Source organism: Thalassophryne amazonica, chromosome 2 (genome assembly GCF_902500255.1).
Source record: "Thalassophryne amazonica chromosome 2, fThaAma1.1, whole genome shotgun sequence".
NCBI classification, from domain to species: domain Eukaryota; kingdom Metazoa; phylum Chordata; class Actinopteri; order Batrachoidiformes; family Batrachoididae; genus Thalassophryne; species Thalassophryne amazonica.
The window spans coordinates 19,344,736-19,488,914 of record NC_047104.1 but is presented as its reverse complement, the minus strand read 5'-3'; the positions used below and the strand labels follow the sequence as shown (position 1 = coordinate 19,488,914).

General features: G+C 43.0%; 2 protein-coding genes and 1 long non-coding RNA gene across 5 annotated transcripts in view; 1 reads left to right on the top strand and 2 right to left on the bottom strand.

Annotated features, from left to right (window-relative positions):
• efl1 (elongation factor like GTPase 1) overlaps positions 1–6,647 on the bottom strand; it is a 144,621-nt gene extending 137,974 nt beyond the window's left edge. Inside the window, exons 1-2 of one of the 2 annotated variants that reach the window (XM_034184059.1) lie at positions 6,336–6,647; positions 4,429–4,528 (exon numbers count right to left, since the gene is read on the bottom strand). In XM_034184059.1, the coding sequence (XP_034039950.1) occupies positions 4,429–4,519 (91 nt within the window). In that variant the 5' untranslated portion in view covers positions 4,520–4,528; positions 6,336–6,647. Of the gene's footprint in view, positions 1–4,428; positions 5,236–6,335 lie in introns of those variants that run through there. The other variant, XM_034184065.1, reaches the window with a different exon arrangement.
• Positions 6,648–39,324: 32,677 nt separating this feature from the next.
• On the bottom strand, positions 39,325–87,953 carry LOC117522591 (ADP-ribosylarginine hydrolase Tri1-like). 2 transcript variants are annotated; one of them, XM_034184039.1, is made up of 11 exons: positions 87,825–87,953; positions 80,663–80,746; positions 80,162–80,542; positions 78,415–78,582; positions 77,806–77,946; positions 77,365–77,508; positions 75,812–75,966; positions 54,313–54,463; positions 44,634–44,792; positions 41,616–41,746; positions 39,325–39,394 (listed from the first exon to the last, which is right to left on the bottom strand). In XM_034184039.1, exons 2-11 carry the CDS (start codon positions 80,711–80,713, stop codon positions 39,358–39,360), a joined length of 1,518 nt encoding a protein of 505 aa, XP_034039930.1. In that variant the 5' UTR covers positions 80,714–80,746; positions 87,825–87,953; the 3' UTR covers positions 39,325–39,357. The 2 variants fall into 2 exon arrangements, with proteins under 2 accessions (XP_034039930.1, XP_034039938.1); XM_034184047.1 differs by lacking the exon at positions 87,825–87,953 and adding an exon at positions 87,429–87,513.
• Positions 87,954–89,979: 2,026 nt separating this feature from the next.
• LOC117522606 lies at positions 89,980–106,631 on the top strand. Its single transcript, XR_004564254.1, has 4 exons — positions 89,980–91,566; positions 91,669–91,741; positions 98,347–98,425; positions 106,033–106,631. It is a non-coding gene; the product is annotated as an uncharacterized LOC117522606 (long non-coding RNA).
• The last annotated feature ends 37,548 nt before the right edge of the window (positions 106,632–144,179 follow it).

Here is a 144,179-nt window from a genome sequence, read left to right as displayed (position 1 = left end):
TGAAGTTAATCTGTACATGAGGTAGATGAATTAGTGAGTTTTTTTGGCAGGTTAAATTGTTCATCAGTATGACAGCCTGTGGAAAGAAACTGCTCCTGTGTCTGGTTGTTTTGACGTACAGAGCTCTGCAACATCGATCAGAGGGGAGGAGTTTAAACAGTGTGCATCCAGGGTGTGAGAGGTCTGCAGAGATGTTACCAGCTCATTTCTGAAACAGTATAAATCCTGGATGGAGGGCAGGCTGGCTCCAATTCTTTTTTCTGCAGACCTGACAGTTGGTTGAAGTCTGTGTCTGTCATGTTTGGACGCAGAGGGAAACCAAACAGAGATGGAGATGTTCCTGGGGCAGGTTGAACTTCCTGATCTGTCTGAGGCAGTACAGCCTCTGCTGTGCCTTTTTCCTCATGGAGTCTATGTGGGAGGTCCACTTCAGATCTTGGGAGATGGTGGATCCCAGGAATAGGAATGAGAATGGGCAAAGAAAAAAACGTAAGCCCCCAGCGGGGTCCAGGGGCAGCGCCTCTGGTGGGGGCCCACAGGTTTTGAGCATTTTAGAGGCATTTCGGAGCCACTAGAGAGACCTAATTTCATGAATTTCCTTTTTATATTTTTTGTATGTTGGGGTATGTGGAAGTCTTAATGTCATATTCAGTGATGAATCTCGAATCTGCATTGGGCAAGGTGATGATGCTGGAACTTTTGTTTGGTGCCGTTCCAATGAGATTTATAAAGATGACTGCCTGAAGAGAACATGTAAATTTCCACAGTCATTGATGATATGGGGCTGCATGTCAGGTAAAGGCACTGGGGAGATGGCTGTCATTACATCATCAATAAATGCACAAGTTTACGTTGATATTTTGGACACTTTTCTTATCCCATCAATTGAAAGGATGTTTGGGGATGATGAAATCATTTTTCAAGATGATAATGCATCTTGCCATAGAGCAAAAACTGTGAAAACATTCCTTGCAAAAAGACACATAGGGTCAATGTCATGGCCTGCAAATAGTCCGGATCTTAATCCAATTGAAAATCTTTGGTGGAAGTTGAAGAAAATGGTCCATGACAAGGCTCCAACCTCCAAAGCTGATCTGGCAACAGCAATCAGAGAAAGTTGGAGCCAGATTGATGAAGAGTACTGTTTGTCACTCATTAAGTCCATGCCTCAGAGACTGCAAGCTGTTATAAAAGCCAGATGAGGTGCAACAAAATACTAGTGATGTGTTGGAGCGTTCTTTTGTTTTTCATGATTCCATAATTTTTTTCCTCAGAATTGAGTGATTCCATATTTTTTTCCCTCTGCTTGGTCTAAAAAGTAACCATTACTGACTGCCACAATTTTTTTTCCTGATTTCTTGTGGTGTTTCTTAAAGCCAGAAAGTTGCCATTTGAAATTACTTTAGTTTTGTGTCATGTCTGTGATCTGCTTTTTTTCTACAAAATTAAACAATTGAATGAACATCCTCCGAGGCCGGTGATTCCATAATTTTTGCCAGGGGTTGTAGCATATGTACTTACTGTAAATGCCATACCAATGGACAGATATCGCTGAACATCTTCAAGTGTCTTTCTTTAACCTGCAATGAGCTCTGAAATATACTGGAACTTCATGCAAGTATGTGTAAACTATTTAAAGAGATTAAAACCTATCAAAACAACAACATTTGTGGCATAAAACAGTGATTTTATTAATACTTACATGTAAAATGTATGCTTACAAATTATTGCCCCATAATAAATTCCTAAATCACACCCTGTGAGCTTGCACCCCAAATACTGATGATTTCAGCATGCAGGCAAAATATACGAGGTCTCAAATATACGAAGTTTCAGAAGAAGTTGGTTTCAGCATTTTATCCGGATATTCCACTGTTAAAGGAGATTTTTTTTAATGAAAGATGTGCGGACGGATTGCAGCGTCGGCTCGCAGCCGCTGCGATGCTCCGCCACAGGAAAAACACCTCCGTGTTGATAACCATTTGTAAAATCCAGGCGGTTTTTGATGGCTTTCAGTGGAGTGAGTATCTGAGAAATTGTTTAACAGCTGGGCATGTTCCAACTTGTCCTTAAGGCTTCCAACAGAGGTGTTTTTGAAAAAAATAAAAAGGACCTATACTTTATTGACAGACCTCGTATTTTGTCATTTTTTAATGGTTTATATATTAAAGAGTAAAAACTGAAGGAAATAAATTGTAAAGCTTGAAAGAAGTTTCTGAAGGAAGTATTTTAGCCATAAGGTCAAGTGAGAGGGGGAAGTGTTGGCTTTTTTCTTGAAAGACACTGGACTCATTGAGAGGATTTAGTCCTGCTATAACGGACTGATGCAGAAGGGGGCAGCAATGTGACAATAAGCATGCTGGCTGCCGTTATACGCCACAAAAGTTTCTTTTATTCCACACAGTCACGTTTTTGAGAAAAAAGCGCATCAAAACACGTTTGTTTTTTAAAGTTAGTGGTTTTATATAACAAAATAAATGGAACATGGGAACAAATTTTGATGAAAATCCATATACAAACAGAGGTTTTGCAGCGCTGAAATTCACTTCAGTATGTGCACAGTATAAAATAACTGTGCCACACTTAAAAATTTCAGTGATTGTTTAACACATTTTAATTGCATGAATAGAATTATTGGACACGCACCTGAGCACTGGATGTTCGGTCACTGACCGGTGTCAGGAGCTCAGCACTCCCCTTACTGGTACAAGTGCTGTGGGCTTTGGGGCTCGCTGGGCCTCTTCCGCACTTTTCTGAAGCCGGGCAGATTACCGGTAGTCCGTTTAATATTAACTTTGGTGACATGTTTTTTCATCTTGCAGTGTTCTTCCAATGTTTTGTTGATGAAATCCAAACATAACATGCAGAGGACTTGACCGGGCAGCTCAACCTTGCGGACAAATTCACAGTCTTGTCTTTGTCCACGTCCACCTCCTGGTCCACTTGAACCTATTTTTTTTACACCACTATCGAAGTCTTTAATGCGGTCTTCGTCCTCTCTCTCTGTAATTTTGGTGATGTTAAAATCTTAGCTCAACAGCTAAAACCTGCCAAAACTCAAAATGTCCACGTCTAGGTACTTTCTGTGATTTCAGATTTACAGAGATTCTGACTGGCTGAAAGTTCGCTGTTGTAGAAAAAGCAACCAATGACGTTGCGCGTTTTAGCTTGCAGTTTTGGCAGCACTATTATGGTCCCCGTGTATATGAGGAAAGATTTAACTTGCACGGATGACCTGTGCTGCACCACGCCCCCAAATTTTTTCTCAATGGATTTACAGTAATCTCAGAAATGGCCCAGAAACCCAGAAAAACTCTGAAATCCGTGGATCCACAGAAAATTCTCATCCCTGCAGGAACCGGAAAGTGCCCACAGTAGACACAGTGTTGTTGAGAATGGCGGGGGGGGGGTGAAGTCCACTATCATGTTGGAGCAACTACACTCTGAAAATATATTACCAGTCAGAGATGAGAAAACATCAGGGTGACCAGTGTTTCCAGATTCAGCTGGTGGTTTCCAGCCCAAAACCTCTGCAAAAACCACCAGAAAACCCCAAAAAACTGCTCCAGCTCATGTGTCAGAAAAGCAAGCCACAAAGAAAAAAATCCCAAAATGCAACAGCCAATCACTCGCACACGCAACTCACTACTACAAAGCCGCCGCCTCACGCCGACCGGACGGGGTGACACGGGCGCCTGACACCGACCGGACGGGGTGACACGGGCGCCTGACACCGACCGGACGGGGTGACACGGGCGCCTGACACCGACCGGACGGGGTGACACGGGCGCCTGACACCGACCGGACGGGGTGACACGGGCGCCTGACACCGACCGGACGGGGTGACACGGGCGCCTGACACCGACCGGACGGGGTGACACGGGCGCCTGACACCGACAGGACGAGGTGACACGGGCGTCTTACACCGAGAGGGCAGGGTGACACGAGCGTCTTACACCAAGAGGGCAGGGTGACACGGGCGCCTCACGCCGACAGGACGAGGTGACACGGGCGCCTCACGCCGACAGGACGAGGTGACACGGGCGCCTCACGCCGACAGGATGGGCCAAATGATTCATTCCATACATACAAATGAATCATTTCATATCATTAGAATAGTTACCTAATCCATCAGTTACCTAATCTCCATCATCCGTCATTTGTCCGTCCGTTTGTTGTCCGCAGCTTGCCCGCGCTTGTCCGTCTGCGGCTTGCCACACTATTCTCAGCATTTATTATAGAAGCTGCTCGGTTTTTCTGTGGCGACAACTGTTTATAATGTTTGTGTGAGAACCAGTGCTCGGTGACAGTTCAGCACATTCTGGATGATGTCAGGAAACAGGAAGAAGCCAGTGACCAGTGTAGTTCTCCAATAAAAACAACACTGCCATGAAGATGGATCTGTGAATGGACATTGTGTCAACTCACCGTGGTCCACGTGGGCCAGAATGCAAAGGTTCCGAATGCTTGCAGGATTCCTCTGCAGGCTAATGATCTTACCAAGGTCTGTCAACCCCATAATGGATCCCTAAAAGAAACAACAAACACCCATGAACAGTATACCCACACTACTGCACAAAGAAAGCCAGGAGTTCAAGATTCAAGAGAATTTTATTGTCATATGCACATAGGAACATGTTCCCTGCACAATGAAATGTGTCTACTGCATTTAACCCATCCTAATTGCCAGTTAGAGAGAAGAGAAAAGCCTTCATAGCTGCTGCGTTGCACCACACAGCAGCGATGAAGGAAAAAAAAACCCATTCAGCACAATAAACAATGAACACACAACAACAAGATGAGAGATGACGACCGAGATTTGGATGAGTCCAGTTATCAGACAGAACACTCTCCTGTCCACTCCATTATCCACTCTACTGTGCAAATTAAATCAGGGGAAGTTCAATAATAACAGTATACCCACACTACTGCACAAACTAAATCAAGGGAAGTTCAATAATAACAGTATAACTACACTACTGCACAAATTAAGTCAGGGGAAGTTCAATAGTACCCACAATACTGCGCAAATTAAGCCAGGGGAAGTTCAACGGTAACAGTATACCCACACTACTGTGCAAATTAAGTCAGGGAAAGTTCGACGGTAACAGTATACCCACACTACTGTGCAAATTAAGTCAGGGGAAGTTCAACAGTAACAATATATCCACACAGGGGAAGTTCAATAGTAACAGTATACCCATACTACTGCACAAATTAAGTCAAGGAAAGTTCAATACAAACAGTATACCCACAATACTGTGCAAATTAAGTCAGGGGCAGTTCAACAGTAACAATATAGCCACACTACTGTGCAAATTAAATCAGGGGAACTTCAATAGTAACAGTATATCCACACAGGGGAAGTTCAATAGTAACAGTATACCCACACTACTGCACAAATGAAGTCAGAGGAAGTACAATAGAACAGTATATCCACACAGGGGAAGTTCAATAGTAACAGTATACCCATACAACTGCACAAATTAAGTTAAGGAAAGTTCAATACAAACAGTATACCCACACTACTGCACAAATTAAGTCAGGGGAAGTTCAACAGTAACAGTATACCCACACTACTGTGCAATTCAGTCAGGGGAAGTTCAACAGTAACAGTATACCCACACTACTGCACAAATTAAGTCAGAGGAAGTTCAACGGTAACAGTATACCCACACTACTGTGCAAATTAAGTCAGGGGAAGTTCAACAGTAACAATATACCCACACTACTGCACAAATTAAGTCAGGGGAAGTTCAATAGTAACAGTATATCCACACTGGGGAAGTTCAACAGTATCAGTATACCCACACTACTGTGCAAATTCAGACAGGGGAAGTTCAACAGTAACAATATACCCACACTACTGCACAAATTAAGTCAAGTGCTAGTTCAACAGCAGTTCCGTGATTATTTCTCGTTTCGTAGGGTAACAGTGCGTGATAACAGGCGTGTTTGTCTTCTCATTTGGCATTGGTTTGTCTCTCTCGGTCTCTCTCATCAGGCACTGAGCCGGTCGCTTCGTCTGCAGTTGTGACATCATCACCGCGGTCAGAAATGATCAAACGTCCTCCAATGGTTCGCGGTTTATTGTCAAATATCAGCACTCTCTAACTCTGAGTGTTTCAGTTTCACGGTAAAGTGAAAGTACACAATAACAAACCAAACACCAACAGCGCGGAGCTAACGCCGGTTAGCCCAGCTGCTAATACAACGACACAATAATAAAAAAAAACCTTAAACATTGCGTCCACACTGACAACAATCAACTTTACACAACGCGTCCACATTAACAACAAACACATTTATATTCGACATGTGCAGGTCCGACTCACGTTGTTGTCCCGGAAGCTGATGGTCCACGATAGCCCCGCCCCTCTGCGCGTGGTTGCGCCTCCTCTACTAGGCCCCGCCTCCTACGCTCAAGCAGTTTTTTTTTTATTTTTCAGACGCGTACATGTAGAAACATTAACAGTCAAAAAATACAAGTATAAAATAAAAACGCCTTCAAAACTGTTCATTCATAACTTAGGCAAGTCAATCTAGAGTGTAACATAGGAAAAAAAATTGCAACAGAATCTTTTCACTTGGATATTGTTCAGGGGTCCAGTCAGCTGGCAAGTTCTGGATCACTTTTTTGAAAGTCGGTGCCATAATGCAACTGAATATCCTTTATTGTGTATTGTATTGGGTATTTGGATGTTACCGAGCTGAAAAAGTCTGGATGGTGTAGCCCTTCTACTTAAAGTGTGAAGCCACATTATGTGTGGCGCAAATATTTGCCGGAAATGGATCACTTTGCCCGGTTCTGGATCACGACACTGTGTCACTTTGGGGTCATTCCTGGCATCTTGCTGGAGCACTTCTAATGCAGAATGATACACACTGTGCCCGAGAATGTGTTTTGAACACAAAATGATATAAATTATACTTATTAAACGAGAATTTACTTAGTTTCGAAAGGCACGGTTATACATTTTTACGAGCAAAAAATGAAATGTTTATTCAAATTGGGTGGCATTCCTTAATAAATGAAGATAAAATAAATGTGGTAATAAACATTCTTGGATTTTGACATCTCCCCCTAAGCTTTTAACCCAATGAAGTGGGTCAGGATAGCACAAGATGCCCCAACTTGCTATCATTTCGCACCTTATATTGTTACAGATGGAGAGCAAAGGAGGATTTTAAATATGTGGAGGTGAGATTTCTCCCAAATTAAAAAGTAAAAGCCCCCACATTCATGCCCATTCGTGATGTTGAGATGACCCCCAAAGTCCACATGGCTCACAAGTACTGACACGAGGCTGCTGCTTCAGTGATCCACAACCGGCAAATTTTTGCATCAGAGATAAATGCATGCAGCAATTAAACAGCAAGACATAACATACTGACATTTTCTACCCAAGTAAGTAAGTCTTTTCACACTCTAGAACCAATGACACTGAATAGAATAGAATAGAATGCTTTTTATTGTCATTATACACAAAGTACAGTGAAATTAATATTGGCTTTGAATGGCTAACTCACCTTTGCTACTTAATAGAGATCGTCACTTTCACACTTGCACGAATGAGTGAGTCAGAAAACGCGCGCACACACCACTGAGACCGGATGTTTTGATTCCTCTTCTGATCGTAAGGATGGCTGGATCTAGTTGAGCTTCTGGTCATTTGTAGACATAACATCAATCTTTCCATTGGTACCAAGTATGAGCTGGCAATGATCCGGAACTGGGCAAGTTCCGGATCAATGATATATCAAAACTTTATTTCAAAATATAAAATAAAATAAATCTAAAATCAAGTTGGTGGAAGCATAGACATGAAAAGTAGACACTGCATTGGTTGCTGAGGCACAATGATTTTTATTTACTCACTAGATCCCGGGACATCCACTGGGATGACGAACACGGCAGATGGCTTCTGCTAAGCTCGAACACATTTGCCCTGACTGATACTAGAAAAGTCATTCACTCATCTTCAACCGCTTAATTCAATTAAGGATCGCGGGGGGCTGGAGCCTATCCCAGCAGTCATAGCGCGAGGCAGGGTACACCCTGGACAGGATCCCAGTCTGTCGCAGGAACACATATAGACAAACACATTCACACCTGCACGCACACCTACGGACAATTTAAAGTTTCCAATCCACTTAACCTGCATGTCTTTGGATGTGGGAGGAAGCCGGAGCACCCGGAGAGAAGCCACACAAACATGGGGAGAACACAAAAACGCCACACAGAAAGGACACAGGTGGGAATCAAACCCATGACCCATTTTTTTTTTTTTTTTGCTTCCTTGCTCTCGGCCGAGACGGTCGCATTTTTCTCTTCTCCCTGCCTCCTTATCTTTCCTGCTTCTGTGGCGTGTTGTCTGTGAGGCTGCCAACTTTGCTCTTCTGGAAACAGCAAAAATGGATCTGTTAAAGTGGTCTCTGAATGCAATTGACACTATTTTTTCTACAAGACACTCGGGAGCAGAGGACCCGACCTGTCCTGCCGGGACACATGTGATGGGTTACGTGATGGACAGTTGGAGGAAATAGCAGGTCATGTGCCTTTACACGCTGTCTGTGGAGGACGTCGAAGATGTGTATATATTTGGCATGGTGGTGACCGGGTTCCTGCTGTGTGGAGCGGGCATAGCGCTGGTTACCGGAAAATTAAGAAAGTGGAAGCGGCAATAATTGGCCCGTCCAGGCTGTCCCACATGATTGATTCGATTGGAAGGGCAGTGTCAGCTCAGTTGGCGGGTGTCAACCACACGTTGGAAACCATCTCTGGTAGGATGGCTGCACTGGAAAACCGCACTGATCATCAGTAATGACCACATCTCCTCTCCTAATTCAGATGTATTGGAAGCCACTCTGTCTCAGACTGTGGAATCTTTCAGGCGTCCGCTAATCTGGATTTTCATTCAGCTTCCCAAAACACAGCTGCACTTCAAGGCCGCTGTGATAAAAACCTCCTGGAGAAGAACAACGCTCATGCCTCACCCCCCCTGGTCTTTTCCCCCGCCCTCAGCTTCTCCAGCTCTGACGTTGACTGTGGACAGTGGACTGTTCAGGGCTGGGCCCTTCCTCCCTCCAGAACGGACGAGCAAGGCCGTTGATGGTGTTGTGTGTTGGGGGGTTTGGCTGGATGTTTTTGTGTTGTTTTCTTTTCTTTGCTCTCCAGGTGGTATGTAAACTGGTTTTTGTCTGTGGAGAAGGTGCTGGCAGAAGAATCCTTCACCCTCATCAACATTATTGGCTGCACTTGTGGAGGATGTTCATGTGCAGGCCTAATGACTCGCAGCACCTGTGGATGATGCTCACGTGCAGACTTAAAGACTTTCAGCTGAAGCAGATAATGAGATGGCGTTCTGCATTTAAGCCATGAGTGATTCAAGTAGAATTGCCGGGAACTCGACCTTGTGACGTTCGTTTGTGAGACGCTGAGGACCGCGCCTGGGTTTGACACATCGTGCCTGTGAAGGAGGACGGGTGAGGGACACATGCTGTCAGCACACATCAGAGGTGATGATTGTCTGAATAAGTGTTAACAGTAATTTGGTATTTTGTTACGCAGTATATTTGAACATTGATGAGAATTGTGCAGCTCGCTTCTCACGGCCGTGGCGTGCGGACTGATGATCCTCCACCTGTTGTGAGAAGCTGCTCATTTACATAAAGCTTAAATTCAGACCTGAATGTGTTGCCGATAGTGTGTGCCTTTGAAGGATATTAGTTGTAGCTGTTGACTTACCTCACCTCTTCTATCCTTCACAGAGTCAGTTTGTCGTGTCCACCTGGGGGGTGTTTGGCAGTGAATGTGAGTCCAGAAGCGCCGGGCTTCGATCCCTTTGGGCGCTGGAGAGCGCGCCGTCCTTCACTCCGCCAGACAAACGCACTTTTATGTTGTACACCGAGTATTGCACAAGAGGGGAAAATAAAATTGTTTTGTTTTTGGAACCGCTTTCTGGTTATTTAGCGCTGGGTTCAGTCAGACGCAGGTCCGCTCCTCAACCCGCATCGGCACATAACAGATGGAGCCTAAAGGCGGCCTCCGGGTGTTCTGTCTGATATCCGGACTCTTCAAATCTCGGTCGTCGTCTCTCGTCCTGTTGTTGTGTGTGATCATTGTTCATTGTGCTGATGGGTTTTTTCCTGCATTGCTGCTGCATGATTCAATGCAGCAGCAACAAAGGTTTTTCTTTCCCAAGTCTTACCTTGTGTGTGCTTTTTATATGTGTTCATGTACCGGGCCAGCTAATGTGTGTTGTTTGTGTGTGTCGTTTGTCGTCATGAGGCCGGTCATGGTTTGCTCAGCCCTGCTGTTGACCTAAGGCAGGACATACATCTGGAGCTGGTCCCCAGGCGCCTAAAGGCGACTTCTGCTCCTAACTGGCAATTAGGATGGGTTAAATGCAGTAAACACATTTCATTGTGCAGGGAACGTTTGTTTGTGCATATGACAATAAAATTCTTTTGAATCCTTTGAATGACCTTCTCGCTGTGAGGCAACAGTGCTAACCACCAAGCCACTGTGCTGCCCTACTAGAAAAGTGTCTTTCTTTAAAAGTGAGGTAGTGTATCCTAACTCTGACTTCATAGCGTATCGCTGGAGCACCTTCACTTAGTACTAGATTGTTGTGCACGCGCCATAATATGGTATCTGTAAGAAAACCGATGCTAAGCTAGCAACAGCGCTGGTATCAAACACGTGTGATCATGATTACTCCCTGATGGACGTCAATACCCAACATGAAGAGAAAACCTTCTCCTGCAACTCCCACAAAGACTTCAGCTCTACCATTAAAGATGAAAAATGTGCAGGAATCTTCAGCCGTGCCAGAGGAGGCTCTGGTTGCTGCCACAGAAAAACTGACCTCCAAAATTAACGACGTCGGAAACCAACTAAGAGAGAACTTGGTCACGGTGGTGAATATCTCTCAACTGGTGGAAATGAATGCTGCTGAGATAAAAGAATGCAAAGTTAAGATTAAAGAAATGGAAAAAGAAATACCACAGATCACCAAGGAAAACAAAGAGCTGAGAGAAAACGTGGCAGAGCTAGAGTGGTATAAGCGACAATGGAACTTAAAAATTCAAGGTTTGAAAGAAAAAGACAATGAAAACATCCGTGAAATTGTCACCACTATCCTGATCAAGACAGCACCACAGTGGGGCAGGCGACAACAATGGAAACGGTGGTCAACTTGGTTCATCGACCGGGAAGAAAAGAGGAGGGCAGACATCGTCAGGTTGTCATGCAGTTCATCATGAGATACCACACGGACGCTTTCTGGAAGATGTCCAAAAACTGTAAAGACCTGCAAAGACCTGGGTATTGTCTTCAAGTAAGACGTCTGTAAAGCTCACCGGGAGGCTTGAGCAGTGGCTTGGCCAAAGATGGAGCAAGCCCGGGCTGCAGGGAAGAACGTCTACTTCAGAGGACATGTGGGCTACATACTGTAAGTGGTCACAGGGTTCTTTTGGATTACTCTGATTAAAATAGACTACAGTTGGTTTCCACTTTTAAGGTGTTTAAAATACTGCCTCATAATAGTCAGATTCATTCTTTAAAATGTTCTTTTTACAAAGAAAATTTTAGTTTTACTTAGATGTTCCAAGGTCAAGATATAAACGCTGGGGTGACCACGCTTTCACGGTAGCTGGCCCCAGACTGTGGAATGAGCTACCTCTTGAGTTACGTACTATTTCTGACCTAGCACTTTTTAAATCTAAGTTAAAGACTTATTTATTTAAACTGGCTAACACTTAGTGGGGAGGTGACGTTCTGTTTTTTATGTGTTGTTTTAAAATTTTATTCTATTATGTTTTATTTTTGTGAATTTGTGTTTTTAATGTTAAGCACTTTGGACACCAGTCGGTGCTGTAAAGCGCTTTATAAATAAATGTTGATTGATTGATTGATTGATAGTTGGAACTGACTCATGTTATCTCGAGTCTACTTAAACGATTTTATACCTGATGTTTTACTTTAGGAAAATGTAAGGAGAAATGTTACATTTTTTTTTCATCCTTTCATATCTGAATGTAATCTAGTTAATGATGTTATGTAAAGTTTTTATGCACTGGTTATAAAAACTTTTGATAAGCTATGCAAATGATCTGCTCCAAGTTTTTTTTTTGTTGTGTTTTTTTTTAACAATTTCAGCTAAAATCCTCAGTTTTATAATAATTGGAAAATTTCTGGGGCTTTGTTAATACTTAGTTCTAGTACCGGCTTCTTTAGATCTGTATTCTCGTTTGCTTTTAATTTTAAATTTTTTCCTTTTATGTCTTCATTATATTCTTTGTGCTCCAAATTATCAAAATCGGACAAATATTAAAGGAGTTATGACATCTTGAATGCAGTATTTGTTTATACAAGTAGTTCCAAGCTTTGCCACCAGTCTTGCCGTGTGAATAGCCAAATGAGAGTTATGGACACTGCGGCCGTGCGAATAGCCATTTCCTTACGAAGTATTAACTTACTGATCCTAAAAAACTGCCTATCAAACTTTCTTCTTTTCATCATCAAGTGTTACTTTCCTGGAAATTAATATTTAAGCACAATTTTAGTCCCCACAACACCCCGCTCCAGAACTCCCAATATGTGGCATTTAGAAACAAATCTTTATTTTACAGGAATTGGTTGGATCGAGGTATATGGTCAGTGATGCATATTCTTGATGATTCTGGAAATGTTCTTCCTTTTGAAAATCTTTCTTCTAAATTTATGTTAAATGACAGAAAACAATATAACACTGTAATCAAAGCACTTCCTCAGCCATTGATCCTTTTTTCATATAATATACTTCTTAGTCATGTTCAGATTAAACTTCCTTCTCTGTTATTTAATGGACAATCTATCACTAATCCAAATTTGGTCAACACCTTCATATGTTGTTTGTTTGTCAGAGAATTGTATCCTATATCATCTCGCAGAAATCTGAATTGTAAATACTTTTCCAAAGAGGAAGTGATGTTATGTGTCGACGCGGGTTGAGGAGCGGACCTGCGTCAGACAGAACCCAGCGCTAAAAATAACCAGAAAGCGGTTCCAACAACAGAAACAATTTATTTTTCACCTGTGCATAATAATGTGTACAAAACTAAAAGAACGTCCTTCTGGTGGAGTGACTGTTGGCACGCTCTTAAGCGCCCAAAGGGATAGAAGCCCGGGGCTCCTGGACCCACTACCACCAGACAAACACCCCCCAGGTGGACACGACAAACTGACTCTCTGTGAAGCAAAGAAGAGGTGAGGTAAGTCAGCAGTTACAACAATATCTTTCAAAAGACACACGCTATCAGCAACACATTCAGGTCTGTATTTTTTTAACTTTATGCAAATGAGCAGCTTCTCACAACAAGTGGAGGATCACTTATCCTGCACGCCACAGCAGTGAGAAGCAAACTGCACAATTCTCATCACAATTCCAGTATACTGCGTAACAAAACACCAAGTTACTATCAACAATTAGTCGAACACTTAATCACCTTTAATGTGTGCTGACAGCAAGTGTCCTCACCCTTCCTTGCTTCACGGGCTCGATGTGTCAAACCCAGGCGCGGTCCTCAGCGTCTCACAAACGGACATCACAAGGTCGAGTTCCCGGCAGTTCTGCTTGAATCACACATGACTTAAATGCAGAACGCCATCCAATTATCTGCTTCAGCTGAAAGTCTTTAAGGTTGCATGTGAGCACCAGTCACAGGTGCTACACATGATGTTGATGAGGGTGAGGACTCTTCAGCCAGCACCTTCTCCACAGACAAATCAGTTTCCATGCCACCTGAAGAGCAAAGAAAAGAAAAGAACACCAAAATATCCAGCCACACCCCCCAACACACAACAGTACCCCCCCCCATCAACGGGAAGCCTCCCGGCGACCGAACAGACCAGGCCCGAGAACAGCACCTCCCTCCGGGGTCCACGTCAGGAAGCAGACAGCACCACGCTCCCAAGGTCCACCACAGACAGCAGGACAGGCACCGCAGCTGGAAGGCCGGCTGGCATCAACAAAAGCCCCAAAACATTCCCCAGTACAATTCAACACACAGAAAAAAACATAAAACCCACCCAAAACCTCCCCAGGGGACCGTCCCATCAAACCCCGGGAAGAAAAGAAAAACTCCCAAACGCAAAAACCCAACACAGCCCCACAAACACAATACAAACGTAAATGTATAAAAGAAAAATAACAAACAACCCCCCCAGAATGACCTGCAGAGCCCAACCCCCCCCAGAAGGCCTTCATCGCCAGTTCCAGGAGGAACAGCCAGAACCATAATCCCACAAAGGTCCCCAGGTGTACATGGAGCAAACGGCGCCCCCCAGAGGACCGTACCATCAACCCCAGGAGGTACCCTCCCCACAACCCCGGAACCCCAGACCCGGTCACACTTGGCTAGTTGGCCCCAAGCCAATTCCCCCCCAGAGGACCGTCCCATCAACCCTGGAGGTGGAACCCGGAAGGAAACAGAACAAAATCAAAACTCAACCCCCGGAGGACCACAAAAACAACCCCGGGGGGATATAAAACGACCGTAAACCCTGTTACCCTCCCCGGCACCCCGAAAGACCCCGGGTCCCTCCCAGAGCCCCTCGGCGGCTCAACTTTGGCGAACGGCTCAAAACATTAAGCCGGAGAAGGGAACAGGAAAAAACTAACCCAGCTCCAACCCCAAGGCGCAGCAGAGAACCGGAAATACGTCCGGTGCCCCAACTCGACCATACCCCAGCCTCTCGGGAGGGGTGGAACTACCGAAATGGCGAACGGCAACAGATCGGCCCACCCCTCCGACTGAGGTAAGTCTCCGCTGCACCACACCCCGGCAACACCAATGACGAACGGTACAAAGGCTCACCGAGGCTGGAGTGGAACCAGGCCCTAACCAAACCAAGAAAAACGCCTCTAACACCCCCCCCCCCCCCCCCCCCCTAGGTGCAGAGGTCTTCTGAGAATGCTCAGCGTGACCAACCTGCACCACCCCACAACCCACAAGACAAACGGTCTTGGGGCAAGTGAGGTTGGGGTTAGGGATGTAGAGAAATAAAAACAACAACAAAATAAAATGACCCAACAACCCAAACAGAAAATACCTAAAAACACATAAAAAATTAACAATTAAGTGAGCCCAGGCGGACTTCTAACCGCCTAACAATCACTCCACCAGATACACCTCTGACTCCCCATACAATTATAACCCCTATTTAAAGAAAACAACACATTTACTCGTGCTAGATTTTTTTTTTTTTTTTTTTTTTTTTATGTGTGTTATTTTGCCTGTCCCAGAACACTTGGAGATACGTCACCATTATTTCTCTTGACGCTTACATGTCGGGGCAATACAGTAATCTCTGCTGGTCCGAGCCGCATGGGCTCGTCAACAGGAGGAGCCAGAGGTCCCGTCGGAGGAGCTTCAGTGGGGCGAAGAAGAGGCGGCCCAGATCTGTGTCGGGGAAAGCCCCGAGACGAAAAAACCCGCTCTGATGGGCGTCCTCTCTCGCGTCCACGCTCCTTCATCCGATCATCTAGACGAATCACCAACGATATTAGCTCATCTAAATCGTTTGGCTCGTCACGGACTGCCGGCTTGTCTTTTAATGACTCATTTAACCCATCTACAAACATTCCTCGTAAAGCTGCGGCGCTCCAACCTGACTGAGCAGAAACCAGAGAACATTGCATCACCGCACAAGGCTCCAGACGACAAACAATCGGTTCGGACGCCGAATCTCTGGGTGACGGAGTTATCTGCACTAGTATCGATGATGCCGCAGCTGGAGCAGCAGGAAGCGGAGCGGCTTGCGCTGCAAGCTCCGTAACACGGGCGTCTGTTTGTTTAATTTGGTTTGCGAGATGCTGTAATTGCTCCCATATTTTCTCCAAGTGTTATTGAACTTCTTCAGCAAAAGGAACCGCCTCTGCCGCTGGGTCCATTATGGAATGGCCGGGAACTACTGTTATGTGTCGACGCGGGTTGAGGAGCGGACCTGCGTCAGACAGAACCCAGCGCTAAAAATAACCAGAAAGCGGTTCCAACAACAGAAACAATTTATTTTTCACCTGTGCATAATAATGTGTACAAAACTAAAAGAACGTCCTTCTGGTGGAGTGACTGTTGGCACGCTCTTAAGCGCCCAAAAGGATAGAAGCCCGGCGTTCCTGGACCCACTACCACCAGACAAACACCCCCCAGGTGGACACGACAAACTGACTCTCTGTGAAGCAAAGAAGAGGTGAGGTAAGTCAGCAGTTACAACAATATCTTTCAAAAGACACACGCTATCAGCAACACATTCAGGTCTGTATTTTTTAACTTTATGCAAATGAGCAGCTTCTCACAACAAGTGGAGGATCACTTATCCTGCACGCCACAGCAGTGAGAAGCAAACTGCACAATTCTCATCACAATTCCAGTATACTGCGTAACAAAACACCAAGTTACTATCAACAATTAGTCGAACACTTAATCACCTTTAATGTGTGCTGACAGCAAGTGTCCTCACCCTTCCTTGCTTCACGGGCTCGATGTGTCAAACTCAGGCGCGGTCCTCAGCGTCTCACAAACGGACATCACAAGGTCGAGTTCCCGGCAGTTCTGCTTGAATCACACATGACTTAAATGCAGAACGCCATCCAATTATCTGCTTCAGCTGAAAGTCTTTAAGGTTGCATGTGAGCACCAGTCACAGGTGCTACACATGATGTTGATGAGGGTGAGGACTCTTCAGCCAGCACCTTCTCCACAGACAAATCAGTTTCCATGCCACCTGAAGAGCAAAGAAAAGAAAAGAACACCAAAATATCCAGCCACACCCCCCAACACACAAGTGAACAAATTAAGATGTAAATATAGAAAAATTCCTATTGCTCCAAAAATAAGGAAGTTCATTTCAAAATGATCAATGATGTATATCCTTCCAAGGAATTTCTGAGACTTCGATTTGGTTTTGAAGAGAATTACAGCACCTTTTGTGAATGTGAAATTGAGACTGTTGATCATTTGTTTTTTGACTGTGTATTTTCTAGGAGGATGTTTGTTTCTGGTGTTCATCAAAATTTGCATCTCCGTCTCATTTGGACAAAGAGAATGTCTTATTTGGTATAGCTGTAGATGATAGACTGCAAAATTTAGCTTTGAATGTTTTATTAATGATGGGGAAATTTTTCATTCACAAAAACAAATATACGTATGAAAACCAAACCAAACTTCAATGTTTTTCACAAAGAGCTTTGTCTAGTCCAGGGGTGGCCAAGTTCGGTCCTCGAGAGCCACGTTCCTGACACTCTTAGTTGTCTCCCTGCTCCAACACACCTGAATCCAATGAAAGGCTCATTAAAAGTCTGCTAAGGAGTCTTTCATTGGATTCAGGTGTGCTGGAGTAGGGAGACAACTAAGAGTGTCAGGAATGTGGCTCTCAAGGACCGAACTTGGCTACCCCTGGTCTAGTCTTTCAATCACTTTTTGCTAAAGACTGTAAACTTAATGAAAACCCAAGTGTACATGTAACCTTTTGTTTTTTTCTTTTTCTAATTTGTTTTTTGTTTTGTTCCCCACCCCCAGTACCTTTGTTGTTTGCTGTGTGTTTTGTGTATGTCTTTTGTGTTTGGATTGTGTTATCAATGTTGTTGTTTTGTTATTCTTGAATTGTCAATAAAGTTGGCTTAAAAAAAATTCCTCACTAGATGGAGGACTGCAGCGATCCACCCTTTGGTTGGCTGTTCTCAAAGCGCCGCCATCTTGGTTAGCATCTGACAACCAGACATAAACAGAAATCAGTGTGGGCATGATCAATGTTTTTAAGAGAGTTTCAGGATAAATCTGAATTTTCTCTATTACTCTGCTGTTACATTTGTTCAAACTCAGTCCCACATTTGTCAAAACAAATACAGAAGAGGACCAGACTGTTTATATAATAGACTTGAATGAATTTGTTAGTTCCAGTTCAGCTAAAAAATAATACCATCAGCTTGTCAAACACACTATGTCTGCCACAACACGAGATCTGATCCTTAATTAATTTCATTATGAAGTTCAGTTAAAGATGGGAAATAATCAGGGGTGAAAGTAAGTGCTTCGCACAATCGCATCATATTAAAGATATTAACATTAAAGGCTGCTCTGCGGAGCTGATTTCACGAAGCACTTCTCCCCCGAAAATTTCAAATAAATTAAATAAAATGAAACAGCCACGCCAGCCAGGGTGAAAGTAAGATTATTCAATAATTTTTGGACCAAGCTGAAAGAAATCTGAAAACGCTATACTGGAATATTCAGTATATCATAGAGAAATTAATCTCATGCCTGAATATTCTTATATTAGTAGAATATATAATGTCAAAGAGACTGTCATGTGACCCACCAAATTGAGGGAAAAAAACATTTCCATTCTATGAATTTGCACTTATAGAATATCTCAGGATGGAAAAACCGATGTGAAGAAAAACCCTGGGGCTAATTTAAAAAGGGATAAATTGAGATTTCTTTAAGTGAGACTTCTAATTGAGTCGCTAAACAAATGGTGAGATACAGTGAGGAAACTAAGTATTTGAACACCCTGTGATTTTGCAAGTTCTCCCACTTAGAAATCATGGAGGGGTCTGAAATTTTCATCTTAGGTGCATGTGAGAGACATAATCTAAAAAACAAATCTGGAAATCACAATGTATGCTTTTTTAATAATTTATTTGTATGTTACTGGTGCATATAAGTATTTTAACACCTGTGAAAATCAATGTTAATATTTGGTACAGTAGCCTTTGTTTGCAATTACACAGTGGTGTCAAAAGTACACACATTTGTTACTTACGGTAAGTAGAAGTATAGATACTGCAGTTTAAAAACACTCTGGTAAAAGTTGAAGTATCAACTTGACCTCTTTACTCAAGTAAAAGTAAAAAAGTATGTGCTCCAAAACCTACTTAAAGTATAAAAGTATAAAGTAACCTAAAAAAAAAAAAAGAAAAAAAAAAGGTAGATGCCACTATATGAATTGAAAGCTTAATTTAAAAACTGATTCGTTCTACATGTGGCCCAAGACCCAAAACCCAAAATTACCCCCCAACACCACCTGCACGAAAATGTTTCAATTCTAGAAGCTCTAAAATGCAATCTGGGACTATTCCAGACAATAAACTGCAGTGAGTGCAGCATCCATTTAGTGAAGGAAAAAAAACAAAAACAAACAAAAAAACACAACTTTCCATATTCAAATTCATTCCAGTAGTATTCTGCTCTTACTAGGTTGCAGCTGTTTTCTAGTTTGGCAGATAGTTCTGGAGGAAATCACTGAAGAAATTAACACATTGAAAATATGGTTTGACCGAAACAAACTGTCATTAAATAAGACAGGGATGAAGTATGTATGTATTTATTTATGTATGTTCATTGTTAGTTGCTTTTATATTTTCTGTTGTGTTTCTATTCAGGTTCTTTTTGCCTCTTTCTCTAAAATTGTATATAATAATCATTGGATTATTGATATATAAACAAAAATAAATTTAAGAAATATTACAATTTGAAAACAAATGCACCCGAACGTGATGACAGCTGCAATTGCTTAATGCTAACTTTTAACATTGAAAATGCCATAGACATGCTAACGCGTTAGCGTCGCTCCCGTTTTTAAGTTATAAAATACATCTATCAACTGTTTCAGAAGACTATAACAGGTCGGTTTAACATAGAAAAGGTAAATAATACTCACAGAAGTATGCTCTTTAGGGTTTTAGCGGGGGGAAATTAAGCGAAAGAAAGAAAGAATAAACGAAGCAATAGGTCGAAGCATTGGTTCAATCTGTGAACCACTGCTTCGATTGGTTCACGGTTCAAAGCAAAGCCGTGCTGCAGAAAAGTTGATTACAGGCGCACATGACGTGAAAAAAAAAAAAATATATATATATATATATATATGCTCAACAAAAATATAAATGCAACACTTTTGGTTTTGCTCCCATTTTGTATGAGATGAACTCAAAGATCTAAAACTTTTTTCACATACACAATATCACCATTTCCCTCAAATATTGTTCACAAACCAGTCTAAATCTGTGATAGTGAGCACTTCTCCTTTGCTGAGATAATCCATCCCACCTCACAGGTGTGCCATATCAAGATGCTGATTAGACACCATGATTAGTGCACAGGTTTGCCTTAGACTGCCCACAATAAAAGGCCACTCTGAAAGGTGCAGTTTTATCACACAGCACAATGCCACAGATGTCGCAAGATTTGAGGGAGTGTGCAATTGGCATGCTGACAGCAGGAATGTCAACCAGAGCTGTTGCTCGTGTATTGAATGTTCATTTCTCTACCATAAGCTGTCCCCAAAGGCGTTTCAGAGAATTTGGCAGTACATCCAACCAGCCTCACAACCGCAGACCACGTGTAACCACACCAGCCCAGGACCTCCACATCCAGCTTGTTCACCTCCAAGATCGTCTGAGACCAGCCACTCGGACAGCTGCTGAAACAATCGGTTTGCATAACCAAAGAATTTCTGCACAAACTGTCAGAAACTGTCTCAGGGAAGCTCATCTGCATGCTCGTCGTCCTCATCGGGGTCTCGACCTGACTCCAGTTCGTCGTCATAACCGACTTGAGTGGGCAAATGCTCACATTCGCTGGCGTTTGGCACGTTGGAGAGGTGTTCTCTTCACAGATGAATCCCGGTTCACACTGTCCAGGGCAGATGGCAGACAGCGTGTGTGGCGTCGTGTGGGTGAGTGGTTTTCTGATGTCAATGTTGTGGATCGAGTGGCCCATGGTGGCGGTGGGGTTATGGTATGGGCAGGTGTCTGTTATGGACAAAGAACACAGGTGCATTTTATTGATGGCATTTTGAACGCACAGAGATACCGTGATGAAATCCTGAGGCCCATTGTTGTGCCATACATCCAAGAACATCACCTCATGTTGCAGCAGGATAATGCACGGCCCCATGTTGCAAGGATCTGTACACAATTCTTGGAAGCCGAAAATGTCCCAGTTCTTGCATGGCCGGCATACTCACCGGACATGTCACCCATTGAGCATGTTTGGGATGCTCTGGACCGGCGTATACGACAGCGTGTACCAGTTCCTGCCAATATCCAGCAACTTCGCACAGCCATTGAAGAGGAGTGGACCAACATTCCACAGGCCACAACTGACAACCTGATCAACTCTATGTGAAGGAGATGTGTTGCACTGCATGAGGCAAATGGTGGTCACACCAGATACTGACTGGTATCCCCCCCAATAAAACAAAACTGCACCTTTCAGAGTGGCCTTTTATTGTGGACAGTCTAAGGCACACCTGTGCACTAATCAAGGTGTCTAATCAGCATCTTGGTATGGCACACCTGTCAGGTGGGATGGATTATCTCAGCAAAGGAGAAGTGCTCACTATCACAGATTTAGACTGGTTTGTGAACAATATTTGAGAGAAATGGTGATATTGTGTATGTGGAAAAAGATTTAGATCTTTTGAGTTCATCTCATACAAAATGGGAGCAAAACCAAAAGTGTTGCGTTTATATTTTTGTTGAGTATATATATATAAACATTAAACTGAAGCCAAGAGTAACGAGGCTGATTGTTTTAAAAATGTAAGGAATAGAAAGTACAGATACTTGTGTGAAAATGTAATGAGTAGAAGTCAGAAGTAGGCAGGGTCGGACTGAGAGCAAATTTCGGCCTTGGCATTTTTCCTCCGGACCAGCCCACTATTGGCCCGACGAATCCACCCCCAAACACGCACACCCACCCGTCCATACCGAACCCCCAATGAACAAATACTATACACCTAAACACCATGAACACACACCTAAACACACACTTTCACTGTCATTTCACCTTGATCATAGTACAAAACGCGGACCCGGCGCCACGAGGGGGCGTCCTGATAACATTAAAGGCAATTATATATTTTGATGAAATTACAGGTTTAACTGACTATATATATATATATATATATATATATATATATATATATATATACGAGGTCTGTCAATAAAGCAATGGTCCTTTTTATTTTTTTCAAAAACTATATGGATTTCATTCATATGTTTTTACGTCAGACATGCTTGAACCCTCGTGCGCATGCGTGAGTTTTTCCACGCCTGTCGGTGACGTCATTCGCCTGTGAGCACTCCTTGTGGGAGGAGTCGTCCAGCCCCTCGTCAGAATTCCTTTGTCTGAGAAGTTGCTGAGAGACTGGCGCGTTGTTTGATCAAAATTTTTTGTAAACCTGTGAGACACATCGAAGTGGACACGGTTCGAAAAATTAAGCTGGTTTTCAGTGAAAATTTTAACGGCTGATGAGAGATTTTGAGGTGATTCTGTCGCTTTAAGGACTTCCCACGGTGCGAGACGTCGCTCAGCGCTCTCAGCCGCCGTCGTCAGCCTGTTCAAGCTGAAAACCTCCACATTTCAGGCTCTATTGATCCAGGACGTCGTGAGAGAACAGAGAAGTTTCAGAAGAAGTCGGTTTCAGCATTTTATCCGGATATTCCACTGTTAAAGGCGATTTTTTTAATGAAAGACGTGCGGACGGGTCCGCGCGTCGGGACGCAGCCGACGCGGTGCGGCGGCACAGGAAAAACACCTCCGTGTTGATAACCATTTGTAAAATCCAGGCAGCTTTTGATGGCTTTCAGTGGAGTGAGCATATGAGAAATTGTTTAACAGCAGGACATGTTCCAACTTGTCCTTAAGGCTTCCAACAGAGGTGTTTTTCCTGTGGCGGAGCATCGACGCGCGGACCCGTCCGCACGTCTTTCATTAAAAAAAATCTCCTTTAACAGTGGAATATCCGGATAAAATGCTGAAACCGACTTCTTCTGAAACTTCTCTGTTCTCTCACGACGTCCTGGATCAATAGAGCCTGAAATGTGGAGGTTTTCAGCTTGAACAGGCTGACGACGGCGGCTGAGAGCGCTGAGCGACGTCTCGCACCGTGGGAAGTCCTTAAAGCGACAGAATCACCTCAAAATCTCTCATCAGCCATTAAAATTTTCACTGAAAACCAGCTTAATTTTTCGAACCGTGTCCAATTCGATGTGTCTCACAGGTTTAGAAAAAATTTTGATCAAACAACGCGCCAGTCTCTCAGCAACTTCTCAGACAAAGGAATTCCGACGAGGGGCTGGACGACTCCTCCCACAAGGAGTGCTCACAGGCGAATGACGTCACCGACAGGCGTGGAAAAACTGCATGCGCACGAGGGTTCAAGCATGTCTGACGTAAAAACATATGAATGAAATCCATATAGTTTTTGAAAAAAATAAAAAGGACCGTTACTTTATTGACAGCCCTCGTATATATATATATATATATATATATATATATATATATATATATATATATATATATATATATAAAACATCATGAGGTTTATGTCACAGAAATCCTACTTTACAATCACACTGCAGTCATTGTTAAATTATTTCCTTTTGCATTCATAATAAACACTTGTATTTATTTAGTGTTTGTTTTTCTGGTTGAAATAAGATATAAATAATCTACCAGACTTCAAAAAATATACAAGTTTCCATGTTATTTTACTTGTCTAAAAATAAATGTCTGAGGTTCCTTATGTTAAACAAGAAATTATCTAATCTGAAATAACAGGTGGTTTTAATACAGATGAAAGGTTTCTAAAGAACCATTTATTGATTTATTTACCTATTTTGATTACAAGTGTTCTAAACTTTTTAACAGTAATCAGAAATTTTGAGATAACAAAAAAAACATTTCCAATGATTTTTCTTCAGAAAACTGCTCTCTAAATGAGCAGTCCTGTCACACGTTAATGTTTTGTAGAGATCAGTGGTTTCTGCCACGAGTCTTCCGTGTTTTGGCCCGACACGTCGTTCCTATTGGACAATGCCAAGGTACATCACAGCTCAGAGTGTCGAAAGTTGGCGCACAGAACACCGGTGGTATGCAGGAGATGACTTGACTGAGGGTTTATACGTTCAAATAATAATTTCAAAAAATACTGTCATCACTCTTCACTCTTGGTCAGTCTCTTACAACAGTGCAGCGTAAATACACGAGCTTTCCAGGAGCGCACGTCTCCTCTGGTGCGCACTATTTTTTTGGGGGGGGGGGGGGGGGGCGACCCCGCCCCCTGTGATAAACTCATCGCCCCCTTAATATTTTTTTTTTCTGGCGCCAGGTCTGACAAAACGGAAGCAAATGCATACAAGCGGAAAAAAGTTTTTGTGTCTCCAAAGTGTGTGTGAGTGAGTGCGTGAGTGAGAGAGATTCACACAGCAGCAAATCTTTAAATGCAACATAGCTGTTGCATTTAAAGATTAACAAAAGTAAAGCACAGTTAATTAAGATAAAAGAAACGATTCCAACCTTGTATCAGTAGAAGAGCGGAGAGAAGTCCAGGCGCTGAGGACTCAATCCATTCACAGGGGCGGGAGCGGCCGCCTGCTCTTCCTGCAATCTGATTGGCCACCCTGTATGCTTCTCCACTGTCATTGGCTGTTGGTCATGTCAATCATTGTGCTCGATGTAAGTCTCCGTTGTGTGATCAAACGGAAACAAAACTGAAACCTAGAATAAGACTGCGCCGTGTATGAAACACTACAGAACTTTTATTTTGACACAAATTCAGGAAGTGGCTCTGCAGCTGCGCCGATTAAATGCTGTAGCTTCACCGATCACGGACTTTCCTCGTGTTGACAACAGCGCGCGGTTCGAGAACACTGTATATTTCCATAATCTCGAGAAATATGGGAAGGCCGGCCCACGCACGTCTAAACGTGCAGCGGCCCACCGGGCAAATGCCCATAATCACAGATTATCAGTCCGAGCCTGGAAGTAGGCAGAAAAATAAGTAAAGGAGTAAAGTATAGATACCTAAAAAGTGTACTTAAGTACAGTAACGAAGTATTTGTACTTTGTTACTTGACACCTCTGCAATTACAGAGGTCAAATGTTTCCTGTAATTTTTCACCAGGTTTGCACACACTGCAGCAGGGATTTTGGTCCACTTCTCCATACAGATCTTCTCCAGATCTTTCAGGTTTGTAGTTTCAGCGCCCTCCAAAGATTTTCTATTGAGTTCAGGTCTGAAGACTGGCCAGGCCACTCCAGGACCTTGAAATGCTTCTTACAGATCCCCTCCTTACTTGCCCTGGCTGTGTGTTTGGGGTCATTGTCATGCTGGAAGACCCAGCCATGACCCATCTTCAATGCTCTTACTGAGGGAAGGAGGTTTTTTGCCAAAATCTTGCAATACATGACCCCATCTATCCTCCCTTCAATAAGGATTTAATGGACTTCATAACTTCTTGTGCTGTGATTGGCCTATGCAAATTGTTACATCAATATGTAAAACGTAAAATCTTTCTCTCTGGGATTAGTGACTCTCCATATGTCAATTAAAACAGGTCCACCGTTGCTTTTGCCATTTTTGATGGAGGTTGGGCTTTAAGTGGACTGTAATCTAATTCTGGAGCCAGACAACAGTTAAAATCCCCTCCAATTACAACATAGGATGGGCAGACCAGGGAAATATTACCCCATAATTTAGGGTTAAATGTACTATCAAAAGTATTAGGTGCAAAAATACTTCCTATAAGAATTTGCTCTCCATATAAGAACCTGGTAATTATAACAAATCTTCCTTCTGCATCTCAAATGACTTTGTCAAGTATGAAGGCTGTATGTTTGTGAACAAGTATTGTTACCCTCTACTTTTTCAGATGAAAGAAGAATAATAAATTTGACCAACTCAATCATGCTTTAATTTTAAATGTTCCAAGTCTGTGAGTCTCCTGTAACAGTGCAACTTGTACCTTATCTTATGGGGTAAGATGAATTCATGAACATGTTAGTTAAAGGGCCTATGACAAACTTGGCCATCTTTTAAAAAAAATTCAGGCCCAAACACATCAGGGCTGGGAGCCTTCCCTTTTTGTAAGGATTTAATGGACTCCATAACTTCTTGTGCTGTGATTGGCCTACACATATCTTGTCTTTTTTCCTCAGACAAAGTAGTTTAAGCAGTGGGCTTGAGACACGAGGATACTCTAGCCAACCCCCCTACTTGTGTTTGGACATGGACCAACAACTGTCCACTGTGATGTGCATGTGTCTGATTGCTGTACTTATGTGGACATAAATAAAAACATATCGCCGTGGCAACAAGCTGCAGCGAGCGCACACGGGGTGGACATTGACAGCCTGCCAGGTTGAAACGCACCGTCAAATCAGAACATGCAGCGGGTGATCTGACCGTCATGTCACCCATGTGAGCTCTGTTCCACATGATGTGGTGTCTGTGCTGTGGTGCGCCGTCCACAAGACACGCGTGTCGGGCAGAACACACACGCAGCTGGCTGGATGCACCGGGCCAGTACAACCCCAATTCCAATGAAGTTGGGACATTGTGTAAAATGTAAATAAAAACAGAATACAATGATCTGCAAATCCTCTTCAACCTATATTCAATTGAATACACCACAAAGTCAAGATATTTAATGTTCAAACTGATAAACTTTATTGTTTTTGTGCAAATATTTGCTCATTTTGAAATGGATGCCTGCAACACATTTCAAAAAAGATGGGACGGGGCAACAAAAGATTGATGAAAATTGATGAATGCTCAAAGAACACAGAATGAAAACAGGTGTCATGACTGGGTATAAAAGGAGCATCCCCAACAGGCTCAGCCATTCTCAAGCAAAGATGGGGCGAGGATCACCACTTTGTGAACAACTGCGTGAAAAAAATAGTCCAACAGTTTAAGAACAATGTTTCTCAATGTTCACTTGCAAGGAATTTAGGGATTCCATCATCATGTACAGTCCATAATATAATCAGAAGATTCAGAGAATCTGGAGAACTTTCTACACGTAAGCGACAAGGCCGAAAACCAATATTGAATGCCCGTGACCTTCGAACCCTCAGGCGCCACTGCATTAAAAACCAACATCGTGTAAAGGATCTTACCGCGTGGGCTCAGGAACACTTGAGAAAACCATTGTCAGTTAACACAGTTCGTCGCTTCATCTACAAGTGCAAGTTAAAACTCTACCATGCAAAGCCAAAGCCATACATCAACAACATCCAGAAACACCACCGCCTTCTCTGGGCCTGAGATCATTTGAAATGGACAGACACAACGTGGAAAATTGTGCTGTGGTCTGATGAGTCCACATTTCAAATTATTTTTGGAAATCATGGACGTCGTGTCCTCCAGACAAAAGAGGAAAAAGACCATCCAGATTGTTACCAGCGCAAAGTTCAAAAGCCAGCATCTGTGATGGTATGGGGGTGTGTTAGTGCCCATGGCATAGGCAGCTTACACATCTGTGATGGCACCATCGATGCTGAAAGGTACATCCAGGTTTTGGAGCAACACATGCTGCCATCCAAGCAACATCTTTTTCAAGGACGTCTCTGCTTATTTCAGCAAGACAATGCCAAGCCACATTCTACACGTGTTACAACAGCGTGGCTTCATAGTAAAGGAGTGCGGGTACTAGACTGGCCTGCCTGCAGTCCAGACCTGTCACCCATTGAAAACGTGTGGCGCATTATGAAGCATAAAATATGACAACGGAGACCCCGGACTGCTGAACAACTGAAGTCGTACATCAAACATGAATGGGAAAGAATTCCACCTACAAAGCTTCAACAATTAGTGTCCTCAGTTCCCAAATGCTTATTGAGTGTTGTTAGAAGGAAAGGTGACGTAACACAGTGGTAAACATACCACTGTCCCAGCTTTTTTTAAACGTGTTGCAGGCATCCATTTGATCCAAATGAGCAAATATTTGCACAAAAACAATAAAGTTTATCAGTTTGAACATTAAATATGTTGTTTTTGTGGTGTATTCAATTGAATATAGGTTGAAGAGGATTTGCAAATCATTGCATTCTGTTTTTATTTACATTTTACACAACGTCCCAACTTCATTGGAATTGGGATTGTAGATGTGGACATCAGAGCACACTGCTTCTCATTCATGTCATTTCATGACTGTATGTCAGTGACCATGGGTCATCTACAGAGGAACAGACAAATCATATTTGTATTGCTCGCTTGATAAATGTGGTGTTTCTATATGGTGTGTGATTTAAAAAATTTTTTTGTAATACTTCCATGTCCTTCCTGATATGAGGCAGATTCCCAGCTCCGTAACTCAGTGGTAAAGTTTCTGACTGGCAATCAGAGCTTTTGGAAGTTCGAGTCTCGTGGGATGTGGGTTTTTTTCTTCTTTTTTATTTATTTCACATAAGCGGCATGATGTGGTCCCACAGGTACCAGCTGGTTTTTATTTTTTATTTATTCCACATAAGTGGCACGATATGGTGCACCTCGCACTGTTCCTGCTCGAAAGATACCGTCGCATGCACGGACTCTTGCACCGGGATCGTGCACACCTGCTCGTCGGCGCGATGTTTCGTGGTGCGCTAATTCGAACTGTTTTGCGCCGTTTCGCCGTATTTGACCAAACTTCGCACTATGTGTCAAGGGGCCCTAAGATATGCCAGTGTGCTACAAACACCAGTGTCTGTTACTGATGTCATAATGTGTGCTACAGTTGTTACCCATGTAAAATATGCCAGTGTTTTACAAACAGAGCTGGATATCGGTTCAAATTTCAAGAACTGATTCGATTCCAATTCTTAAGATTCAGAATTGATTATTTTGATTCAATTAGATTTGAGCTGATCTGATATTGATTTGGATTAGTGTTATTAAAACCATTTCTTCAGCTGTTACGTGATTGTCTAGTTCTGCAACATATTAATACTACATCATGAAATTTGTCGCTCAAAAAAGCACATTTATTTGTAAACACCAACACACACGTTACATTAACCTGTGTTGGTTTTTACAAAGAAAGAATGAGTCAGCCACTCAGTGTGAGCGGAGCTCAGTTTACCCATAATCCCTTTGGGCATCTGTGTGTGCTAATGTTCAAACCTTCAGATTTAGTGCATTATTTTAAAATTAAAAGATATGTGTTATAGTTTCACTTTATACAAATGACAGAGTTGACATTAATGTAGTTATTCTATCCCGATTAATTTGACTTATAAATCAAAACCATAAGTCAAACCTGCTTTCTTTTTCAAGCCGTCTGTCTCACGTCTGGAGCACTATATGCGATGAATGACAATGGCTTTTGTTTTTTTATTGTTTTTTTTGTGGCAGCTTGGCAGCCAGGTCACTTCTGGTGGGATAGAGTTGAGCTCAGCTCCTCTCAGCTGCCTCACTGCTGCAAAATACGTAGCAGACAGGCACCAACAGGGTTTATAAATGTTTTTCACCGTTACTGTTTAAAAAAAACGTTGGCGGTCTAAAAGTTATCGAAACTAAATTTATCGAAGCTAATTGGTCCACTGATGGTTTTTGAAATTAGCTGAAAAGCTAATCTGCTAACAAAAAAGTTAGCTTCGCTCATTAGCAGTTAGCAGATTAGCGGAACTGTGCCCACTACTACACCTAACATATGCCCATGTGTTATGTATACTCATGTCTGTTATACCCGTCACAGTAGAGCATGAATTGCATGAAGACCATATGAAATGACATTCAAACGACATTTGTACAAGTCATGCTGCATTCGAACTGCACGTGAACGGCTTATACAGCATTCTGACAGCAGTCCGCACATTCGTGTGTTGCTCATGCTGGAAAAGACCCAAACTGCAGTGGAGTCAGTCGTACTGTATTTCTACTACCATAGGAATGGACATTCCAATGTCATTCTTGCAGTCGAACTAGATACAAATTGATATTCAAATGACATCCACACAAGTTGTGCTGCATACAAGCTCTATTCAAATTCCCCCAACAGCATGTGGCACTTCGGGAAATATGCCAAATTGAGAAGCCAGCGCAAATGTAGAGAACAGGCACACTACTGTCATGCTGCAATCAAACTGGGGAATATTTATACTGTGGTCGTTCGTACTCCTGTGTGACTACTAGCCTGAGTGGCACACAAACTGACATCCGAAGTGGAAACCCACCAGCATGAGCAGTCTGATTGCATTGGCCCGATATTAGCTATATAGAGAATGTTAAAACCAGATAGTAAAGCATATTCCTGTTATTCAAGTAGCCATCAAACGTATTCATGAATTGATTACTTCCTAACTGCGTCAGCTTTACTGTCTAAAATTCCATCCATCCATCCATTTTCTTCCGCTTTATCCGGAGTCGGGTCGCAGGGGCAGCAGCTCAAGCAAAGCCGCCCAGACCTCCCGATCCACACACACCTCCCCCAGCTCCTCCGGGGGAACCCCAAGGCGTTCCCAAGCCAGCCGAGAGATGTAATCCCTCCAGCGTGTCCTGGGTCTTCCCCGGGGCCTCCTCCCAATGGGACGTGCCCGGAACACCTCTCCAGCGAGGCATCCAGGGGGCATCTGGAAAAGATGCCCGAGCCACCTCAACTGACTCCTTTCGACGTGGAGGAGCAGCAGCTCGACTCCGAGCTCCTCCCGAGTGACCTCCCAACATGGTATTATGACATCATTACAATTTCTGATCATGCTCCACTGTTTAGTATACATGATAAATTAAGTAAAGACCCAAAGAGATTGCATTTCAGCATAAATGGTTACAAGGAGAAGAATTTATAAAATATTTAGGATAAATTGATATCCTTCCATCCATTTTCTATACCTGCTTACTCCAATTAAGGGTCACAGGGAGGGGAGGCCTGAGGCGGCTGAAGCCTATCCCAGCAATCATAGGGCATGAGGCAGGGTACACCCTGGACAGGACGCCAGTCTGCCGCAAGGCCACATATAGATAAACACATTCACAGCCGCACGCACAGCTATGGTCAATTTAAAGTTTCCAATCCACCTAACCTGCATGTCTTTGGATGTGGGAGAAAGTCGGAGCACAGGACAGAACCCACATATGCAAACTCCACACAGAAAGGGCAGGAAGTGATCCCACAACCTTTTTGCTGTGAGGCAAGAGTGCTAACCATTAGGCTACCGTACTGCCTGAAAAACTGACATGCTTTTCAAAATTAATACAAAATCAGACTACAGCAGGTATAAGGTGGGAGTCTTTTAAAGCATTCCTTATGGGCCACATCATAAGTTACACTTGTTCAAAGTACAAAAAAGAAAAATGAGATTGAGGTTAGAAAGTGTAAGAAAAATACTTGCAACAAATATATCAACATAATCAGAACAGGAAAAAAAATTATCATTAAGATCAGAATATAATAAACTGTCTGCATCTCAGGCAAAAGCAAGCCTGTTAAATCTTTTTATCAACATGGTGATAAAGCAAGCAAGCTGCTGGCTTGACAGATTAAAATATAATGCAATGCTAAAATACCCACAGCCATATGAGCATTGTGTTCTTTATATTTGGCAGTGGTTTAATTAATTATTAAGATTTGTTTGTCTTATGTACATGTTCAACAAAGCCCGTCCATCAATCAATCAATCAAAAACAATATTCACGGAGGCCTTGTGTGTACATGAGCTTTTGACAAGAGCGAAAGTTGTGCTAATCAAAGAATATTTGTAGATCACCCTCTGTGCATTTGCAGGTATTAAAGAGACAGATTTAACTTCATAGAAGTTAGCGTGCTGTTGACGCTCCGAAATGACACATGCACAGTGAAGGTGCAATGAAGGCGCAGTGAAGGCAGGAAGAGAGCTGAGATGGGGGGGCTGAGCTCCTCACACCGGGTCTTGCGCGTGAGGTCAAAGAGCAAGAGGTGCAAACTCCAGTCAAGAGACATCATGACTGTGTGGGCAGCAAGAATGACAGAGACTTTGATTATTTATCCTGTTGGAGTGTTGATTCCTTCAAAGATTTTTTGTGAAAACGTGGTATTAGTGTCCAAGGAAGAAAAACCGAAACTTATGCTGCACACGTACTGAAAATTCAGGTTTTGCCCAACTCAACCCACTGCCGACCCAGGCAGTGTCTATTCGTAAACATAGAATCAGCTGATCATTGTTTTGCTTCACGGGCCTCTATGTTTGTATTTCTGAGTGTTTGAAATGAATTATTCGTGAAGAATAAATTAAAATTAATCATGGATCTAGTTGGTGAATGGTAGTTGAATGGTGTCTCTAGTAAATAATCACGAACTGCCTGGTCCATTTCCCTGCATGTTCTGTGTCATTTATTAGGCTTATAGACACATGTGCCTGTGATTTGGATCAATGCATAATGAGCACAGGTGGGATAAAACCCACTGATTTGTATCACAACAGAGCAAGGTGACAGATTACGTTGCCATTTTAAAAGATGCTGACGACAAATCATTCCCCAATTCGATATCCAATCTAAGAGCAGCATGACTCAATGGCACTTGCGCACATTTAATCTACGAACTGTCGCACAATTCGCCGTGCCAATGCAACTCGCTGCATGCCGCTGGACGCTGTGTCATATAAAATAATTCTTTTATAGCGGATTAATTATTTGCTCTAAGCGATTGGCTGATAAAATGATCTCTAATTGCTCTGGAAGCACAGAGGAATTTTCTACAGCAGCCTTTCTTGTGCACTTCACGAGGTGGAAAAAGCGTTTGGGATAATCTCAAAAATTACTTACATTATATTTACATTGCAATCGCTTGGTAAAATAGTTGCATTTTCACTCCTCCTTATAAGTATTTGTAAAATTATGTTTATGTAGTTTGACTGACGCTGTCACTGACTGACCCCAGCGTCCTGTTTACGTTTTTACACCTCTCGGCCTTTGAACCAGCCTGGTCGCGCATGCGCATTCCCAGAGTGTGAAAAGGCTTATGGTTTTGTAACGGCTGAGTGGATCCTTGTCATTTGATTGGTGCTTTATCTGTCACTTGACATGGATTATTTGTCCCATTTGTGTTGTGTTGCATTTAGCATTCAATTTGGTTCCATTTAGCGTGCAATTTGGTTCCATATGTTTTGTACCATTGCACGCTGCAAACCCCGCCCACTACTGGTGGCCGCGTTTAGCTAAGCATGCAGAGTTTTGCAGACGGCTGACGATTTGAAGGAGAGCTGATAGGAGGGAGTTAGAATGAAAAGCTGGACTAATTCCTGGCGTAATTTTTTTTGCACTGCAATGAGGAAGTACACAGTCTTTTTTTTTTTTTTTTCTTTTTTTGGAAGTACACCTTTTTGTGGAAGTACACCAAGTCAGTGCACGGCATCGCAGACGGATTACCCAGTTTGCTTTTGCTCTTGCTTGCTTTTGCTCTTGCTTGCCTCTATTGGTGGTTGGCTCTCACTGCGGTATTGTATCACTTCCTGTTCCGGAGCACAGCGGTGTTTTTCTGTATCTGTTAGCTGTTTAATCTGCGCAGTTAGATTGATCTAGTTATCTAGATTACGATTTGTTTCCCAGTGTAATCTTTACGTGCTTTAACTAAAGCACTCCTTCTGCTGAATCACCTCTAAATTATTTACACATTATTCACTTTGCGTGTTTTTAGGAATCCGCTAGCTTAGCACAGCTACTAGCTCTTAGCCGATTTAGCATGGCGGCTTCTCCCGCACTTTTCTGCTCTGGGTGTGAAATGTTTAGTTATTCCTCGGCCTCCTTTAGCGGTAATGGTACTTGTAATAAGTGTAGCTTATTCGTAGCTTTGGAGGCCAGGCTGGGCGAATTGGAGACTCGGCTCCGCACCGTGGAAAATTCTACAGCTAGCCAGGCCCCTGTAGTCGGTGCGGACCAAGGTAGCTTAGCCGCCGTTAGTTTCCCTCTGGCAGATCCCGAGCAGCCGGGAAAGCAGGCTGACTGGGTGACTGTGAGGAGGAAGCGTAGCCCTAAACAGAAGCCCCATGTACACCGCCAACCCGTTCACATTTCTAACCGTTTTTCCCCACTCGACGACACACCCGCCGAGGATCAAACTCTGATTATTGGCGACTCTGTTTTGCGAAATGTGAAGTTAGCGACACCAGCAACCATAGTCAATTGTCTTCTGGGGGCCAGAGCAGGCAACATTGAAGGAAATTTGAAACTGCTGGCTAAGGCTAAGCGTAAATTTGGTAAGACTGTAATTCACGTCGGCAGTAATGACACCCGGTTACGCCAATCGGAGGTCACTAAAATTAACATTAAATCGGTGTGTAACTTTGCAAAAACAATGTCGGACTCTGTAGTTTTCTCTGGGCCCCTCCGCAATCAGACCGGGAGTGACATGTTTAGCCGCAAGTTCTCCTTGAATTGCTGGCTGTCTGAGTGGTGTGCAAAAAATGAGGTGGGCTTCATAGATAATTGGCAAAGCTTCTGGGGAAAACCTGGTCTTGTTAGGAGAGACGGCATCCATCCCACTTTGGATGGAGCAGCTCTCATTTCTAGAAATCTGGCCAATTTTCTTAAATCCTCCAAACCGTGACTATCCAGGGTTGGGACCAGGAAGCAGAGTTGTAGTCTTACACACCTCTCTGCAGCTTCTCTCCCCCTGCCATCCCCTCATTACCCCATCCCCGTAGAGACGGTGCCTGCTCCCAGACTACCAATAACCAGCAAAAATCTATTTAAGCATAAAAATTCAAAAGGAAAAAATAATATAGCACCTTCAACTGCACCACAGACTAAAACAGTTAAATGTGGTCTATTAAACATTAGGTCTCTCTCTTCTAAGTCCCTGTTGGTAAATGATATAATAATTGATCAACATATTGATTTATTCTGCCTTACAGAAACCTGGTTACAGCAGGATGAATATGTTAGTTTAAATGAGTCATCACCCCCGAGTCACACTAACTGTCAGAATGCTCGTAGCACAGGCCGGGTCGGAGGATTAGCAGCAATCTTCCATTCCAGCTTATTAATTAATCAAAAACCCAGACAGAGCTTTAATTCATTTGAAAGCTTCACTCTTAGTCTTGTCCATCCAAATTGGAAGTCCCAAAAACCAGTTTTATTTGTTATTATCTATCGTCCACCTGGTCGTTACTGTGAGTTTCTCTGTGAATTTTCAGACCTTTTGTCTGACTTAGTGCTTAGCTCAGATAAGATAATTATAGTGGGCGATTTTAACATCCACACAGATGCTGAGAATGACAGCCTCAACACTGCATTTAATCTATTATTAGACTCTATTGGCTTTGCTCAAAAAGTAAATGAGTCCACCCACCACTTTAATCATATCTTAGATCTTGTTCTGACTTATGGTATGGAAATAGAAGACTTAACAGTATTCCCTGAAAAGTCCCTTCTGTCTGATCATTTCTTAATAACATTTACATTTACTCTGATGGACTACCCAGCAGTGGGAAATAAGTTTCATTACACTAGAAGTCTTTCAGAAAGTGCTGTAACTAGGTTTAAGGATATGATTCTTTCTTTATGTTCTCTAATGCCATATACCAACACAGTGCAGAGTAGCTACCTAAACTCTGTAAGTGAGATAGAGTATCTCGTCAATAGTTTTACATCCTCATTGAAGACAACTTTGGATGCTGTAGCTCCTCTGAAAAAGAGAGCTTTAAATCAGAAGTGCCTGACTCCGTGGTATAACTCACAAACTCGTAGCTTAAAGCAGATAACCCGTAAGTTGGAGAGGAAATGGCGTCTCACTAATTTAGAAGATCTTCACTTAGCCTGGAAAAAGAGTCTGTTGCTCTATAAAAAAGCCCTCCGTAAAGCTAGGACATCTTTCTACTCATCACTAATTGAAGAAAATAAGAACCCCAGGTTTCTTTTCAGCACTGTAGCCAGGCTGACAAAGAGTCAGAGCTCTATTGAGCTGAGTATTCCATTAACTTTAACTAGTAATGACTTCATGACTTTCTTTGCTAACAAAATTTTAACTATTAGAGAAAAAATTACTCATAACCATCCCAAAGACGTATCGTTATCTTTGGCTGCTTTCAGTGATGCCGGTATTTGGTTAGACTCTTTCTCTCCGATTGTTCTGTCTGAGTTATTTTCATTAGTTACTTCATCCAAACCATCAACATGTTTATTAGACCCCATTCCTACCAGGCTGCTCAAGGAAGCCCTACCATTATTTAATGCTTCGATCTTAAATATGATCAATCTATCTTTGTTAGTTGGCTATGTACCACAGGCTTTTAAGGTGGCAGTAATTAAACCATTACTTAAAAAGCCATCACTTGACCCAGCTATCTTAGCTAATTATAGGCCAATCTCCAACCTTCCTTTTCTCTCAAAAATTCTTGAAAGGGTAGTTGTAAAACAGCTAACTGATCATCTGCAGAGGAATGGTCTATTTGAAGAGTTTCAGTCAGGTTTTAGAATTCATCATAGTACAGAAACAGCATTAGTGAAGGTTACAAATGATCTTCTTATGGCCTCGGACAGTGGACTCATCTCTGTGCTTGTTCTGTTAGACCTCAGTGCTGCTTTTGATACTGGTGACCATAAAATTTTATTACAGAGATTAGAGCATGCCATAGGTATTAAAGGCACTGCGTTGCGGTGGTTTGAATCATATTTGTCTAATAGATTACAATTTGTTCATGTAAATGGGGAATCTTCTTCACAGACTAAAGTTAATTATGGAGTTCCACAAGGTTCTGTGCTAGGACCAATTTTATTCACTTTATACATGCTTCCCTTAGGCAGTATTATTAGACGGTATTGCTTAAATTTTCATTGTTACGCAGATGATACCCAGCTTTATCTATCCATGAAGCCAGAGGACACACACCAATTAGCTAAACTGCAGGATTGTCTTACAGACATAAAGACATGGATGACCTCTAATTTCCTGCTTTTAAACTCAGATAAAACTGAAGTTATTGTACTTGGCCCCACAAATCTTAGAAACATGGTGTCTAACCAGATCCTTACTCTGGATGGCATTACCCTGAGCTCTAGTAATACTGTGAAAAATCTTGGAGTCATTTTTGATCAGGATATGTCATTCAAAGCGCATATTAAACAAATATGTAGGACTGCTTTTTTGCATTTACGCAATATCTCTAAAATCAGAAAGGTCTTGTCTCAGAGTGATGCTCTGAGACAAGATCTCACCCATATTGGCCTCTCTTCATTGGCTTCCTGTTAATTCTAGAATAGAATTTAAAATTCTTCTTCTTACTTATAAGGTTTTGAATAATCAGGTCCCATCTTATCTTAGGGACCTCGTAGTACCATATCACCCCAATAGAGCGCTTCGCTCTCAGACTGCAGGCTTACTTGTAGTTCCTAGGGTTTGTAAGAGTAGAATGGGAGGCAGAGCCTTCAGCTTTCAGGCTCCTCTCCTGTGGAACCAGCACCCAATTCAGATCAGGGAGACAGACACCCTCTCTACTTTTAAGATTAGGCTTAAAACTTTCCTTTTTGCTAAAGCTTATAGTTAGGGCTGGATCAGGTGACCCTGAACCATCCCTTAGTTATGCTGCTATAGACGTAGACTGCTGGGGGGTTCCCATGATGCATTGTTTCTTTCTCTTTTTGCTCTGTATGCACCACTCTGCATTTAATCATTAGTGATCGATCTCTGCTCCCCTCCACAGCATGTCTTTTTCCTGGTTCTCTCCCTCAGCCCCAACCAGTCCCAGCAGAAGACTGCCCCTCCCTGAGCCTGGTTCTGCTGGAGGTTTCTTCCTGTTAAAAGGGAGTTTTTCCTTCCCACTGTTGCCAAGTGCTTGCTCACAGGGGGTCGTTTTGACCGTTGGGGTTTTACATAATTATTGTATGGCCTTGCCTTACAATATAAAGCGCCTTGGGGCAACTGTTTGTTGTGATTTGGCGCTATATAAAAAAATTGATTGATTGATTGATCGTGAGAATTATTATTGGACTCCTATTTAAAGTTCGTGTTGGATTGTTGACGTCAAAGCAGCAGTGACACACCAAAATGTAAGTCCCTTTTCTGTTGTTTATAAAGTAATTGTTATGTGTCGGACGCAGCTCGGAGAACCGACCAGCGTTTGAAGGACCCAGTATGAAATAAGCAGAGCACGGTACAAAGGCTAACTGAATTTAATACATAACAGTGATAATAACAAAAAGGTGCGGCCTGGCGTGGTGCGCTCCCAGCAGCGCTAACGGTCCGGAGCCAGAAGCTGTTTCGGACCCAAGGACCCCGCCGACACCCCCCAGGTGGCCGCAACAACCGAGTCTGTGAAAGAAGGAACCATTATGTGAGTCCACACTCTACACACAGAACACTTAAAGGTGTACAAACAGCAAACACTTCCTGGCTTGATTACTGATCAGCTTCCCAACCTGCAGGCATGGAACATCCAGTTCACAAAACTCCACTGCAGTGGAAGCTGATACATGACTAACAAACAGCTCAATACAATAAGGTGTGAGGGACACCACATTTACTGACTGTATAACTGTTAGTCACAAAATCTAACGTACCTCAGGAAGTGTGCTGACGAGCGTGAGACCTCACCCCCTCCTCTTTCACAGACTGTGCATCAAACCTGGACGTTCTCAGCATCCGCTGCTGATGAGATGGCTCCCGAGACGACGATCTCACCCGTCTGGTCACAAGGTCGAGTCTCTGGCAAATACACACTGTGCACTCCAGTCTTAAATGCCAACATGTTCCAATCCATCCAGATGCACCACAGCTGTGAGTCCTGACGAGTCGCAGGTGATCAGGGTGAGGTCCTGACAGCCTCAGCAACACAGCCACTCAGTCCCAAACGCAAACCACCTGGGAGGAAACCAAAAGACAAACAAACCGGCAGCCAGGCCCCCCCAGCCATATAACAGTAATATCAATCAATCAATCAACTTTTTTCTTGTATAGCGCCAAATCACAACAAACAGTTGCCCCAAGGCGCAATATAATATCAAATGACAAGGATCTATTTTAGCCATTATATAAAACAAATAATAAATGTTTTTACATTCTTTCAATGGAATGAATATTTAATTTCACCTGTTGAATGGTTTGTTCCAGCTTTCACCTCATGATATATTCGTACCATTGAACTCATAAATACTCATTATTTGTATATCAGTTCAGAGGTGTTATTAGGTTCCAAAAACAGCATTTTCAGTTTTAGAAGTGTTGATTTCTCACTAGCTTTTACATAATATAAGAGAAAGGTGTTATTTATAGCCCACAGCAAAGCGAAGTAAGCAGTTAGCTAAACCACATTAATGTCCGCTAAATGTTTTGTAAATCCTTCCAGGGGTAAATCCTTCCATTTTTAGAAGTGTTTATTTCTCACTAGCTTTTACACAGCTGTGCCCAAGCCTCTCCCTGTTCCACTCCCAGGCACTTAACTCTATCAGGTGTGCTCAGTCAATCAAGAGCTAGAAGACACCACCATTAAAAAATCAGGTCTGACTTGGGTAGGTAGACATGCAAGGGAGGAACAGGGTTGGTGACGTATGTGCTAGGAGAATACAAAATGTATATTTAAAGTACAGCATGAAACTTCTTTGGGATTTCATCATCATCACACTCCTCATCTTTAGTTGACAACATCAGGATAAATGGCACTTAGGTATCTGAAAGAGAAAGATATTTATTTATTCATTCATTCATCCCTTTATCTATTTCTATCTATCTGTCTATCTCACATTCTTGTTATTTTAACAGTTTTCCAGTTATATACCTCCTATCCAGTTAGGGGGAAACTTGAGAATCCACACAGGACCAGTGACTAAGGCCATGAACATGATAAACAGGTTTAACTGTAGAGTCCCCAAATTTGGGGACTTGCCCTGTTTTGGAACATTTGAACAGTCATAACTAACCAATGCTGACACCAACATACAGTTATTATACATCAAAATGTCAAGTGAAGTCTCCTCTAGAAAAGTATCCACTGCAATCACATATCAACTAACCACAGCTGAAACACCAAGCAAATAAAGACATAAATCGGAATTCATTTTTGGGGAAAAAAACCTAATTTACTCCTACCAAGTATTATTTACTTTCAATTTTTTTTTTTGCATCCACAACATCTCCTAGGACCTGTCTTTTAGCTGACCCAAACATTTGCATTTTTGACCTTGTACAAGCTGAGAAATAAATCATAATGTATGGGTATGTGATTTTGGTCTAATAGGCTCTAGGGCTTAAGGGGTTAATAGAGAAAGATAACTTTAGATCAGGAATGTCTCACATAATGGTATTGAGCATATTATCATCATCATCATTATTATTTTGTGTGTTTGAACTTCCATAACCACTATATAACTCTTTGGAAAACTGATACAATTGGAAAATAAATTTCTTCCTATTAAAGGAGAGAATATATTGATAAATATCACAAGAAAACCTGTTCTGAACATCTTCAGCAAAATGTTTCCTTCACAGTATTTTTCAAAGTTTCATTTCAGACAAAAATAACAACTTAATTTGAAGGTCCCTCTGTGTTGAATGAGATTAACTTGTTAAGCCCCTTTTACACCAGACCTGCATAGAGTTGCATTGTGCTGCGTATCTAGTACACACGAATGACTGTGTGTTATGTGCATAGAAAAACAAAGAAAAAAAATTATGTGCAGGTGGAGGGAGGAGACTGGCTCCATGACACTGTTTTTACAGACTGCCTGGACACGCAGCTCAATTTGATACCTTGAAAAAAGTCATAATACATTATTTCCAGGAGTTAGGACTTATTTAATGTCCCACAATCATGAGAGAACTTGAGGAGGTGAATGAAAGCTGCAGCCGGCGATCTGTCCATGAGGAGTTAGTAGACAGGAGTTAGTAGATGTGGACATGTCCTCTCCCTGGCAATCCGTCCATGAGGAGTTACTAGATGTGGACAGATCCTCTCGCTGGCGATCCGTCCATGAGGAGTTAGTAGATAGTAGTTAGTAGATGTGGACATGTCCTCTCCCTGGTGATCCGTCCATGAGGAGTTAATAGATAGGAGTTAGTAGAGGTGGACATGTCCTCTCGCTGGCGATCTGTCCATGAGGAGTTAGTGTATGTGAAAACTCGGCCCGTCTCTTCTTCTTCTGTGGTTTTGAAGCTTCACTGCTAGCAAAGTCCAGCGGGATGAATAAAATCTAGCAATGCAGGCATGTACTAATAACAAACCTAAAAGGATTTTTCACACTGGCGTAGGGTTTTGTACAGTTGCAGAGGCTTGGTGTACAATAGCGCAGTGCTACATAGACTTACACACAGTAGCGGAGTGTTGTGTAGATTTGTGTGGAACACTGGATATGGTGCTCTGCGCTGAAAGTCCATGAAAAAATTAAACATTTAATTTTTTGCATCCATTTCATGGACCCCTTTGCGTCCCTCAGTGTATTGCCACGTTGGGCTGCATAAGCTCTGCATAGTTGGTACGCCGCATGATGCAACTCTATGTTGGCCACATGTGAAAGGGGCTTCAAGGGCAAGAAGAACCATCGCTGGACGTGTGTGGACATTTTTGATATATCACCAACAAGTCACTCTGCTGTTAAGAATTATACCAGACTGCTGTGGTGCAATTTCATTTTTTCCTGATCCACTTCTGCACTGGGCACTGCCCCCCCCCTAACCCTAACCCTAACCCAATAAAATGTTGACATAAAAAAAATCTTTTAAAATGAAAAAAATATATATAAAATCAAACTGTACAAAAATTACATATCAATGACAGTCTTATATTTGCTCATGACATCTTCAGGAAACTATGCCAGTGAGTCACTCCCTAGTGATTTTGCCATAGTGAAGAAAAAAAATGCCTGCACTGGTAAGCCTAGCCACTGGAATGCTTACCCCTGAATTTGTTGCTCCAGCCATTCCCTGTGTTTCAGGTTTGATACCCAGGACTTCGGTAGCTGCTGGAACCCCAGTTTACAGCCAAGCAGTGCCCCTGCTACGGCCCCATTGCTGTCTGCATCACCAGCCTACAAAACATAAGCATCATTATACTGGCCAGGTCATGTGGAAGTGTATTAATGATTTGTCAGATCCTTCTTAAAACTAAAAGGACAGAGACAATCTCACTGTGTATGAGTGTATTTGTAACTTGTAAGATCATCTCCAAAACTAAAATTACAATGGTGATCACAATGAAGGTTTTATTCAAATATCTCTCATTTTGCATCTGCTGAGGTTAGCTGGCAGGTCGGATGATGCAAACGGCACTTCAGCACAGAAGGACTATTTAGTGCCAAGTGACAGTGCAATGATAAACATTCACTGATAGTTAATTAGTCATAATACAGAAAGTGTTGTGGTTTTAGCAAAGTCAAAACTGAACCCAAGATGCAGGCAGCAAGGAGGTAGATGGTAAACTACAACAAAGGTGATTTAATGTAACAAAAAAATTAAACAGTTCAAACAAGTGACATTAAGGAACGAGGGTAAAGAGTCCAAACAAAGACTCGCCAAAGGGGTCCAGTCACAGAGTATACCAGGAAAAAAAAAACTAACAGCAGCAACAGGAGGTGGCAAACAATTATCAGGGTACTTACAAATGCAAGAGGAAATAACATGAGACCACCATAAACCAACATAAAGTAACCAGCAAAAGCACAGGGGCAAACTCAGTCTTAAATGCACACTCTGGGGTGATGACACAAACTGAAGACAGGTGAGGGAAAAAGAAATACAGGAAGACATTACCTCAACAAACAAGAACAGTCAGATCACCCAAATAAAACAGGAAGACAAACTACAGTTGATAAAGAAACAAAAACCATGATCACACTAACCCCAGCAATAAGACACCATAACAAAGGAAAACAAATTACACACAGTCACAAAATAACCAATGACAACTCTGAACACAGACTGTGATACAGACATAAACACTCACATGGACTTAGACACAGGCAACACTAGAAACAGTCACCAGGGGGAGTCAGAGGACAAGGCCCAAAATAGAAATAAAACCCCAAACACAAAACCAAGGACACACACGGCTGACAGACACAGAAGGACACGTTGAATACAGACAGAGATGCGGAAAGCAGACAAGTGAACCCACAGAAACAAGACAGAGAACTAAATACAATCCCACAAACATAAAAACACAAACAGGACTGAACAATGCACACACACACAACCGAAAGATGCCTGTTGGGGAAAAAGAGGCTTATGGGCCTTTCACACTGGAAGTGTTGAGGGCGTTAGATGCATCGCAAATCGGTCTAAAAAGCATTATTTTCAATGAGACGCTTTGCGTTTTTGCGTTGCGTCCTAAACCGAGCTAAAGCGACACTTTGCTGGGACCGTGCATTGCTGCTTCTCGTCAAGCTGCGGTGGTCAAAGTTCAACCCAATCCAACATTCACCGTTGAGGCTGTGACGTAGTTTCACGCTGTCCAATAGAAATGTGGCATCAGGCCAAGACATGGAAGACTGGAGTGCAGAAACCACTGATCTGTATAAAACACTGTTATATAAAGATCAGTGGCAGAAACATATCACAGAACTGCTCTTTTATACACAACAGTTTTCTGAAGAAAATCCATGCAAAATTTTTTTTTTACCTCAAAATTAATTTCTGATTACTATAAAAATGTTTCTTACATTCTAACACTTGTAATTAAAATAGTAAAAAGAAAAAAGATTCTTTAGAAACCTTTCTTCATTTGTAAATTAAAACCATATCATACCTGTTATTCCAGATGAAATGATTTCTTGTTTAACATTATAAGGAACCTTGGACAATTATTTTTAGACAAATAAATAACATGGAAATGTGTACATTTTAAGTCTGGTAGATTATTCATATCTCATTTCAACCAGAAAAACAGACACTGGATATAAGTACAACTAGAAGCACTCGGAGAGCGCAAACCTCCGCCATGGCCATAGGGTCAGTGACGTCACATGGAATACCCTTTGGCAAAGAGACTTATTCCACATCATTTCACGCATCTACGCATCTATTGTTGTGTCGTAACTTAATTTTTGTTCAGCCTTTGTCACCCATCTTCACGAAGTTAGATGCAAAAATGTTGAAATTGGCCCTATCCTGCAATGATAAAGAATCCTTAAAAAAATTACTGGATCCGGATCGTGTTCCGGATCATTACCAAAATTTAATGACTTCTAAATTAGGCCAAGATACACCCCTGGTAAAAATTTCATTGAAATCCATTGATGATTTTTTGAGTAATCCTGCTAACAATCCAACCAACCAACAAATAAACGGACGCGACCGAAAACATAACCTCCTTGGCGGAGGTACATGTTTATTATAAATGCAACAGGAGATGATTTAACAATGACTGCAGTGCGATTGTAAATTATGTGACATAAACCTCATGATGAAATCATTTTTTTAATTGAGTCATTGAGAAAAGGTGGACAAATGAGCTTTTTGAGCTTTATGATAAAGCAGGTGATTTCACTGATTAACATCACTTTGAGCAGATGGGATGAGTTCATCAGTGAAATCCCCTGCTGGAATTAGTGGGTACAAAGAAAACCTGCACCCTCTTGGCCCTTTCTAGAATACTTTGGACACCACTGATATGTGGCTTTTTTATCTGTGTACCCAGCCCTGGTACCAGAGGTGGGCAAGGAGGACTGAGACACTGCAGGTTTTCCTTGCAACCAAATCACCTCAGCAGGTGGGGCTGCTGATGAGCTTCTCCCCTGAACATAAACACGTGATCGTTATTGAAATCACCTGCTGAGACACCTGATCATTAATGAAATCACCTGCTGAGACACCTGATCATTAATGAAATCACCTGCTGAGGTGACTGGTCGCAAGGAAAACCTGCAGTGTCTTGGCCCTTCATGGCACATGATTACCCACCCCTGCCTTATAAAGTACCTCCATGGTAGTAGCTGTTAGTGCATCTCTGAATTTTTTCTGTCGGAAGGCCCAGAATCCCGCGCCGAGGGGTTTAAAGGTGTAGCCGATCTTCCCCGGTTCACTCAGTGCCAGAGACCTCAGGTTAGGAGTGAACATGTGGTCATGAAGCTCCTGTTTCTACATCGAAAGATTAGAAATTTCAGTCAAATTGACAGATTCTGATGAAATATGGATAATATCTCCTCAACATTATTTCAGAAGGATGCATACCACAGATTTTTTAACTCTTTATACCAATGCTGGTCCTATCCAATTTGGCACCCTGGGCAAGATTTTTAATGGCGCTCCCCCTTTCCCCACTCACCCCCGACACAAACACACAGTAAATTCCACATTTACATACTCACACAAGAAACTAAATCAATCTGTTTTTTAACAGAAAAAAATGTCAAACAAGTCAATAAAAACAGTTAAGAACATGTAGAAACCTTGTGACGAGAAACATAAAAACCATCTCCTCACCCTCATATCACCTGCTACAGCTTGCCGCAAACTCATCTATAACATCATCATATGGGAGTTGTTTGGAGACCACATGGGTTATGCTTAAATACCTCAAAAGACCATCTGAAAAGAGGAGTATGTGAATTCATTAGGGGCCTATTCTGCAATATATAGATACTGCCACAAGGAGGTGCTGTCACCCCAGCGGATTTGAGGGGGTTATTGATGTGTATAAATAAACAGACATGAACTGTATGAAAATTCAGTAAGGTATATCTTATATATTATATTCCAATTTTAAGGTGGAACTATGCCAGTATAAGGTATATCTAAATATCTAAAAAGGAAGAGTAAAATAGAAGAGAAGAAAAGAGTAGAGTAGAGACACTTAGGTGCCTGGTCTTGAGAACCAGGGATGGTAGGTATGTAAGACAAATAAACAAATAAGCTTACACCTATGTTATAGTCTTTTTTTTAGCTATTACAGGCAGGGAAAACTTTAGCTTTGCTTGACCACATGACATTTCCAGCCCAGTCTCACGCTTTTTATTTGTGCCCCTGTCACGAAATGAGTGACATTTTCATGACATGTTTTTTTATTTTTATTTTACTATTTGTGACCCTACTCCTTCTCCTAACTCTAACCATAACCAGTGGTGGGGCCTTTGAGCACTGAGTCGGCACTAACTTTTAGTACTGACTCGGCACACTGTCAGCGACTGATAAACCAGTTTCATGTTTAAGCACCACAGAGGCTTCTGAGTAAATTCAATGCAAAGCGATTACAAACCAACAACGAGCCAGAGCTTTTGAGAGAGAGATGAGATGAGATTTACTGTCATTGTCATTACACGTGCAACAACAACGAGATTACGTCCACACTCACATTTCCACAGACAAACAGCAATTAATCCACAATTATTACTTGTTTACTGTAATAATGGCACACATCAGAATTAAGACAACACATATACATTTGACACTGTTTATGTGCACTAAACTTGAAACAGTCCGTTTTCCAAATTGAGGCAATGTGAGTGTGTGGTAGCCGCCGCTAGCTTGGGGGGTACGGGGACCTGCCGCAGCTAAAACTGCACAGCCCTCAGAGGGGAAAGTAAAAGTAACAAAGATGATAGAACAGTAGCTTAGTGGTTAGCACTCTTGCTTCACAATAAGAAAGTTACAGGTTCTCTTCCCACCTGGTACGTTCTGTGTGGAATTTTCATGTTCTCGCCATACTTTTGTTTGCATTTGTTGTTACGACCGTTATTGTAGGGTGAAGCAACGCTATTATGCTTTATACACCAGTTACTGGCTTTGTTTAGCTTTGTTGGCTAGCAAGGTATGCTAGGCTAGTTAACGGCTAAATTAACGGTCTTTAAGGGGAACATTACACAGTGAGAAATGCAATATCTTCCTATAAGAAACATACCAAAAAGCTCATATTCCACACTTCTTACACTAGTACTGCAAGTACTAGTGTAAGTGTGGAACCTTTATTGGACATTTGAACTTCACGCTCTCCCGAGCGCCTGCGGGCCGCCATCTTTGTAGAATATCAACTCTGCGCTGACGTCATTGACAAACGAGTGTACATGAGCTGGCGTGACCAAATAAGTTAGTGGGAAAGGTCACGGGGCACAGGGGTCGTCTCTCTTGTTTGAGGCACACAACGTGCAGCTCGTCAAGTGGAGTAAGCAAGCAGTAAACAAAAAGAGTGGTGACATCAGCGAATCGCATCAGAGCGCAGCTCGTCTGAAGGATTATAACAAGAAGTTAAATCTGTTATAAACATAAAAATAAATCCTTTAACAGCTGCAGACCAGAAGGAAAGTTCTCGCAACTGTTTGATCAAGCCATGACAATGTAAACAAGACAAATAATTACCTTTTTAGATGGCTCAAAATGCTTTGTGCAGCTTGTTAGGTGCGCGAGTGCACATGCACACATGAACGGCTCTGGCTGCAACCTCCTCTGTGATTCAGGAAGTGATCGGAGCCATTTTCAACGGCCAATTTGCAGAAAAAAATGATTAATCCACCACGGAATAATTATTTTATATATGCAGCATCCAGCGCAGAGCGCGTGGCAGCCGGTGGAACAAAGAACGGCGTCTAGCTGTGAACACAGTCGGTGGGATGCCACAAACAGGAATGAGCAGATCAAAGAAAGTGGGGAGGGGGCGCCACTGCAGCCGCTATAAACGTCTCCTCCGGTAGATCCGGAATCTATTCCAGCCAGGAGCATGGACGACTGGATTCAAGTCTGGGATGGCAAAGATGTTGAGACAGAGACTTAGCACCTGGTGTGAACTTGGCACAAAAACAGACCTTGAATTCCAGCTTCACTGGTTAACTGGCCACAAACACGCCGCGTCATGCCCTGCGTTTTGCAGCACAGCAACGGAGACTTCAGTTAATGTACGGAAGTAACGCTTGTTTGACATGGGCCATGTACAAAATTGTAATTCTAACAGTGGACATTGGCGCATATGTACAGTTGTTCGTCAGTGACGTCAGCGCCGAGCGGATATTCTACAAAGATGGCTGCCCGCAGGCGCTCGGGAAAGCGGGAAGTTCAAATGTCCGATAAAGGAATGTACTTGCGGTAGTAGTGTAAAAAGTGTGTAATATCAGCTCTTTGGTATGCTTCTTATAGGAAAGTATTGCATTTCTCACTGTATAATGTTCTCTTTTAAGCACTGTGTCAGCTGCTGCAAAGCCATCACACTTACACACACACAATACTACAAGTAGGGTGTCTCTGCAGAACCGGAGGCTGCACGTCTACGGCTGCACTTTCAGGCTGCACGCTTCTTCTAATGACGTCGATTCAAACATTGTTTATAGACAGCGCCACCTAATGGCTGCACATTTACAGCTGCACTCTCAGACCGCACGCTTTTTCCTCCCGGTAAACAGAGAATATTATTATATATGGAACAATTGTGATATTTTAAACAAGAATAAGAGTATTTTTCTAGTGTGGTTTGAAAATAACATTATTTTGGTTAAACAATCGATAACACCAGATGGGAATCTTATGCCAACTAATGTACCTGTACCACAAGTTTAATATGGTCTTAAAAGCTATTCCTAGTGGTGTTAAAATGCTATGCAGAGGTTCTTCTAAATCAAAGTCTGGTTTTCCCCCCAAGATTAAGTGCAACCTCTTGTGGAAAAATATGTTTTTCTTCACCACATAAAAATAAAGCTATACGATCTCTTTTTCAACGTGAAATTGCTGTGAAACCTCATGTCATTTCCTCCTGGAGTCAGTTTGCTTGTAATGTTAATTGGAAAACATTTGGGCATTACCTCATAAATATTTCATAACAAACAAAACTAAAGAAATCTCTTTGAAAATTATTCACAAATTCTACCCTGCAAAGCATTTCTTGAGCAGATTTTAAAAAGATATAGATACATATTGTTCATTTTGTTCCCCTCTCCCAGAAACTGTACCACATCTTTTTTGGCATTGCTCATTTACCAAGAACTTTTGGAAGTACATTACCCATTTCATAACAACCAACTTTTGCAAAATACAATACAATTTTCTTTTGTATTGTATGAAGTTTATATTATTGATCTATTCATTATTATGGCAAAGTTTTACATACACAAATGTAAATTCTAAAAAAACAAAAAACATATTCTCTATTTTTTATAAAGAATTTGAAATTTACATGAATAGTATTGAACCCTGTACAAATACAAAGGCTGTAAAAACATTATCAGCATGGACACTCTGTATGAACTGTACCTAATTTGTCATTTTATTTATTTATTTTTATTATTGTTACCATCCATCCATCCATCCATTTTCTTCCGCTTTATCCGGAGTCGGGTCGCGAGGGCAGCTCAAGCAAAGCCGCCCAGACCTTCCGATCCACACACACCTCCCCCAGCTCCTCCGGGGGAACCCCAAGGCGTTCCCAAGCCAGCTGAGAGATGTAGTCCCTCCAGCGTGTCCTGGGTCTTCCCCGGGGCCTCCACCCAATGGGACGTGCCCGGAACACCTTTCCAGCGAGGCATCCGGAAAAGATGCCCGAGCCACCTCAACTAACTCCTTTCGACGTGGAGGAGCAGCGGCTCGACTCCGAGCTCCTCCCAAGTGAACAAGCTCCTCACCCTATCTCTAAGGGAGCGCCCAGCCACCCTGCGGAGGAAACTCATCTCGGCCGCTTGTACTCGCGATCTCGTTCTTTCGGTCCTGAGCCAAATCTCATGACCATAGGTGAGGATCAGAACGTAGATCGATCGGTAAATCAAGAGCTTTGCCCTCCTACTCAGCTCTGTCTTCACTACGACAGTCCAATACAGCGACCGCATCACTGCAGATGCTGCACTGATCCTTCTATCGATCTCACGCTCCATCCGTCCCTCGCTCGTGAACAAGACCCCGAGATACTTAAACTCCTCCACTTGAGGCAAGGACACTCCACCGACCTGAAGAGGGCAAAGCACCTTTTTCCGGTCGAGAACCATGGCCTCGGATTTGGAGGTTGATTTTCATCCGGGACGCTTCACACTCGGCTGCAAACTGCCCCAGTGCACGCTGAAGGTCCTGATTTGACGAAGCCAACAGAACCACATCGTCCGCAAACAGCAGAGACGAGATTCTGTGGTTCCCAAACCAGACCCCCTCTACATCCTGGCTGCGCCTAGAAATTCTGTCCATAAAAATAATGAACAGAACTAGTGACAAAGGGCAGCCCTGGCGGAGGCCAACGTGTACTGGAAACAGGTTTGACTTACTACCAGCAATGCGAACCAAGCTCCTGCTGCGGTCGTACAGGGACCGGATAGCCCTTAGCAAAGGATGCCGGACCCCGTACTCCCGGAGCACTCCCCACAGGGTGCCCCGAGGGACACGGGCGAACGCCTTATCCAGATCCCCCTATAGTTGGAACACACCCTCCGGTCCCCCTTCTTAAACAGAGGGACCACCACCCTGGTCTGCCAATCCAGAGGCACTGTCCCCGATCGCCAAGCGATGTTGCAGAGGCGTGTCAGCCAAGACAGTCCCACAACATCCAGAGACTTAAGGTACTCAGGACGGACTTCATCCACCCCAGGAGCCTTGCCACCAAGGAGCTTTCTAACCACCTCGGTGACTTCGGCCTGGGTAATGGATGAGTCCGCCTCTGAGTCCCCAGTCTCTGCTTCCTCTTCGGAAGACGTGACGATGGGATTAAGGAGATCCTCGAAGTACTCCTTCCACCGCCCAACAACATCCCCAGTCAGGGTCAACAGCTCCCCACCCGCACCGTAAACAGTGCTGGTGGAGAGCTGCTTCCGCCTCCTGAGGCATCAGACAGTTTACCAGAATCTCTTTGAGGCCTCCCAGAACTCCTCCCAGACCCGAGTTTTTGCCTCTGCGACCACATGGGCTGCGGCACGCTTGGCCTGCCGGTACCTGTCAGCCGCCTCTGGGGTCCCACCTACCAACAAAGATAAGTAGGACTCCTTCTTCAGCTTGACGGCATCCCTTACTTCCGGTGTCCACCACCAGGTTTGGGGATTGCCGCTGCGACAGGCACCAGAGACCTTGTGACCACAGCTACGAACGGCCACATCGACAATGGAGGTGGAGAACATGGTCCACTTGGACTCCATGTCTCCAACCTCCCCCGGGATCTGGGAGAAGCTCTCCCGGAGGTGGGAGTTGAAGACCTCGCTGACAGAGGGTTCTGCCAGTCATTCCCAGCAGACCCTCACAATATGTTTGGGCCTGCCAGGTCTGACCGGCTTCCTCCCCTCCCAGCGGATCCAACTCACCACCAGGTGGTGATCGGTTGACAGCTCTGCCCCTCTCTTCACTCGAGTGTCCGAGACACGTGGCCGAAGGTCAGATGATACGACTACAAAGTCGATCATCGACCTCCGGCTCAGGGTATCCTGGTGTCACGTGCACTTATGGACACCCTTGTGCTCGAACATGGTGTTCGTGAAGGACAAACTGTGACTAGCACAGAAGTCCAACAACGGAACACCGCTCGGGTTCAGATCAGGGAGGCCGTGCTTCCCAATCACCCCCCTCCAGGTCTCACTGTTGCTGCCCACGTGGGTGTTGAAATCCCCCAGGAGAACAATAGAGTCCCCAGTCGGACCGCTATCTAGTACCCCTCCCAGGGACTCCAGGAAGGTCGGGTATTCTGCACTGCTGCTCGGCCTGTAGGCCGAGACAACAGTGAGAGACCTGTCCCCGACCCGAAGGCGTAGGGACGCGACCCTCTCGTTCACCGGAGTGAACTCCAACACATGGCGACTGAGCTGGGGAGCAATAAGCAATGCGACCCCAGCTCCCCGCCTCTCCTCGTGGGCAACGCCAGAAAAATGAAGCGTCCAGCCCCTCTCCAGGAGTTGGGTACCAGGGTTACCCCCTGGCAAATTTTTGTTCAGTTATGTAAATGCACTGTATGTGTTGTGCGACTTTTCGATCAATTATATATATATATATATATATATATAATGTATGTATGTATGTACTTCTGTGGTCCACTTTACCATCAAAGGTAAGGGTAAAGATTGTGTTTTTTTTTATTATTAAACAATGTACAGTAATCTTTTAACATGTTTATTAATAGAAGTTGTTATTGCCTGGATGTGAATGAACTCGTGAGTTTTACCAGTATTTTTCTCAAACCAGCTGAGATTTTCTCATCTGTCAATTTTTTTCCAGTGATGTGGACGAATTTGGCAGACGGCTGGACACAGAATCAAAGAAGGAAGACAATTCTGGTGGTAGGTGGGGCTCACTTAAAAAGGGGCTATATTGGAATGAAGTATTACAAATGAATATTATTAGGCCCATGAAAGTGAAAGATGGACAGTTTATCGGATATATGAATGTTTAGCCTGTTTATAGACATGCTGATGTCTGTCTCTGTGTCTGTCTCTCAGGAGGCTCTGAGATCAGTCTGAGGAGCTACTTCAGTGATGTCCACATAACTTGATGTTCTTCCAGTATTTTGGATCAGCGTGTATGTGTGTGTGTATGTGTCTTTGTTGATCACCTTGTTCAAAACTTTCAAATTGTCTGTTGTAGATCGAGAGAACACAGTGACCATACCATAAAATTACATTATTAATTTACCTGATTATAACATTACATTGCTACACATTTTGTCCCAATGCATGAAACAAAGTTTTTTTTTTAAATAAGTAATATTTTGGGGTGAAATAAACCTTTAAAAGCTTAACTTTTTAAATATTTTTGGGTACATTTAACCTTTACAATTATAGGTAGGACCTGAAGTACTACTGTTTGTGCAAAGTGCAGCCTTATAGGCTTGAGAGACGTACAAACTGATTTAGTTAGACTGCAAGTATATTTGGAGTGAAATCAAATTTGAAAATAGCAAGTCACGCTCTTGAATCACAGGTAGGTGGCACAGTCTCTAAAGAAATAGTAGAAGAAGTAGTGTGCAGCCTGAAAGTGCAGCAGTAAACCTGCAGCCATAAACGAACAGCCTCCGGCTCTGCAGACACATACTACTGAATACTACAGACGGTGGCAGTGTAGCTCAAATGCAAGGCACTTTCACTCATGGTTTCATTTATAAACAGACTAATTCCGGACAGTTTACCAACATTAAAAGCAACGCTGTCATTTTTGTTGCTCATTCAGCTGCTCCCGGTTTTGTTCAGGGTCGCCACAGCGGATACAGCCAGATCCACATAGGTAATTGTCACAAGTTTTACGCCGGATGCCCTTCCTGACGCAACTCCAGTTTTACCTGGAGAAACACACACAGCCGCTGGTGTTCCAAAGAGGTCTCCCATCCAAGTACTAACCAGATCCCGCTCTGCTTAGCTTCTGAGATCTGATGGAATCAGGCTGACACAGAGCAGCATATCGCACTTTTAAAGTAATGCGCTAATTCTGAAGGTTTAAATGTTAACCCCTTAACGCCCAAATTTATATAGCTGTATATAAAAAAATGTTTTGTGTGTGTTTTTGCCTTTAAGTAGATGGTAAATAATGTTGAGATTATTAATTTCACTTTTCTTTTAGATAGTAATATTGTGTATTCTGGTGACGACTTTATGTTATAATGTTATAATAATAATAATGGTATGTTGCAAATTTGCGACAACAGGCATACAGGTCAATTTGGTAAGTTGCATATTTGAGTCAGAGATTGTAGCATATATGCGACGATAGGCGTTAAGGGGTTAAACTGACACAAGAGCCAAAAGGCAATATGGGAAATCAGTCTCCTCTCATCACCCCCACCCCTCAAAATGCATAGAACACTGCCATCTACTGGATGGGAGTGTGAATAGCGGCCAATGTGTGATCAGTGATCAACATGCTGAGTCAAATCAAATCAAATTAAATCAATTTTATTTATATAGCGCCAAATCACAACAAACAGTTGCCCCAAGGCGCTTTATATTGTAAGGCAAAAGCCATACAATAATTATGGAAAAACCCCAACGGTCACACTTCACAAACAGAATAATAATAAAAAAACATACATAATCATAAAATACATGGTTACTGGCCAGGGATGTGAGAAAAGCAAATAAATGAACATAAAAATTGGCCTGCATTATCAGGATCCCCCCCGACATCAAACAATCTATTTTTAGACCAAACTGTGCACTTTGTGTTGCCCAAATCTTTGAGATTTTGATTTATTTTTGTCAGATATGTAAAATGAGAGTTATTACTAATATTTTCTGACAACTTCACAAATTTGACAGAAAATAACATTCTGGGAAACATATGTCGTGAATCACATAATGAGCGAGTTTGCGTCAGGAGAAGCCAGTTTGCCATTTTGAAACCCTTGGATGACTATCATAGGCACCTTCAGTGTAGCATTCCTAATCTATATTCTTCTTATTGAAGGAGATGTACCTCCAAAATGATACAGATTGATATCACTGCTACATTCCAGTTATTTGGTGTGAAAAAAATCTGGTAGGCCGGCCTACTGGATGCCTGAATGGCTGGCTGTCAAATCTCACAAGGAGAAATGCCATCTCTTGTGAAACCATAATGCCATTACGGTTCTAGTCATGCATCGAAGTGTTGGGAATTCATGGATGTCAGAATAGCAATTATCAACTTCTCCTGACAGATGTCTCTTCAGGTTTATCACTTACCCAGCCTCTGATGGTCGCAGTGATTTAATTTGCAATATTCAACTTGTCATACAGGATGAGTTATGTCTGACCTGTGTGTCATCCACAAACTGCGAGGCGATACAGAAAGCGTCCTCCATGATGGTTTCCACACAATAGCTGCCATCTTTCTTCATGTGTCGCATACGCTGCTGCAACATCATAGCAATCGCTGTTGTCACGGCGATACATGATGCTATACACCTGATAAAAATTAATGAGGATGTAGCGGCCGGCATCATGAGAAAGTCATGATTTTTTAATCTACGAGGTCTATTAGGTAATAAACCGACCCTTTTATTTTTTTTTTAACTATATGGATTTGAATGACGTGCGATTGCACCAATCATGCTTGAACCCTCGTGCGCATGAGTGAGTTTTTTCATGCGTGTCGATGATGTAATTTCCCTGTGGGCAGGCCTTGAGTGAGATGTGGTCCCGCCCTCTCGGCTGAATTCCTTTGTTTCACACGCTGCTCGAGACGGCGCGCGTTGCTTTATCAAAATTTTTTCTGGACCTGTGAGGAATATCCGAGTGGACACTATTCGAGAAATTAAGCTGGTTTTCGGTGAAAAGTTTAACGGCTGATGAGAGATTATGGGGTGTTTCTGTCACTGTAAGGACTTCCCACGGAGGAGGACGTCGTGCAGCGCTTCCAGGCGCCGTCGTCGGCCTGTTTCAACCTGAAAACATCCTAATTTAAGGCTTAATTCACCCAGGACGTCGTGAGAGAACAGAGAAGATTCAGAAGAGGCCGGCATGAGGACTTTATGCGGACATTCCACTGTTTAAGGACATTTTTAATGAAAGACGTGCGCGCAAATTCGCCGAGTCGTTTCCATGACGACTCGGCAAATCTGTGTGCGCCACGACAGGAAAAACACCTCCGTGTTGAAAACCATTTGTAAAATTCAGGCGGCTTGTGATGGCTTTCAACAACTGAGTAACTGAGAAATTGTTTAACAGCTTGGGCATGTTCCAACTTGCCCGTTAAGGTTTCCAACGGAGGTGTTTTTCCTGTCGCGACCCCCCGCGGTCGGGTCCAGCCCAACATGCGACTCTGCCCGCACGTTCTTTCATTACAAAATGTCCGTTAACAATGGAATGTCCGAATAAACTCCTCATGCCGACTTCTTCTGAAAGTTCTCTGTTCTCTGACGACTTACTGGGTCAACAGAGCCTGAAATGTGGAAGTTTTCAATTTGAAACGGCGAGACGCTGCCGCCTCGAAGCGCAGATCGCCGTCAGGCGCCGTGGGCCGTCCTTACGGTGACACTACCAGACCAAAATCTCTCATCAGCCATTAAATTTGTTACCGAAAACCAGCTGAATTTATCGAATGGTGTCCACTCAGTTGTGACTTACAATTTTGAAAAAATTTGGATCAAACAAAGCAGCAGTCTCTGAGCCATTAATAAACAATGAAAAAACGACGAGAGGGTGGGCCACTCCTCACTCAAAGACTGCCCACAGGCGAATGACATAACCGACAGGCGTGAAAAAACTCTTGCATGCCCACGAGGGTTCAAGCATGTCTGATGTAATCACACGTGATTCAAATCCATATGGTTTTTGAAAAAAATAATAAGGTCGGATACTTTTCTAATAGACCTTGTATTCATGTAACACGTATGAAGACATGTTATCAATGACAGAAATATAATGCAAAGAGTGATATGCACAAAAATGACATAATATGCCCATTCCAGAACTGGATTGTTCAAATTTTTTGCAAAAAAAATGTATGAATAAATCAAATCAAATCAATTTTATTTATATATTGCCAAATCACAACAAACAGTTGCCCCAAGGCGCTTTATATTGTAAGGCAAAGCCATACAGTAATTACGGAAAAACCCCAACGGTCAAAACGACCCCCTGTGAGCAAGCACTTGGCAACAGTGGAAAGGAAAAACTCCCTTTTAACAGGAAGAAACCTCCAGCAGAACCAGGCTCAGGGAGGGGCAGTCTTCTGCTGGGACTGGTTGGGGCTGAGGGAGAGAATCAGGAAAAAGACATGCTGTGGAGGGGAGCAAAGATCAATCACTAATGATTAAATGCAGAGTGGTGTATACAGAGCAAAAAGAGAAAGAAACACTCAGTGCATCATGGGAACCCCCCAGCAGTCTAAGTCTATAGCAGCATAACTAAGGGATGGTTCAGGGTCACCTGATCCAGGCCTAACTATAAGCTTTAGCAAAAAGGAAAGTTTTAAGCCTAATCTTAAAAGTAGAGAGGGTGTCCGTTTCCCTGATCCGAATTGGGAGCTGGTTCCAGAGGAGAGGAGCCTGAAAGCTGAAGGCTCTGCCTCCCATTCTACTCTTACAAACCCTAGGAACTACAAGTAAGCCTGCACTCTATTGGGGTGATATGGTACTATGAGGTCCCTAAGATAAGATGGGACCTGATTATTCAAAACCTTACAAGTAAGAAGAAGAATTTTAAATTCTATTCTAGAATTAACAGGAAGCCAATGAAGAGAAGCCAATGTGGGTGAAATATGCTCTCTCCTTCTAGTCCCCGTCAGTACTCTAGCTGCAGCATTTTGAATTAACTGAAGGCTTTTCAGGGAACGTTTAGGACAACCTGATAATAATGAATTACAATAGTCCAGCCTAGAGGAAATAAATGCATGAATTAGTTTTTCAGCATCACTCTGAGACAAGACCTTTCTAATTTTAGAGATATTGCGTAAATGCAAAAAAGCAGTCCTACATATTTGTTTAATATGTGCATTGAATGACACATCCTGAACAAAAATGACTCCAAGATTTCTCACAGTATTACTAGAGGTCAAGGTAATGCCATCCAGAGTAAGGATCTGGTTAGACCCCATGTTTCTAAGATTTGTGGGGCCAAGTACAATAACTTCAGTTTTATCTGAGTTTAAAAGCAGGAAATTAGAGGTCATCCATGTCTTTATGTCTGTAAGACAAACCTGCAGTTTAGCTAATTGGTGTGTGTCCTCTGGCTTCATGGATAGATAAAGCTGGGTATCATCTGCGTAACAATGAAAATTTAAGCAATGCTGTCTAATAATACTGTCTAAGGGAAGCATGTATAAAGTGAATAAAATTGGTCCTGGCACAGAACCTTGTGGAACTCCATAATTAATCTTAGTCTGTGAAGAAGATTCCCCATTTGCATGAACAAATTGTAATCTATTAGATAAATATGATTCAAACCACCGCAGCGCAGTGCCTTTAATACCTACGGCATGCTCTAATCCAGGGGTAGGCAACCTGTTCCAGAAAGAGCCATGAGGGTGCAGGTTTTCTTTGCAGCCACTGACTCCACCAGGTGATTTCACTGATTAACAGTTCATTTCTGTACTATGATGAATTCTAAACCCTGACTGAAACTCTTCAAATAGACCATTCCTCTGCAGATGATCAGTTAGTAGTAAGATGTCCTAGCTTTACGGAGGGCTTTTTTATAGAGCAACAGACTCTTTTTCCAGGCTAAGTGAAGATCTTCTAAATTACTGAGACGCCATTTCCAATCCAACTTACGGGTTATCTACTTTAAGCTACGAGTTTGTGAGTTATACCATGGAGTCAGGCACTTCTGCTTTAAGGCTCTCTTTTTCAGAGGAGCTACAGCATCCAAAGTTGTCCTCAATGAGGATATAAAACTATTGATGAGATAATCTATCTCACTTACAGAGTTTAGGTAGCTACTCTGTACTGTGTTGGTATATGGCATTAGAGAATGTAAAGAAGGAATCATATCCTTAAACCTAGTTACAGCGATTTCTGAAAGACTTCTAGTGTAATGAAACTTATTTCCCACTGCTGGGTAGTCCATCAGAGTAAATGTAAATGTTATTAAGAAATGATCAGACAGAAGGGAGTTTTCAGGGAATACTGTTAAGTCTTCAATTTCCATACCATAAGTCAGAACAAGATCTAAGATATGATTAAAGTGGTGGGTGGACTCATTTACATTTTGAGCAAAGCCAATCGAGTCTAATAATAGATTAAATGCAGTGTTGAGGCTGTCATTCTCAGCATCTGTGTGGATGTTAAAATCGCCCACTATAATTATCTTATCTGAGCTAAGCACTAAGTCAGACAAAAAGTCTGAAAATTCACAGAGAAACTCACAGTAACGACCAGGTGGACGATAGATAACAACAAATAAAAGTGGTTTTTGGGACTTCCAATTTGGATGGACAAGACTAAGAGTCAAGCTTTCAAATGAATTAAAGCTCTGTCTGTGTTTTTGATTAATTAATAAGCTGGAGTGGAAGATTGCTGCTAATCCTCCCCCTCCGCCCGTGCTACGAGCGTTCTTGCAGTTAGTGTGACTCGGGGGTGTTGACTCATTTAAACTAACATATTCATCCTGCTGTAACCAGGTTTCTGTAAGGCAGAATAAATCAATATGTTGATCAATTATTATATCATTTACTAACAGGGACTTAGAAGAGAGAGATCTAATGTTTAATAGACCACATTTAACTGTTTTAGTCTGTGGTGGAGTTGAAGGTGTTATATTATTTTTTCTTTTTGAATTTTTATGCTTAAATAGATTTTTGCTGGTTATTGGTGGTCTGGGAGCAGGCACAGTCTCTACGGGGATGGGGTAATGAGGGGATGGCAGAGGGAGAGAAGCTACAGAGAGGTGTGTAAGACTACAACTCTGCTTCCTGGTCCCAACCCTGGATAGTCACGGTTTGGAGGATTTAATAAAATTGGCCAGATTTCTAGAAATGAGAGCTGCTCCATCCAAAGTGGGATGGATGCCGTCTCTCCTAACAACTTCACATTTCTCAAAACAGAGTCGCCAATAACCAGAGTTTGATCCTCAGCGGGTGTGTCGCCGAGTGGGGAAAAATGGTTAGAAATGTGAACGGGTTGGCGGTGTACACGGGGCTTCTGATTAGGACTACGCTTCCTCCTCACAGTCACCCAGTCGGCCTGCTTTCCCGGCTGCTCGGGATCCGCTGGAGGGTAACTAACGGCGGCTAAGCTACCTTGGTCCGCACCGACTACAGGGGCCTGGCTAGCTGTAGGATTTTCCAAGGTGCGGAGCCGAGTCTCCAATTCGCCCAGCCTGGCCTCCAAAGCTACGAATAAGCTACACTTATTACAAGTACTGTTACTGCTAAAGGAGTCCGAGGAATAACTAAACATTTCACACCCAGAGCAGAAAAGTGCGGGAGAGACAGGAGAAACCACCATGCTAAACCGGCTAAGAGCTAGTAGCTTCGCTAAGCTAGCGGATTCCTAAAAATACACAAAGTGAATAATGTGTAAATAATTTAGAGGTGATTCAGCAGAGGGAGTGCTTTAGTTAAGGCACATGAAGATTACACTGTAAAACAAATCATTATCTAGTTAACTAGATCAATCTAACTGCACAGATTAAACAGCTAACAGATACAGCAAAACACCGCTGTGCTCCGGAACAGGAAGTGATACAATACCGCAGTGAGAGCCAACCACCAGTAGAGGCAGTCAAATAACAATAATAATAAGAGAAGTGTAGGTGCTTTTAAACAGCTTATTGTCATGTGATTATTGATGATGGCAGCAGAATCACGTGACATTTATGCAGTCATATGATGTTTCTTGCACCTTCTCGCCATGGCCCAAGTTGGCCTGGGATATTGGCCTTTAATATATGGCTACGACCCTACGTGCATCTGATTGGCTGATTTCCGGTCTGATATTTTCCCATATCAGACCAGTTACCATGACAATCGGTCAGGAACGCGTATCACATTCATTACAAACCAGAAAACTAAAAACACGATTAGAAAAACCAAGTCAGACATGAACATACTCGACTGGTGTTGCAGACCAAACAGCCTGCCTCTAAAAATCGGTCCACCTTTTGCATCTGTGTCATATCGGACCACAGCAGCACATCTGAGATGGAGTCTCTTCACCCAAAGCGATCAAATCGATTAATGGGATTATTAACCATCAGACGATAAAGGTAAAACCTCTTAAATCATTCTAAAGTCTATTTTAAGCAGAAATGAGGTGAAATTCTGTGACGCTTTGAAATGACCAATGCGCAGTGAACGCATCAGCGAGCAGCTCGTTAAGCTGCGGCGCTCGAATCGCTTATGATCTGTCTTATGATGAAATAATGCTGAATTTATGTGGAAATGATTGTTTTTTTCAGAAGCTATACTTATCTGTCGCTAAGGTAGATGATGACTGGTGTGCAGTTTGAAGCAGAAATGAGGTTTTAATCCGTGAACCGCGGCTAATGACACATGCGCAGATGCAAAAGGCGGACCGATTTTTAGGGCGGACCATTCAGTCGGTGACACCGGACCATCTCTTAGCAAGTTCTTCATGGAGGTGAAGTGAACAGGTCTGACTACGAGCCCAAAACCATCAGCAGTTTTCATATTTGAGCAATACCTTAGGTTTGCATTTTTATATATATATAGTAGCCATATAATAAACAAATTATTAACCTCACTCGCTCGATCTGTACAGGAATATCAGACTTCTGTGTTTTTCGCACAGACCCGAGTGTTAGCGATATTTTCCCGTACAGACCTCATGCTCAGTTAATAATCCTTTAATATCAAACCCATACTGGGGAATACGAACCCCGTCTGTCGGATGGGTAACCTGTTCGTGGGGTAATGCGGCCAGGTTAAAGGCATGTTCATTTTAGGTGGTTGGCTCTCACTGCGGTATTGTATCACTGCCTGTTCCAGAGCACAGCGGTGTTTTGCTGTATCTGTTAGCTGTTTAATCTGCACAGTTAGATTGATCTAGTTAACTAGATAACGATTTGTTTCACAGTGTAATCTTCACGTGCCTTAACTAAAGCACTCCCTCTGCTGAATCACCTCTAAATTATTTACACATTATTCACTTTGTGTGTTTTTAGGAATCCGCTAGCTTAGTGCAGCTACTAGCTCTTAGCCGGTTTAGCATGGCGGCTTCTCCTGTCTCTCCTGCCCTTTCTGCTCTGGGTGTGAAATGTTTAGTTATTCCTCTGCCTCCTTTAGCAGTAATGGTACTTGTAATAAGTGTAGCTTATTCGTAGCTTTGGAGGCCAGGCTGGGCGAATTGGAGACTCGGCTCCGCACCGTGGAAAATTGTACAGCTAGCCAGCAACCATAGTCAATTGTCTTCCGGGGGCCAGAGCAGGTGACATTGAAGGAAATTTGAAAATGCTGGCTAAGGCCAACGCGTAAATTTGGTAAGATTGTAATTCACGTCGGCAGTAATGACACCCGGTTACGCCAAACGGAGGTCACTAAAATTAACATTGAATCGGTGTGTAACTTTGCAAAAACAATGTCGGACTCTGTAGTTTTCTCTGGGCCCCTCCCCAATCGGACCGGGAGTGACATGTTTAGCCGCATGTTCTCCTTGAATTGCTGGCTGTCTGAGTGGTGTCCAAAAAATGAGGTGGGCTTCATAGATAATTGGCAAAGCTTCTGGGGAAAACCTGGTCTTGTTAGGAGAGACGGCATCCATCCCACTTTGGATGGAGCAGCTCTCATTTCTAGAAATCTGGCCAATTTTCTTAAATCCTCCAAACCGTGACTATCCAGGGTTGGGACCAGGAAGCAGAGTTGTAGTCTTACACACCTCTCTGCAGCTTCTCTCCCCCTGCCATCCCCTCATTACCCCATCCCCGTAGAGACGGTGCCTGCTCCCAGACCACCAATAACCAGCAAAAATCTATTTAAGCATAAAAATTCAAAAAGAAAAAATAATATAGCACCTTCAACTGCACCACAGACTAAAACAGTTAAATGTGGTCTATTAAACATTAGGTCTCTCTCTTCTAAGTCCCTGTTAGTAAATGATATAATAATTGATCAACATATTGATTTATTCTGCCTTACAGAAACCTGGTTACAGCAGGATGAATGTTAGTTTAAATGAGTCAACACCCCCGAGTCACACTAACTGCCAGAATGCTCGTAGCACGGGCCGAGGCAGAGGATTAGCAGCAATCTTCCATTCCAGCTTATTAATTAATCAAAAAGCCAGACAGAGCTTTAATTCATTTGAAAGCTTGACTCTTAGTCTTGTCCATCCAAATTGGAAGTCCCAAAAACCAGTTTTGTTATTATCTATTGTCCACCTGGTCGTTACTGTGAGTTTCTCTGTGAATTTTTGGACCTTTTGTCTGACTTAGTGCTTAGCTCAGATAAGATAATTATAGTGGGCGATTTTAACATCCACACAGATGCTGAGAATGACAGCCTCAACACTGCATTTAATCTATTATTAGACTCAATTGGCTTTGCTCAAAATGTAAATGAGTCCACCCACCACTTTAATCATATCTTAGATCTTGTTCTGACTTATGGTATGGAAATTGAAGACTTAACAGTATTCCCTGAAAACTCCCTTCTGTCTGATCATTTCTTAATAACATTTACATTTACTCTGATGGACTACCCAGCAGTGGGAAATAAGTTTCATTACACTAGAAGTCTTTCAGAAATCACTGTAACTAGGTTTAAGGATATGATTCCTTCTTTACGTTCTCTAATGCCATATACCAACACAGTACAGAGTAGCTACCTAAACTCTGTAAGTGAGATAGAGTATCTCGTCAATAGTTTTACATCCTCATTGAAGACAACTTTGGATGCTGTAGCTCCTCTGAAAAAGAGAGCTTTAAATCAGAAGTGCCTGACTCCGTGGTATAACTCACAAACTCGCAGCTTAAAGCAGATAACCCGTAAGTTGGAGAGGAAATGGCGTCTCACTAATTTAGAAGATCTTCACTTAGCCTGGAAAAAGAGTCTGTTGCTCTATAAAAAAAAAAGCCCTCCGTAAAGCTAGGACATCTTACTACTCATCACTAATTGAAGAAAATAAGAACAACCCCAGGTTTCTTTTCAGCACTGTAGCCAGGCTGACAAAGAGTCAGAGCTCTATTGAGCCAAGTATTCCTTTAACTTTAACTAGTAATGACTTCATGACTTTCTTTGCTAATAAAATTTTAACTATTAGAGAAAAAATTACTCATAACCATCCCAAAGACGTATCGTTATCTTTGGCTGCTTTCAGTGATGCCGGTATTTGGTTAGACTCTTTCTCTCCGATTGTTCTGTCTGAGTTATTTTCATTAGTTACTTCATCTGTTGTGTGGGCCGCCAGAAGAGGAGGTACTGCTGGCCCACCACCAGAGGGCGCCCTGCCTGAAGTGCGGGCTTCAGGCATGAGAGGGCGCTGCCGCCTCACAGGAACAGCCAAGGTGACAGCTGTCACTCATCAACTATGACAGCTGTCACCGATCATCTGCACTTCACCCCAGATAAAAGCAGGATGACACCTCCACCACGTCGCCGAGATATCGTTCTTCTAAGGAGGTAATATTCTCAGCCATAAACTAAACTGTATCTTAGTCTGACCTCTTTTTGCAGCCGCTTTCCTGTGGAGCCTTGTCCGCTGATTGGTGGTTTGTGAGAGTGCCGACGTCTTCGCCTCTCACTCTTTCCAGATAAGTGCTGAAACAGGAGCTGTACGAGTGTGTGATTTGAGGTGGAGGTGGAATTCTCACTGTTGTTGTTACTGGGTGACACTTGACTGTCTTTGCTCTTCGCCAGCAGTACCAGATCCGACACGCGGAGACGGTGGCCACCTGGGGAATTCGGGACCTGGCAGCTCCAGTATCCTTCGGGTTCGGTGGCGGAGGAAATCGTGTGGTTCCGGTTCTTCTTTAGACGGACGTCTCCTATCGTCGAGCCTGCCCACACGACACCTTTATCCATTGACTTTGTATCATTCTATAATCTGCTGTGTATGGTTGTGGCATTCACAACAGTAAAGTGTTCAAATTTGACTCCTTCTACTGTCCGTTCATTTGCGCCCCCTGTTGTGGGTCCGTGTCACTACACTTTCACAACATCATCCAAACCATTAACATGTCTATTAGACCCCATTCCTACCAGGCTGCTCAAGGAAGCCCTACCATTATTTAATGCTTCGATCTTAAATATGATCAATCTATCTTTATTAGTTGGCTATGTACCACAGGCTTTTAAGGTGGCAGTAATTAAACCATTACTTAAAAAGCCATCACTTGACCCAGCTATCTTAGCTAATTATAGGCCAATCTCCAATAGATTACAATTTGTTCATGTAAATGGGGAATCTTCTTCACAGACTAAGGTTAATTATGGAGTTCCACAAGGTTCTGTGCTAGGACCAATTTTATTCACTTTATACATGCTTCCCTTAGGCAGTATTATTAGACGGCATTGCTTAAATTTTCATTGTTACGCAGAACAATGAAAAAACTGCAGGATTGTCTTACAGACATAAAGACATGGATGACCTCTAATTTCCTGCTTTTAAACTCAGATAAAACTGAAGTTACTGTACTTGGCCCCACAAATCTTAGAAACATGGTGTCTAACCAGATCCTTACTCTGGATGGCATTACCCTGACCTCTAGTAATACTGTGAGAAATCTTGGAGTCATTTTTGATCAGGATATGTCATTCAATGCGCATATTAAACAAATATGTAGGACTGCTTTTTTGCATTTACGCAATATCTCTAAAATTAGAAAGGTCTTGTCTCAGAGTGATGCTGAAAAACTAATTCATGCATTTATTTCCTCTAGGCTGGACTATTGTAATTCATTATTATCAGGTTGTCCTAAAAGTTCCCTGAAAAACCTTCAGTTAATTCAAAATGCTGCAGCTAGAGTACTAACGGGGACTAGAAGGAGAGAGCATATCTCACCCATATTGGCCTCTCTTCATTGGCTTCCTGTTAATTCTAGAATAAAATTTAAAATTCTTCTTCTTACTTATAAGGTTTTGAATAATCAGGTCCCATCTTATCTTAGGGACCTCATAGTACCATATCACCCCAGTAGAGCACTTCGCTCTCAGACTGCAGGCTTACTTGTAGTTCCTAGGGTTTCTAAGAGTAGAATGGGAGGCAGAGCCTTCAGCTTTCAGGCTCCTCTCCTGTGGAACCAGCTCCCAATTCAGATCAGGGAGACAGACACCCTCTCTACTTTTAAGATTAGGCTTAAAACTTTCCTTTTTGCTAAAGCTTATAGTTAGGGCTGGATCAGGCGACCCTGAACCATCCCTTAGTTATGCTGCTATAGACTTAGACTACTGGGGGGTTTCCATGATGCACTGAGTGTTTCTTTCTCTTTTGCTCTGTATGCACCACTCTGCATTTAATCATTAGTGATTGATCTCTGCTCCCCTCCACAGCATGTCTTTTTCCTGGTTCTCTCCCTCAGCCCCAACCAGTCCTAGCAGAAGACTGCCCCTCCCTGAGCCTGGTTCTGCTGGAGGTTTCTTCCTGTTAAAAGGGAGTTTTTCCTTCCCACTGTCGCCAAGTGCTTGCTCACAGGGTGTCGTTTTGACCGTTGGGGTTTTTACGTAATTATTGTATGGCCTTGCCTTACAATATAAAGCGCCTTGGGGCAACTGTTTGTTGTGATTTGGCGCTATATAAATAAAACTGATTGATTGATTGATTGATTTTATGATGCACTGATGATAAATGAACTTAAATCAAAATTTCATCTCTACAACATTGTAGTTTATTTTTAAGGGTTGATTACATTATTTACACAACAAATAATAATCATATGTTGCGCTTACAGTGCAAGCAAGGTTCAACTTTGAGATGTTTCGATGAGGCCAGTATATGCCTGTTCCGATATGGCCAGCAGAGGGCGCTTTATCAATTCTGTACGTTTTTGACTAGTCATTGATTAGGACTCACAATTTGCATTAGTGACATTTTAATACCTACCTACGCCAAATTATGGTAATAATATTCAGATGATTCATGAAGAAAAAGCCCCTCCAATCAAACAAAAAACTAAACAACAAAAAGGAAGCACTGTTAGGTCCAAAAAGAGTAATGTAAGTAATGCCATGAATCAATTGGTCCAGAGTTGAATGTTGTATGGTAACTGCTGTGACATCTAACAACCGACTCATTTCGATGTGGAACCAGCTTATTTTTTTTTCCATTTTTAGCTCCTCACCTGGTAACAGAATGATAATTAAGGATATATTCCATTTACATTATTTTACCATAAAGATTGTGACCTGACTCAATCACACCACTATTAAAAAAAATTATATTTGTATTGTGAAAGCAAAATACAAGTAATTGTCTCCATGTGATGCCATGTTTATTTCATATTATATTATTATATTATTATTTCATATTGTGTTCATTACTATGGAAATGCACTGTGAAATGTCCTTGCTTAACCCAGAGACTGTTCATGCAGCTTGCGCAAAAGACTGATAGCCACGTTTCTGTCTGACTCAGAGTGACACAGAGTCTGTTCTGATTCCGTTCTGATCGCGCCTAACTGCAGCCTTGAGACAAAAACATCTTCTTCAGATGAAGTCATTTTCAGATAGCTACCAGTATCAGTTTAGGGAGGTGAGCTCATGAGAATGTGCGCACGAACACTGTCCTGACGTGTACATAAGGATGCACTCTAAGTGTTGATTTGCACACACATGCACAGACGCTTGCTGTATGTTATTCGTTGGTGTATCCAAAGCACTTTGTATAATAACCCTGTTGATCCTGACAAACAGTCAACCTCCTGATTCTTCCTTCCATGACAGCCAGAGACCGCTTGAAATTTTGCCTCCACAGTATAAATAATTCAAATAATAATAAATAATATTTGTGATATTTTAGAGGAACACACGAAAGAGTTTAAACATTACCTGTATTCTCTGGCATCCTTCGGTCTCAGAAGACCATGGAAATGCGCCTGGTAAGGGTCCGTATGATGTCTATTGGAGCTGAAGCAGCTCGTGGTATGGCTGTAGAGACCGATACGGGAGTGGCAGTCTCTGCCACAGTGGCTGCACTTGAAGGTTGTCGGATCACTGGGGCGTGTAGCCTGGTGGAGCTTGCGAAGAGCATGCTTGTCGTTGGCTTCCTGCTGGAGTTTGGTTTTGCCAGTCTGGAGACCCTGGTGCAGCTCCTTCCACCACTTGCCTCTATCTGTGACAGCCTGTTCCCAGTTTTTGGGGTCCAACTGGACCGCTTTCATGTCTTGTTGCATGCGTCCTTGAAATGCAGATGGGGGCGTCCCTGCGCACAGCTGTCAGAGGCAAGCTCACCGTAGAGCAGATCTTTTGGGATCCTCCCATCAGGCATATGGAAAACATGTCCGAGTCAGCGGAGACGGTGCTGCCGAAGCAGTGTGTAAAGACTGGAGAGTCCGGCGCGGGCGAGCACCTCATTGTTGGTCACCTTGTCTGACCACCTGATGTCCAGGATGCGCCACAGGCAGCGCATGTGGAAGGTGTTGAGTGTCCGCTCTTGCCTGGCGTACAGGATCCAAGACTCACAGCCATACAGCAAGCTGCTGAGGACACAGCCTTGGTGTGTGCTGACAGCTTGCGTTTTTCTCATGCATGCTTTGATAGTCTGGCAATTATGACTGATGCTCGCCCGATCCATCTGCCAATCTCAGGGTCCATGGAGAGGTTGTCAGTCACAGTGGAACCAAGGTAGGTGAACTCCTGGACCACCTGCAACTCATAGTCACTGATGCTGATTTGTGGGGCAGTGTCAACGCCTTGAGCCATCACATTGGTCTTTTTGAGGCTGACTGTCAGACCAAATCCCGAACTGGCACTTGAGAAGCTGTCCATGAGGTGCTTTAACTGCTCGTTAGAGTGTCTTACTAGGGCACCGTCGTCAGCGAAAAGCATATCTCTGATGAGAACCTTGTGGACTTTGGTCATTGCTTTCAGTTGGGACAGGCTGAACAGCTTGCCATCTGACCTGGTGTGGAGACAGATTCCCTCAGTCGACAAGCCAAAGGCCCGCTTCAGCATCATTGCAAAGTAGGTGCCGAATAATGTTGGAGTGAGGACACACCCCAGTTTCACACCGCTGTTGATACGAAAGGCCTCAGATGATGAGCCGTCAAACTGGACGATGCCTTTCATGCCCGTGTGGAAATACTGGATCAACCTAAGGAGCTTGGGAGGGCATCCAATCTTAGCGAGGTAGTTAGATCAATAAAGGTGATGTAAAGGGGCTGCCTCTGCTCTCGGCACTTCTCCTGCAGCTATCTCAGTGAGAAAATCATGTCGATTGTGGAACGCTGGGATCTGAAGCCATACTGTGACTGTGGGTACACTCTGTCAGCCAGCTGCTGTAGGCAGTTCAAGAGGACCCAAGCAAAGGCCTTGCCAACGATGCTGAGGAGGGAGATACCTCGGTAACTGTTGCAATCACTCCTATCCCCCTTGTTCTTGTAAAGAGTAATGATGTTGCAGTCTCTCATGTCCTGAGGTACCTCGCCTTCCTCCCAACACTGACAGAGGAGTTCATACAGCTGGTCAAGCAGAGCGTCTTTGCCACACTTGATGATTTCAGGTGGGATTCCGTCCATGCCTTGTGCTTTTCTGGTGGGTAGCCTTACTCAGCTCCTCCACAGTAGGCACGGCATCCAGCTGGTCCATGATGGGGAGGCTCTTTATGTCCTCAAGGGTGCCACTGGTGATGGTGGTTTCCCTGTTATAGAGCTCTGAGTAATGCTCCACCCATCGCTCCATCTGCTTTCCTCTAGTTTTTGATGGTCACGCCAGTTGTGGTCTTGAGTGGCACTGTCTTGTTTTTGGTCGGGCCTATGGCTTTCTTGATGCCATCATAGACACCAGCAATGTTGCCCGTATCAGCTGCACGCTGAATGCTCTCATACAGCTGTAACCAGAAGTCATTGGCGCAGCGCCTGGCTGTCCTCTGTACCTCACATCTGGCTGCTCAGAGTCTACAGTGATGTCTGGGAGGGGTTCTGCTTGTAGTCCAGGGCGGCCACATGCCTCTTCTCAGTGAAAGCAGTTAGCTCAATGGAGTTGTCTTCAAACCAGTCTGGAGACTTCCTAGTTTTCTTGTCAAAGACGGGGAAGACAGTGTCATGAATGGCGTCATGAAGGCAGCTCCACCTCAGCTGTGCATTTCTATCTGGTGGGTCAGAGCGAAGGGCGTCTCTGAGGGACCGGCAGAACAACTCAAGACACCTCTCGGGACCGCATGCAGTTGGTGTTAATATGTGGCTTTCCTGGGAGCTTGGACCAGTGCAACTTCCTTGGCTGCAGTCTGATTTTAGAGCAGACGATGGAGTGGACAGTGTTGCAGTCATCGCTGTGGTAGGAGCGAGTGAACAACACATTCTGCAGGTGGCATCGCCGTGTGATGATCAGGTCCAGCTGGTGCCAGTGTTTGGAGTGGGGATGGCGCCACGACAGCTTGTGTTGTGCCTTGGTCTGAAAGGAGTTAGTGATGCACAGTTCGTTGAGAATGCACAGCTCTAGCAGCCGTTGCCCGTTCTCGTTCATGCTGCCAACACCATGCGGCCCAAGACAGGAGGACCAGGAGTCATGGTCAGCGCCCACTCTGGCGTTGAATTCACTAAGTAGCACCGGAGTTTCCTGCCTGGGGGGTCCCACGAATGACGGTCTGCAGCTGGTCATAAAACTCATCCTTCACATCCTGTGGGGAGTAGAGGGTGGGAGCATACACACTGACGAGGGTGATGGGTCCGTCGGTTAAATGGAGACGGAGGGTGTAGATTCGCTCTGTTCCATCCTCACTAGGCTCTATCATCTGCAACAGAGAGTTTCTGATGCAAAGCCAACTCCATGCTCTCTGGTTTCGTCTGCGGCCTTCCCCCTCCAGATGAAGGTGTAATCCTTCTCATGCAGTGTGCCAGATTCTGCCAGGCAAGTCTACTGCAGTGCGGCGATGTCAACACTGAGCCTCGGCAGTCGTTGATAATTAAGGGTACATTCCATTTACATTATTTTACCATAAAGATTGTGACCTGACTCAATCACACCACGATTTAAAAAATATATATGTATAAATAATTCAAATAAATAATATTTGTGATATTTTAGAGGAACAAATGAAAGAGTTTAACATTACCTGTGTTAGTACGGTCAGATCATATAAAACGTTAAGAACGTGATTGGGTCTTTGTCCGGGTATACCACGCTCAGTGTAGGTGCCGTGATTTTATGCTACAAAACATATCTGTGATGAGACTAACGTTTATAACAGTGTCGCCAAATTGCCTTAAAGCTATAGGGCCACCCAAAATTCACGAAACTGACAAAATTAGCATCCAAGCATTGTAGTGTCGGTTTACTTTTGAAAAGCCTTGTAAAATTACAGCTCATTTTAATCAAGGGAACATACTTATCTTCCACAACGAATATGGGTCATTCATTCAACCAAAGTCCAGAAATCGCCCACAGTCACAGATTCAGGCCAACTGAAGACATAGTCTTTCCAGGATGTTATCTCAGAGAAGTTGTAAGTTACCGACAGGCCCAAAGGGCGGCAGCCTCTGTTGTGGGGGAGGCAAAGCAGCAGGTGTGGGAGGAGTTCAGAGTAACCATGGAGAAGGACTTTCGGTCAGCACCAAGGTGCTTCTGGCAGACAGTGAGGCACTTCAGGAGGGGAAAACCATGGAGAACCATCCAAGCTGTGTAAGGTTGGGACTCTGTTGACCTCAACTGAGGATGCAATCTCATGGTGGAAGGAACACTTTGAGGAACTTCTGCATCAGACTGGAGTGCCCTCTATAATAGGGGCAGAGCTGGAAGCTGATGGAGGATAACCATCACTTTCCCTGGAGGAAGTCACTGAGGTAGTCATACAACTCCACAGGGGCAAGGCCCCGGGGTTGTTGAGATCCGTCCAGAAATGTTGAAGCTCTGGGTGTGGAGGGGCTGTCTTGGATGTCTCTACTCCAGGGTGTTGGAAAGGAGGGTTTGTCTGATAGTCGAACCTCTGATTGAAGAGGAACAGGCTGTGGAACAATGAACCAGCTCTTCACTCTCACAAGGATCCTGGAGGGTGCCGGGGAGTATGCCCAGCCAGTCTACAAGTGTTTTATGTACTTGGAGAAGGTGTATTGTCGGGTAGGTGGGAGGTGCTGCGGGAGTATGGAGTGAAGGGGTCCCTTCTCCAGGCCAACCAATCTCTGTACTCATAAAGTGAGAGCTGTGTTCAGCTGCTCGGCAGTAAGTCGGACTCATTTTCGGTGGGGGTTGGCCACCGCCAGGACTGCGCCTTGTCAACAATCTTGTTTGTGATATTCATGGACAGGATACTGAGGTGTAGTCGGGGAGAGGAGGGTTTACAGTTTGGTGGGCTCAGGGTCTCACTGCTCTTTGCAGATGAAATGGTCCTGTTGGCTTCATCGGCCTGTAACCTCCAACACTCACTGGATAGGTTCATAGCCGAGTGTAAAGCGGCTGGGATGAGGATCAGCACTTCTAAATCTGAGGCTATGGTTCTCAAAAAGAAACCGATGGATTGCCAACTCTGGGTAGGGAATAATAATATATAATTTATTAATTTATACAGCGCCAAATCACGAGTAATCGCCTCAAGGGACTTCATAAACATTTAAAAGCAGAATAAAATGAAATAAGATTAAAACACAATAAAAAAATTTAACCATAAAAGGTAAAAGAAGTAAAATAAATAAAACGAATAAAAAAAAGTCACACAATCATATAAAATACTAATGATAAAACAGGGAGAACAGATGTGTCTTCAACCTGGCTTTAAAAGTCTCCACAGAGTCCGACTGTCGTATTAGTGCAGGCAGATCATTCCACAGAGCTGGGGCGCAGTGATAAAAAGCTCTGTAACCCGCTGACCTTTTCGTCACCCTCGGGACACACAATAGTCCCGCACCCTGTGAACGCAGAGCCCTTGCCGGCACATAGGACTCAACCAGGCCGGCCAGATAGGGGGGCGCCAGTCCGTGAACAATTTTATAGGCCAATAGTAACGCCTTAAAATCCGATCTCAAGGAGACCGGAAGCCAGTGAAGGGATTCCAGAACAGGCGTAATATGATCAAACCTTCTGCTTCATCTCAGAAGTCTGGCAGCAGCATTTTGAACCAGTTGAAGACCCCTGATGCTGGACTGTGGTAAACCAGAAAACAAAGCATTACAATAGTCCAATCTAGAAGAGACAAATGCATGAATCAGAGTCTCAGCATCAGCCATAGACATGATGGGATGAATCTTTGCTATATTTCTTAGATGAAAGAAAGCAGTCCACGTAGTGTCCCTAATGTGGAGGTCAAAGGACAACGTAGGATCAAAAATTACCCCAAGGTTCCTCACTTTGTCAGTATGATGTATAACACATGAACCTAGGCTAAGCGCTAGCTGATCAAATTGTCAAATTGATGCCAATGTCTTGCTGGACCAAGAACCATCATTTCAGTCTTACCAGAGTTCAAAAGCAGAAAGTTGCTAGACATCCAACTTCTCACTGCTGCGAGACAGTCCTGTAAAGATTTTATGTGGACAGGATTTCCAGCAGCTATCGGCATATACAACTGAGTGTCATCAGCATAGCAATGAAAAGCAACCCCAAAACACCGCAAAATGTTCCCAAGGGGTGCCATATACAGGGAAAAAAGCAGGCTACCCAGAACGGATCCCTGCGGAACCCAGAACTTCATGCCCCTAAAGTCAGAGGTAGTGTCGTTGCACAAAACACAGTGGGAACGACCAGACAGATAAGACGTCAGCCACGCAAGAGCAGTTCCAGTAATCCCGAAACACTTTTCTAGCCTATCAAGTAGAATATGATGATCAACTGTGTCAAACGCAGCACTGAGATCCAGCAACACCAATACTGTAGTAGTATCCGAGTCCATTGCTCGCAGAAGATCATTAACTACTTTAATAAGTGCTGTTTCTGTGAAGTGATGTCTTCTAAAAGCAGACTGCAGTGGCTCAAAAAGGTCATTCTCAGTAAGATAGTCCACACGCTGCCGTGAAACCACCTTTTCCAGAATTTTAGAGCAGAATGATAGATTTGATATCGGCCTATAATTTTTCAATACACCAGGATCAAGATTAGATTTCTTGAGTAGTGGTTTAACCACTGCAGATTTAAAACAATTTGGAACAGATCCAGAGTTTAGAGAAAGGTTAACAATTTCCAGCACAGTCGGCCCAAGAATGGGCCAAAGATCCTTAAACAATTTTGTTGGTATAGGATCAAATAAACAAGCAGAATGCAGTCTTGGCCCAAGTGAAGGAGTTCAAGTACCTCAAGGTCTTGTTTACAAGTAGGGATGGGTATCGAGAACCGGTTCCTTTCGGGTATCGTTAAGAAATGATTCGATCCACCAACATCAATAAAGTTTTTGCTTAACGATTCCCTTATCGGTCCTTCAGAGTGGCCGTTGTTTTTGGGGGTGTTTGTCAGGAAAATGATAATTTCTCTACATTGATTACAGACCCTGCAGCGGGTCTGTAATCAACTTTTCTGCAGCGCGGCTTTGCTTTGAACCTTGAACCAACTGAAGCAGTGATTTGATCTATTGCTTCATTGATTCATTTTTTTCTTTCACTTTATCTTAATTTTTCCCTGCTAAAAACCTAAAGAGCATATGTCTGTGAGTATTATATACCTTTTTTTATGTTAAACCGACCTGTTATGGTCTTCTGAAACAGTTGATAGATGTATTTTATAACTTAAAAAAGGGGGACCAATGCTAATGCGTTAGCATGTCTATGGCATTTTCAGTATTAAAGTTAGCATGAAGCAGTTGCAGCTGTCAGCAATTTGGGTGCATGTTTTCTGTATAATAATGGCTCAGCGATTGTTGTCGTAAAAGAGTCAAATGTATTATAAATTGTAATATTTTTTAAATTTATTTTTGTTTATATATTAATAATAATAGCAACCACAACAATAATAGTAATAATAACTAACCTAATGATTAGTTATTATATACAATTTTAGAGAAAGAGTCAAAAAGAACCTGAACAAAAACACAACAGAAAATATAAAACCAACTAACAATGAACATACAGAAATAAATGTTTCCTGTGAACACCGAGTGACTCTTACACCTCCACTTCATCTCTGTTTTATGTAAGTTTAGTGACAATTTGTTTCGGTCAAACCATATTTTCAATTTGTTAATTTCTTCAGTGATTTCCTCCAGAACTATCTGCCAAGCTGGAAAACTGCTGCATCCTAGTAAGAGCAGAATACTACTGGAATGAATTTGAATAAGGAAGTGAATAAGTTGGGTTTTTTCCACAACAAAATGGATGCTGCACTCACTGCAGTTTATTGTCTGGAATAGTCCCAGATTGCATTTCAGAGGTTCGAGAATTCAAACATTTTTGTGCGGGTGGTGTTGGGGGGTAATTTTGGGTTTCAGCTTTTTTTTTTTTTTTTTTTTAACGAGAGTCACTTTTGTGAGGAGTAAAGTTACTAACTGGGACTCCTGTCTTGTTGCGCGAAAGAAATGAGAATCGTCCTCCGTTCTGTTCACACAGCTCCAAACGCTGCATGCCTCTCTGCAGAGTCAAGTTAGAACGATAGTCCAGTTGGAATTAATAACTTCAAAGTGAAACGTTGTTTTGTTTATTTTTATTTATGTCCAGAGATCAAGGATACAGTGACCAAATTCATATTTATTTACTTTAAGACTCAATGAAATACATAGCCTACTTTTAGTACAAAATTCACAAGAGGTATCGATAAGGGAATCTATAAGGAATCGGATCGATAAGCAGAATTGATAATGGCATCAATACTGATAAAATCGTATCAATACCCATCCCTATTTACGAGTGAGGCCACAATGGAACGTGAGATTAGCTGGAGAATCGCTGCAGCAGGGGCGGTATCGTATTCGCTCTACCGTATTGTTGTGATGAAAAGGGAGCTGAGCCAAAAGATGAAGCTCTTGAGCTACTGGTCAATCTTCATTCCTACTTTCACCTATGGTCATGAGGGTTGAGTTATGACCAAAAGAACTAGACTGCGGGTACAAGCGGCCGAAATGAGCTTCCTCAGGAGGGTGGCTGGTGTCTCTCTGAGAGACAGGGTGAGAAGCTCGGTCATCCGTGGGGAGCTCAGAGTAGAGACGCTGTTCCTTCATGTTGAAAGGAGCCAGCTGAGGTGGTTTGGGCATCTGTTAAGGATGCCCCCTGGGTGCTTCCCTAGGGAGGTGTTCCAGGCACATCCATCTGGGAGGAGACACCAGGGAAGACCCAGGATTAGTCAAGAGATTATATCTTCACACTGCCCTGGGAATGCCTCGGGATCCCTCAGTCAAAGGTGGTCAATGTGTCCCGGAAAAGGGAAGTCTGGGGTCCCCTGCTGGAGCTGTCCCCTCCGCTAACCGATCCCAGATGAGCGGTTGAAGATGAGTGAGCGATGAGCGTTCAATTGTGTCAACCTTGCCAGTTTTAAAATGTATTGTATTAGGAACCCTGAACATACAGTAAAGTTTCTTCAAAGAATTTCTAAATTTTCCTTTAAGTGAAAGGACACCTAATCTGGAATCAGCTGGTTAACTAGAAATAAACTGAGGCCTGGAGGTCCCCATGCTGGAAAAGTGAGAAGTGTAACACACACACACACACACACACACACACACACACACACACACACACACACACACACACACACACACACACACACACACAGAACAACATCAATAGGTCCCCACCACAACGTGAGGGGGGACCTATTGATGTTTTCCATATTATAAAAATAACCAAATAACCTACCTTGGGTCAGCATGTGTAGTTTTGGCAATACTGTATGTGTTCCAGATAACATTTGCCAGGTTGTCATAGTGATGGATTCCCAGGAAGGACGTTCGCATTATGCCTCCATTTGGTGCTATATAACGGCCCGTCTGCTCCCAAACCTGAGTTGCAGCCTGTAAATTAAACCAAACATATCACTTTGAAACTTTGAAGGGGAAGGAGGTTCACCATGGCACAGTTCTTCACTTCTCAGATGAGCTTCTTTCACAATTAATTCATCTAATACCGAAGCTTATGAAACGATCCATATTTTTAATCAATATCCAAATGAATACTCCTGCAACAGCATACATAATCAAGAAGGCACATATTTCCTTAGAATGATCAATTACAATTACAAAAGGCAGGCCAGAGAAGACAGTCGCAGGAATCCCTGGACATGGCCATCACAGATCAGATCACTTGCCACACTTTTTTCACCATAAATATTAAGATTGCTGGTCATTCTTTCTCAAGGATCATCATGTTCATTTCTATTCACCCTATTGATGTTTCAAATCCCACAAAACTTTGGAGAGGTCACCACGCTGTGAGATCTCAGTAACATTGAGAACTGCATTGAGACGCTCTGATCACGCTGCACTTTAGCCGCTGCACACGGACAACACCATTAACATCGCAACATAAAACTATTTTTATATTGTGCCTAAAACTCTCATGAATATATTCTCTGGGTTTTTAGACGTTGTTATTGCGTTTATTTGATGTAAACATGCGAGAATCACAGGCTGTCTCTCTGTTATTTTCAATGGGAGCTGCTGTGAGCTACACTTGCTTCCTGATCATGTTGTTCTGGGATAAAGTGAAGTTTGCTCTTTAATGTCTTGGTTATTGTTCTTTACAACACTGTCCTCTTTGTTCCAGACTAATATATATAATATGTCTGAAATTCGGTTTGCATTTATTAAATTCCACACAGATTAAACGTAGCAGACACAAATTATTTGTGATAATTATTTTAGCAAGTTTTCAGGGTATCATGCAGCAGTCTCTTATTAACGTGATGAAAAGCATAAAAAATTTAATTTTTGTAGTATAATATTCATTTCCAATTGTCATCATGTGGATTCTCTATGTTGTTTGACTGCAGCGACTCTCTGGCGCGCAAGGGATTATGGGATACGTCAATAGGGTGAATGGGGGAAATACCACCAGCCTTCAGCCCTAACGCTGCACTGGCTATATCAGAAATAGCACACACGAGAGAAATCTGCCACCTACAGTTAGTGGTACTTCCAAATGTCTCTCCTAAGAAATGGTTGTATGTATGAGGATTCAAAAACAGGAGTCATGAATTCATATTCATACTTGTTTAAAACATTCACACTTACAGCACGTAGGTGTTCTGACAAAATTTATCATAATTTTGGAATAAAATTGAAAATTATTTGAATCAAAGTTGTTCCTGGAGATCAGCTGACAAACGTTTCTTCAAAGATTTTTCAAAGTTTGCTGTTATTCAGAGAATATAGACCTTTAAAGCCATTAGATTCTAGTCTTTGATGACTGACCTTGTGAGGATTTGTGAGGAAGTCTGCATGACGGAGCACGGCCAGAGTGGTTGAACCTATCCCCATACCGCCACAATCACCAAGCTCTGGATACCCTCGGCATCTCCAGCGATCCAGGCGCTGAGCAAAATCTTTGGGATCAATCTGCCAGGTTTACAAATTTCATCAGCAAAAATCATTTTGTTATTATGGTTTTTTGTTATTGTAGTTGTTGTTTAATTTGTTCAATATAGATTTTCAAGGACTTGAAGGTTTTGGTGGATCTCAGTGGGATCCATCAGGTTTCATAATGCCCAAGAGGTAACCACAGAAGCTCAATATATCAAGTCTGAGGCCTTATGGTTTTCAGAGGAGCACCTGGGATCCATCCAAAATTCTGAGGAAGCTCTCACGTCATTTGTGGCTGGAGCTGATTTGAAGTTCGGTTTTCTAATAACCTACCTCTCCACATTTGCTTGTTGAGGACAACAGAATTAGAATCATCTGATCACTGTCATCCGTCCAATCCCCAGTCTCCCAGCGACACCGGTGAAAATCACCAACTTTGTGCACATATTCCAATTTCTTGTGCTTCTTGTAATACTGAAAAGAAAGAATTATATACGAAATGAACGAACACACAATACAAAGCAGAAAAAACTGTTATCTTTCATTCTCACAGTGGTGGGCAAGTTGTAATCGGAGTCCCCTGTAGAAAACTAGTGTGACTCGTCACATATTGGTGGTACTTTTGTTCATAATCTCTCCACCTGTTCTCACCATGATACAACAGCTTGAACCTCTGCATATTTGTTTTGGATTTTTTTTTTTCCATTGGATGCCTTTCCTGACACAAGCCTACTCATTTATCCGGGCTTGGAACCAGCACTCGGAGTGTACTGGCTGTGCAACTCATGTGGCTGAGACTTTGTCAACATTTTAATGGTTTACCTAATTTCTGCCTGTTTCCAAACAGCTTCTTTCTACCCAATTATGATGTTTGGTCCATTTCTGAGACCTACTTTTTGTTAAATGTACGTCTTACCTTTTTGATTAAAGATTAGGCCTTACCTTTTTCGCCTCATCCTTTATCATGAATTCTGTGAGCAGACCAATGGCATCTCCTATACAGTTGCCGTAGATACAGCCTTTTACCCGATCTAGCCAGAAATCACCACCAGATAGCGACCATGGATCCCCTGAAGCTGGTAGCTGCTGAAGCACCTCGTCCGCAATCAGCTATAAAAATATCAAATGTGGAAAAAAAATGGTTTGCTTCCATGAGGAAGAAGCATGATCAACTGGGACTTGTTTTGTAGAAGAAAGTCTTTGCTGCATGTGGAAAATGATGAAGGGAAGAACAGGGGAAAAGTGGAAGATGGAGAGAGGGGATGGCGTGTGACTAGGGAGGACTTTTAAGTCAAGACTTGGAGAACACTTCTTCTCAAAAACATACAAACACCAATTTCACCAAACAGTAACAATATATTAGAATATCTTTTGAAACAATCAGATTGTCTGATTTTTACCCGAGGCCAAAATATGGCCATTGGGTACTGCAAAGACTTTGCATCCGTCCCTCTGTCTGTGCTCAGCATAAGTCCAGTCCTATTACTGCCAGAGTCTTCAAATTTACAGGGACCATTCTTGGGACACAGACTTTGGACAAGTTGAAAGATGGCTAAACTTGACCTTTTCTAAGGGGTCAAAAGGTCACATTCTTTATACACAGTCTTTCATTGATTACATGCTCATATGGCCAAAGGTATTTTACCATTGTGTTATATCTTTTATACTTTTCAGAGACACGAAAGTTTGAAAATAAATTAAACAGAAGTTGTTGATAGTGATCACAGGTACAAAATTTCTGTCCATATTTTTCAAAGTTTGTGTATAGTTGAAAAATTATAAAAGATTGCATAAATGGCAGTATTTTTTTTTTTTTATTTCAAAACACAGTCAACTACATACATTAAAGAAAAATGGGAGCAAGAAGGAGGAATAAGTATATCTGAGGAGGAATGGACAACAATGTGGAGATACATTGGAAATGTACTCGTTACCAGATCTGGAGGGAATTCAGCTGGAAAAATTTGATATTTTATTACACCTGCTCAGAAATTCCACTATGATGGAGCTCCCTTATATGTTGGAGAAACTGTGGTAACCAACATGCAAACCACCACGTTTTCTGGGACTGTCTGGTTATCAAGGACTTCTGGAGAGAGATACACATGGCTCTACAAGATATTTTCAAGAATGTAATGGTGCGTTTACACATAGGCAAGACGTGTTACAAATGTCATATTTGTGTCATTCTTGGCACATTCCTGACATTCTTAACGTGACTTAATGCATCTGAATAGGTTTCTTAATAGTGCGTGTTGGTGCGTGATATTCGTGAGTTTTGTGGAGCATGTTTTTTGCTGTCAAAAAATCTTCCACAAATGTCACGCCCTTATTTCACGTCATGTCGTGGAGGTTGCAACTGAGCGTGTTGATTGTTTTGGTTCTGATTCTGTTATTTTCTAGTGGCGACAGTATATGTTATGTACTGTATATATTTGGCACGAAATGCTAACAAAAATAAATTACAAAAAAAACAAAAAAGAAATCCAGTGGAGTGGGGGTTTATATATATATATATATATATATATATATATATATATATATATATATATATAAAGAATTCTGAATTCAGCCTCTTCCACCTCAAAACATTCCCTCTGTTCCTTCCAACCCCCCCACACTTTCAAATATGGAAAAGCCCTTAGAAACAAATTACTTCATGATGTCTTACTTTTGCTTTGTGACCTACCTGTTTGTCTCCTACGGTCATCACCTTCTGGCCCCATGGGATCTCATCTGATGGTGTTTGATCTGGCGGGATCTGATCTGATGGTGTGTCATCTAATGGTGTCTCATCTGGTGGGCTCTGATCTGGTGGTGTCTGATGTGGCATTGTCTGATCTGGTGAGATCTGATCTGGTGGTGTCTGATCTCCTGGCGTCTGATCTGCCAGTGTCTTATCTGGTGAGATCTGATCTTGATGTGTCTCATCTGACCGTGTCTGATCTGGTGAGATCTGATCTTGATGTGTCTCATCTGACTGTGTCTCATCTAGTGAGATCGGGTCTAGCAGTGTCTGATCTGCCGGCATCTGATTTGGTGGGATCTGATCTGGTGAGATCTGATCTTGCTGTGTCTCATCTGACCGTGTCTCATGTGGTGGTGTCTGATCTTGTAAAATCTGGTCTGGTGACGTCTGATCTGCCACCATCTGATTTGGTGGGATCTGATCTCCCGGGATCTGATCTGGTGGTGGCTGGGGCATCTCTTTGAGACCTGAGCCCTGTGCTGCTGAGGCCATTCTGAAGTGAGTCAGGCTCCACTATATACCACCCTGTGGGAATGAAGCAAGACAAAGTTTAGGGACGGAGGTTGTCCAAACTTTGGGGTTCAATTTTTTTGTGAAATTACATTTTTCTTTACCTCATTTCCCTAAAATATACTTCATATAAAAGCCCCCACTCCTATTACGTGCCTCTTTTTTTTTACCTACCCTGCCCAGAACATTCTCACCAGCCCTCCTGATTTTATTGAAATCAGATGGACTTATGATAAAACCAGTCTGTGTCAAACAAACCCTGCTGTTCTCACTTTAATATGCAGAAATGTTAGTATGCATTGATAAATATTTGACTATTTAGCAATCATCATGAATTGTTGGTCAAATAAAGCTTGAGAATGTTTAAATATCGACAACTGCCAAATTGTTAGTTATCAAGACCTGCAACAAACTGCATAAATGTCAGTAACCCGATTTCAAACGTTTATGTTGGAACTCATCTGTGGATCCGGCCAATCGGTTGGTCAGCTTGACTCATCTGTGGACGCCAGTATGCAGTAAGGTAGATAAGTTATTGTCTGTATAATTATTCTAAAATAATCAAGTCTATCAGACAGATGGATGATGTACCCCAGCACAGAAACAGAAAAGACTATTTTTTTCAACTTGCAAAATTATTCTCTGCAAATTTTAATGAAATTTTGTGAAGCTGAAATTCTGAATCCACATCAGGCATCCAATCAGCGGAATACTGGCAAGTATTATCAAATCATCACAGTGACTTATTCTTTTGATATCAAGAGCGAAATTTAGAGATTTTATTTTATTCCTAGAAAAAGAGCAGTGGTTAGTGCACTTGGTTTCAGTGCAGAAGCTTCCCAGTTCAAACCCCACCCCCGCCACATTTCTCCATTGTAATATTGAGTTGTCTCAAAAGGGCATCCGGCGGGACTCTCTCAGCCGCTGTTGCCAGGTGGACTGAAACACAGCCGCTAGTTTTGCTCTGAACGTCTCCATATTGTTTATTATATTTTTTCTCACATTTTTTTTCTTTACAGACAGAAACAATGCATTTTATTTTTATATTACCTCTTCTGATGTGTTTTGCGTGGGTCGGTATTGTTGAACTGCAGTGGAGGGGTGAAGGGGTGCATGGGCACGTCCCCATCCATCTTTGGATCTTTCCAGGTCAGGGACTTGTACCTGGTTATTATCAGCTGATGATCAAGTGGCTTCACATCCACTGTTATCCTGTCTTGCTATTTGATGGGATTAAAATGAGTAAATCTTCTTTCTTTGATGTCCATCTTGCAGCACATTATTATACACACAAGATTCACTCATTGACCTGGAAATCTCCAATATCAATGATAAGGACACAATTTTTAATGTAAAGTGGAAATGTATGGAAGAAAATCTGTGCCATCAGAGTTTGAATTTGAATTTTTTCAAGTTAAATTTTTTTAGAATCAAAATCAGAGTTTGAAGTTGAATTTCTAATGCTGAATTTGTTTTGCATCAAAATATTCAACCTCAAAAACTTCAATCTAAAAATAAATTCAACCTAAAAAAAAAAGATTCAGCCTAAAAAAAAAAGAAAAGAAAAGCAGGAAGAAGCAATCCATCTCTGTCTTAATCATCCAACGTTCAGCAATGTATTGCATCTTCTTCTTCTTTCGATTTGGTCTCGGTGTCATGACCAATGAGGAACATGTGGTTGGCTGAACCTTGGATGCTTTTCTATTTTTATTTAGATTGATTTTTTTGTGGTTGAAACATTTTGGGGGGGATTGAATTTTTTTTTTTTTTTTTTAGGTTGAAGTTTTTGAGGCTGAATATTTTGATACTAAGCAAATTCAATCTTAGAAATTCAACTTCAAACTCTGATTTTGATGCTAACAGAAATTCAACCTTAAAAATTCTAACTCTGATGGCACAGATTTACTTCCATAGGAATGTTTTATTTTTTATTTTTCTTTGACTGTCTGGCAATGTTCAGCCTAACCCAGGTCCCATACCCTCTCTGAAAAATAAAAATACCCCTGACAGTTTCAGAGCCAGATCAGGCCTCAGCCTTTTACATGTAAATGTCTGGAGCCTACTTCCTGAAATTGATTTAGTGCAAATTTGAGTAGAAATCATGGAACCTGATATCCTTGTGTTGTCCAAGACTTGGTTGCGCAAATCAGTCTCGGATTATGATATTGCTATTAACAGTTACAATGTTTTCCATTGTGATCTTTGCAGGAAAGATGGAGGTGTAGCCATTTATATAAAAAAAGATGTTTAACGTGACTCTCCTTTCATCAGTGTCTATTAGCAAATAGTTTGAATTTTTGGCATTGAAACTTGAATTTCAGCAGAGACAGTCCCTCACAGTCATGGGTTGTTATAGGTCTGTTGTGAGGCTCTACGTTCTTTAAATAATTGTATCTCAGGGCTAAGCCCAGGTGAGCTTGTGTTAGTGGGGGATCTAAACCTTGATTGGTTGTCTTCAGCCTCAGACAATCTAAAATCCATCTGTGACTCACTGAAACTAAGTCAGTCAATAGACAGTCCAACTCGACCCAATACTAAATATCTTCTAACATCGCTCCTCCATTTAATATTAAGAAATGCCCCCCACAAGTATTCTGATGTTGGAGTATTTGGGAATGATTCGAGTGACCATTGTGCAATTGCAGTGATCAGAAATACCAAACTCCCCAAAACTAAATCACACATTTTACTTAAGAGATTTTAAGCATTTTTATGAGTGACACTCAAAGGCGCAGGGAGGTGATACTCTCATCTACCAGGGTAAACTCCAACATAGCAGTGCTCAGCTGGGGGCTTGTGAGTATTCCCACAATCGCCCAGCCCATCATGCCCTGGGCAACTCCAGAGAAGAATAAGGTCCAGAGAGTGGTTCTGGAGCTGAGGCTGTGCATGGAGGCAAGGCTCACCAGCTCTAAGTGGTAGCTTCAGCTCCTTCCCCCACAGCGAGGTGATGTTCCACACCCCCAGAGCTAGCCTCTCCCACCCATGTTTGGTCTGTCTAGGCCCTCGACTTTCACTGCCACCCATGCCACCCAAGCCCAGCTGTTCTCAATGCGGGTGATGAGCCCCTAGATGAAGATGGGAAGTCCACGTTGCCATTTTGGGCTTTGCCCGATCGGGCTCTGTGGCAAGCCCGACCACCAGGCACTCACTGACAGGCCCTATGTCCAGGCCCAGCTCCAGACAGGGGCCCCAGGTTCCTCCGGACTGGGTCACATTTTTTCTTCCTTGTTTTTTCATGGGGTCATTGTGAACCATTCTTAGTCTGGCCCCTCACCTGAGACCAATTTGCCATGCCGACCAGGAGTGTGCTAACTTAAAAAAAAAAGAAAAAAAAGAAAAAAAGAAGTTGAACAGGGCTCTCTTTGATATTGAAGGTATCCATTCAGCAGGGAGTGTCCAACTTTTCTGTAATTTGGAACGATGTTTTGGAGGCTTATAAGCACCAGCTTCAATTAAGTCATCACACACCCTGTTGATTGGCGTAGCTGCAATAAATTCTACACCTAACAAGGGGATTTATATACAATACTGCATTAACAAAGACCAAAAAAGGTGCACTCAACTATGATATACAGGTATAGAAAAATTAGATCAGTTGGGTCAAAAATTATTTTTCTGGGGGTTTTTTGTTGTTGTTGTTGTTTTTTTTTTTCGAAAGACTTGAAGTAGAATTTTTTCCACCGTCTTTTTAAGTGGTGGTCAGATCATCTGAACCACACCCTTTTTGACCTAAATGCACTTAGTGTCTTATTGCTGATACGTGTATTTTTACCTCCGCCAAGGAGGTTATGTTTTCGGTCGCGTTTGTTTGGCTGTCTGTTTGTCAGCAGGATAACTCAAAAAGCTTTGAACGGATTTTGATGAAATTTTGTGGAGTGGTTGGAAATGACAAGAGGAAAAAGTGATTAAATTTTAGTGGTGATCTGGATCACGATCCGGATCCAGGAATTTTTTAAAGGATTCTTCACCATTGCGGGATAGGGGGAATTTTGACATTCTGGTTTCTAACTCCACAAAAACAAGGCAGAAAGGCTTGAAAAAAATTAGGGTGTAACACAGTCAAATGTTCTATCAAACAACAAAGTCTGGTGATGATCGGATCCGGATTCCGGATCTGGTGATCCAGAATATTCAAAAATATAGGGAAAATAGAAAATGTGTCAGTGTGAGGTGACAAATGAAACTAGAGATGCACAACTAACACCAAATTGTAGCTGAATCTGTACTGGTTCAGTAAGGTGTTATCAGATTTGATGTAGCTTCAAATGTTATGGAGCTAGATCCAGAAGAAAACCGCCATTACCGAAAAATTGTTTTTATACAATAACTTTTGAACTAATAAAGACATAAAAGTGATTCCAAGTTCTAGTGGTATGTTTTCATGGTCAAGGATGTCAAATATAAAGGAAAGAAAAGTGTATGTATCATAGTTTTGGTTGTAACTCTGAACTGTTGAATAGATCACTGTGCCAAGGAGGGAATCTCTTTAGGGTCAGTGACCCTATGGCCTTGTTTAGAGAAGTGTTTCATAAATGTTAAAAAATTCATATATTTGCAGTTTAGTTGAATAATGAATTGAATTTTGTCTGTTATTTGTTTTTGTCTATAAGCACATGCAATATCAATAACAGTGCTCAGATGACAGTAGCTTCTGGGAAAGGTGCAAGTTGCAATAAACTGTGATGCCAAGCGCTAAGGATACATGCTGTCCAGTCACAGCAGATGAAACTTTTTTACTACTGAGCAAACATCATTGTTAGACTTTTCTAGGTGCAATGATTCCACGTCAGTGACCCCATGGCCTTGGCGGAGGTTTGCACTCTCTGAGTGCTTCTACTTTCCAGTAAAATGTAAACTACAGAAATTCCAGGACGGTAGTTAACGGGAGTTTTCGTGGTGCTTTAAACATGTTTATTGAAGGCAATTATAGCCTCAGTACCATACAGGTAATGTAGGAAGCATTTAAGGAACAAACAAAAAGTCAACAAAGGGTGATGCAGTGCTTTGCATGTTCCATATAATAATTAACAGTATTATCTATCACTCATGATCCTTTACACTAGAAGAAAAACCTGCCAGTTTCCCTGATGTACTTATGAACAGAGTGGAACAGACTAGTATTCTTTTCAAAGTCAGTGCTGATACTGACACCAGGACCTGAATTAATGCAGTTCTGGCTTTAGAATATTTTGGATTTTCAGGAAGATCACAACCACAGTCAGGAGATTCTATGAAATTCTTTTTATACAAATGGGAATGCAGTGATGTTTTTGTGTTGAATTGTTTTTTTTTTTTGTTTTGTTTTTTCAGCTAAATGTATTACAAAGTTATTTGGAGGGCTACTGAAAATGTAAATTCATAGGTAGTCAGTAGGGATGGTTATATGCTGAACTTTCAGTCTGACTCACAAAGACCACAAAGATGATGAAGGGAGGATGGATCAGGTCATGTATTGTGAGATTTTGGCAAACAGCCTCCTTCCCTCAGTAAGAGCATTGCTAGATGGGTCATCGCTGGGTCTTCTAGCATGACAATGACCCCAAACACACAGGCAAGGCGACTAAGGAGAGGCTCTGTAAGAAGCATTTCAAGGTCCTGGAGTGGCCTGGCCAGTCTCCAGACCTAAACTTAATAGAAAATCTTTGGAGGGAGCTTAAACCTGAAAGACCTGGAGAAGGACTGTATGGAGGAGTGGACCAAAACCCCTGCTGCAGTGTGCAATACTCATTTTATGCAATAAAATGCAAATTATCTTTTTAATCATACAATGTTGCAAAATCGACAGTGGATCAAATATTTATTTGCCTCACTGTCAGTTAAAACTACATGGATGACACAAGACAGTGGAAACACGTATTTCCATTGTGGTCCATTTTAAACCTAATTACAAAATAGAAGTAAAAATAAAATAATAATAATAATAATAATAATAATAGTGTGCATATGATAAGAACCTAAACAATTTATAAATGCATTAAGAAAGTAAATTAACAGAAAAAATACATTAACAGGAAATAAAAGGTCGGAGTTCTTCTAAAAACAGTGGAGGTCTAAGGTTCTAAAAGCATTCTGGACTCACCACCTTCCTATTCATTATAGAAACTTTGCACAATTTATCGCCACCCTTGATGAAAATTGTCAGCTACCTATTTTATAAACACTACCCAATCTAGAGCCCGTGGATCCCCACGGGCAAGGCGCTAGTAGATTATATTTCTATGATCACAGTTCTATTATACAAACCGCTGCTGCCTGTTTTCCGTCGGATGTATTTCCCAGATGGACTGATCCTCAGCGTCCAGACTGAACGGCGCTCTACAATTTACTACAAGTTTGTAATCGTTTGTTTTACTTTAGTTACGGCTGTATAACCTTTGTTAGTCTTTTAGTACAAAAGCTACGAATTTCAGATCATTAATTCCTGTGTGATTCCTAGGAGTGGTTAGCTTCTCGCTCGCGCTAGCTGTCGCTACACGGTTAGTCTGAGTGCACAAAACCTTTAAAATAAGTTGCACAAAGAGCTCTTAGAGAGCCGTGTTCTTAAAATAAAGCAGCTCCTTAGTTCAGTGGATTTAGACATCATCGTGTCGGGCAGATAGCACTAGCTTAGCTCCGCGGCGGCTGAAGACGTCTTTCGGACTGTCATTAGGCGGAAGAAATCCGCCTAACGAGGCTCGAAGCCCAGTTGTGGTACCTGGTTCACTGTGACCGTTGCTGTTTGTGAAAAGTTTTTAATCTTTAGAGTCCACGGGTAAATTCTATCCCCATCTAGGCCGAAACGGCGTGCGTTAGTGAAAAAGGATTCTATCACCCGCAAAGTCAGATTACAGACACCAGTTGATGTTGAATGTATTCCCGAGCAAACGATACTGTCTCGTATCTTAAACTGAGGACGCACAAGAAGATATTTTGCCCGATTTTACAGACTATTCGGGCAGTCAGTGTTAGCCTGAGTGGTTAGTTTGCACACAAATCTGCGCGTGTGTTCGAGTGAGGAAACAAACCCGACTTCAATGGCAGTCAGTCAAACATGTTTGAATTTTTCAAACCGACTCTTGACGCAGTCATGTAGTGTGTGCTGATTACTGACCTGACTGCAAACCAAGCGGCAACACAACAGACTGAATTTTGATCCAAACGCGGAAGTCATATTTCTTGAAGTACCTTGACTGGCCACTTGAGGCTGACTCCAAAACAGAGCACTTTCCCATTGAACTCTGTGTTAAACTGCCCAAATTTAGAGCAGAACTAATAATATTTACAGCCTGGCACAGGGTGGTGGCCAAATGGTTAGTGCACTTGGTTTTAGTACACAAGGTTCTGGCTTCAAATCCCACTCCTGCCACATTTCTCTAGCTGAAGGGACTTGCTTACAGCCTGGTACAAAAACAGTTTTGGTATCTATAGATAGTTTACGCCTCCATGATAACTGGTTGGGGTGAATTTTGAAGTTGAAGACCTTTTAATCCATGGAGTTTTGTAAACTTGATTTACTCTGTGTGCTGCCGACAGGTCAGATTAAAAAAAAAAAAAAAATTTACTCTGATTTGATGACAGCACCGAGAGGAAATGCAGTTTTATGAATTAGAAGAGCGTTATTCAAGCCAGCAGTCCGTCTGGGAAAAAGTTATATTAGCGTTCAGCAGCTCTGGCTCCAGGGATCACAGAATTCACAGTGGATAGTTCTTGAGAAGAGTGAAAAAGCGACCAAGACAACACAGAAGAAGTTATAGGCTTGTGTGGCTGTGATTGGACAAATTGTTCAAAGTGCAAGCTTTGCATTTTGTATCTCCAGTTATACAGTTTCACGATGGAGTGGTGTAGAGGAGGATTTTCTTAAAAAGAAGACCTGAAAGTTAAGCTACAATTTGCTAGAAGGTACATCTGAGATGCACCAGATGTTCTGGTTAAAGAAAATCCTCCTCTATACAACTTCATCATGAAGCTATGATGGAGTGACAGTGGAGGGAAGAACACAGCTTGGAGGAGAATGAATGAATGAGTTTATTTATTTGGCACACGTGTTAATAATATAGCAATTTAACAAAAACAATAAACAAACCAATATAACATAATAACAATAATATTAACCAAAAAACAAACCCCATGTGTCCGAAAGGGAGTGGGTTGAACAGTGCTTATCACGCCCACCCCTTATACCACAAAGTTATATTCACTCATACTCACAGACTCGTAAACACATATCACTATGCAGACACAGACTCACGTATTCATACACTCTCACAAACACATGATACATACATGTCCACACATATATGCATATTTGTCCACAATTAAACAATACCTATAATTCAAATCATATTTTCTTCACTGTAATACTTTCGTATAATATTCTTTTTAAATAATCTCTTGAAAAATACTAAAGTACCACACATTCTAATCTCTGTCAGACATTCATTCCATTTCTTCACCCCAATCACAGACACACAAAAACCTTTTGCATTTGTTCTTACTGGTGGTTTTTCAAAAATTGCACAACCTCATAAACTGTAACCGGATCCCCTCAATCCAAACAGATTCTGGACATGTCTCCATAAGGCTTGGCTTTTTGCTTTAAACAAAGGTTGAATTGTGATGTAATCCACCAAATCTCTGAATTTTAATAAAATTAAAGACACAAATAGAGAATGCGTTGGTTCACAGTAATGTTTATTGGAGATGATTCTTATAGCTCATTTTTGTAAAAGAAATATTTGATTAGTATTTGATGTGTAAGTGTTTCCCCACATCTCAACACAATATGCAATGTATGGAGTTATCAAGGAGTGATATAAAGTAAGTAACCAAGTAACCCTTTTTGTGAAAGTATGTCTTTAGTTTTATACAAAATGGCGATGGATTTTGACATTTTCAATTTGATATAATTTATATGTGATTTCCAGCTGAGTTTGTTATCAATTATAACACCTCAGAATTTGTTCTCCGTTACTACTTCTATTTCCATATTGTTTATAGTAAGATTTTTACATTTAGGTACTTGTTTATTTCCAAATATAATACGTTTAGTTTTCCCAAGGTGGAGTGACAATTTATTAGCATCAAACCAAGCCTTAAACCTTTTCAACTCATTCTCCACCATGTCTAGAAGCTGTTCTAGATTATCACCACTACTGAAGACAGTTGTATCATCTGCAAATAAAATACACTTTAGTGATTGTGACACCCAACCTATATCATTAATATATAAAATAAGCAACAAAGGACCAAGCACAGAGCCCTGCGGCACTCCACAAGTAATTTCCCGAAGTAAAGAGTCAGTGTTATTGAACTGAACATATTGAAATCTTCCCTGAAAATAACTTTTTATCCAGTCATATGCAATACGTCTGATCCCATATTTTTGTAATTTAGTTAGTAATATTGCAATGCTTTCTGTAGATCAAAGAAAATGCCAGCTGTATATTGTTTTCTATCAATTGCCATCGCTATACTTTCAACAAAATCCATCAATGCCAGTGATGTAGTCTGACATTTTCTGAATCCATATTGCTCATCACAAAGTATCTCATGCTTTAATAAATAGTCATGCAATCTCTTAGCAAATATTTTTTCTTGAAATTTGGAAAATTGTGGTAGGAGTGAAATAGATGTATTTCACTCCTACCTGAGATAGGGGCCTGAGATGGACCATGGACAATTGCTCAGTCCCACTTTTATACCCAATTTACACCTAGCCTAGACAAGGTGGGTTTATTCCTGGTTTAGACCATAATAAACTTTATACCTGGTGTAGAACTTAGTTGTCCTGGTACACCTCCTCTCTCCAGTAGGGAACAAGCCACTTTCAGACGAGCCCAAGCAATGGCTTGCTGCTGGGTTTCAGTGTTCGCCAAATGCACTTTGCTGAGGTAGGCTTTAGCAAACTGCAAAAGAGACATTCTGCATATTTAGATATGACTACAGCCTATTACAAAAATGGTCTCATGAAACATACAAAAGATCATTACCATTAATACTAAAATCCCACAGCTGTTCCCATCCTCCTGTTTCTTGTGCTCAAACATTCTGGCAGCCCACCTGTCTGTATCACCACAGCCAGCCCTTCTCAAAAAAATCCTAATGGTTGTTAAAACAGCAACAAAAGGATGAGGCAAATTCTTTTGATATAAAAACCAGGCTGAGGTCAACCAAAACAAGTGATTATTAAAAACGTGACCTCCAGTTTAGCAGAATCTTGCGCTCATAAATAGCCTCGTTTGCAAGGGGATCAATCAACACAATCTGTTTCTTTGAATGATTTACAATCTAAAATGTATATTAATTTGAGGGAAGCGCCGTGCAGCAGCCGTGAAACTTGCTCATGGTACATTGAGTCCCAAACAGGAAGTGCCAAATTTTGAGTCCACTGTGATGCCAAATTTTGAGTCCACAGTGAAATGGTAAATATAAAATGTTGAACACTTCCCACGAGACGAGATCTCACGGGAGTTGAGTGCCAAGTTGGGACTGAAATGGGAAATGCCAAATTTTGAGTCCCCGGTGAAACAGGAAATGTCAAATGTTGAACACTTACGAGCATGGGTGGCGCTAGAGGGGAGTCCAGGGTTGCACTGGACTCTTCTGAAATCTGATTGGACACAAATGATTGATATGTCACGGCACTGCATATCTGGTTGAAAAGAGCTGCATTTTGAAATCAGTGACACATTGACTGCTAAGTTCTTCCTGTACAGTAGTGAGCACTGTGTACCACAAAAGTTCTAATCCACTTTAGTAGAAGAAGAAAAATGTTTTCCTCAGATTTGAGCTGAACACGTCGTCTGAACACGTCGTTTGAACCATGGACTGATAATGACACCAAAGTTATATTGGTGAGTAAACAACCATATTTTATGCAAGAAATGAGGTCCAGGTTGGGAAAAGCTGCATTTCTCCTTTAATTCACATTTCCTTATATATGCGTGTTTCTCCAGTGATTTTAAAGAAGCAGGCAGCTGTTGATTCATGAGATATAACGTGAAGACGCTCACGCTGAAAGAAATACAGGTAATTTACTCCTCCTCTATTCATTTTTTCCCCCCCTGTCTGCATATATAGTAATGGTAAATGCCACACTGGCAGAACAGTTATAAACATTAATACACATATATGCAATTTATTCTTGCAAGACAGAAGGTATGTAGTGTGTGAGTAAACGTGGTGTACTTGTGTGACACCCCACCCCATCCGCCCTTCCTGATCAGCCTACAGCATCCTACTCAAAGCCAGCCCACAGCTTCTATCAGGAACAGCTGACCCCCAAAACAACAGGAAGGCAAACAAGAACGAAAGACAAATGATGAAGGCAATAACTGTGAAGTGATTAGAAGTGACACACCGAGGAGACGGGGCCCCAACCATACAACTTACCAGGAAAGCTAACCACACATGAACAAGTAGTGACAGTAACAGTCTGTTGTCTAATTAGTGAGCATCCATACTCTAATCTAGGACACCAGAGTCTTGATCCCCTTAAGAGCACCCAAAACCGAATTGTGGTGACGGCCACAAACACACAACCATCCACACACAGAGACCCAGATCACAGCTAAATAACCCATCACTACTGTGGCTGGTGTGTTGGGCCAAGACAAAAGTACAGAACCTTACCATATGACGTGAACCACTCCGGCACGTCAGACCCATACGGCCGACTGCATGCAACGACGGAAATCAAATCAAATCAATTTTATTTATATAGCGCCAAATCACAACAACAGTTGCCCCAAGGCGCTTTATATTGCAAGGCAAAAGCCATACAATAATTCCAGAAAAACCCCAATGGTCAAAACGACCCCCTGTGAGCAAGCACTTGGTGACAGTGAGAAGGAAAAACTCCCTTTTAACAGGAAGAAACCTCCAGCAGAACCAGGCTCAGGGAGGGGCAGTCTTCTACTGGGACTGGTTGGGGCTGAGGGGAGAGAATCAGGAAAAAGACATGCTGTGGAAGAGAGCAGAGATCAATCACTAATGATTAAATGCAGAGTGGTGCATACAGAGCAAAAAGAGAAAGAAACACTCAGTGTGCATCATGGGAACCTCCCAGCAGTCTAAGTCTATAGCAGCATAACTAAGGGATGGTTCAGGGTCACCTGATCCAGCCCTAACTATAAGCTTTAGCAAAAAGGAAAGTTTTAAGCCTAATCTTAAAAGTAGAGAGGGTGTCTGTCTCCCTGATCCGAATTGGGAGCTGGTTCCACAGGAGAGGAGCCTGAAAGCTGAAGGCTCTGCCTCCATTCTACTCTTAAAAACCCTATGAACTACAAGTAAGCCTGCAGTCTGAGAGCGAAGCACTCTATTGGGGTGATATGGTACTAAGAGGTCCCTAAGATAAGATGGGACCTGATTATTCAAAACCTTATAAGTAAGAAGAAGAATTTTAAATTCTATTCTAGAATTAACAGGAAGCCAGTGAAGAGAGGCCAATATGGGTGAAATATGCTCTCTCCTTCTAGTCCCCGTCAGTACTCTAGCTGCAGCATTTTGAATTAACTGAAGGCTTTTCAGGGAACTTTTAGGACAACCTGATAATAATGAATTACAATAGTCCAGCCTAGAGGAAATAAATGCATGAATTAGTTTTTCAGCATCACTCTGAGACAAGACCTTTCTAATTTTAGAGATATTTCGTAAATGCAAAAAAGCAGTCCTACATATTTGCTTAATATGCGCATTGAAGGACATATCCTGATCAAAAATGACTCCAAGATTTCTCACAGTACGAGGTCTGTTAGAAAAGTATCCGACCTTATTATTTTTTTCAAAAACTATATGGATTTGAATCACGTGTGATTACATCAGACATGCTTGAACCCTCGTGGGCATGCAAGAGTTTTTTTACGCCTGTCGGTTATGTCATTCGCCTAAGGGCAGTCTTTGAGTGAGGAGTGGCCCACCCTCTCGTTTTTTCATTGTTTAGGAATGGCTCAGAGACTGCTGCTTTGTTTGATAAAAAGTTTTTCAAAAACTGTAAGGCACAACTGAGTAGACACCATTCAATAAATTCAGCTGGTTTTCGGTAAAAATTTTAACGACTGATGAGAGATTTTGGTCTGGTAGTGTTGCTTTAAAGACGGCCCACGGCGCCTGACGGCGATCTGCGCTTCGAGGCGGCAGCGTCTCGCTGTTTCAAGTTGAAAACTTCCACATTTCAGGCTCTGTTGACCCAGTAAGTCGTCAGAGAACAGAGAACTTTCAGAAGAAGTCGGCATGAGGAGTTTATTCGGACATTCCATTGTTAACGGACATTTTGTAATAAAAGAACGTGCGGGCAGAGTCGCATGTCGGGCCTGACCCAACCGCGGGGGGTCGCGACAGGAAAAACACCTCCGTTGGAAACCTTAACGGGCAAGTTGGAACATGCCCAAGCTGTTAAACAATTTCTCAGATACTCACTTGTTGAAAGTCATCAAAAGCCGCCTGAATTTTACAAATCGTTTTCAACACGGAGGTGTTTTTCCTGTCGCGGCGCACACAGATTTGCTGAGTCATCATGGAAACGACTCGGCGATTTGCGCGCACGTCTTTCATTACAAAATGGCCTTAAACAGTGGAATGTCCGCATAAAGTCCTCATGCCGGCCTCTTCTGAATCTTCTCTGTTCTCTCACAACGTCCTGGGTGAATTAAGCCTTAAATTAGGATGTTTTCGGGTCGAAACAGGCTGACGACGGCGCCTGGAAGCACTGCGCGACGTCACGCTCCGTGGGAAGTCCTTACAGCAACAGAAACACCCCATAATCTCTCATCAGCCGTTAAACTTTTCACTGAAAACCAGCTAAATTTCTCGAATAGTGTCCACTCGGATAGTCCTCACAGGTCCAGAAAAATTTTTGATAAAGCAATGCGCGCCGTCTCGAGCAGCATGTGAAACAAAGGAATTCAGCCGAGAGGGCTGAACCACATCTCACTCAAGGCCTGCCCACAGGGAAATGACGTCACCGACACGCGTGAAAAAACTCACGCATGCGCACGAGGGTTCAAGCATGATTGGTGGAATCGCATGTCATTCAAATCCATATAGTTAAAAAAAAAATAAAAGGGTCGGTTTATTATCTAATAGACCTCGTATTACTAGAGGTCAGGGTAATGCCATCCAGAGTAAGGATCTGGTTAGACACCATGTTTCTAAGATTTGTGGGGCCAAGTACAATAACTTCAGTTTTATCTGAATTTAAAAGCAGGAAATTAGAGGTCATCCATGTCTTTATGTCTGTAAGACATTCCTGCAGTTTAATTGGTGTGTGTCCTCTGGCTTCATGGATAGATAAAGCTGGGTATCATCTGCATAACAATGAAAATTTAAGCAATGCTTTCTAATATTACTGCCTAAGGGAAGCATGTGTAAAGTGAATAAAATTGGTCCTAGCACAGAACCTTGTGGAACTCCATAATTAACCTTAGTCTGTGAAGAAGACTCCCCATTTACGTGAACAAATTGTAATCTATTAGATAAATATGATTCAAACCACCACAGCGCAGTGCCTTTAATACCTATGGCATGCTCTAATCTCTGTAATTAAATTTTATGGTCAACAGTATCAAAAGCAGCACTGAGGTCTAACAGGACAAGCACAGAGATGAGTCCACTGTCTGAGGCCATAAGAAGATCATTTGTAACCTTCACTAATTCTGTTTCTGTACTATGATGAATTCTGAAACCTGACTGAAACTCTTCAAATAGACCATTCCTCTGCAGATGATCAGTTAGCTGTTTTACAACTACCCTTTCAAGAATTTTTGAGAGAAAAGGAAGGTTGGAGATTGGCCTATAATTAGCTAAGATAACTGGGTCAAGTGATGGCTTTTTAAGTAATGGTTTAATTACTGCCACCTTAAAAGCCTGTGGTACATAGCCAACTAATAAAGATAGATTGATCATATTTAAGATCGAAGCATTAATTAATGGTAGGGCTTCCTTGAGAAGCCTGGTAGGAATGGGGTCTAATAGACATGTTGATGGTTTGGAGGAAGTAACTAATGAAAATAACTCAGACAGAAGAATTGGAGAGAAAGAGTCTAACCAAATACCAGCATTACTGAAAGCAGCCAAAGATAACGATATATCTTTGGGATGGTTATGAGTAATTTTTTCTCTAATAGTTAAAATTTTATTAGTAAAGAAAGTCATGAAGTCATTACTAGCTAAAGTTAAAGGAATTCTCGGCTCAGTAGAGCTCTGACTCTTTGTCAGCCTGGCTACAGTGCTGAAAAGAAACCTGGGGTTGTTCTTATTTTCTTCAATTAGTGATGAGTAGTAAGATGTCCTAGCTTTACGGAGGGCTTTTTTATAGAGCAACAGACTCTTTTTCCAGGCTAAGTGAAGATCTTCTAAATTAGTGAGACGCCATTTCCTCTCCAACTTACGGGTTATCTGCTTTAAGCTGCGAGTTTGTGAGTTATACCACAGAGTCATTCACTTCTGATTTAAGGCTCTCTTTTTCAGAGGAGCTACAGCATCCAAAGTTGTGCTCAATGAGGATGTAAAACTATTGACGAGATAATCTATCTCACTCACAGAGTTTAGGTAGCTACTCTGCACTGTGTTGGTATATGGCATTGGAGAACATAACAAAGAAGGAATCATATCCTTAAACCTAGTTATAGCGCTTTCCGAAAGACTTCTACTGTAATGAAACTTATTCCCCACTGCTGGGTAGTCCATTAAGTAAATGTAAATGTTAAGAAATGATCAGACAGCACGCAGGGCTCCAGGAGAAAAAGGGCAGCGGAAGGGCACAGGGGCCAGGAAAGGCAGCCACCAGGGCAGCATGACGAACCACCAGGGAAACAGCCCGGTGCTGCCAGAACGCTCCCACCCCCCCACCCACCATGGAGGCACAGGAAGCAACCCCATACCCAAGGGAAGCACACAGGGTGCCCGCATGGGGCCACCAAAAGGGGGGGCCCTGGAACCACACCACCCGGACCACTGCCCCTAAAGGGAGGAGCGAGCACCGGCGGGGTTGGGGGGCAAAGGAGCCACTGCCACTCCTCCTCTGTTCTGTACAAAGCCTGTATAACCTCTTAATTTTGCTGTCTGGGTGACACAATTTAGAAAAATAAATCTAAAGTTATCTTCCTTAAGGTCAAACTGAAAGCAAATGTCTACAACTTGATATAAATTAATTAAAACTATAAAATCCAGCTTCCTGACGAAGTGGTGTAGCGGAGGATCTTCTTAAAAAGAAGACCCGATAGTTTAGCTACAATTTGCCAGAAAGTACATCTGAGATGCAAGGCTAGATTTGATCTTTTGTTGAAAGAAAATTTTTATTTCTTCATAATTGATGTAAATAAAGTCCAAAACATATTCGGTGACTTGGAAATGTTCATGTATCCATCCCCTGGCTTGTCTGAAGAAAACTGGCAATAAAACTGATTATTTACAGGTATTATCAAGTTTTTGAGATTTGCTTTCAGTTTGAGTTTGAGGAAGAAAGTTTTACAAATTTTCATTCTTTAGCTTTGTATTTCTTGTATTTGAAATGACTAATGCAGGCGGGAGTCTGGGGGGGAGGAATCTCCCCCAGAAGCTGAAAGGCAAAAAAGAAAAATGTTGACAAACGCGGGGGGTGTGGGAGGGCTCTGTGTGCCACCCCCCAGTTGCTGAAAGTCAAAAAAGAAAAATGGTTAAAAAGGCTGGGAGTCGAGGAGGGCTCTCCCCCCAGAAAGAAAAATGCTTAAAAAGGCAGGGGGTCTGGGTCGGTGGAGCCCACCCGAAGCTGAAAGGTTTTAGCCATGTTAATGCTCTCCTGAAGCATTTGCTCAAAAAAAAAAAGTCTGAAGGACATAAATGACAGGGTGAGATGCTGAAGAGCTTCGCTTGTTCATGTCTTCGACATATACAGTTGTATGTAAAAGTTTGGCCATCCCTGATGATGATTTCCATGATTTTCCTTCATAAATCATTATTGTTTTGATCATCAATTTCAGTTAAATATATCATAAAGCAGACAAAAAAGTGATATTTGAGAAGTGAAATGAAGTTAATTAGGCAGGTGCATAAATTTGGGCACCCCCCCCCCCCCCCCCAAAAAAAACAAAAAACATTAATATTTAGTAAATACACTGTGCTTGGACGGACATGGACTAACAACTGCCCATTTTGACGCACATGTGTCTGTTTGCTGTCAACACGTGGACATAAATAAAAGCATGTCACTGTGGCGATATATGCTGTGGGCTGCAGCTTGCGCGTGCTCCATCCCTGCAGTCCTTTGATAGGCTGAAATGTACCGGCAGATCAGAACATGCAGTGGGCCATCTGACTTTCACGTCACCCACGTGAGCTCTGTCTCACATGATGCGGTGTCAGTTCTGGCATGCCGTCCACAAGAAGCGTGTGTTCGGCAGTACATGTGCATGGGCTCGCTGGACATGTGCCAGCAGATGTGGGCATGGGAAGAGTGAACTGCTTTTTATTCATGTAATTTCATGACTGTTTATCTGTGACCATGGGTCATCTCCAGAGAAACAGATCATATTTGTATTGCCTGCTTGATAAGAGGGATTCAGTATAAAATGCTGTTTGTTTGTTTGTTTGTTTGTTTTTTATGGTGTATGGTTTTATTAATTTTTTTTTAAATACATCTATCTCTTTCTTGATTTCAGACATTTCCCCCATACTGTTTACAGGCCAGTGACAGTAGCTCAGTGGTAAAGTTTCGGGCTGACAATGAGTAAAGTGCAGGTACGAATCCCATGGGTGATATTTTTATTAATTTTTTTTCCACATAAAGCTGCGCGACGTGGTTCCACAGGTATCAGCTGGTTTTTATGTTATATTTATTCTGTTATATTTATTATGTTATATCAGCAGCGCGATGTGGTGCACCTTGCACTGTGTTCCTGCTCAAAAGACACCGTCACGTGCACGAACCCTCGCACCGAGATCATGCACGCCTGCCTGTCGGTGCGATGTTTTGTGGTGTGCTAATTTGAACTTCGCACTATGTATGAAGGGGCCTTAAGTGATGACTCAGGAAGGGGGAGTCGTAGCTTTTTGAAATTTATGCTGAAACTCTGGGATGAGTTTGAATTTCAGTGTCCCTGACCTCAAAGTCAAGGTCAGAGGTCATAGTTTTTCTTTAAATCTTGTGTACATGATAACTTTGCAAATTCATACCATATGTGTATCTATTAAATATAGCGCAATGCTGAAATGCCCTCGGCCACATGAGCATAAAAATAGGAAACAGAATGTGACCTTTTGACCTCTTAAAATAGGTCAAGGTTTGCCATCTTTGAACTTGTCCAAGGTCTTTGTACCAAGAATGTTCCCTCTAAATTTGAAGACCCTGGCATACAGGCATGTGAAAACTGCCAAAATAAACTACACCATGGCATTCTTTTGTAAATGTTAGTGGTGGGGATTGATTTGCCAGTGACGTCGCTTCTAACATGTCAATACAGAGGACTGCAAAGCAAGTTTGTATTTTCATGTAAAATTAAATTATGAAGAATATTTTGAAGGACAAATATTGCTTAACCAGCTTTCTTCAGGTGATTGTCCATGTTTCCCTCCCTTTAAAAGATTTTAATATGATTTTTTGTTAGTTTTCAAAGTATTTTATACAGTGAGGCAAGTATTTGATCCACTGTCAATTTTGCAAGTTTTTCCACCTACAAAGAATGGAGAGGTCTGTAGTTTTTAGACAGAATCTTAAAAAAGAAAAGAAAATCACATTGTATGATTTTAAATAATTATTTTGCTTTTTTTTACGTGAAATAAGTATTTGATCACCTACCAGCCAGCAAGAATTCTGCTCCCCCCCAACCTGTTAGTTTTTCTTTAAGAAGCCCCCCTATTCTTCACTCTTTAACTGTATTCATTGCACTTGTTTGAACTTGTTACCTGTATGAAAGACACCTGTTCACACACACTCACTCAATCACACTCCAAACTATCCACCATAGCCAAGACCAAAGAGCTGTCTAAGGACATAAAGGACAAAACTGTAGATCTGCACAAGGCTGGGATGGGCTACAGGACAATAGGCAAGCACCATGGAGAGAAGACAACAACTGTTGGCATTATTATTAGAAAATGGAAGAAACACAAGATCAGTCTTCCTTGGTCTGGGATTCCATACAATATCTCACCTCGTGCGGTAAGGATGATTCTGAGAAAGCCCAGAACTACATGGGAAGACCTGGTCAATGACCTGAAGAGAGCTGGGACCAGAGTCACAAAGATTACATTAGTAACACACTACACCGTCATGGTTTAAAATACTGCAGGGCAGCAAGGTCCCGCTGCTCAAGCCAGTACATGTCTAGGCCCGTTCGAAGTTCAGCAGTGACCATCTGGATGATCCAGGGGAGGTCATGTGGTCAGAAGAGACCAACAATAGAGCTCTTTGGTATCAACTCCACTCGCCATGTTTGGAGGATGAGAACAACCCCAAGAACACCGTCCCAACTGTGAATCATGGGGGTGGAAACATAATTTTTGGGGGTGCTTTTCTGCAAAGGGGACAGGACGACTGCACTGCATTGAAGTGAGGATGGATGGGGACATGTATCAAGAGAATTTGACAAACGACCTCCTTCCCTCAGTAAGAGCAATGAAAATGGGTCGTGGCTGGGTCTTCCAGCATGACAATGACCCCAAACACACAGACAGGGCGAGTAAGGAGTGGCTTCGTAAGAAGCATTTCAAGGTCCTGGAGTGGCCGAGCCAGTCTCCAGACCTGAACTCAATAGGAAATCTTTGGAGGGCACTGGAACTCTGTATGGAAAGATCTGTATGGAGGAGTGGACCAGAATTCCTACTGCAGTGTGTGCGAACTTGGTCAAGAACTACAGGAAACGTCTGACTTCTGTAACTGCAAACAAAGGTTTCTGTATCAAATATTAAGATCTGTTTTTCTTTTTATCAAATACTTATTTCATGCAATAAAATGCAAATTGTTTTTTTTGTTTTTTTTAATCATATGATCTTAGTGCTGTGTTTGATAATGTGGATCATTATATTCTACTTGATAAGCTGGAGAATCATTTTGGGATTACTGGGAGTGCCCTTGCATGGTTGACGTCATACCTGACCAGTAGTTCTCACTGTGTTTTGTACAGTGACACTACCTCTAACCTTAGTGACATGAAATTTGGGGTTCCACAGGGGTCCATCTTAGGCCTCCTGCTTTTCTCCCTTTATATAGCACCCCGTGGGCACATATTGTGGTGTTTTGGGATTACATTTCACTGCTATGCTGGTGATACTCAGTTATACATGTTGATAACTGCTGGTAATCTCATCCACATAAAATCCGTAGAAGATCGCCTTGCATCAGTGAGAAACTGGATGTCTAGAAACTTCCTACTTTAAAAAAAACAGACATTGTTTTTCAAGATGGCGCCAGTGTTTGTGGCCTGCCTTCTGTCTCTACGAACTATGGTTTTCCTGCTGTTTTGGCTGCTCATATGGAATGTCAGCTGTCTACTGGTTTACGATTGTCAGTTGCTCCTAAATATACATCAATCATGTGAGTGGTGGGGACGGTCTGGTCAAGATGAGCGCTTGTGGCGTTTTCTTGATCCGATTGCCTCCTCTTTGGTTCCTGTGGTCGGCTCGGATGAGGTGCAACCGGCAAATCTCTCCTTTCCTTACCACAGTGGGCGTGGGGTGAATCTACAGAATGTGTGGCCTCTCGCTCGGGCCCGACAGTCGGCTAATGCTCTGGCTCCTGTCAGGATGGCGCTGGTAAATGCTAGATCGCTGGCTAACAAAACCTTTATCCTGAAGGATTTTTTTTTATGGCCCGTGGATTGGATTTTCTCTGTGTTACTGAGACATGGATGTTTGCTGGTGAGTCTAGTGCTTTCTGTGAACTTTTGCCACCCGACTGCACATATTTTAACTCTCCGAGGACCTCAGGATACGCCGGAGGCACTTCGACTGTTTACAAAGAACAATATAAGTGTAAACGGGTCAATATGGCAACGTCTTATTCCAGCTTTGAATCTCACTTATTTGAACTTCGCTCTGTCCTCCCGGTGTTGTGCGCTGTTGTTTACAGACCCCCTAAGTATAACAAAGATTTTATCGGTGATTTGGCTGATTTTCTGTCACAAATAATGCCCAACTATGATCGGATTTTAATAGTTGGTGATTTTAATATTCATGTATGCTGTCCTCTGAAGCTGCTGGGCAATGATTTTTTTTAGATTTGATTGATTCTTTTAGTTTTGTGCAGTGTGTGTCTAGTCTGACACAGGAACATGGGCACATTCTTGATCTCATTTTAACTTGTGGTTTTACTGTTTCTAATTTAGAGGTTTATGATGCTGCTTTTTTTGGACCATATGCCTATTGTTTTTGACATGCCTCTTTTTTGTCATATGGTGAAATCTTGCGCTCCTACTCAGCGCTGTCGTGTTCTTAATTCTTCCACTGCCGCTCAGTTCTCCACTGCTTTTAGTGCTGTGATCAGCTCTTCTGAGTGTCTCGGCTTTAATTTAGATGTTGACACCTTCACCTCTCAATTCAACTTGATCTGTCAGACTGTCTTAGATACTGTAACTCCATTGAAAATTGGATCTTCCAAACGTCAATCTGAGCCTTGGATGAATGATGTTACGTGCACTGTCAGGCACGAGTGTAGGAGAGCTGAGCGAAAGTGGAAGAAGGACAGATCTCAGTTGTCCTTCCAGTTTTTTTTATCAGAAAACTATGAAGGTTGCTAAATTTAAGTACTTTCCTGATGTTATTGCATCGAACTGTCATAATCCTCGTGTTCTTTTTAAGATTGTAAATTCTGTTTTTAAATGCACCACAATTGGATTGTCTGGAGAGATCCACTGAATTGTGTGAGAATTTTAAGTTTTGTTTTTTTTTTCTTCTTCTTAAAAAGGTTGCTGGTATCAGGGCCCTCATTAGTTCACCTGCTTATGACCCTTCTATCTCTGTGACATGCTCAGCTGTTTTTGACCAGTTTGAGTCTGTCAGTTTGCCGTCTTTGAGAGATATTATTGGTCATATGAAGCCTGCTTGTTCTCCAAATGACCCCTTGCCACCTCGTCTTCTTAAAGAGGCTTTTTCCATGTTGGCCCCATTTGTACTGAATATTATTAATGGGAGTTTGGTTAATGGTATAGTGCAGGGGTGAGAGTGTCAGGAATGTGGCTCTCGAGGACCGAACTTGGCCACCCCTGGTATAGTGCCTGCCAGTTTCCAGAATGCAGTGGTGACCCCACTTATTAAGAAATCTGGCTTAGATTCTTCTGAACTTTCCAATTTTAGGCCAATTTCCAAACTTCCTTTTCTCTCTAAAATTTTGGAGAAAATTGCATTCTGCCAGTTGAGTTTTTTTTTTGTTTTTTTTTTAAATGATCATGACACCCTGGAGTTGTTTTAGTCTGGTTTTAAATCCCGTCACAGTACTGAGTCAGCACTGCTGCGGGTTTTTAACGATATTTGTGTAGCTACTGATTCTGGTCACTGTGTTGTTTTGGTCCTGTTGGATCTAACAGCGGCCTTCGATGCAGTGGACCATCAGATCCTCTTGTCTCGCCTGGAAAACTGGGTGGGCATTAAGGGTGTTGTTTTAGACTAGTTTAGATCCTACCTATCAGAGAGATGCTTTTGTGTCCGTATTGGAGCTGTTGAATCTTGTGCAGCGCCTCTTACATGTGGGGTCCCTCAAGGCTCCATACTTGGTCCGCTTCTTTTATCTCTGTATCTACTCCCAATGGGATCAAGTTTTAGGAGACATGCTATCTCTTTTCATTTTTATGCTGATGACTGTCAAATTTATCTGTCACTGAAGCAGCAAAATGCATACTCTGCGAACCATCTCCTAGAGTGCATTGGTGACATTAAGGCATGGTTATCCATAAATTTTCTACACCTGAATGATAAAAAGACTGAGGTTTTGCTGTTTGGACCTAGTGACACTTCCAAAATCAATGTTGATCTGGTCCCATGAGTCAGTATTTGACACAGACGGCAATAAACCTGGGTGTAAAACTGGACAGTGATCTTAAATTTGATACTCAGATTAGGTCAGTAGTCAAGTCTAGTTTCTATCAACTTAGACAACTGGCCAAGGTGAAGCGATTTCTTTCACAGCATCATTTTGAGATTTTAATCCATGCTTTTATCACTATTCACCTGGACTATTGCAATGCACTTTATATTGGGCTGAATCAGACACTGCTTACCCACCTACAGATGGTGCAAAATGCTGCTGCTCGACTTTTGGCTGGTGTTAGAAGGTGAGAGCACATTACACTGGTTTTGGCCTCACTTCATTGGCTCCCAGTTCGTTTTAGAATTGATTTTAAAATTCTTTTATTTATTTATTTTTCTTTTATTATTTGTTTTTAAATGCCTTCATGGATTTGCCCCACTATATCTGTCTGACCTGCTCCATTTATATGTCCCTTCATGCTCACTCAGGTCAGCTGACTTGTCACTGTTGGTTATCCCAAGGTCAAAGAGGAAGCGTAGAGGTGACTGAGATTTTTCAGTTGTTGCACCAAAACTGTGGAATGATCTTCCTTTGCACATTAGGCAGGCTGATTCTCTGCTTTTAAATCTTCTCTTAAAACACATTTCTTCTCTTTGGCTTTTAACGCAGTTTGACACATTTGTTTTTTAGTGTTTCTGGTTTTAACTGTGGTTATTTATTTATTTTAACTTGCCTGTTCTTGTTGTGTACAGCGCTTTGGTTGTTGGTATTCATTTTAAAGTGCTTTATAAATAGATTGAGATTGAGATGGTTCTTAGTCCAGTGAGACATCGGCATCAATTTGACCAGTTAACGCTTAGCCTCGGCTCGTGTGTCATACATCACACTGACAAAGTGAGGAAACTTGGGGTAATTTTTGATCCTACGTTGTCCTTTGACCTCCACATTAGAAATATTACAAGGACTGCTTTCTTCGACCTGCAAAATACAATGAAGATTTGTCCCATTTTGTCTGTGGCTGATGCTGAGACTCTGATTCATGTGTTTGTCTCTTCTAGATTGTACTACTGCAATGTTCTGTTTTCTGGTTTACCGCAGTCCAGCATTAGGGCTCTCCAATTGGTTCAAAATGTTGCTGCCAGACATTTGATACGAAGCAGAAAATTTGACCACATTTCACCCATTTTGGCATCTCTTTACTGGTTTCCTGTCCCCGTGAGATCAGATTTTAAAGTTTTGCTACTGGCCTATGAAATTGTTCACGGACTGGCACCTCACTACCTAGATGACCTAATGAAACCCTATGTACCGGCCCGGGCTTTGCGTTCTCAAGGTGCAGGACTATTTATTGTCCCTAGGATGAATAAATAGTCTGCGGGTCACAGAGCTTCCTCTTATCGTGCCCTTGTTCTGTGGAATGATCTCCCTGCGTCAATAAAACAGTCAGATTCTGTAAAGACTTTCAAGTCCAGACTTTGAAGACTCACTTACAGTATTTTCCCTTTCGTTTAACTAGCATAGTATGTTACTATGCTTTTTACTCTTAATTCATTTTATTAGTAAACGGAGCTGTCCACGGCCTCAACATTTATCTAAATTCTGGGTCTTTTAGTGAAGCTTAGAGCTAGTGGCTGGCGATCACCTTAGTATTTCTTCTGTTTTTCTTGTTGCTTAATGCTGACAAATTATACTGCATTTGTTGTCTTTCTGATGCCTGATTCTGTTTTTCTCTCTCTGTTTGAAGTGCGGCTCCATCCAGAGATGGGTGTGGTGTCAGTTTCTGTAACCCTCCTGTCCTGTGCACTGGCAAAATTTCCTATATATTTGTTCTGTAATTTATGTCTGTAGCATAGCCCAAGCAGAGGGTCACCCCTTTGAGTCTGGTCTGCTTGAGGTTTCTTCCTCAGAGGGAGTTTTTCCTTACCACTGTCACCTGTGTGCTTGCTCTGGGGGTTGTTAAGGTTTGACCTTACTTGTGTGAAGCGCCTTGAGGCAACTTTGTAAATGAAAATAAATTGAAATATGTGATTTTGTGAGGGTTTTTTTTTTTTCTTTTAGATTCTGTCTCTCACAGTTGATGTGTACCTATGATTTGGGGAAAAAAAAAAAAACAGACCTCTCCATTCTTTATAGGTGGGAAAACTTGCAAAATTGACAGTGTATCAAATAATTACTTGCCTCACTGTAGGTTTTTAGGGATTTTAAAACCTGTCCTGGTAATTTGGAATTCATGAACATCACTGTCTTGTACTGCATGTTACCGAATGATTTCCATTCAAGACATTCTTGATCTATTGTCATCTTACTTTATCTGACTTACAGCTTATAAGTAAATGAATGGATAGATCCAATCAGTCAGTCTTATACATCTGCATTTCTCTTTCAGATACCTACATAAGTGCCATTCATCCTGTCGTTGCCAAATAACATGAGGAGGACATTGCCAAGAAGTCTCAAACTCCATCTAGAGCAGCTGAAGCTTCTGTGAAATCACAGATTTATTTGGCAGGCAGGAAGGAGTATAATTGCAATGATTCTTGGGGATCAGCAGCTAAGCATTTGACAAATATGTAAAGATTGACATCTTTGGAAAAAGAAGATGGATCTCATAGGAATGGGAATACAAGAAGTAAGGAATGTGAGAAGACCCTACATTCATTTGGTATGGAGTATATATTGCATTTGTATCTGGAATTTGAAAGCTGTGGACATTAAACTATTAAATAAAAAATTATATGAAGTATATTTCTGAAAGACAAGTCCAAGGAATCAAAGAAGTCGGACATGAAGCGGCTGTGAATCAAAGATATTACAAAAATGATGAAATGAATGTAAAGCCAAAAACCCTCCCCATTATCTTTAAAATTCAGTTAACTGAAGGCTGAAAAACCAAAGGTGTGCAGCCATTACTCTGCTCTCTGCTCTCTTCCACAGCATGTCTTTTTCCTGGTTCTCTCCCTCAGCCCCAACCAGTCCCAGCAGAAGACTGCCCCTCCCTGAGCCTGGTTCTGCTGGAGGTTTCTTCCTGTTAAAAGGGAGTTTTTCCTTCCCACTGTCGCCAAGTGCTTGCTCACAGGGGGTCGTTTTGACCGTCGGGGTTTTTCCGTAATTATTTTATGGCCTTGCCTTACAATATAAAGCACCTTGGGGCAGCTGTTTGTTGTGATTTGGCGCTATATAAATAAAATTGATTTGATTTGATTACTACAAAGACCTGAGTCTGTGATGGAAAGGCTAAAGTCTGGCATCATTCTGAGTTTTTGTTTTAGGAGGTTGCCCCAGCCTTATTTATCACTTTGTTAGAAAAATGATATGCTTGTTTATTGCCTGCCTTCTCTGCAATGTATTACCTACCATGTTGGGTGACGTTTAGGAACAAAACAGTTTATTTCATTGAGAGCAATGATTTACATAATAATATGTCTCAAAAAGGACTTTCTGCTTTGAAGTGTGAGGCATATAGTGTCCTATTTATGTGCGACACCCAGACACGTTTTTGATGCAGGCGAAGGGGTCTCTGCCCGGGGCACACGGGGCGGCACAAACACTTAAAAGCGGAAGAAATAAATAAATAAATATATATATAAAATGATCCACAGGTGTATATAATAAAAGGGCCACCTCATTCTGTATGCAGAATGTGCTTTTCAGAGAGTGCTTTTGCAGAAATAAATGAACGAACATAAAGTTTTGTGTGTTTAAAGTCGCAAAAAAAAAAAAAGCCAGAGAGCTGCGGAGCCAGCGAGGAGCACAGAGGCGGCTCTCCAGGAACCCGTGGTTCGGGTCTAGCTGGTCTGGTGCATTACAGGTGGACAGCAGCCTGGCGCACAGCGCACAACTGCGGAACTGTGATGGAGTGTCTATTTTTGGACTGCGTTAAAAAAAAAAAAAAGAAGGGACATCTTTAAATGCTGCTGTGAATCTGTGAATTGAAAACCCACACTTTAAAGGGACCAGGTGTGGGAGGGCTGGAGGTTTGGACCAAACTCATGCCTAAACGTGCGCCAACATGGCACTACGTGGCTTAGTGTGGCTGATGCGAGCCATTCGAGGCTGTAATGACAGGTCAGTCGTGGCTCACTAGAGGCTGCTACGTGGTACATGCGGGGTACAGAGAGGCTCATAGTGGCACCTTCATAGTGGATACGTGATAGATCAAAACGTGGGTCATTCTTCAAATAATCACCCCACACCCATGTGTGGCTCCTTCTTCAGCATTCATACTTCATTTAATCATACTTGTTATGTTAGAATCATTCTTAGACATTACTTTTAACACATTAATACTTCATTTGATCATACTTTTCATGTTAGAATCATTCTTAGACATATTCTATCGTCTTCACCACTGAGTTCATTCCGTGGGCCTCCCCATTTGTAATGGAAAAGTCCGGTATGACCTCACTTACTCCGGGAAAGTACCAAACACTGTCCAGTTTAATCCAACAGCATGTATATTAATCCCATGGCACGTACTATATTCCAAGATGAAAACAAGCTGAAAGCAAGCTTAAAGTCATCTTTCCTGACAGGTGCTACACCGAAGTCGATATAACTGACTGTTGACAACAGATAGAAATACGTAAGAAAATGGTTGAGAGCACTTCAAACTTTTAAAAATGCTGAACTGTTTTAGGTGGTTTCACAAATGTCAAGCTAAATATTTAGCTAAATGTAGAGACTAAAGAGATTAATTACACGTCTAATGACAGACATTTAGCATGTGAGGGCGTGTTTATTCAAATTTGCAATTCATGGATGTTTTGTATAAGAGTTATATTGTAACCTGCAGTCTTTAGATTTCAAATGCAATTTCAGGGGCTTTTCTAAAAGATTTAAAATAATAAATGGCTCTTTGTGCAAAATTTTGTCTTTTGGTGGGGGGGCGCTTGGAGGGGTTCTAGTCTGTGGAGTAATTCAGTGTAGAACCGTCACTGGCAACACCTAATGTATTGCAAGTTGAGCATTTAAAATATTACACGCATCGCAGCACCACAGTAGCTCATAGTGGTATAATGCTACTTGTATAATCACAAAACTGTCTTGCTGAGTGTAAATAAAACAGTCATTAAATACCTTCTAAATGTGTGCAATAATACACCTACAGACATCTATTATTGTGTCCAAATGATTACTCCACTTTTGAACTGTGGTTTGTGCTGACGTTTGCCTGTCCTGTGCTCTGTGCTGTTGTTTTTTGCCCACTGAAATTTAATAAGGGGTTCTGAGTTTTTGGCAGATTTTATTCCAAAATAAGACAAACTCTTTTAATATTCATGTTTGTTGTCCAACTAATCAGCTGGCTGATGGTTTTAAACGACTTTTGAACTCTTTGGACTAACACAGTCAGTGGATGAACCAACACATCATATTCCCTTCATGACATATCAGATGCTGCTATTCAGATCACTTCCCTGTTATTTTTGAATTTGCTGCTCCTCCATCTGCTGGTAAGTCACTCCATCCTGCACCCAGCCGCCGCTTGGTAACCTCGAATCCCACCCGTCACATTTCTCCATGTAACGTGGAGTTGTGTCAGGAAGGGCATCCAGTGTAAAACTTGTCAATTCAACATGTAGATCCACCTTGGATTTGCTGTGGCGACCCTGAGTGCAAACATGGGAGCAGCCGAAGGGACTTACTTTTACATCTTGCTAAAGTACAGTCCTTTCTCAGTAGACATGATTGTGAGATGTCCATTCATGCTTTCATCAGCTCCAGACCTGATTTCTGTAATGCTAGTATAAATGCTAGTGTTACTAAAGCCAGTCTTCACTTGCACGGCTCCAACTTGTGCAAAATGCTGCTGCTCGTCTTATTGAACATTCCAGAAGTGAGCATATTATGTCTGTACTCACTCCACTGGCTTCCACTTTGTTTTAAAATCGATTTTAAGACTTTAATGGTTGTTTTTAAAGCTATTAATGGCTTTACACCTGCCTACTCGTCTGAAATTTTAACTCTTCTCACAGTAGGACATTACAGGTGTCTGGTCAGCTTTGCTTAATGTTCAAAATAAATAAAAATACAAACTCCGGGGTGACTGCATTTTTGTGGTAGCTGAACCCAAACTGGAACAAGTTACCTCCTGAGTTTTGTACTATTTCAGACTTCGCACATTTTAAATTGAAGCTCAAGACGTATTTATTTAAACTTGCTTTTAACACCTGGTGGTACTGTGATGTTTTGTTTTTATGTGTCTCTTTAATTCTGTTGTAGGTTTCTTTTATTTTTGGGAGTTGTTGTCATTTGGTTTACCTGTATTAGTTTGGACCCCATCTGGCTGCTGTAAAGGGCTATAGAAATAAAATGTTTATTGATTCTATTAAAATGTAAATTAATTCTGGGCAACACTGGAAATAACGATCCATAAAAGGTACACTGCTAGGATTAGTATTTGGTAGCAGTGACAGACTGGCAGCGGCCATCAAGCAGGTGATTTAAGCCATGAAAAATAGGATATCTAATCTCAAAGGTATTTGATTTAAGTTATTTGCTTCCTAGGCCCGCTAACATGACTAACCTATTGAATAATATTGGTACACAAATAGTTACATGCAATTGTTTCGTCAGCCATGAAATAAACAACAATCAATCAATCAATCAATTTTTTTTTATATATAGCGCCAAATCACAACAAACAGTTGCCCCAAGGCGCTTTATATTGTAAGGCAAGGCCATACAATAATTATGTAAAACCCCAACGGTCAAAACGACCCCCTGTGAGCAAGCACTTGGCTACAGTGGGAAGGAAAAACTCCCTTTTAACAGGAAGAAACCTCCAGCAGAACCAGGCTCAGGGAGGGGCAGTCTTCTGCTGGGACTGGTTGGGGCTGAGGGAGAGAACCAGGAAAAAGACATGCTGTGGAGGGGAGCAGAGATCGATCACTAATGATTAAATGCAGAGTGGTGCATACAGAGCAAAAAGAGAAAGAAACAGTGCATCATGGGAACCCCCCAGCAGTCTACGTCTATAGCAGCATAACTAAGGGATGGTTCAGGGTCACCCGATCCAGCCCTAACTATAAGCTTTAGCAAAAAGGAAAGTTTTAAGCCTAATCTTAAAAGTAGAGAGGGTGTCTGTCTCCCTGATCTGAATTGGGAGCTGGTTCCACAGGAGAGGAGCCTGAAAGCTGAAGGCTCTGCCTCCCATTCTACTCTTACAAACCCTAGGAACTACAAGTAAGCCTGCAGTCTGAGAGCGAAGCGCTCTATTGGGGTGATATGGTACTACGAGGTCCCTAAGATAAGATGGGACCTGATTATTCAAAACCTTATAAGTAAGAAGAAGAATTTTAAATTCTATTCTAGAATTAACAGGAAGTCAATGAAGAGAGGCCAATATGGGTGAGATATGCTCTCTCCTTCTAGTCCCCGTCAGTACTCTAGCTGCAGCATTTTGAATTAACTGAAGGCTTTTTAGGGAACTTTTAGGACAACCTGATAATAATGAATTACAATAGTCCAGCCTAGAGGAAATAAATGCATGAATTAGTTTTTCAGCATCACTCTGAGACAAGACCTTTCTGATTTTAGAGATATTGCGTAAATGCAAAAAGCAGTCCTACATATTTGTTTAATATGCGCTTTGAATGACATATCCTGATCAAAAATGACTCCAAGATTTCTCACAGTATTACTAGAGGCCAGGGCAATGCCATCCAGAGTAAGGATCTGGTTAGACACCATGTTTCTAAGATTTGTGGGGCCAAGTACAATAACTTCAGTTTTATCTGAGTTTAAAAGCAGGAAATTAGAGGTCATCCATGTCTTTATGTCTGTAAGACAATCCTGCAGTTTAGCTAATTGGTGTGTGTCCTCTGGCTTCATGGATAGATAAAGCTGGGTATCATCTGCGTAACAATGAAAATTTAAGCAATACCGTCTAATAATACTACCTAAGGGAAGCATGTATAAAGTGAATAAAATTGGTCCTAGCACAGAACCTTGTGGAACTCCATAATTAACCCTAGTCTGTGAAGAAGATTCCCCATGTACATGAACAAATTGTAATCTATTAGACAAATATGATTCAAACCACCGCAGCGCAGTGCCTTTAATACCTATGGCATGCTCTAATCTCTGTAATAAAATGTTATGGTCAACAGTATCAAAAGCAGCACTGAGGTCTAACAGAACAAGCACAGAGATGAGTCCACTGTCTGAGGCCATAAGAAGATCATTTGTAACCTTCACTAATGCTGTTTCTGTACTATGATGAATTCTAAAACCTGACTGAAACTCTTCAAATAGACCATTCCTCTGCAGATGATCAGTTAGCTGTTTTACAACTACCCTTTCAAGAATTTTTGAGAGAAAAGGAAGGTTGGAGATTGGCCTATAATTAGCTAAGATAGCTGGGTCAAGTGATGGCTTTTTAAGTAATGGTTTAATTACTGCCACCTTAAAAGCCTGTGGTACATAGTCAACTAATAAAGATAGATTGATCATATTTAAGATCGAAGCATTAAATAATGGTAGGGCTTCCTTGAGCAGCCTGGTAGGAATGGGGTCTAATAAACATGTTGATGGTTTGGATGAAGTAACTAATGAAAATAACTCAGACAGAACAATCGGAGAGAATGAGTCTAACCAAATACCGGCATCACTGAAAGCAGCCAAAGATAACGATACGTCTTTGGGATGGTTATGAGTAATTTTTTCTCTAATAGTTAAAATTTTGTTAGCAAAGAAAGTCATGAAGTCATTACTAGTTAAAGTTAATGGAATACTCAGCTCAATAGAGCTCTGACTCTTTGTCAGCCTGGCTACAGTGCTGAAAAGAAACCTGGGGTTGTTCTTATTTTCTTCAATTAGTGATGAGTAGAAAGATGTCCTAGCTTTACGGAGGGCTTTTTTATAGAGCAACAGACTCTTTTTCCAGGCTAAGTGAAGATCTTCTAAATTAGTGAGACGCCATTTCTTCTCCAACTTACGGGTTATCTGCTTTAAGCTACGAGTTTGTGAGTTATACCACGGAGTCAGGCACTTCTGATTTAAAGCTCTCTCTTTCAGAGGAGCTACAGCATCCAAAGTTGTCTTCAATGAGGATGTAAAACTATTGACGAGATACTCTATCTCACTTACAGAGTTTAGGTAGCTACTCTGCACTGTGTTGGTATATGGCATTAGAGAACATAAAGAAGGAATCATATCCTTAAACCTAGTTACAGCGCTTTCTGAAAGACTTCTAGTGTAATGAAACTTATTCCCCACTGCTGGGTAGTCCATCAGAGTAAATGTAAATGTTATTAAGAAATGATCAGACAGCAGGGAGTTTTCAGGGAATACTGTTAAGTCTTCTATTTCCATACCATAAGTCAGAACAAGATCTAAGATATGATTAAAGTGGTGGGTGGACTCATTTACTTTTTGAGCAAAGCCAATAGAGTGTAATAATAGATTAAATGCAGTGTTGAGGCTGTCATTCTCAGCATCTGTGTGGATGTTAAAATCGCCCACTATAATTATCTTATCTGAGCTAAGCACTAAGTCAGACAAAAGGTCTGAAAATTCACAGAGAAACTCACAGTAACAACCAGGTGGACGATGGATAATAACAAATAAAACTGGTTTTTGGGACTTCCAATTTGGATGGACAAGACTAAGAGACAAGCTTTCAAATGAATTAAAGCTCTGTCTGGGTTTTTGATTAATTGATAAGCTGGAATGGAAGATTGCTGCTAATCCTTCGCCCCGGCCCGTACTACGAGCATTCTGACAGTTAGTGTGACTCGGGGGTGTTGACTCATTTAAACTAACATATTCATCCTGCTGTAACCAGGTTTCTGTAAGGCAGAATAAATCAATATGTTGATCAATTATTATATAATTTACCAACAGGGACTTAGAAGAGAGAGACCTAATGTTTAATAGACCACATTTAACTGTTTTAGTCTGTGGTGCAGTTGAAGGTGCTATATTATTTTTTCTTTTTGAATTTTTATGCTTAAATAGATTTTTGCTGGTTATTGGTGGTCTGGGAGCAGACACCGTCTCTACGGGGATGGGGTAGTGAGGGGATGGCAGGGGGAGAGAAGCTGCAGAGAGGAGTGTAAGACTACAACTCTGCTTCCTGGTCCCAACCCTGGATAGTCACGGTTTGGAGGATTTAAGAAAATTGGCCAGATTTCTAGAAACGAGAGCTGCTCCATCCAAAGTGGGATGGGTGCCGTCTCTCCTAACAAGACCAGGTTTTCCCCAGAAGCTTTGCCAATTATCTATGAAGCCCACCTCATTTTTTGGACACCACTCAGACAGCCAGCAATTCAGGGAGAACATGCGGCTAAACATGTCACTCCCGGTCCGGTTGGGCAGGGGCCCAGAGAAAACTACAGCACTCAAATAACTGACAGTTGTATTTAATTAAACTGAATCCAGTTTTTTATAACTGGGACTAAAACAAATAGCATACTGGACATTATCACATATAAATTGAATAAATGAATGTATGCATCTTGATTTCTGTGTAATCAGTAATGAAATGGTGATCTTTTAATCTACCCTTAAAAATGGCTACATGGGAAATGCAAACTATTCCCCAGCAGTATCCACACATTTCCAGGTTTCTTTCTGCCCCTTTGGTTATTTTAGTAAAATAATCAGTACTTCTCTACAATGAACATTGGAATGTGCAGTCAAGTACTTTAATGTAAGTGTTCATCTCACACATTTTCAATATTCACTTATATGTTCATAAATACCATGCATGTAAGACAACATATAGAGGAAGAAAATGATTAATTGGATTGAATATCTTAATATGCATATGTCGCTGACATGAATGAGCGAAGCTCGTCAGCATCTCACCATGTCATTTAGGTCCTTCAGACTTTTTTTCAGTAAAATGGTTCTTGGGAGCATGAGCATGACTACGTAAAACCTTTTAGCTTCTGGGAGGGGGGGGGGGGTTCTGGCTCCCCAGACCACCCGCCTTTTTAAGCATTTTCCCTATTTTGCCTTTCAGCTTCTGGAGGGGCTCTGCCCCCATACTCCCCACCTTTTAAAGCATTTTTCTTTTTTTGCTTTTCAGCTGACCCCCCCCCCCCATTACAGCCCAACCCCCTGCCACTTTAAGTATTTTTTTAATGTAGATATAAATTAATATTCAAAGTTAGATGGCAGGTACAATATGGCCAAATTATCTTTTCTCATAAATTGTCATGTAAATGTCACTTATATACATGCTGTCCATATTCTTGAGCCGCTTTGGTGGGTAGGGAGAGTTCCCATGGGATAAAAAAGCTTTTCAACCTACCTGGTTCTCAAGACCAGGCACCTAAGTGGCTCTACTCTCTCTCTTTTTTTTATTAAAGATATTTCGGTGTACCTTAGTAAACACTAGTAGAGTTCCACCTTAGATTTGGAATGTATAATAGAAGATACACCTTACTGAATTTTCATATCAATATGATATACAATATGACTATGATTTGACACAAAGTGCAGCAACAGTGAAAATTAAATATTCTTAAACAAAACAGTAATAATGCCACACCGGCCCCACCAAGCTCCACGTCCCACTCCCAGACCCAGCGGAGGTGCCAGGGAAACCGCGAGATGGGGAGACGGGCTGTCCCGGAGGACCACTGGAAGCCTGGGGGAAGAACAAACCAACGGGGGGACAGGGGACCAGGCAGTCGGAGATGGACGAGCCACCGCGCCCAGCGGTCCCCAAACCAGAGAAGGCGCGAGATGAGACCCAAGAGCGGCAGGGGAAGCCGAGGAGTCAGAGGGAGACAGGCAGGCCCCACAGACCCGGAGGGAGAGGCAGGGGCATGGAGGACCACATATGATCCGAGCCCTGGGGAGAGGCACCACCCCTTGCCCAGGCACCAGACCCCAGCCCACCAACGGCAGAGCGGACAGACCCAACCCCAAATGCCCAAGCAAGCCCAGAACTCTACACCCGGATGCCAAACCATCCCTGCACGCACGGGCCGCACACCCCCACCATACCGGAGGGGCCACCCACTCTAGAAGACACAAGTTCTCCACCAATTCAATAATTTTCAAGAGAGAAAAAAAAAACCAAAAGCACACAGTATCGAGCTCTGACAGCAAGAGTACCCCAAAGAGCTGCAACCTGGATCTGCAGCACAAGAAAGAAAAGTCAGTAGGTCAGCAATAATAGGAACAAGTCATAATCTAATATCAATACAGTTCTTTAACAGGTGTAAGAGTGGCATTCCCTAACAGGCAAATAAATAAATAAAAATAAATCAGACCTCCAAATTTCAATTCATATTTAATGAGTTGATAAATAAGGACCATGTTTCATTAAATTGTGGTAACTTAATTAAATTGTGGTTTCTTAATGAAGCAGATATTTTTTTTCCATTGATATATATTTGAAAAGGAGGTTTGACCAGTGGTTAATATTGATTGATTATTTATTTTTCAAATTCAGCGAAATTGTTTTTTGGCAACAGTCAGTGCTACAAATATAGTCTTAGATTGTTTAGTTGGTAGCTCAATAACTGTAGCGTCTCCAAGTAAACATAAATTAGGAGATAAGGGAATTCTATATCCCGAGATGGAGGACAGTTTTTCAGTGACGTTTGACCAAAAACACTGCACAGGTGAGCAAAGCCAAAGGGCATGAAAATAAGTATCAGTGGTGTTTAGCTCACACTGTGAGCAAACATCAGAGTCTGAGAAGCCCAATTCATGCATTTTATATTGTGTAATGTGTGTTCTATGAAGAATTTTGTATTGGATGAGTTGTAAGTTGATAATTTTTTGTCATTGAAAATGTGTTTTTACAAATCTGTATCCAGTGGTCAGGGTCAGAGGTGGGGAGGAAGTCTAACACCCCCCCCCCCCCCATTTTAAACTGGGTAAATGTAAAGCAGTGTCCACGCACGATATTAATTTATATACCTTAGACAAGGTTTTCTTTATTGGGAGGAGGTTCTTGATGTCTGTCACTAATGTCGGTGGTTGTGGTGGACAATGATGCGTCTGAATTTTTGACATCACTGCATGCTTTACTTGATGGTAATGAATAAAATTTCCTCCTGTAATTCCAAACCTCTGCATCAAGTTATTAAATGACACAAACCTGTTATTTTGAAAGAGGTGATGAAGATGTGTGATTTCTTTCTGTTCCCATGTGCTGACATGAAGTTGCTTTATTGATGATGAAGTCTGGGTTGTGCCAAATAGGAGCATCTATCCATTAGTCTATCCATTATCCATTTCCATTAGTGAGTTTGTAATTTCTAAAGTTTACCACCAGGTAGTCAGAGTGAAAGAAATCAGCGGATTTTAAAACATTTGTGAAACTTGGAGATGTAATCTCGTTAGTCATGACTGTGGCTTTTGGTGTGTTATACAGAGTTGTGATCCAATGAATGAATGATTCTCCAAAACCAAATTTATGTAGGACTCTTAAGAAAACTCCAGGTGACTCTGTCAAAGGCTTTTTCTGCATCCAATGACACCACTATTGCCTTTGTATTGCTACGCTGTGATTTGTCAATGAGATTGAGAAGTCTTCTGATGTTATTGGTAGGGATGTCCTGAACAGGTTTTTTGGCCCCGATCCGATTCCGAGTCATCTGATTTTGAGTATCTGCCGATACCGAGTCCCGATCCGATACTTGAAAAAACTGAATGACCAATGAACAAATGCTCAATATATAATAATTTCATTTTAATCACCTTATTTTATTGTTAATCACTTAAACAGTGCACTTCTCCTTGAGGTAGCTTGAACAATCAAGTAATAATCTACCAGACTTAAAAAATGTACAAATTTCCATGTTATTTTATTTGTCTAAAAATAAATGTCCGAAGTTCCTTATGTTAAACAAGAAATTGTCTAATCTGAAATAACAGGTGGTTTTAATTTATAGATGAAAGGTTTCTAAAGAACCATTTATTGATTTAGCTATTTTAATTACAAGTGTTCTAAACTTTTTTAAACAGTAATCAGAAATTTTGAGGTAACAAACAACAACAAAAAACATTTCCAAGGATTTTTCTTCAGAAAACTGCTCTATAAATGAGCAGTGCTGTGTGACACGTTTCTGTTTTGTAGAGATCAGTGGTTTCTGCCACAAGTCTTCTGTGTTTTGGCCCGACGTGTCGTTCCTATTGGACAGCGCGAAACTACGTCACAGTTCAGAGCGTCGAAAGTTCAAAAGTCAACTTGAAAAGTAAAAGCAAAAAGAAAAACCTTACATTTGCATCCTGACAGTCCTCAGTGTACCCCTCTGATGCTTTATCAGTGTGCAGCAAGTTCAGAGCAGCGCAGTGAACGTGAATGAAGACGGAAGCTCTTTAAGACTCACTCCTAAATGTGACGAGTGCGCACGTCGCTCGTGCACACACCATCTCTCATTCCGTTTTGCAGACAAACGATCACAGGACAATTTGTTTTTTCTTTTTGTTAATCAGATGACAGATCGTCGTCCTGAGGACTTGGTCAGCACCAGGTCCTGCTGCGCACGGAAGGATGACTGAGCAAGAGTTTCAGTGGGAAAGTGTCCATCATCCTCTTGTCATTCCATCGAGGCATCAGGCTGAGCGCGTAAACACACAAACAGCAGTTCTGCAAAAGAAACTTTAGGCGCGTAACTCCCCCCACCTCTGTCCGGGTTACAATTCCGTCTCTTCTTCCCAAATTCACTGCACAACTCTTGTTCCTTTTTCTCCTCTGAAATCGGTTTCAGCCGCATGCATGTGCGAGAATGTCCGGTTAAACTCATGTTTTTTCTTTTGTTCAATTAAAAAAAAAAAAGATTGGGTTGAACTTGGACCGCGTCAGCCTGCCGACAAGCAGCAATGCGCGCTTCCGTCAGAAGCGTCGCGTTAAAAGCTGAGCTAAAGCGATGCTTCTGACGCCTCTAAAAAGCAACGCGTCTGATTGAAAATAATGCTTTTTAGACCAATTCTTGACACCTCTGACGCTTCCGACATGTGAAAGGCCCATTAATCTGCAATAATGAGCTTGAAATAGTGCTCATCAAAATAATGAGGATAAAATCTATATCGGATTCCTGATCGGGATGCAACGTCCGATTGCAATCAAGTCTGAAACCACGTGATCAGGCCCAATTTCCGATCACGTGATTGGATTGGGACATCCCTAGTTATTGGTAGAATGTTGACCCTGAATTAACCCAGTTTCCACCACCAAAAACAAGTCCAACTTACTGCCGAGAACCCGAACACAGCTCTCGTTTTGTGACTACAGAGATTGAATGGCCCTAAGAAGGCACTCCCTCACTTCATACACCCGTAGCACCTCCCACAATATCTCCCGGGGTATGCAATCATATGCCTTCTCCAAGTCCATAAAACACATGTAGACTGGATGGGCATACTCCCTGGCCCCCTTCAGGATCTTTGTCAGAGTGAAGAACTGGTCGGTTGTTCCATGGCCAGGACAGAACCCACATTGAATTAAATTAACACTGGCAGTGTTAGTTTTACACTGATGATTTTACTGTGCAGCACCCTGAAGTACCAGGGAGGCTGAGTAGTGTGATGCTCCTGTTATTGGCCCACACTCTCTGGTTCCCCTTTTTAAATATGGGAACCACCACCCCAGTTTGCCACTTTTGCACTGCCAGTTTTGCACTGTCCCAGACTTCAACATGATGTTGAAGAGGCGTCTCATCCAAGACAGTCTCTCCACACCCAGAGCCTTCAGCATTTCTGGACAGATCTCTTCAACTCCCGGGGCTTTGCCACTGCGGAATTGTTTGACTACCTCATTGACTTCCACCAGGAAAGTTGATGATGATCCTCCATCAGCTTCCAGCTGTGCCCCTACAATATAGGGCACTCCAGTCTGATGCAGGAGTTCCTCAAAGTGTTTCTTCCAGGATCTGATTGCCTCCTCAGTTGAGGTCAACAGAATCCCATCCTTACTGTAGACAGCTTGGATGGTTCCCCGTTTTCCTCTCCTGAGGTGCCTCACGGTCTGCCAGAAGCACTTTGGTGCCAACTGTAAGTCCTCCATGCTTACTCTGAACTCCTCCCACACCCGCTGCTTTGCCTCCCTCACAGCAGAGGCTGCCACCCTTCAAGCCTGTCGGTACCTTGCAACTGCCTCAGGAGTCCTCTGAGATAACACTCCTTCTTCAGTCAGACGGCTTACCTGACCACCGATGTCCACCATGGTGCTCGAGGGTTGCCACGCCTTGAGGCACCTAAGACCTTCAGGCCACATCTCCCCACTGTGGCTTCAGCAATGGAAGCTTTGAATATTGCCCATTCTAATTCAGTGACCCCGATTTCCACAGGGATGCTAGAAAATCTCCCCTGGAGGTGTGAGTTTAAGATCTGTCGGACAGTGGGCTCCTCCAAACATTCTGTCCAAAGTCCTCCCCCACCATCTGGTACAACTCACAACCAGATGGTGATCAGTTGACAGCTCTGCCCCTCTCTTCACCTGAGTATCCAGAACATGCATCCTCAGATCAGATGATACGATCACAAAATCAATCATTGGCCTTCAGCCTAGGGTGCTCTGTTACCATGTACACTTATGAGCATCCTTTTGTTTGAACATGGTGTTCGTTATGGAGAGATCATGACTAGCACAGATGTCCAACAAAAAACGACGGCTCAGGTTTAGATCAGAGAGGCCTTTCCTCCCAATCACACCTCTCCAGGTGTATGTCATTGCCCACATGCGCATTGAAGACCCCCAGCAGAACAATGGAGTACCCCACTGGATCCCTATACAGAACTCCATTCATGGACTCTGAGAAGGCAGAACTGCTGTTTGGTGCATACGCACAAACAACAGTCAGAGCACCTCCTCCACCACCTGAAGGCACAGGGAGGTGACCCTCTCATCTAGCTGTGCTTAGCCGGGGGCTCGTGAGTATCCCCACACTTGCCTGGTGCATCACACCCTGCGCAACTCCAGAGAAGAACAAAGTCCAACCCCTATCAAGGAAAGTGGCTCCAGAGCTGATGCTGTGCGTGGAGGCGAGGCCCACCAAATCTAACTGGCAGTACTTCACCTCCCACACAATCGTACATTGGCCAAACAATATTAGACAAATTAAATTCTCCATTAATCAGTAATAGGCCTTTACAAATTTTATAAGCAATATCAAATTGGTTTAACAGGCTTATATTCTTCACTTACATTGTGCTTTCTATATACCACACTGAGTAGGTCGGCTTTACCACAGTCACCTTTGAATCAAACCGACAAAGTATCTTTGACATTCATGTCATTTAACTCGTTACATAACTCAACCTCTATATGGTCTCTCACCACTATTATTACACCACCTCTAATTTCAGTAGTATCTTCAATTTTAAACCAGGTATATTTAAAAGACAATCGTGTGTGTCACATTTAAACCATGTTTCAGTTTAAAATATAGTATCTGGTGTCACCTCATTAACACTGAGTCTAATTTTGTAAACTTTACTTAATATACTCTTAAAATTTGTAGCCATGCATCTAAACGTGTTAAATACACAGTTGTCACAGTCTGGCAGTTTGCTGAGGCGGCAGTCTTTGCAGTGCCTGATTTATTGGCCCAGAAGAGTCAAGTGAAATGTCATCATGTGTGGCAAGGTCCTGTGATTGTCGATCATTAACATTCTGTTTATCCCTGCGTACAGACCGTTAATCAGTCACAAGTTCCTGTTGACCAGGTTCTCTCTGCTTTGTTTCCTCCTGTTCAACTCATTGCGATCCACCTGGTCCCTCTCCCTCCCTCTGTACCATAGTGAGCTCCAGGTTGTCAAAAACCCTGTTATGGCACTCAGTGGATGACGGCCTAAGCAACTTGCTATGCAGCAAAAGTCTTCGTTGTGCTTCCGCATTCTGAAACTTCACGCAGCTGGAGCAGTGTTTGCCATCATTCCTGACAGCACCCAACAGGAACACACCATTGATGTCCTCAGGAGATACTTCAACGTCAGGAATCAATACCAGCTTGGATTTGTCAGCATCTCTCCTCTCTTGATCAGTAGTTACTCTGGTCTCGCATCAGCTTCTTCTGTTTCCAGAGCTGGTTGGGGCAAGCCATGCACAATTACATTTAGCTTTCTTTTCTCAATTTCAGCTTCTTCTTTAAAGTGGGCTTGTACCACCTCCTTGACAACAGCGTGAACATGTTTGTTGCTTTTCGTTACACAAAGTCTCTCCCTTATTTCAGCAAGTTCACTGGCAAATTCTGTTATGCTTTTGTCACATTTTTTGCAGAACCATCTGATGACACGTAACAGATCATTATCTTTCAAAGCTCTATACTTTAATGCTGCAGCAATTTTTCAGGTGAAACCATGTAAAACATGCCTCACACTGCATGCTACATGTATGTATTGTCTTTCGTCAGGTCTCTGCATTCACCACAATATGTGTTGTCACTTACTGCATTTTGGGGCTTTCTCTGGTTACTGTTGTTAAGTGTTCTGGAGTTTGTGCCTGCATTTGATGTTCCTGTCTTACTACGGGCACCACAATCTTACCCACACAAGCACTGAAAGTAACACACACCTTCAGCTTTCAATTTCCTGGTTTTACCTCTCTTACACTTGATACAGGCTCCCTTTCTGTCACCCATCGTGTCTCCAGCTTCAGCTCCACCTCAAATCACCGGCCGCACCAACCTGCTAGCCCCAACAGGCCTAGCCTCGCAGTGGAACTAGCCGTGGCTATCTTCCCTTTTTCTAACAGGTTCTAGCTGGGAATCTTTTATGGCTGACTCTAACACCCCCATCACAACTTGAACGAATGAGGCCGAATCCCAGCTAAATGACCATTCAAACCACATTTGACAAGTGTCAAAATGCATTCGGAAACGTCAGACAGCATTTGCAGAGCAGTCAAACAGCTGGGCACAGTCGTGCGGCCACTCCGACTGTTGAAATCGCTGTCACACTAGAGGTCAAATAAACCAGAATGCTGACAGAATTAGAATTTGACTGCCATTTGAGAATTTGAGCTATCTGAGTACATTCCAAACAGTCAGGCACATTCGGGCAGCCAGGCCAAATGTAGAGCACATACTGTTGAGGTGCATTCAAAGTGGAGAAAGCTCACACAGTGGTCGACGTGAAGTCTGATCACAGTCTGACTGTTGTGAAAGTGTAGGAACACGGACCCACAACAGGGGGCGCAATGAACGGACAATGGAGGAAGGTGAATAACAAGGTTTACTATTGTGAAACGAGCACAATAAATACAACAATCACAATTTGGGGTCGAATCCGCTGGTGTCGTGTGGGCAGGCTCGAAGGTAGGAGACGTCCGTCTCAGTCGAACCGGAACCACCCAGATCTCCTCTGCCACCGAACCCTGGAAATACTGGAACCGCCAAGTCCCGAATTCCCAGGTGGCCACTGCCTCCGCTCGTCGGATCCGGTACTGCTGGCGGGAGAGAGCAACAACACACAGGTGTGGATGACCGCACCCAGTAACGGAGAGGGGAGAAGCAGCCTCCACCTCTGGTCAAAGTACAGCAGGAAGGTGAGTACTTATCCAAGCAATGAAGCTATCAGTAGTCAACAGTCCTGAAAAGGTTTAACAAGTTTAGCTGGTTTGTTCAGAATATAAATGCAGAGAATATTACCTCAGTCTTAGGCGATATCTCGGCACTGAGGTGGAGACGCCGTCCTCCTGATATACCTCTGTGCTGAGTGGAACAGCTGTGTCTGGTGATGGGTGACAGCTGTCACCCAGGCTACTCCCATAAGGCGGCAGCGCCCTCTGGTGCCTGGAGCCCGCACTCCAGGCAGGGCGCCCTCTGGTGGTGGTGGGCCAGCAGTACCTCCTCTTCAGCGGCCCACACAACAGGACCCCCCCCTCAACGGGCGCCTCCTGGCGCACGACCGGGCTTGTCCGGATGGCGACGGTAGAAGTCGGCCAGGAGGGCCGGGTCCAGGATGAAGCCCTTCTTCACCCAGGAGCGCTCCTCGGGTCCGTACCCCTCCCAGTCCACCAGATACTGAAAACCCCGGCCCATCCGACGGACATCAAGGAGCCGGCGGACAGTCCAAGCCGGTGCTCCGTCAATGATCCGGGCAGGAGGCGGCGCCGGATCCGGGGTGCAGAGGGGTGAGGTGTGAAGGGGCTTGATCCGGGAAACATGAAAAACTGGATGGATCCGCAGTGAGGCTCCAGCTTCCGGCCTCACTGCGGCGGGGTTGATGACCTTGAGGATCTTATACGGTCCGATGTACCGTTCTTGGAGTTTCGGTGAGTCAACCTGTAAAGGAATGTCCTTGGTGGACAACCAGACCTCCTGCCCAGGACGATACTTGGGGGCCGGGGCTCGCCGCCGGTCTGCATGTCTCTTCGCCCTCGTCCGGGCCTGCAACAAGGCAGAGCGGGCGGCACGCCACACCCGACGGCACTTCCGTAGGTGGGCCTGGACCGAGGGCACACCGACCTCTCCCTCAACCACCGGAAACAAGGGGGGCTGATACCCCAAGCACACCTCAAACGGGGAGAGGCCGGTGGCTGATGACACTTGGCTGTTGTGGGCGTACTCGATCCAGGCCAGGTGGGTACTCCAGGCCGTCGGGTGCGCGGCTGTCACACAGCGAAGTGTCTGCTCCAGTTCCTGATTCGCCCGCTCTGCCTGCCCGTTGGTCTGGGGGTGGTACCCAGACGAGAGGCTGACCGTGGCCCCCAGTTCCCGGCAGAAGCTCCTCCAGACGTGTGAGGTGAACTGGGGACCGCGATCGGAGACGATGTCTGATGGTATGCCATGCAGACGGACGACGTGGTGGACCAGGAGGTCCGCTGTCTCCTGGGCCGTTGGGAGCTTCGGGAGGGCCACGAAGTGGGCCGCCTTGGAGAAACAGTCCACTATCGTGAAGACGACGGTGTTTCCCTGGGACGGCGGGAGACCCGTGACGAAGTCCAGGCCGATGTGGGACCAGGGGCGATGAGGCACGGGCAGTGGCTGTAGCTGCCCTGAGGTCTTTCTGTGGTCGGCCTTGCCCCTGGCGCAGGTGGTACAGGCCTGGACGTAGTCCCGGATGTCGGCCTCCAGGGATGCCCACTAGAAGCGTTGCCGGACGACTGTCACGGTCCTTCGCACCCCTGGGTGACAGGAGAGCTTAGAACCGTGACAGAAGTCCAGGACTGCAGCCCTAGCCTCTGGTGGGACGTATAGTCTGTTCTTTGGTCCGTTTCCGGGGTCCGGGACACGGGTCATGGCCTCCCGGACGGTCTTCTCCACGTCCCAGGTGAGGGCGGCCACGATAGCGGACTCCGGGATGATGGGATCCGGGGGATCCGACGGTTCCGTTTTGACTTCATCTTCGTGCACCCGGGACAATGCATCCGACCTCTGATTCTTGGTCCCGGGACGGTAGGTAATCCGGAAGTCAAAACGGCCAAAGAACAGTGACCAGCGGGCTTGCCTGGGGTTCAGCCGCTTGGCGGTCCTGATATACTCCAGGTTCCGATGGTCAGTGAAAACCGTGAATGGCACGGCTGTTCCCTCCAACAGATGTCTCCACTCTTCGAGGGCCTCTTTCACAGCAAGGAGTTCCCGATTGCCGACGTCATAGTTCCGTTCAGCGGGGGTCAACCTGCGAGAAAAATAGGCACACGGGGGTGTTAAATGCCGTCTTCCATTCGTCTCCCTTCCGGATCCGAACCAAATGATACGCATTCCTAAGATCAAGTTTGGTGAAGATATTGGCTCCATGCAAGGGGGTGAACACCGAATCCAACAGGGGCAACGGGTATCGATTGCGAACCGTGATTTCGTTCAACCCCCTATAATCAATGCATGGATGAAGCCCGCCATCCTTTTTACCCACAAAAAAGAAACCAGCACCCATCGGAGAGGTGGAATTCCGGATCAACCCGGCAGCTAATGAGTCCCGGATGTAGGTCTCCATTGATTCACGCTCCGGCCGTGAGAGGTTGTACAGCCTACTGGACGGAAACTCACTGCCTGGAACCAAATCAATGGCACAATCATACGGGCGGTGGGGAGGAAGCGTGAGAGCCAGATCCTTGCTGAACACGTCAGCGAGGTCATGGTACTCCGCCGGCACCGCCTTCAGATTGGGCGGGACTCGGACCTCCTCCTTAGCTTGGGAGCCGGGAGGAACCGAGGAACCTAGACACACCCGATGGCAGGTTTCGCTCCACTGAACCACTACCCCGGACGGCCAATCGATCCGGGGATTGTGCTTTAGCATCCATGGAAACCCCAAAACCACACGGGAGGTGGCCTGAGTCACAAAGAACTCGATCACCTCCTGGTGGTTACCTGACACCACCAGAGTTACTGGAGGTGTCTTATGTGTGATTGGTGGGAGTAGGGAGCCATCTAGCGCCCGAACCTGCACAGGCGAGGTAAGAGCCATCAGAGGGAGCCCTATCTCCCTGGCCCATCTACTGTCAAGCAGATTCCCCTCAGAGCCCGTGTCCACCAGTGCTGGGGCCTTCAGGGTTGAATCCTCAAACAGGATCGTGACTGGGAGTCGTGTAGCAATGTGGGTGTGTCCCACGTGAATATTTTGGCCCACCCCTGGCCCAGTCTCTAGGGGCGGGCGTTGAAGTCTTAACCGCTCGGGGCAGTCGTTTGCGAGATGCTCACTCGAGCCACAAACATAACAAGCTCCGTGGGCCCGCCTCCTTTGTGCTCCAGGTGCCCTAAATGTTGCCCTGCTCGTGTCCATAGCTTCGTCAGCAGGGGGAGCCATAGGCGCACGGAGCGCAGGAACAGAGGAGCGTGGGGAGGGCGGAGCTCGATCGGACCCGGAAGGGAGAGGGACGACGCGTGCCTGGCCACGCCCTTCGCCTCGTTCCCGACGGCGTTCTTCTAACCGGTTGTCGAGTCGTATGACTAGATCGATGAGCCCATCTAAATCCCGCGGTTCGTCCTTAGCCACCAGGTGCTCTTTTAGGACCAGAGACAGTCCGTTTACAAAGGCAGCGCGGAGGGCAGTGCTATTCCAGCCGGATCTCGCCGCCGCGATGCGGAAGGCGACTGCATAGGCAGCTGCGCTCCGACGCCCCTGTCTTATTGACAGTAGTGCGGTTGAAGCGGACTCTCCTCTGTTGGGATGATCGAACACCGTTCTGAGCTCCCGTACAAACCCATCGTATGTATGAAGGAGCCGTGAGTTCTGCTCCCAGAGCGCTGTAGCCCAAGCGCGTGCCTCCCCGCGAAGCAGATTTATCACATAAGCTACTTTGCTAGCATCAGTCGCGTACATCACGGGACGCTGTGCGAAGACGAGCGAACACTGCATAAGAAAGTCCGCGCACGTCTCCACACAGCCTCCGTACGGCTCTGGAGGGCTTATGTATGCTTCTGGGGACGGAGGAAGGGACCGTTGAACGACCAGTGGAACGTCACTTTCGCGCGCAGGGTCCTCGGGAGGGAGAGCCGCAGCGGCGCCCGAAGGGCGCGCCTCCACTTGTGCGGCGAGAGCCTCCACCCTGCGGTTTAGGAGAACGTGCTGCTCGGTCATTAAATCGATCCGAGAGGTGAAAGCGGTGAGGATCCGCTGCAACTCACCGATTACCCCTCCCGAAGCCTCCGCCGCGCCTTGGTCTTCCATTGGCCGTTCAACAGCCGGTTGACGCCCCTCGGGGTCCATGACGCTGGCCGAGATATCCTGTTGTGAAAGTGTAGGAACACGGACCCACAACAGGGGGCGCAATGAACGGACAATGGAGGAAGGTGAATAACAAGGTTTACTATTGTGAAACGAGCACAATAAATACAACAATCACAATTTGGGGTCGAATCCGCTGGTGTCGTGTGGGCAGGCTCGAAGGTAGGAGACGTCCGTCTCAGTCGAACCGGAACCACCCAGATCTCCTCTGCCACCGAACCCTGGAAATACTGGAACCGCCAAGTCCCGAATTCCCAGGTGGCCACTGCCTCCGCTCGTCGGATCCGGTACTGCTGGCGGGAGAGAGCAACAACACACAGGTGTGGATGACCGCACCCAGTAACGGAGAGGGGAGAAGCCGCCTCCACCTCTGGTCAAAGTACAGCAGGAAGGTGAGTACTTATCCAAGCAATGAAGCTATCAGTAGTCAACAGTCCTGAAAAGGTTTAACAAGTTTAGCTGGTTTGTTCAGAATATAAATGCAGAGAATATTACCTCAGTCTTAGGCGATATCTCGGCACTGAGGTGGAGATGCCGTCCTCCTGATATACCTCTGTGCTGAGTGGAACAGCTGTGTCTGGTGATGGGTGACAGCTGTCACCCAGGCTACTCCCATAAGGCGGCAGCGCCCTCTGGTGCCTGGAGCCCGCACTCCAGGCAGGGCGCCCTCTGGTGGTGGTGGGCCAGCAGTACCTCCTCTTCAGCGGCCCACACAACACTGACTGCATTCTAAATGTGCTGATGACATCAAAATAGCATTCGAAACAGTCTGATCGCATACGAAGGTAATTCGCCATGGTCAGGCACGGCAAATCCTGCTGATGTCCTGATTGTGGTACAGATGAGCCATACGTGCACCTCCACTGGAACCCATTCAGGGAGTGCAAATGACATATTGCTATGTGCAGTCTGTGGCATGCATTCATCTTGTAAACCAAGCACAGTATGTCAATGCAGGTCAATGCGTCTCAGAGTACCAGCGTGCACATCTGAACAGACTGTTATACCCATTATAAACCTTATAGTACAGATATATAAAAGAGTGAGCGTCATTTCCTCCCATGGGTTAGATTATGTATGTGAAATAATATGAACATTATAGCTATAACACGACATGCTGGTGCGATGAGTCGATGCATGTCACAGAGTCGGTGTGGCGCACCACAACGCAGCTGAACGGGATGTGACAGCTGTAATACACCTATTATGACATGAACACATGAGCATGTGAATGAGCTCTGATCACCTGACCACTCCACAGGTCCTTTATGAGGCTCCCTCATCTGATCAAACCGCTACACGTGCGTGACGCTGGATCAAATAATTGCTCAGCTGCATGTGTATGCTCATAACAGCTGATTGCACCGCTGCTCTTGTGTGAGCCCGTCTGGACAGCTGATATCCTGATGGGTAAGAGAGAGTGAGTGAGAGAGAGGGCGCACGTGCAATGGGTTGGATGTAATCCGAAACCCAGCAGTGAGACACAGCAAGTATTCAAGAGTGGACCACAGCTCTTACTCTGCCACACCACCCTCCTTGCTTGCCATCTACCCAAACCTCGGGTTGTGAGCAGACCACACACATACAGCATTCGATGTGCATCCTGGAGCTGCTGCACTCTGAATGTGCGTGAATCAGTTAAGGTGGCTTAGGCCCACATTTTGGGTATTCGCATGGCATTCAGACACGGCTGGCAAAATATTTGTCCCTCCCGACTGAGTCTTGAATTTTGGCTTTTTTGCCCATTTGGGCTGATTTGGATTTATTCATGCTAAGTGTGATGGGGCCTTAAGCTTTGTAGTTTGTCTGGTATGTATTGTTTCTCTTTGTTTTCCTCTAGTGGACCAAATAGCTTGGTGAAGTGGCTTACCCATATATCCCCATTTTGTATGGGTAGATCTTCATGTTTTCGTTTATTTAGGCTGTTCCAATTTTCCCAGAATGTATTTGTTTTTATGGACTCTTCATCAGTGTGTAGCTAATTTCTAACATGTTGCTCTCACTTTTTCCTTACTGTGTTTATATACAGTTTTAATGTTTGGCTATAGTGAAGGCATGTGTTCTGGTTGTCTGGATCTCTGCGTTTTTGGTTTGATATGTTTCTTAACCCCTTAACGCCTGAATTTATATAGCTGTATATAAAAAAATGTTTTGTGTGTGTTTTTGCCTTTAAGTAGATGGTAAATAATGTTGAGATTATTAATTTCACTTTTGCACAAAAACTAGATAGTAATATTGGGTATTCTGGTAATGACTTTATGTTATAATGTTATAATAATAATGATGGTATGTTGCAAATTTGCGACAGCGGGCATACAGGTCGATTTGGTAAGTTGCATATTTGAGTCAGAGATTGTAGCATATATGCGACGATGGGCGTTAAGGGGTTATCTTTCTGAGATTTTAACTTGTCACACCATTTGTCATGGTTTTGGTTATTTTTGGTCTTTTTGTTTGGGGCTTTTAGGTTTGCTAGGGTTTGCTGAAAGGTCAATATATATTATTGAGGTTTTCTATTGTCTTGTTTATACCTTCACTATTATGCTCAAATGTTTTTTTTTTCCAGAAACTGGTCTGTAAACAATTGGATGTGTTGCTGCTTAACAGCATTTTGGTATATTTCTGTACTATTTGCTTTCAGTTTGTAGCGTGTTTTGATAGTGTGTAGTTTGGGTGTCTGTAGATGGCAGTGTTATGCATCTAGTGTGTGGATGTAGTGCCAGTGTGCTTGCCGCCTCTCGCTTTCAGCCCTCACCACTGGCTAGCAGCACTGCCAAAAGACAGCCGAGTGCGTAAGTCTCTCCTGCCAGTACTTAGCTTCCTCACAGCAAGTCCCATGCAGTGCCTCCTCACAGAAGGAAACTGGGTGCCACAAGGCCCCAGGCCAAACTGCAGGGAGCTCAGAGGAGGTCTGGCCCCCAGACGTGTGGCATGCATGGTCCACCGGCGTGTGGATACACCCTAATGCCCGCAAACCAGACGCACAGCTATGGGAAAGTAGCACGGGCTGTGAATGGCAGTCCGTCTAGGGGAAGGACAACCTTGATTTCAAACCCGGATAGATGGAGCTTGATAGCCTTGGTTGGCAGTCCGTCTTGGGGAAGGAAAACCCTGATTCCAAACCACCAGCTGTGTTTTTACCCTTCATAACTATGGCTAAATGGTTGCAGTTTAGCCATGACCAGCATGTTATGTTCTGCATCCCTGCCGTCAAGACTGAACCAGCTGAACCGAGAGGGAGGTCGTGAAGCTTGGGCAACCCACGGCTTCTGTCTAACCTCTTTCTTCATCTTCTGTCACTCTTGCCCAAGACTCAATGGCTCTATCTCTTTTTTCTCTTCACACCAAAGACCTGTGGCAACAGGCGAGTGGTGATGGCGGCAGGTGTAAGATGGCACTGAGAGTCGTGAGACATGGACCTGCACACAGGTGGTCAGGACTGGATCGTCGCTTTCTATTCATATGAGGCAAGAGTAGGATTTAGCAGCCATCCTGGTGACAGAGCAGCCCTTTTTAGGGTCAGCACTGCTTCCCCCTTCGGGGGAAGGGTCTACAAAAGGTGACCTAAAGAAAGCTTGTCTCACTCTATCCTGCCAGCGCACCACAGTTGGCTGGACATCTAACTATGTGGTCAAAACAGGAGAGAACATGTATCAAAGCATATAAGACCCACTCATAAGAAGTTTGCTGTTTGTGTTGGAGCCTGAAACATCAGAACCTTGATGAACAGAAAGGACTCTGACAGACCAGAACATCGTACAGCCCTGGGAGAACATGATTTACAATGGCACAACATTGATATTGCTGCCTTGAGTGAAACACGCCTGGCAGACACTGCAGAGGTTATCGAGATTGGTGCTGGATACACCTTTTGGTCAGGAAAGCACTGTGATGAGCCCACAGAAGTTGGAGTTGGCTTTGCCATCTGTACCTCACTTGTAGGGAACATAGAAACCCTTCCCAGAAGAGCCACTGACTGCCTTATGGTGATGAGATTACCCCTGAAAGGGAAGAAGCAGCTGACGCTCATTAGTGCGTACTCCCCCACCATGAGCTATGCACAAGAGCAGAAATAATTATTTTATGAAAAACTTGTACATCTGTTAAACACTGTACCCAAACGTGATAAGCTGTTGCTGATGGGTGATTTCAATGCTCGCGTGCCAATCGTGGCCAGAAGTCATTGGATCCCATGGTACAGGAAGGGAAAACGTGGATGGTCAGATGCTCCTCACACTCTGTTCTGACCATGGCCTCATAGTTACTAACACCCTGTACCAGTTACCGGACATTCACAAGGTCACTTGGATGCACTCCCGCGCAAAGCCCTGGCATCAAATCGATTTTACAATAACAAGATGGCAAGATATTCAGGATGTGCACATTACAAGGGCAATGAGAGGAGCTGATTGTTGGACTGATCATGTGCTGCTGCGATCAAAGCTTTCCTTCTCTACTGCCAGTGTACACTGTACACACAGAAGGAGAAGACATCAAGAAAACCCTCGATGTCCTGCAACTCACACATCCTGAAATAAAAGAGATGCTAGCAAGAAATCTTAGAGAACAGATGAAGAAACTGGCCGCTGAAAGTGACTCAGAGGAAACTTTTGCAATGTAGTGTATGGCACATCTGAACTTATATTAGGCCATACAAAGCGCAACCACTAGGACTGGTTTGACAATAGCAAAGTAGAGATCACCAGGCTCCTTAAGTTAAAGCAAGCAACCTTTAGCACATCTGCAGAACTGCAACTGTATGCAGATGAACATAATGCAAAAAAGTTCTTACAGGCTTGAAAGCTGTGTATGGTCCCTCTTCCAACACTATGGCACCTGTCTGTTCAGCTGGTGGTACCCTCCTCACAGAGAAAAGTGACATAACTGAGCACTGGAGACAGCACTTCAGTCAACTGCTCAATAGACCCTCCAATATTGATCAATAGGTAATTCAGGGCATGCCACAGCATCTAGTTATGGCATTTCTGGATGACCCTTCCAGCCTGGAGGAAACCAAGAAGGCCATCAAGCATCTCCAAGGAGGAAAAGCACCAGAGCCAGATGGCATACCACCCAAGGTTCTGAAAGATGGAGCTGTCACAGCTAAACTAACAGAATTAATGCAAATGTTTTGGAAGGAGGGTTTAGTACCACAGGACGTCAAAGATGGTAACATCATTCATCTTTATAAGCACAAAGTACATAGGGCATCATGTGACAATCACAGGGACATTTCACTCCTGAGTGCTGCAGGGAAAGTCATGGCCCGCATTGCCCTCAACCGAATCACACAAAATCTGCTGGATGATATAGTGTCTGAAAGCCAGTGTGGCTTCAGAAGAAACAGGGAACCATTGACATGATATTCACACTTCGCCAAAGTCAGGAAAAATGCTGTGAATAGAATCAGAACCTGTACATTTTGTTTATGGACTTAACAAAGGCATTTGACACAGTCAGTCGAGAGGACCTGTGGATTATCCTATCTAAACTGAGCTGTCCCTCAAAGTTTGTCAACATCATTAGGTCTTTCCACGATGGCATGATGGCCTGCGTTGTGGAGAAAGACACAATCTCTGACTTCTTCTTGATCACAAGCAGAGTAAAACAAGGATGCATCTTGGGACCAACACTCTTCTGTCTCATGTTTGCCACCATGCTGTCAACAGCTTTTTCTGCAATAGAAGCAGGGATAACTATTCAATATAGATTGGTTCTTTGACCTATGGTGTGTCAATGTGAAAACCAAAGAACTGGAGGCGCAAGTGAGAGACTTCCTCTTTGCAGATGACTGTGTCCCTGTTGCTCACAGTGAGCAAGATCAGCAAGACTGATAATTAACCTGAAGAAAACAGAAGTGAGGCTTCAGCCTGCACCAGGGCTCGTACTACCAGCCCCTCACATTGTGATTGAGGGCACAGAGCTCTTTCAGCTTGGGAATCCGATGAGGGAGGTCACATCTCCTCCACTCTCCCTTATCTCTGTTCTCTGCTTTAACCTTGAAGTCCCTACTTCACCAGACTGTAAATTCCTCAAATGATATTGGATACTGGATCTATTGGACTACTATTGGATTAACCATGGAATTGATCAGCTGGTCTCTGAACGCTATTGACATCATTTTTTCTACAAGAAGGTCAGGACTGGGGGATCCTACCTGCCTAGATGGAACGTATCCTGCGGGCTAAGTTCTCGAATCCTGGGGATCGTGGCATGTTGCATGCTTGGCGCCTTTCTCCGTTGAGGACGTTGAGGATTTATTCATATTTGGTCTTATGGTAGCAAGGTTGGTACTTTGTGGTTTATGTGCTGCCCTGATCTACCAGAAAACTGACAAGACGGCGGCATCAAGAGCCACGGCCCATCGCTTGTCTGTCATGATTAAGGAGGTGGGCAAGACAAGGCATTCTCAGACTGCGATGACTCTTGAACTCATATGCAAATTGGATGACATCTTGGAGCAGATGCGTGCCTTGCAGATGAAGATGAAGATTTTGGAGGCCGGGGAATATTCTTAATTCATAATTGGGAGTATTCTCTTAATTTATAATTGGGATTTGGTTGTTCAAGTAAAGCTGTAAAAAGTGTTTTTCACTGCTCAAACCACAACACGGCAGGCTTATCAGCCTGAAGGACAAATTGCCCTACTGTTTTCCTCCAGAGGAATGTCTTCAGTCCTTGGTGATTATTTGGCTGTTTTCTTATCTCAACTCACAAAGACAATAAACTGTTTCACAGGACTGAAGCATGCTCCACTCCCTCTCCCCACCCCACCCACCCCCATCACACACACCCCCCACTCCGGCTTCTGCTCACGTCACCCCTTCCCTTCTACAGGGGCGGCGCGGTTTTAGCTGCAGCTGGTCCCCGTCCTCCCCCCCAAGCTAACGGTGGCGCAACTCAGGATTGCTGCATGACCTTCACCCACTTGCCTCAATTCGGATAATGGACTTCTTCAATTTAGTGCACATAAAAAATGTCAAATGTAGGCCTGGGCAATATATCGATAAAATCGATTAATTCAAATTTTTTGGGGCCTACAATTTTAAAATTAAAAAATTTGAGTTTTTTCCCCTTCTTGCTACGGTGCACCTTTTGTCCCCAGGAGCTTCTGTAGCTTCCTCCCTCCCCTCCCGTTTCCTTCACAGAACTACAACATGGCTATTGCTAACGAGAGCGAGTTTGTTCCCAAGAAAGGAATTGTATCGTCAGTGGTGTGGAACTTGTTTGGGTTTGCGGCGACAGATAAGGAACAAGTGACTGCACGCTGCAAAATGTTTCTGAAGCCCATTGCAACAAAAGGCGGCAGTACAACGAACCTTTTCCAGCATCTTAAACAGAGGCATCCAGCCGATTTTGAGAAATGCTGCATTTTACGAGAGGAACAAAAAGACCGCGAAAAAAAAAACTCCCGCTAAAAACCAGCTAACTGTGGTGGAATGTTTTACTCAAGGCACTGTGTATGATAAGAAAGGTGCACGATGGAGAGCGATCACTGAAGTGGTCGCTTTGTACATCGCTAAAGATATGGTACCAATATATACAGTGAAAAAAACTGGGTTTATCCATTTGATGAAAATTATAGACCCCAGGTATGTGCTACCTAGCCACAAGTATTTTACTGAAGTTGCTTTGCCCGATCTGTACAACTGTACTCGTGAAAAAATCAGCAGAGAGTTGGAGGGGGTGCCGTTTTATTCTGCAACGACGGACTTGTGGTCCAGCCGAACTATGCAGCCATAATTGAGTCTTACGGTGCACTTCATCAACAACAACTGGGATCTGCAGAGTATTTGCCTCCAAACAGTTTACTTTCCGGAGGATCACAAAGGTGAAGTTATTGCTCAGGGACTAAAGGACGCTCTGGGTTCCTGGAACCTGCCTGAGCATCGTCTAATCTGCATGACCACTGACAGCGGCACCAACATGATCAAAGCTCTGAGAGTGAAGAGGTGGACCAACCTTCAGTGCTTTGGACACAAACTGCACAACGCTATTGGTAAGTCTGAACAATAAGTCAAATACATTAATCATTTTTGGTAGTCCATCTGGAGCGACTGAATAGTTTATCATCTCCGCCCACATGCTGAAATCGGCCTGCATCTTTTTTTCTTTTTTTTTTTTGACAAATTTCATTGAAGGCAGTACAGCTGATACAAAAACCGGCACATCCGCTGGGTGGTGCGTACGCTTTGGCTGAAGACAGCCGAAGTTTACTGAACCGAGCCCGGAACTTGCCGTTTGTTGTCGCTGACAACCAAACAGTCAGTTGCGCCATCTCACTCACACATAGTATGCATGTTTATCACCGTACTAGCGTGCCTTGACTGTAGTCAACATTGAAACAAGATTTATTTTAAAAATAGCTGATAATTTCAGTTCCTCACTTGGTGCTGCATGTGTTGTTTTTCAGGTTTGAAATGACATTGTATGTACTAAGAAAAAAAAAATCCACCCACCCTCACCACTGTTTTCTGATGTCAAGGATGACAACTTTTTTTTTTTTTTTAATGGGACCTAACAATGATTTCATGGTCTCATTGTGATGTGAATCATGAACTATAACTAGCTAACCTGTAGGAAGCTTCATTATAACTTAGCTGGTTTCCCATTGCATTAGCAAACAATTCTGAATAACAAAAGATGTAACGTTAGATTTGCGATGCAGGCCGTATTCTTCAGTCGCTCCGCCCATCCTTTGTCCTCATCAACCATTTTATAAATGTACTTATGTTTAAAGCAGTTTCAATTAAAAGTGCTGCACACGGATTATGAAAAGAATAAAAAAATACACAAAAACAGTACAAATTCATTGCTATTTTGTGTTAACCTAACAAGAATAATGAAGGTGCCATATCCATTTAATCTGTTTTTGACTCATTAGGCCTAAGCCACAGTTAATATGAATTAATTACTTTATTAAGTGCATTCATATTTCTCTATAAAATGCACATATTATGTGTATAATAATCACAAACACACTGTTTGTGTGCATGCTTAAGTGTGTGTCTGTTTGATCTTTGACTTGATAAAGTTCTGAATTACAGAAGAAAAGAAAAAACCTTTTTGACATGTAGACCAGTATGTTTCAATGTTATTAATATCCCAATAGTGATGATGTCTTTGTTTGTGTTTCATTCCTCTCATCATACAGAAAATGGTGTTAAGGATCCCCGCATAGACCGTGCCATCGGAGTTTGCAAAAAAGTTGTAGCTGCTTTTTCCTATAGCTGGAAAAAAAGAAGAGAGCTGGGCGAAGCACAGTCAGAACTTGGCCTACCCCTTCATCAGCTAATAACAGAGTCCCCAACCAGGTGGGTTGGGGACTGGACCTGGTCAATGACCTGAAGAGAGCTGGGACCACAGTCACAAAGATCACATTAGTAACACATGATGCTGTCATGGTCTAAAAACCCGCAGGGCAGCAAGGTCCCCCTGCTCAAGCCAGCACATGTCCAGGCCCATTTAAAGATCACCAGTGACCATGTGGATGATCCAGAGGAGGCATGGGAGAAGATCATGTGGTCAGATGAGACCAGAATAGAGCTTTTTGGAATCATCTCCACTTACCATGTTTAGAGGATGAGAACAACCCCAAGAAAACCATCCCAACTGTGAAGCATGGGGGTGGAAACATCATAATCTGGGGGTGCTCTTCTGCAAAGGGGACAGGACGATGGCACTGTATTGAAGGGAGGATGGATGTGGTCATGTATTGCGAGATTTTGGCAAACAACGTCTTTCCCTCAGTAAGAGCATTGAAGATGGGTCATGGCTGGGTCTTCCAGCATGACAATGACCCCCAACACACAGCCAGGGCAACTAAGGAGGGACTCCGTAAGAAGCATTTCAAGGTCCTGGAGTGGCCTGGCCAGTCTCCAGACCTGAACTCAATAGAAAGTCTTTGGAGGGAGCTGAAACTCCAAACCTGAAAGATATGGAGAAGATCTGTATGGAGGAGTGGACCAAAATCCCCGCTGCAGTGTGTGAAAACCTGGTGAAAAACTACAGGAAACGTTTGACCTCTGTAATTGCAAACAAAGGCTACTGTACCAAATATTAACAATGATTTTCACAGGTGTTCAAATACTTATTTGCAGCAGTAACATACAAATAAATTATTAAAAAAATCATACATTGTGATTTACGGATTTTTTTCTTTTTAGATATGTCTCTCACAGTGGACATGCACCTAAGATGAAAATTTCAGACCCCTCCATGATTTCTAAGTGGGAGAACTTGCAAAATCACAGGGTGTTCAAATACTTATTTTCCTCACTGTAAGTGGAGGAAGAGCCATGAATCCAACTTCTCAAGGCCCAGTAACCTGGCCAAGAAGTACCTCTCTATCCCGGCAACAAGTGCCCCATCTGAGAGGGTTTTTAGTGTGGGAGGAGGAGTTGTTACATGCAGCAGGGCATGCCTCAAGCCAGAAGCAGTGGACAGGCTGGTTTTCCTTGCCAAAATGTATAAACGTTAGACAAGCACAAATCTCATGTCCTGCACCTCAACCAAAAGGTTTATTTTATTTCAGTTGTAAGAACTCCTCATTTTCATCCATACACATCAATTGTTAGTTTAGAGCACAGTCTGTCTTCCCAGCTGTATTTTATCAGTGCGTCTTCTTTTCTTTTAAGTTTGCACTTTATCAATTTCAGTGTTGAAAGAGTTCATTTATTATTTATTTGCATAAAATGTGCTATGCTACAGTTTTAAGTATTTTTTTCAAGACAGAAGATTTGCCTCACAGAAGAGGCTCTTTATTTAGTAATTGGAAAATTAATTATATCCAAAGTTCAAGTTTGCACTTTATCAATCTCAGTGTTGGAGGAGTTGATTTAATATTTATTTGCATAAAATGTGCTCTGCTACAGTTTTGTTTACATAAGTATTTTATTCAAGACATAAGATTTGCCTTACAGAGGAGGCTTGTTATTTAGTTGTTGGAAAATTAATTATATTCAAAGTGCAATTTATCTGTTAAAGAGAACTTTATAAAATTTTAGAATTTTGCAAGGAATAAGCTGCAATGCATGTTCATGCCATGTATCCCTGTACGTTGTGGCATTGTTTGAAGTCAAGCTAGAGAATGAAACATATCACTGTTGTGTGTTTTTCTTCAGTACTAAGAGAATTCCTTGTTAATGTTTTTGAAAATGGTGCAGCTTTCAGTATGAATATAAACAAGTCTGTTTCTTTTCACTACAGTGTATTTTTTTTTGTTCAACAAAAGAAGAGCTGGCACTTTAATTTGGGGGGGGGGGGGTAGGGGTTACTTTTGTTAGTTTTTGATCAAATAAAAGTAAAAATTGTTTTGAGTTATCTGTTATTTGCACTTATTGCTTTCTTTAAAAAGTAGGTTAAAAAAATCGGACAAAATCGAAAATCAATTTTTTTTGTGAAAAAATCAGAGATTTTCTTTTTAGACCTTATCGCCCAGCCCTAGTCAAATGTGTATGTGCTGTCTTTAATTCTGATGTGTGCCATTATTACGGTAAACAAGTAATAATTGTGGACTAATTGCTGTCTGAGGTAACTGGAGTGTAAACATAATTTCTCCACTGTGAGATCAATAAAGTATATCTCATCTCATCTCATCTCACAACATTTAGAGCTTTACCTTCCCAGGGAGCACCCAGGAGCAGGCTCCTCCTTTGGCAGGTTCTGGACATGGTTGTGGGGTGAATGTGGCATCAAACATCATACAAAACTGACAGTATACAAGACAGTCATCATTACGACCCTACTTTATGGCTGTGAAACATGGACACTGTACCAAAAACAGCTGAAAGCATTGGGCCAGTTTACCTCCGTTGCCTGCATAAGATCAATGGCATCTCCTGGACAGACAGGGTTCCCAATACAGAAGTGCTCTGACGAGCAAAATGTCCGGCATTGAAGCACTCATCATGAAAGCTCAACTAAGATGGGATGGACATGTGGTACGCATGGATGACACGCGACTCCCAAAGACGGTGTTCTACTGCGAGCTTGCTACCGACATGAGGAAGGTTGGATGCCCCTACAAGCACTTCAAGGACTCTTTGAAGTCGCCCCTTGCCCCATGCAGTATCTCTCATTGTGAATGGGAATCCATTGCCACCGACAGATGTGCCTGGCGCCATGCTATTCATGAAGGAATAAAAACCTTTGAGGAGAACAGATGAGACGACTGGGATCGCAAGTGGCAAGCCAGAAAGGAAAGAAGACCCAACCCCAGCACTAGTGTTGTATGTCAGGATTTTGCTTGAGGTCAAAGGTCACCTAAATTAGGTTAAACTTCAGATTACCGTACAACATGTTGTGTAATACACCAAATTAAAGGACTTGATGAGAGGATCCAGAATATACGAAAGGTTTTAAGGTATGACATCACTGGATGATGTCATCATGAAAAAACGTGTAAACGTCTGCTTAAGGGTTTCCTTTAACTTGCTGTGCAGCACGCCGTTTACATCACAGACTCTTGAAACTTCACATATAGCAACCCTAGCAAGGTACTGTTCAGCACACAAAAGGATCAAGCTGAAGGTCAAAGGTCAAGGTCACAACAAGGTCAAACATGAAATTCAACAATCAAATTTTTCTGGTCGCAATTTTTGAAATCTTGCCTCCAAATTTGGCATGGACACAGTGCTTGGCCTTGCCCGTAAGCTATTACCTGGGATAAGTGATTGACCTTGACCTTCAAAGTTTCACTTGAGGTCAAAGTCACCTAAATTAGGTCAACCTTCAGATTCCAGTAAAACATGTCGTGTAATACATCAAATTAACAGGGTTGTTGTGCGGATCCAGAATTTAGCGAAGGTTTTATGTTATGATTTGATAACGTCATCCTGAAAAAAAATCCAAAATTTTTTATTTTTAAGTGTTTCATTAACTCTCTGTGCAGCACACAGTTTACATTGCAGACTCTTGCAACTTTCCCTCCAAATTTGGCATGAACACAGTGATCGGCCTTGCCCATAAGCCATTACCTGGGATAAGCAATTGACCTTGACCTTTAGGGTTTTGCTTGAGGTCAAATGTGACCTAAATTAGGTCAAATTGCAGATTACAGTAAAACGTCATGTAAAACACAAAATTAAAGGACTTGATGAAGGGATCCAGAAGCTAGCAAAGGTTTTAAGTTATGATGTCATTTCATGACGTCATAATGCAAAACCCTTGCAAGATTTTGATTTTTAAGGGTTTCGTTAACTCCCGGTGCAGCGCACAGTGTACATCGCAGACTCTTCCAATTTCATATATACAGTGGGGTAAAAAAGTATTTAGTCAGTCCCTGATTGTGCAAGTTCTCGTACTTAGAAAGATGAGAGAGGTCTGTAATTTTCATCATAGGTACACTTCAATTATTAGAGACAAAATGAGAAAAAAAAAATCCAGGAAATGACATTGTAGGATTTTTAAAGAATTTATCTGTAAATTATGGTGGAAAATAAGTATTTGGTCAACCACAAACAAGCAAGATTTCTGGGTCTCACAGACCTGTAACTTCTTCTTTAAGAAGCTCTTCTGTCCTCCACCTGTTACCTGTATTAATGGCACTTGTTGGAACTCGTTATCTGTATAAAAGACACCTATCCACAGCCTCAAACAGTCAGACTCCAAACTCAGCCATGGCCAAGACAAAAGAGCTGTCGAAGGACACCAGGAAGAAAATTGTAGATGTACACCAGGCTGGGAAGAGTGAATCTACAATAGTCAAGCAGGTTGGTGTGAATAAATCCACTGTGGGAGCAATTGTAAGAAAATAGAAGACATAGAAGACCACTGATAATCTCTCTCGATCTGGGGCTCCACGCAAGATGTCATCCTGTGGGGTCAAAATGATCACGAGAACGATGAACAAAGCTAGGACCAAAGTAACAAGGCTACACACTACACAGAGAGGGACTCAAATGTCCAGGCCCCGTCTGAAGTTTGCCAGAGAACATATGGATGAACCAGAAGAGGAGTGGGAGAAGGATTGGTCAGATGTAATCAAAATAGAAGTTTTTGGTAAAAAGTTAAGTAGTCATGTTTGGAGGAAGAAGAATGCTGAGTTGCATTCCAAGAACACCATATCTACTGTGAAGCATGGGGGTGGAAACATCATGCTTTGGGGCTGTTTTTCTGCAAAGGGGACAGGACGACTGATCTGTGTTAAGGGAAGAATGATCGGGGCTATGTATCGTGAGATTTTAAGCCAAAACTTCCTTCCTTCAGTGAGAGCATTGAAGATGCAACGTGGCTGGGTCTTCCTGTTATGTGCAGACGCGGGTTGAGGAGTGGACCGGCGTCTGACTGAACCCAGTGCTAAAATAACCAGAAAGCGGTTCCAAAAACAAAACAAATTTATTTCCCTTCTGTGCAATAATTGTGTACAACATAAATGTGCGGTTTGTCTGCCAGCACCTTCTCCACAGAAAAAACCCAGTTTGCATACCACCTGGAGAGCAAAGAAAAGAAAACAACACCAAAATGTCCAGCCAAACCCCCCAACACACAACAGTACCCCCCCATCAACGCGAAGCCTCCCGGCGACCGAACAGACCAGGCCCGAGAACAGCACCTCCCTCCGGCGTCCACGTCAGGAAGCAGACGGCGTAACGCTCCCAAGGTCCACAGCAGACAGCAGGACAGGGCACCGTGGCTGGAAGGCCGGCTGGCATCAACAAAAACCCCAAAAGAGTCCCATATACAACCCAACATACAAGAAAAACACAAAACCCACCCAAACCCTCCCCAGGGGACCGTCCCATCCAACCCCGGGAAGAAAAGAAAAACTCCCAAATGCAATAACCCAACATAGCCCCAACAACACAATACAAACATAAATTCACAAAGAAAAATAACAAACAACCCCCCCAGAACGACGTGCAGAGCCCAACACCCCCCAGAAGACCTTTACCGCCAGTTCCAGGAGTAACAGCCAAAGCCAGAATCCCACAGAGGTCCCCAGGTATTCATGGAGCAACAGCGCCCCCCAGAGGACCGTACCATCAACCCCAGGAGGCACCCTCCCCACAACCCAGGAACCCCAGACCCGGCCACACTTGGCTAGTCGGCCCCACAATCAATTCCCCCCCAGAGGACCGTCCCATCAACCCTGGAGGTGGAACCTGGAAGGAAACATAAAAAAACACAAAAATCCAACCCCCGGCGGACTTCATTAAACCACCCCGGGGGCAAATAAAACAACCGGCAAACCATGTTACCCCCCCCCCCCCCCAGCACACCGAAAGACCCCAGATCACTCCCAGAGCCTATCGTCAGCTCAATTTTGGCGAACGGCACAAAACTACCAAGCTGGGGAAGGAAACAGGAAAAACTAACCCAGTCCCATCCCCTAAGCGCAGCGGAAAACCGGAAATATGTCCGGTGCCCCAAACCGACCATACCACCAGCCCATCGGGAGGGGTGGAACTACCGAAATGGCGAACGGCACAGATCGGCCCACCACTCCGACTGAGGTATGTTCCCGCTGCACCACACCCCGGTAACACCAATGACGAACGGTCAAAGGCCCACCGGGGCTGGAGTGGAACCGGGCATCAACCAAACCCAAAAAAACGGCCCTGACAACCCCCCCTAGGTGCAGAGGTTTTCTGAGAAACGCTCAGCGTAACCAACCTGCACCACCCCACAACCCAAAAGACAAACGGTCTTAGAGCATGTGAGGTTGGGGTTAGGGAAACAGGGAAATAAAAACAACAAAACAAAACGACCCAATCCTCAAACAGAAATTACCTAAGTCCAAAAAATGAAAACATATGATTACCTGAGTCCAGCCGAGCTCCGAACTGCCAGTTGTTCACTCCACCAGAACCGCCTCTAAATCCCCAAACAATTTATAACCCCTTACAAGAAAACAAAAACAGCCCAAATAACTAAACAACCAAAGATCTGCCCCTTTTTTTTTTTTTTTTGTGTCCATTATTATGCCTGTCTAAGAACACCTGGAGATACGTCATTGTTATCTTTCTTGACGCTTATGTGACCGGGGCAATATGGCGGCTTCAGCTCGTCCGAGCTGCGTGGGCTCATCCGCAAGAGGAGCCAGAGGTCCCGTCGGAGGAGTCTCAGTGGGGCGAAGAAGAGGCAGCCCTGATCTGTGTCGGGGAAAGCCCCGAGACGAAAAGACCCGCTCTGATGTCCGCCCTCTCTCGCATCCACACTCCTTTATCCGATCATCTAGACGAATAGCCAAAGATATTAGCTCATCTAAATCTTTTGGTTCGTCACGGACTGCTAGCTCGTCTTTTAATGAATCGTTCAAACCATCCACAAACACTCCTCTCAAAGCTGCGGCATTCCAACCGGACTGAGCAGAAAAAAATTCGGAAATCCATGGAATAATCCGCCACACTCCGCCTCCCCTGCCTGAGATTCAGCAACCGTTGGGCAACGATATTCGTTTTCACCGGATGGTCAAAAACCAATCGAAACTCCCGGGAGAAATCCTTAAAGGATCCTAACAATGGAGAGTTATTACTCCACAACGTAGTGACCCAAGCTAAGGCGTCACCTCGGAGCAAATTTGTCACATGACACGGCTACCATCAGAAGAGAAGGAAGCCGGTCGCTGAGCAAAAACCAGAGAACATTGCATCAAAAACGGAGCACAGGCTTCAACGTTTCCCGCATAAGGCTCCGGATGACAAATAATTGGTTCGGAAGCCGAATCTCTGGGTGACAGAGTTATCTGCACCGGTATCGATGGTGCCGCAGCTGGAGCAGCAGGAAGTGGAACGGCTTGCGCTGCAAGCTCCGTATCGCGGGCATCTGTTTGTTTAATTTGGTTTGCGAGATGCTGTAATTGCTCCCATATCTTCTCCAAATGTTCTTGAACTCTTTCAGCAAACGGAACCGCTTCTGCCGCTGCGTCCATTTTGGAATGGCCGGGAACTACTGTTATGTGCAGACGCGGGTTGAGGAGCGGACCGGCGTCTGACTGAACCCAGCGCTAAAATA

Excerpts from the sequence above, each read along its gene's own strand:
- LOC117522591 (XM_034184039.1), bottom strand. The coding sequence starts at position 80,713 with ATGGCCTCAGCAGCACAGGGCTCAGGTCTCAAAGAGATGCCCCAGCCA. Across the intron at positions 78,583-80,161 it reads TGACCGTAGGAGACAAACAG|CTGATTGCGGACGAGGTGCT; the intron begins GTAGGTCACAAA and ends ATATTTTTATAG. Across the intron at positions 54,464-75,811 it reads ACTACACATGCTGACCCAAG|GTGTATAGCATCATGTATCG; the intron begins GTAGGTTATTTG and ends AATTTTTATCAG.